The sequence below is a fragment of the Aptenodytes patagonicus genome, chromosome 1 (assembly GCF_965638725.1).
Source record: "Aptenodytes patagonicus chromosome 1, bAptPat1.pri.cur, whole genome shotgun sequence".
In the NCBI taxonomy this organism is placed as follows: domain Eukaryota; kingdom Metazoa; phylum Chordata; class Aves; order Sphenisciformes; family Spheniscidae; genus Aptenodytes; species Aptenodytes patagonicus.
In genome coordinates, this window is record NC_134949.1 from 128,247,527 (window position 1) to 128,391,705 (window position 144,179).

The 144,179-nt window shown below is 42.7% G+C and overlaps 1 long non-coding RNA gene across 1 annotated transcript; it reads left to right on the forward strand.

Moving 5' to 3' along the window:
* The first annotated feature begins 4,125 nt into the window (after positions 1 to 4,125).
* Positions 4,126 to 86,575, forward strand: LOC143155910 (uncharacterized). The gene is made up of 5 exons (XR_012994501.1): positions 4,126 to 4,158; positions 5,778 to 5,883; positions 6,675 to 6,760; positions 42,899 to 42,959; positions 84,960 to 86,575. It is a non-coding gene; the product is annotated as an uncharacterized LOC143155910 (long non-coding RNA).
* Positions 86,576 to 144,179: the final 57,604 nt, after the last annotated feature.

The window sequence follows — 144,179 nt, forward strand, 5'->3', positions numbered from 1 at the left end:
TGAGGCACTTAGGGACATGGTTTAGTGGACATGGTGGTGTTGGGTTGACGGTTGGACTCGATGGTCTTAGAGGCCTTTTCCAACCTCAATGATTCTATGATTCTATGATTTTCACTATACGTAGCAAATTGAAGCAAGACGAGTGCCTGAAGTTAGGATAACTTTCCAGCTGCTTGCGATACATTTTGCAATGCATAGTTCGTAAGGGCTATTGAACACAGATTTCTCATTAGCATAACATTCTTGCATGTTAAATGTTTTATATGACATTTTTGCAGCTACTATGGACAATAAATAAAATGGCTTTCCTATAGGAAAATATTTTCTTGGTAAATGTACTTATGAAAGTGTTTTAACTCCTTACTACTACTCAGAACCATCATGTGCTATCCTAACTTTGTCTTTGATTGTGCATCTTCATCTGTGAACATCAAAGAGCCCACGCTGCTATTCTTCCTCAACCAGCTGTTGGCTTTATTATGCCAAATTCTGGTTTCCGTAGCATAGACTGAAGTCATTCTTTTGATTATAAATGGATCAAAATTTGCTTCGTCGCCTCACTGCCTCTTCGAAGGGACTTTGCATGTAGAGAAAAAACCATACTTTTCCCAGAAGTAGTTTCTAGAAACTGCCTTGACACAAAGTGAAAGAGCTCTGTGCCAGCCGTTCAGACTTTTTAGCCAATAAACAGAAGTACAGTCCAGGCTGGACAGTGGAGAAAGCAGCATTCAAGGTGATGACCTGCACAGCCCATGTTCTCAGAGGTGTAAGCGCACTTGGGTAGCAGCTGAAATAAGGAGCTGGTCTAGAAAAATGCTAGAGTAGAAAAGCTTTTACCTGATCTGGGCTCAGATGGACGAGGTAGAACGTGGTGTGGTAGATTAGACCCACAAACACAAGATGGGGTTTAATAAGTTCTGGTGGAAGGAAAGTGAGAGATGATTTACCACCACATAAAGTAAATGGATGGTGCATTGAGGTGTATCAGTAGGAGTACTGAGTCACAGCTCATCATCTGGAAAACTGGAAATTTTCAGTACTACAGCAACCCAGCAGTTGCTGTATATATTCTGGGAGCAAGGGGAAAATGACAAGTAATGCTTTCTGGAGCATGTTATAAAAGAAGTGGGTTTTATCTTCTGGGTGTTTCCATCCTATAAGTTTCCCTGTCAGATTTGGGAGAACAATATTTCACTCGGCTTTCAGTTTGTCTCTGAATCATTGTAACAATGGAATTTATTCTTCCAAACCTGAATTGCTGAAGAAAAAAAGGCAGAGCTGTTTGGGAGGTGGGTGGGAAAGAGGAGGAGGGGGAGGGGAAGAAAGACAGTCTGTGCATGACAGATCTAATTTTCTGCATCTCACAAACTCAAGGCAAATATGATAACATTTGGTTAATATTCATTGTGAAGTGACCAAATGCTTGTTTTCTTGGTTTGAAAATCAGAATAAAGAGAGCATTTCTCCTCTGATGGGCTAGATTTAAGAGCAGCTTCGTGTAAGACCTGAAAGGAGCGATGACTTTTTTTGTAAAGGGAACAGCCTGTGCGGTGGACATGCTTCAGTGAAAAAGACAAGAACTTTCCTCTAGAATTTAAGACATTTGTAACCGTTATAGGAAAGACACCTGCAGGCAGTACGTTTATGGAGGATTTAGTGGGAAATGACTGAGTTCTTCTAGACTGGAGGCATGTCAGTGATGTCTCTATTGCTGATGTATTGTTCGGAGAGACACAGTTGGACAAGCCAGTCCTCGAAGTCACTGGCAGACCTTATTGTAGGTAACTATGGAATTTCAGAGTGATATTTACTGGTCAGCAAGTCTTGATATCTGCTGGTTACATTTAATAAAAATTTAGCTGAGGAGGCGAAACTGGAAAACCTATCATATTTTTTAATGTCTCATGTATTATCAGTTCAAAGAGAAAGAGGATAAACATTCAATCTAGAGAGAAAATATTCTTTATTACTTATTAGATGTAAAAGCTTGTGCTATATGTTTAACAGTTGCCTTTGTAAGCAGAGTTATGGCATCTGAATTTTCAATGTTCACTTTGTCTTCTGAATTATTGCACCAGCGTGCCACTAGGTTGTTAGGTTTTGGAGTGAAAGACCAGAACCATTTTCTCGGTCGGAGTAGAGTCAAAACGCTTTTTCTGAATGCCTGTATCAATTTTTATCCTCATCTCTACAGGTTTAGTTATACTTTGAAAGCTTTGTTTGATTTTGGTCTTTTTACATTATGAATAGCTTGCAGATGTGCTTATATATAATTAATGTTCATTAATTTTGTGAAATTAAATTGTTTAAACTTCTTTCAGATAAGTACCTGTCTATGTTGCTATTAAAAAATGTGTGTTATACTTGCTACTTTTACTACATACAGACTTTTGGTTTACTACTCATTAGATATTCAGATAGTCTGGTGTCTCGCTAATGAGACGTCAGAAGAGGAACTGAAAATAGCCTTAATTCTGCAGAAGACTAGACAAAGGCAAGTGATTTTATTTCTGTAGCTCACTTCTTAATACCACTAGACTACAGCATGATACCAGAGTTTGTATCTGCTGCATGGATTTCTGGCTTGCCTTGAGAAGGTTGGGTCCCAGAATACAGAATTAGAACAAAATGTTTGGGAAAGGTAAAGATTGTCTTAGCCAGAGTGGAATCTGTTGCTGTGAAAAGAATGAATGTAACAGATTTTTAATACACAAATTTGAAAACAGTACCAGTCGGTACGACTCTGCATCAATGCACTCAACTCCTCCCAACCCTCTTTTAACTTGGTTGGACTGCTGGATCGTGCTAGCATATGCTTTTAATGTCAGTATCACAGTGAAACCCATTTGAACAAAAAAGATGCAAACCCAATAATTTAAACACATCGTTTGTTTCCGAAATGCAAATACATGAGGCAAAAGGCAGAGAATGAGAGAACTATTAGTAAGGGATGGGCTGTTCTTCCATTACTGCGGGAGCTACGACTGCACGTGCAACCTGAAGTTTTGCTGCAGTTTTAGCTGCAATACGGACATTTTCCTAACACTTACTTTTACGCATTTACTTGCTGGTTTTGCAAAATTTGTAAGCATTAGCAAAACAAATTTTTAAGAGCCGACCACCTCCAGCTGGGGCATCTCTCGCCATCAGCTGTCAGAGAGCCATCAAGAAACGGGCTTCCAGCATATTCCCGAACAGGTAAATTATTTGTAACGGGCCAAGACTACGCGTTTATTTTGGTGTCAGAGCAAGGAGGCACCCGGAGCTCCCGAAGTGCCTTACAGGCGCCTCCCTGCCAGGGGGGAGGTGGACACCTCCGGCGCTCGGGGGCTAGAAACACAGGTGGGAGACGGCCCCGGTTTCGCAGCGCAGCCCACGCCGGGCACCACGGGGCCGCCGCCGCTCTCGCCCCGAGGCGGGGCGGGCGCCTGCCGCCTCCCTTCCCCCGCGGCGCGGCGCGGCCCCCGGGCTCGCCGAGCCCGCGCCCGCCGCCGATTTCGGCGGGAGCGGCAGAGCCCCGCGCTGCCGGAGGCCGCGCCGCGCTGCTCCCCCCTCCCAGCCCGGGGCCGCTGCGGTGAGGGGGGCCGGGGCCGGGGCCGGCGGCGGGGTGCTGCCGGCGGGCGCGTGGGCGGCGCGTGGGCGGGCGGCTGCGTGGGCCGCGGCGGCGGGGCGCGGACAGGTGGGCTGGCGGGGGGCGGGCGGGCGGTGCGAGCGAGCGTGTGCGAGCGCGGCGGCGGCGGGGGCGGGCCGGCCGTGGGTAGGCAGCGGCGCGGCTGCCGAGCGGCGCTGCCCCCCGCGCGGCAGCGGCGGCGGCGGGAGCCCCGGCCCCGCGATAAAAAGGGAAGGGGCCGGGAGGCGGGAGGTGCGCGCCGCGGGTCCGCCGGGGCGCCGTGCGGCGGCAGAAACGTGCCTGGGAGGGAGCCGTAGAAGGAGCGGGAGGCTGTGCCGAGCGACGAGCCGCCTCCCTCGTTCCCGCCCGCCCTCCCGCAGGAATCCCGGGCGGGCGGCGCGGCGGCACCCGGGACGCGCGGCTCCCCCTGGCTGCGCGGCGGCGGGAGGGAGGGAGCCAGCCAGCCAGCCGCGCTGGTGAGGAGGAGCCGCCGCCGCCGCCTCATCCTGCGGCACCGGCCGGCGGCGCGAGGAGCCCGGCGAGCGCAGGTGGGTGGGCAGCACCCGCTCCCCGCAGCGCCCGCGGCGGCGCCGGACCCTCGGCCCTCGCGGTGACCCGCTGCCTCCGGCACCGTCCCGGCGGGAGGCGCCTCGCCCTCGGCTCCGTGCGTGTGGTTGGGGTGGGGGGCGTGAGGGGCTTGTGGGGCTGAGGGGTGGCTGGGGTGTGGGGCTGTGAGGGGCTTCGTGGGGCGGTGGGTGTGGGGGGGCGCCGCGGTGAGGTCGGGGGTGCGGGACCGCGGGGTGCCGCGGCGGCTGCGGGGGGCGGCGGCGGGTGCCCGTGGACGCCGCTAGCGGGGCGGCGGCCGGCGCGCACCTGAGCGGCCGCAGCCGGGCTGGGAGGGTGGCGGGGTCCCCGGGGGGTCCCCGCGGCCGCGGGTGCCTTCCCGTCGGGGAGTGCCCGGCGGTGGCGGCGCCGTGGCAGGGCGAGAGGGTTACCTGGACGCGTGCTTCGGGACGCAGGCAGCCTCACCCGCGCTTGGGACTTTATTTATTTATTATTAATTTTAAATTTTTTTTTTTTTTTTTAAAACGCAACTTGTTCTTGGAAAATCGCGTTTAATTTCGGTTTCTATTCCAGTTTGAGATCTCTGGTCGAGGCTGCGATTGCTGTTGACGTAGGGTAGTGCAGGTACCCGGGCAGCCGTAGTCATCCGTGCGCTCGCAGCGGCGTGGTGAAATGAGTTAGTTTCTGTCCGTTAATGACTTGAGGGCGTTTTTCCGGGTAGAGGCGCAGTGGGAGCGTTCGGGCGGCTGCTTCCAGGGATGATATGAGCAATTCTTGACTGGAAGAAGGGGGAGTGCAGGCGCAGGCGAAAGCCAGTGTTCCCCCAGAGCTTGTACTCCGAAACTTCGTTGTTCGGTGAAAGCCCTGTTCTGAACACCAGAAAGCTTTGCTTTTTCCAGGAAGGCTTGAATTTTCTGTTTTATCGCATTTTCTGGAAAGGATTGATGGGAGGGCTCAGGGTACCGCGTGTTCAGGTCTTATTTTGATGCAAATGGTTAATTCGGCAGAATCTGTGGCATATTGCTCGCAGTGCGGTAAGCCTGGAATAAATCGAGTGGTTTTCATTGCATAAAAAAGTTCAAGATCGCTTTTAGTTCTATGAGATGTTCTTCCAAATACTAGCGCTTTTTTGGTATGCGGTTCTTTACAACCTGTGTAAGGTAACTCAGCTGAGCATGGAAATTATGGAAATTATAAAACCGTGTTCACTTTTCAGATGGAAGAACAAATCAAATTAGTTTTTGTACTTACCAAGTAATTAAGTGCAGATGGTTTTGTATTCCCACTTCAGAAGTCACCTTGCTCTGTCAAGGTTATGATGTGTCCACTAAGCAACAAGGATAACATAAAAATCTGTAAAGCCCGTATCTGTCTTCGAGAGTTTTAAATGTTCGCTTGGGTTAAACTGAGTTGGGATTGGGGTTTTTTTTCTTCCTTCCTGAAATTTATTAAAGAGAAAATTACAAATAACTCAGTTTGAGTATCTTAACACACCTTTTACAGAGGGGAATGCTTTAGAATGGTTGTGTAGAAAAACAAGTGGTAACTGTGGTAATAGGGTTTGCAGCATAAAATATGGCTAATTTCTCTTGTATGACTACAGGTGGCAGTGTAGAAGCCAAGAACAAAAATTGGCAGAAATTATATTCTGTGTACGAGAAAATGAAGAGTGTACTCATGACTAAGCACAGGAACCTGGAAAACCACAGGTATGTGAAGTGATTCATACAACTGCCTATGGTGCTCCCAGTATTTACTGTATTCTGATGTTCCTGGCTCAATAGGTATTTTTGGACCAATTATCACTTAATGTATTCACAGTAAAAGCCTAATCAAAATGTCACGGAAAAATCTATGTTTGACTACTAAAAGGAGCAAAAATACCTTGAAGGCAGTATGCGAGGGGAGGTGGGATTTTCCCACTTTTTTATGGTTTATTTTAGCTATAAGGAATCAAAGCACTAAGTTGCATGAAGGTACTCTTTCTTTTTTTTTTTTTTTTTTTCTTTCCCCCTTTAAATAAATAGATTTCATATTGCTAAACCTGGCAGCAGTTACAGGCCTGGATATACTTGAAATGGAGAAACTTTAGATACGATAGAAAGATTTGCATGTCTGGATGTTTTGGATGTCTTATCAGTACTATTTTTATGAGCACTGAAGAATTGGAAGCATGAGGAGAATTAGAGATGTAATTAAGAAGACGTAATTTCAAACAAATGTCCAGTGGTGATGCATATGTGTTGTTAAGGGTTAAATCTTGTAAGATAAAAAAAAGTTTTACAACACTGTTTTCTATTTTAAAAAAAAAGTAAAAATAAGCAGTACATAATAAGAGCTCATGATTAGCTCGTATTTCAAAGCAAAGGGAAAAACTAGATTACCTTAGTAATTAATTTTTCTCATTAATTAGCAACGTTAGAGTGAGGCAAAGCTTTTCTTTTATGTTTACATCGGTGTGCACAGCCTGTAGAAATTAGTCTGTGGGTCTGCATTTCAGGATTCCTGGGAAGCCATGGAGGATGGGACAAACTCAGTGCTGGAGCTTGAGGATTTTTTAGAACTGATGAGTGGGAAGTTATCCTGGTAAGAAGTGTCGAAGTGCAACTATCACTGTGTTTATATTAAATGTATTTATACTTTTGCATTTGGCTGTTCTTATTCTAGTCTAAGAAGGCTTTTTGTCCAAACCTTTAAATTGCTTCTGAGAGAACATGGTTATACCACAAACGTCCACAGATGACCAAGTCACCTTGTGTCAGCTACCCTGCAGTAACTGGCCTTGGGCATGGTTTTAGTTATCCCCAGTTGCAAAGTAAATTGCAGACAGAGTGATTTATTTTGCTGTTAGAATGGGCTAAGGGTGTACATCCCATTAGGTATAATCAACCAGCTGTCACCAATAAACTGTTAAATTATAGTAGCTTGGCATCTTGAGATTCTGGAATCCAAATCAAAATGATTTTTTCTACCTACTGTTTAAAAAAAAAAACAAAACAAAAAAACCCACAACAAACCACAAACATCCAGGCAACTATACTTCAGGTATAGCTTTGTGGGCACCCAAGCCCTGAAGCTGTAAGCTCTCTGTAGAGAGGCTGTATCTCTGTTGGTGAATAGTAAGACCCTGATCTCTAAGTGGGGTTTGTGGGTGCCATCATAATGATTTCAAAATACAGTGTGCCTTGGATAGAGTACCCTGAAGAGCTATCACAGTTCTTAACTTCAATTTTAAAAAAAAAAAAAAGTGAGTAAATCTAGATCTTCAGGGCTTTTCTGCAGGGGAGAGCTCTTCTAACCATCTTTGCCTGGCAATCATGTTACTGCTTGTCACCTGTCACTTCTGAGTGGAGACACACTCAGGTGTAGCTGGGGAGAAAAAAAGCATCAGCACTAATTTCTATACAGCCCTGTAGTGTTTTTATTATTATCTCTTATGGAGCAAAACAGTTAAGTATACTTTAAAAATTTACATTAATAGCCCTGATAAAGTCAATTGAACTGTATGTAGTACAGGTCAGCATATGCTTATGGCTTTGTTGAACATTGTTGAGTTCATTAGTTTGGCCTAACACATTTAGAACAGAAAATGAAAATGTCATTTGTCATTGGTACAAAATTTTAATGGGGACTTCCATTACATCAAGTGTTCAAAATACGAAATAAAAGAAAACTGGTAACTAGGCAGTGTGATGCTCAAGAGTTCAATTTACAGACACTTCTCTGTGCTAATTATGAAGTATTGACATAAATGAATGAAACTACTTGTTAAAGCGCCTTCTACAGTGTATAGCAGTTATGTGTTCACAAGATGATTCATAACATTCAGCAATTTGTGATGAGTTTCCCTGCCATTACTGGAGATTACTAAGTATCTAATGTATTTGCACTACACTGGGTTACTTTAAATTAGATTTGATGGTGGAAAGGGAAGGAGAACTATTTTCTGTCAACTGAAAAATCAGGCCTGTTTTATGAATCGGTTAGTCAGTATTGAATTTCTCTTTACTGTATAGTACAGTTTATCCTTTACAATGAAATACAAATGTTTAATCGTCTTGCCTATAAATACAGCAGTGACAGCGTGTGTGTGGGAAACCCTCAAGATTTCTTTTTTGTGTTGAAAGTTGTGTACATTATAACTAATAAAATATAGCAGACACTGTAACTGAAAGTAGAATTCATAGCAAGAAATCTAAGTTTGGAATCTAAATGTGTAAGGTCCCATTTTGAATCAGCAAGTCTTGGTTATGTAGAATGCTATTTGATTTGATGCAGGATGTATTTGTAAGTACAGGTCCCATTAACAGTGCAACAGATGCTGCACCTTAGAAAACTGTCGAGCTTCTGCTTTGAACTGAAAGTGGCTGGTTATGTGTTCTGTTGTCTTAAGAGAACTGTTTAAGGGCTTGCACAATCAGTCATTTCACACTATCATAAAGATGGCTGTAATCTGTTAGATTACAAAGTGTGATTGCCTGGCAGTTATCGGAAATGTCTGTTAATGATACCAGGGTTTTACACAAGAAAAAATAAACTTTCTCACTCCTTAATACTTGTATAGGATTGTCTTGAAAATGGTTCGTAGGAACCTGGAGAAATGTACTAGGCTCATGGATTAATGATGCTAAATAGAAGACGGAGAAATAATTTTTCTTTAAATTTGTATTTATTTATTTTGTGAAACCTTAACAGACACCAACCAGTCCAGTATCAAAGGCAGATTTGTAGAAAACCAATAGATCATCTATCAGGAGGATGAGGATGTTCTGAATAAAAGTCTCTGGAGGGGGAGGCACAAAGTGAAAACTTCAGATGGAATACACCGAGAGTAAGCCTAGAACACAAGCAGTGTGTCTGAGGCCATTTAGCTTAGACACTTTGGCTTCTCAGGCTAGAGGTTGATTCCAGATCTCCAGTTAGAAGAGAGTAGCATCTTCGTAATCTCAGCAGATTTAATACAGCTGTTAAACCAAAGGGATAGTTATGACATTGCAAGATGCCCGTTGTAGATTACTATAACTGAAGCGGACTCTTGTGAAAGTCACAACATGCTAAACATATGTGTAAGGAAAGTATCCTTAATTAGCAAATGTGTAAAGTAAACCTCCAGGCAGGTAGTCCCACTGCTATCTTTGGGCAGGCTGCCACTGGGCTTCTATGAGAAATAAGTCCTAATGTAGGAGGACATCAAACCTGAAAGGAGAAATGATCCTGAAATTACATCCTGTAGATGAGACCTTGCTCTCAGGTGATGGCCAAGTATCCTTTTGCTCTAAGAATGCCATTGCATGGTGTTGATTCTATATGATAGAAAGACGTCTGCCATGGTGGAGTCGCACTCTGCTTAACTAAGTGGAGTGCAGCTAACTGGATTTATGATGCTGGAAGGGAACATATCATAACCTTCCAACTACATGCCAAGGTGGCTTACAACAAAAGGAGTCTAGACTATCTTTTAGTGCTGGAGAAGCTGATGGAGAAGTGCCGGTGACCATAGAAAGGCTACCAAAATAGTGCTGGAAACAACATCTGAGTTGCTAGATAGAAGGTTAAGAATAAAGACCGCTGCAGCATCAGTCAGCACTGTAATCCAAATACCCTGCATGAGGACAAACAGAAAGGGCACACAGGTCAAGATGACACAGCCTCTGGGCTTGAAGTCCTTAACACTGCTATACATAGGACAGAAGTTGATGAAGGTCATGTAGAAAACAGTGAAGAACTGCCTGAATAAATTAGGTCCAATTTAGACAGGAGCACAGAAGAACAGGCAGTCAGACCAAAATAGACGTGTTTCTATGCTAATGCTAGAAGACTAGAAGATAAGATGGAGGGACTGAATGCCTAGTTCTAAAGTAAGATATTGACAGTATAGGTCTACCATAGAGAAGGTAGGTAGCAGGACGCTCATTAGGATGTCTATGGAAAGCCTGGTAAGAGGAACAGTCAGAAGAGTAAAATGCTTGCAACCACCGTGGAGAGACTCGGAACAAATGCGTATCCCCTAACAACTGCTTCTCTGACCCTTTAAAAAGATTTAAAAAACCAATTAGCATGGTTGAGCAGGCTGTAAGGAACAGAAAGTTATCCTTCAAAAACTTATGTCCAAAGAAAAAAAGGTGAAAATTGGGCAAATTAAACATAAAATATACAGTAAAACAAGTTAAAACCTGATATGTGATTTGTAAAAGACAAGAGAAGCTTGTCATAAGTACTCTTTCAAAAACATCAGAAATAGGAAGGCCATTGGGCCAATAGATAACTAAGATCTAAAAGAACTCAAAGAAGATTGCACTGTAGCTGAAAGAGTATGAGATACTCATGTTCACTGTGCAGGAGCTCAGATTCCCAAACAAAATCTCTTCTCTGTGGGGAGAGAAACACCAGGTCCTATTGAGGCACCTGCTCCAAATCAAAGTGATGCTGGGACAATTTTTTTAGAACAAAATGATAAAAATGAGTTACAGCAAATTGCCAGCTCTGGATGCACCCAAGACCTCTAGAAGATCTCTCAGTATAAAATTGCTGAACTGGTAACGGTGGTGTTTAACAGCACAATACTGCTGTGGTGGCAGTGAAGTTGAGGATGCCAAAGGTGATGCCGGTTTTTAAAAAAGCTTCCAGAAAGCCTATAGGAAAGAATGGGACACAAGTATACTGGCATTCATACCAGCCAATTTGCTGGTAAATATAGTGAAGAAGAAAACTAATGGATTTGTGGATAAATTTGATATACCAGGAAAGAGTCAGAACAGCCTCACAGGTCTGGTAGAGCTGTTTGAAGACACTGTTGAGGTTGTGAGTAAGTGTGATTTAGCTGAGGCAGTACGCTTGGGTTTCAGAAAGGTTTTTGAGAACTACTCACCAAAGGTGCTGAGCAAAATGAAACTGCTCTGACATAAGAGGAAAGATCTCTCCTAGGCTGATAGTTGGTTAAAAGGTGGAGTAGGAATAAATGACGTGTTTTCACAGAGGGGACGGAGGTCACCAGTAGAGTTGCTCATGGATTTGTGCTAGGTTTAACACTAGTCAGTGTATGCATTGGTGATCTGGAAGAGTGAGTGCAGAGTGATTCTAAGTCAATGAGGGTAGCAAAAATGAAAGCTAATTATGAAGAGCCAAAGAGGGATCTTGTGATGCTTAGTAACTGGGGATGAAACTTGCTGCTGATACTATGAAGTAATGCATGCAGGGGAGAACAATCCTGCTATTATTGAGACTGTAAACTATTAGCACCGAAGGAAGCGATGTTGTAGAGAGCTTACCATGGTAAATCCAAGCGTTGGTTAAGTGTTTAGGACTGGTCAAAAAAAATTCTTAGGGAAGAATGGCCAACAGGACAGAAGTCTGCTATGCCAGTCTATAAATGGTCTGTGCTTTTTGTCTTGACCTCTGGGTGCAGTTCTGATCCCCATATTTAAAGGAAGGGTGAAGAAAAAAAGGAGAGGTAATAGAACTAGAAATGGGTGGCAGTGATGATAAAGAGCAATTAAATAGATTAAGAGTCTTCATCCTGGCAAAGAAATAGCTAAAGATGAAAATGATAAAAATCTATATAAAGTGTAATGGAAAAAAATGAACAGGGAATGCTCATTAACTGTCCCTTGTAGTACAAGACCCAGAGGGGATCAAATAAAATTATCAAGTGACAGATTCAGAACAAGTAAGAGGTGGTATTTTTTTCATAGTGCATAGTTTAACTGTGAGCCACTGTACATACTAAAAGTTTATCTGGGTGTGGGCTTTCGGTGCAGAAGCATCACCTCTTGCTTAGAAGAACACAAAGCCCAGTCCCTGAAGGCTGGGGAGGGATCCTGAGGTGTATTCCTGCAAGCTTTCCCTGTCCTAGTGCTCTTCCCCAGATCTCTGCTCTCAGCCTTCGCTAAAGACACAATATGGGGATAGATGTATCTTTCGTCTGACTGAATATGGCTATTAGTATGTAAAATGAAGACAAATTGCAGTTCCCTAAAGAAAATGCTGACCATAGGCCAGTCCAGATGCATAACAGAATTATTGGTGAAGAAAATGTGTTGAGAAGGACATTTTTTTTTTTCTTGGGCCTAATAATTTCCTGAAGAAAAAAAAAATCGGTTTTCTTTGAAGACTGTACCAGTCCTCATTATACCATGTTGATACGTGACGTTTAGTGCCTATACAAGGGAGTTGAGAGTCTTTGTTCTGAGGTGTCAGTATTCAGCTTTAATTCTGTGCTTGCTCAAAGTAAGTTGGGCATTTGTTATTCCTTGCAGTTTATCTTCAGATGGACTGAATTAAAAACCTAAATGCAAGAATAAACTGGAAAAGTTGAGGACAGGCTTACCCATATAATGAAATGCTTACCTATATGATGAAATGAAAAATACTATTTTTGAGTCATGAACATAGAAGATGAAATCTCTTTTTCCTATAAATATGGTGAGATTACACCTAGGTTCTTTCCTTATCCAAACATATAAGGGCTAAAGCTGTATTAGACTTGGACTAAATAAGGACTTGGAGAAAATAGGTTATTAAGAATAAAGGGTGACTTGACCATTAGACATGAAAACGACGTTTAAATATTAAAAGGATGTAGAAGTTATGAAACAAGAATTATGTAGCCATCCAACCCAGTAACAAATGAAATGAAAGAAGAGTCTCCCAGTGGTAAGGCTTATGAGCTTGTGTGAATACAACCAGCCGTGACGTACAGAATCAGCGCAAACACAGTGCTACACCCTATAAGGAGTTACAGGAATGGATGTTGGGGCATATACAAAGGTTAACTCTAACCCAGGAAAATTAGTCGTCTTGGGTTCCTGTGGTCAGTAACAATAAATCAGCTTCTCCAGTGGGTGATACGGAGTACCCCAAGCCAGTTTCTGCTCTGAATTACCCTCTAGTGGAGGCTTTCTCTGTCCACACTGGCTACAGACTGACAAGGGAGACAAAGACGACTGGCCTCCCTATGTCAAAGTTGGCCTTTGAATATACCCGTTCTATATGTTAACGTCAGACCTGACTTTTCTAGAGGTTTTAGTAGGTCACTTTTTTTCCAGTGGTACTGAGATAAAAATACATAGCAAGACAATACTAGCTAAACCTATTTTTAAAGGTTTCATGAAGAAATGCCTATTAAAGTTCAGATTGTCCCACAAAGTTTTCTATACTTGCCTGACAAAGCTAAGGGCTGTATTAAAAATGAGACTAAAATACTTTTTGATTTTACTTTTTTTTCTTAAACAGAAGATTTTTCTGAAATAAAAGGATAAATCATACAAAAAGATCATATGGAGTTTTTTAAATTACAAAAGTTAGGCAATAGAGCCTTTTGAAAGAAGGGGTTAATTATGTACCCCACCAAATACCCCCAAAACACTCTTCTCTCTCAAGAACGGGAGAAGAATCAGTCCTCTCGTTAGCTCAGTTATTTTTATGATCTCCTTGAATGCTCTTTAGAGTTTTCCTATTTGTTCAACAATAGCAAAACATACTTTTAAGAGTAATTTCTTAGATTTTAATCTCCTATAATGGAATATGATACCAAAGGGAAAAAAAAAGTGTAAGAAAAATCTTGTTTTCCTCTTTATTTGGTAATTAATGTAGTTAGGTAATGAAGCTGAACCACTGGCAGTCTCGCATTAAAGGAGATTTTGGTCAGCACAGATGACAGTAAGTTTTAATTTTTTTCTAAAAGTAATTTGGTACAAGACACCATGGAACAGAACTTCACTAGTAATGTACTCAGAGGGTTAGACTTTCACATCTATTTAAAACTGTACGTTAAATCGTAATACATGGTCTTAAATAGATAAGAGAATGCACCAGCCATAGCACACTTCTCAAGCAATATTTATTCCAATGTTATCTCGGGAAGTGGACACTGCTGTATGGGGTGTTTTTTTATTGAATGAAATCAGTTCTCTGGAAACTATTTCAGTTATACTTTTCTAATGCAAAATCCTCTGAGAAGACAGGTTGTATATTTCAGTATTATGAATGTAATGTACTGCATATGTACCTTTTTCCTTTTTAATATCAACTAGACTTGGTGTATTTCTCTTTTTGTTTTGGGGAGGGTGGCTGGCTCTGTAGTTATTCTCTAAGGCCTTACAAATAGTTGATTGTACTTGTTAGTTTTTATCTGGATGGTTCTTAGTGTTCCTGGTAATTGAGGTGGTTGTGCGCTCTATAATAATAATTCTGAAGTCAAAATGAAAGTCACATGCTGTCCTTGACTCAGATTTCAGTTATATGAAGTCTGTGTTGCTCACAAATGAAGTTGTAAATTCTTATGAAACCTTTGATAAAATGGAAGCCAGAGCCCAAAGCAAAACAAAAAACTGCTTGTCAGGTCTCTACTGAGCCCAGTGGCCAGGGACAGATGTACTTCTGACATCACCTCCTACAGCCTTGCGTGCTGCTGGCTCCTGAGAATGCAAAGAAATTGCAAGTCCTCTAATTTCAGAGACTGAAACTGTGGCTGATTGCTTTTTCTCCTTTTAGAGATGCCTTCTTTTCTGATTTTTTTCTCTGTTGTTTTCTTTGCTTATCTGTGGTTTTACCTTTAATCATCACCCAATTACACAAATGTTACAGATTACCTTTTTTTTATTTTGACCTATCTGTGTTTCCTGAAACTTGTAAACATTGTCTCCCTCATTCCTTTACTCCATGCACAAATAATTTCTAATTGGAATGAATATTTAACAGCATATTAAAGATATAGACATAACAGTGCTATCTCCATTGATCCAAATCTGGTCATTTTATGAAGTTTAAAGAAGTTTTTATTTTGCTTGTTCAGTCAGAACAAGCTGGACTACCCTGAGTGGTAGTGTGCTGCATCAGCTCTCTGACGGCAAATGCCTTGTGAGGGTTATTCAGTTTAACACATTTTACCTCACCAGATAAACATGCATATCACCAATTACAGAGACCAAGCCAGTACTGGCAACTTCTTAAACCATGTTATCTCAAATGCTTGCCGATGTGGGCATTTGCATGTAAAATTAGGAATCTGTAAAGGTGTAAGCTTTTGTCGAGTATGGTGAAGATGCTTTTGAACAGGGGGGTTCTGTTGAATGGCTTGTGATTTCTAAGACTGTAGCATAAGTAGCTCATAAACTCTGTACGCTTGGTTTAATGTAAAATGTTCCTGGGAACATGGTTGTTGGAAAAAGCTGAAGACCAAAGAACTCAAGAATCTTCTGATTTCTCCACATGAGTGCCAGTCATGGCTCTACTCGCTCTCACTTTCTGTGGTCTGGTTCTTTCCTGCACAGTTTCTCCAGTGAGTGAAAGGCAAGGCTGCTCACCCCACAGAGCTGCTAGCCTGAGGGTTAGGTTAACGTCTTCAGAGATGTGGGACTGGACTGTGATTGTGCTGTAGTCACAAGGCTGTCCTGTCAGGCAAGTACCTGAGCTACTTACCCATCTTTCCCTTCAGACCGTTTGGAAGGAGTCCCGCTCATCTGCTGAAAGAATGAACACAGGTACCTGACCTTGGGAGATGATTCCAGGTTCTGGATGGCAGGTGAAAGTAAGGCCCTAGCCTACGGCACAGGGTCCAGGCTAAGGTAGGATTTAAGATCAGTGTCTACAGTTGGTTAGGCCTGGGTTGTTTCCAGCTTTGGCTGGGCGCTCTGGTTTGTCCTTCTGAGACCTAGCTCTATTTCAAGGATCTGCAGCATCCAGAGACAGTAGCTGTTCTGGGGCAATATGCTTCCTCATTCTTTTTCATCAGCCTTATGTTTCTTAACTTTTAACTCCCAAAGACTGCTAGTAATTCACATCTCTCTGCTCTGTCCAGCTACAACTTGATCTGCTGAACGTTGTCCAAATGATCTTGTGTAAATCCTTGTCTGTTGCTGCCTCTATTGCAGCAGTCACTTTTTGTTTTACTTCATCACTAAAGATTGACTTGTAGATGGTGACTGAGAATAGAAAGACTAAGAGCAGAACTGTAACCTCCCTTTCTACTTGAACCTGGTCTATATGTAAATGTTACAAAAGGAAAAATGACTGTTTAGCTGTAATTTTGTGAATTTAAAAAAAAAAAATTTAAATGCTGAGCAGTTGAGGGGAGAGGATCTAGTAAAATCAGATACGTATTTCACAACTCTGCCAAATGTCACTTCTTAGCTATACATTTAGACTCCAACATGCAAAAGTTGGCCCATTCCAGCATAGAGCCATTGAGTTTTCGCATGAAGTGGGACTTTATGACTAAGGTGGATGGTGATAAGTATGTAAATAAGACTCTTCAGGGCTTGAAGTCTTGGTGATTTCTGTAAAGAATTCTGTGGCATTTGCTCTGTGTATCTTTTTTTTTTATCTCCCCCCCCCCCAGTGCTCTTAAAATTGTTAAATCAGGACCAGTTTCTTTTGGATGAAATACACAGCTCTATTATTGAGAGAATCTTCTATTTAATAGAATAACTTTCAAGTTTGAGCTCCAGTATTGTCCTACAGAGCCAAAAAATAATTGCAAGAATTTCTTACAAAAATGTTGTGAATCTCTTTCCTCACAAAGTCTTTCAGTGAAAAGAAACACTTCTTTAAAAAAAAATTGAACCATCTGGGGTTTTTTTGTGCATAGGCAGACCTGGAAAATTTCAACCTAAAAAAGGATTGCTTTGCGTTTGTGGGGCTGGGGCATGGGGTAGAGTGGTAGTAGTGCTCATAATGAGTTTTGAAACTTCAGAAGGCAGCAGTTATTCCAAGAAGTCTGCTATAGGTCCTTTGATTCAGCAAAACTTAGAAAGCTCATAAGAATTTGAAGCCACATGGACTACTTACTTGCTTAAATACTTTGAGCTGTTCATAAACTGTGACTGGTTCAATAATTACTTTGAGTTTTATTTCATTTTAATGGTTCAAGTTAGAAGAAAGTTTTGTCCCACAGAAATTTCCTTTACTTAATTAATGAGAAGTAAAACAAATGTCTTGGAACATAGTGAAGAGTGGATCAAACCTATGGATGATATAAAGCTGGGAAGCTGGAAGATTCTTAGGGAGTTAGAATTAAATCAAACTTAGCTGTGAGGCTTTTGGGGAGTGGTATGGTGTAAAAAACGAAGTTTTAGAAACAAAAACACGTAGCCATTATCAAAAGCATAGACGTTAAGTGACTTGGTGAGCAGTGGCACTCCAGGCAAGAATTTTGAAGCTAGCAGTAGAGGTTAAGTTGTTCAGCGGGAAAGAGGAACGTATGCCTAGATTTCATGTCCATCACGTTCTTTACATTTAATGCAGTCGGAGGTTGTGACAAAAATTTATCAAAAGGTCTAGGGAGTAAAAAACAAAAGGAAAAGGTACCCCAGGCAAAAACCATAATGGCTGAATAACTAAACAGATATTATTAAAACGGTCCATTTAACAGTCACTTTGTCAAACAAGTCTTGTTACATGATTCCTGTTTTTCATCTGAATTTTGACTGCTACCTGCTCGCTGAGGGTTTTTCCTATTATTCTTTAGTGGTCCTGCTCTGTCAAAATACGTCCATCTAATTGTTCACATTTGAACTGGGGAATATTTTATTCAGAAAATGCTATGGATCTTCAACCCTCAAACTTGGTATTTTATACAGAAGTGTATCAGAACTGATAAAAAGTTTTGTCTCTTAGACCAAATGTTTCTGAAATAGCTCAGGACTTTCCTTGAGTGGCAGTTGTGTGTTTTCTTGTTATGAGATGAAAGAAATGCTGCTGTCTTGTTATTAAAGTTCATGGATGTTTTTGTTGCCTGCTCTAGTTGTCTCAAATGTCATTTTACCTTTTCCATCTCCAGCCTGTATTACTCTAAGACCCTTAGGAAGAAGCTTCTCTTCTCTTATTTTACAAGCTGGTTACACGGTTACCATTTAGTCACCTAGGTTTTCCACCAACTCTACTGATAAAGACATTTGGCCTGCATGACACTTTGAAAATCTAGCACGTTTTTTCTCTTCCAAGGCAGTCGCTTTACTGTGATTTTTTTTTTTTACACTGAATCTTTAATATCTCTCAAGCTGGTTGTACTGAAATGTTCATTATTATCATCCTTTTCCTCCCCTTCTGATAAATCCATTTTATGCTCCCACTTTGTCAGGCTAGACTCTTTTAGGCAGTGTTATTTTCTGCTGGAGTATTACTTGAAGGGCATTAGCTTTGATGACTTTGGGGCGTTCTCAAAGGCTATCTTTAGTCTAGTGGGAATACTGACTGTTTCCTCCCTGGCTAATGGAAAATGATTGGGGTTTCTAGGGCAATTCTGAGTTTCCAAGTTAGGCTTTTTTTTCTGAATTGCCCTCCAGAGGAAGCCACGGCTTTTGCAGATGGCGCCAGCTGAAGTATCCCTTCTGCTGTTTTGCAGTCCTGTAAGTGAAGGGCAGAGGCTCCTTTCTGACTCCTGCAGCTGCCACAAGGCTGGATTTGACGGCCACTGGTGAAGAGCTAGATCTGCCTGCCCATGGTAGCTGGATGTATCGGGAGAGGAGAAATAGGATGAATGGTTGAGAATTACACCTTTTTGTTAGGTTACAGGGCCTGGGTGTTTATGTTGGCTTAAACTGTGTACACTTGATACAAAATGTACCCTACAAGTGTTTCAGTGCTTGAGCTGTGTTTCCATTTTTAGTGACTGTTGGAAATTGGAGAATCCAAACAGTTTAGCTGGGATTTTCTCAGGGTGCCTCTCATATAATCGGGCTGCGAATACTTGGTGGCTGGTGTCATTGGCTTCACAATGGAGTCATTAATTTTCATCATTGTTCTAAAAAATCTGTCCTGTTTTTCCATGTAGAAAACTGTATTTCTATCTTACCTGAATTGAACAGACCGTTGAGGCTGGTATGTGGCCAAAATATTATGTGGTGCTGTTACAAACTTGTCACTAATGAATTCATTTTTAACTCAAGAAATTTAGTTCTTATAGTATGTCCTCATCTTTGTTCTTGTTCTGGGAAAAGTTGAGACTTCTGTGGAGACAAAGCTACCTTTGAGATCTCGGAGGGCCTTATCCCTTTATGTGTGGTTGCATGAGGTCTGCTTCTAGGCTATTATTAAATCAATAATTATTGTTTGCTGTTAAGGATATACATGATGCTTCACAATGCATAGATTTGGGGACTTTTAGAAGAAAATGGTGTCTCTGCTCTAAAACAGTTTTTTGTAGAATACAAAAGACACTAGACAGCAGATGAAGCCTTTGCTGTGTGCTCTTTTGCTTTCTCTTAATTCATTATTTTCTCTTTCCCATCATATCAGCTATTAGTCTGTCTAATCTCATTCAGAAAGTTTACCTCAAATGTATGTACTTGTGTATTTTAAAGCTAAATTCCAAACTCACATTTGTAATATTTCTGTTATTTGTATCTCATTTAATTCATGTTGAAACCCGAATGATAGGTTAACTTAATTGCATTTCTCAGTTTTTAATGTGAGTGGGTTTAATATTTGGACTTCTTGACCTTGCTATTCTTTTACAGGTTTTCCCCCCCCCCCATGTTTCTACATGTATTTTCATTTTCTTTTTTATGTTTTCATTTTGTATGTTAATTTTTCTACACATACTGGGAGGGGATTGAGGGTGGCAGAAGTATGTGAAGATGTGCAAAGAACTGTGGCCTTGTGAGGCATAGAATAAAATTGTTTATTTGATGGTAATAATTTGCTTAATGCTATACCTAAAATCTAAGTTTGGAAGAAGAACGTGGGGAATTCCTTTAAAAAGTGACACAAAAGTAGGAAAGAATGTTAACAGACAGTGATTAATTACTTTATTGCAAAAGGGGAGCTTTTTGTATCTCGTCTTGGTTTGAAATGAGTTGCCATATGTTGAGGAGGTAGAGACTGGCAGAAGAGTTTCTTGTCTTACGAAGTTGTGAGATCAGGAAATAACTAAACTTACCACCGGGAGTTTACCTAACTAACCACAACCTTTTACTAATATGTTCACTTTGTCCTCACATACAAATTTTGACATGAAAATGCCAGTACCCATGTGTCACTGATGGGAAGTAAAAGGCAATATCTTGGTCATAATTGGTAGGAGGCGAGACTGACGTTCACATGAATTTTCCCCTATTACAGAATGAGCACAAAATATTTCATAGAAATTAAATTATTTCTTCAAATTTCTGTCATGCTAACCTGGCATTTGGAAATGCTTGTGCTTTCCCACTCTTAATGCTTAGTCTTTAGAAGTAGTTTTCTTTAAATAGGAAACACATCATTTGTTTAAAATGTTAAATATTTTCTTTAGATTTCAGTCTTCAGCTTTAGCACAGCCCTCAGAATCTCGTTTTCAAGGCCAGAAGGATCCTCATGCTATCCTTTAAAACCCTCTGCACGCCGAAGGACACAGCAACGTGCTCAGCAATGATTCTGCTGTGTTCAATATCTTGCAAAAACTTAAGGAGATGACAGAGAATCCATCACTTGGCCTGGTACTCTGTTCAAACAAATTATACCCACTGATAATTTATACAGACTTAAATCTTTAAGTCTCACTTGAAGACACTTCGTTTTTATCCCTTAAATCACTTGGGGCTTTTTCTATTTCTTCACTTTTTTTAGCACCTTCTGCATACAGTTCTGATGTCTCTGTATTCTAGTATTGATCTCACCATACATAGAAAAAGCAAGATCGGCAAGCTTATTTCTGTTAGGTGCCTAGGGATTGCCCTAATTCTTTTTTTGCCATAACACTGCCTGCAGGGCACATGTTAAGTGATTTCTTAAGTGATCTAACACCTCCATAAAAGTAGCTGCCGTCCAGGTTAGAGTCCCAGGTTTCAGACAAGCACCAACTTTCTGTGTTCTTGGTGGAGTATGACCTTGCATTTGCGTTACAGTTTGCCTTCACTGTGTTATTTGTGTATGCAGCTGGGAATTTGGGAAAATACCAGGCCTGACTGGAGATAAGTCTGCTTATATAGGGTATCTGAGTCTTGTAGCACTCCTTTAGACCTGATTTCTACTGTGTGAGCCTTAAGAGTAAGAAAACAGTCCTAAACTGTGTCTTCTCTAACTCCTTGCATTTTGTAATTATTTAAAAATGAGTCTTCTACATGTATGCTTACTCACATTAACATTACGCTTTGCAATTAAGTCAAACTGTACTTTCCTCTTATGGAGGGAAAAACTAGAAAAATTTTTACTTTTTTTTTTTACGAACTCTAGGAGCTTTTGAACTCCCCTGTCCCCAGCTTGCCCCTTTGCAATCTGTTTCCATCTTTATGTTAAGTTAGATTTATTTATTTTTTTTTTCCCAAAGCTAGAGGACATCCATACAGGCTACTGTCACTTCCTTCTGTGACCTTGACGACCTGCAGTCACATATCTGGGGTGCCTTTGTTAGAAGCTAGGGGTACTAGCCTGGCTGGTTGACTGCAAAAGCAGGTTTATCTGGAGACCGTGAAGGGATGAGAGCTGCAGTGCTTGGCATTCAGGCCCCATTTTGCCTTGACGGCTTGCAGTTGTCAGTCTCCTGACTGTGGGAGGGGGAGAGTTAAAATGTGTGTTTGACATCTCATGCCTTCTGTTCATGTCCGATACGTAAGCTATGTTTTGGGATGCTGTCTTATGAAGTAACTCCATGGTGTCCATGCCTTGTACTAAACCAAGGTTATGCTCTGTATTTATAGAAGCACTTTCTGAAGCCTTTCAAAACCCGCTCAGAGCTGCTTACAAGTCAAATAACTCTCTTCTAAAGTTCTGGTTTATTGAAATGACTGGAAATATAATGTCATCTTAAATTAAAGCGGGCATTCATCTCTTCCACAGGTCCTGCACCTCCTGGTTGATCTTGGCAGATCTTTTGAAACCCATGTCTGGTAGTTTGGAACTAAACATAGGCAGACTAAACCAGGCCTTCCAAAGCTGCTTCTCTTGTATAAGTAGTCTAGTACGTCCCCCTGACTGTGTCGTGGATGATAGCAATGGTAGGTAAATAGGTACCGGAGACTCTTAGCTGTGCAATGTCCTAGAAGTCCTAGCAGAGCTGCCTGACAAATTTGGGAGGAGATGCAAACAGCAATTCTTACCTTATGATGCGATATGAAATGTTGGCTTTTGCATGAATAAAGTTGGAACTATTGATCTGTTTTGGACAACTGACAAGTCAGGATCATCACAGAGCTGTTCAGCTTCTCCCACACATGCACTTTCTGTCCATTTAACCCCCTTTTTTTCAGCCTCTCACATGTTGCAATAATGATCAGCTTTGGCAGCCCCTCAGTATTCCTGGTGTGTGGTGGTTCCCCGTAACAGTTATGCTCCCAGAAAAAGGACTGTAGAGCTTCAGCCTAAAGACTTTTTTCATACAAAAACGTATTCTGTATTCCTATCCAACGTAAACTAGACTAGGGCTGCTCAGCTGCTGAAGGCTATATGTGGCTTTACAGGACTGTTCATGTAATCCTCTTTCCCAAAGGCTTCTTCAATGCAGACCGTGGATTTGGAGATAGCAGCCGGTTACTGCTACTGTTTTCCCTGCAGCCTCTCTGTTGTCACTCTGCGTATTGCTACTCAGGAAACACTATGCCTGTGTATGGGTTGTCACCACCAGTATAATTCAGTTTGTGTGGGTCCATTCCTTATCTATGTGTGAGTTGTTGCTGGGGATAACTGAGGCCGCTTATAAGCGGTGTGAATTATCTAAGCAGTAATTGCCTATTCCTGGCAGTTGTCTCCCCATCCCAGAGGGTAGATGAGGATACAGACTGTGTTGTGTAATGTTACGTTCAGGAAGTCTGATGCTTTGAGGGAGCATCCAGGATTTGCACAGACTGTGTTGTCCTCATGTGAATTTGTGCTGCTAAGATGTACAGAGCCCCAGTGTGCAAAAGAAGGGTGACGCTGTTGGGGCCTCACAAGACGTACACGGGGCTGGGGCAGGAGCCATAGTGTCATGATGTTTGGCAGTGACATGCCATCACATCTCTTTGAGTGTGGAGCAGAGTTTTGAGAGGTTGGGGGCGTTGTCTGTGCTCCTCAGCCAGTCCAGTTTGTTAGGTGGCCACGAACACCAGTTCTTGAGGAAGTGTTGGAAACTGGAGAATCAAGTCATAGTGGGCAATACTGGGACTCCCTTATCTGTCCCTTGGAATATCAACCATTTTTTTGGGTGGTTGGGTGTCATGGTTTAACATCAGTTGGCAACTGAGCACGACACAGCTGCTCGCTCACCCCCCCCCCAGTGGGATGGGGGAGAGAATTGGAAGGGTAAAAGTGAGAAAACTCGTGGGTTGAGATAAAGACAGTTTAATAATTGAAATAAAATAAAATACTACTACTAATAGTAATAATAATAAGAAGAATATACAAAGCAAGTGATGCACAATGCAATTGCTCACCACCCACTGACCGATGCCCAACCAGTCCCCAAGCAGCGGCCCCCCCGGCCAGCTTTCCCCCAATTTATGTACTGAGCATGACGTCACATGCTATGGAATGTCCCTTGGGCCAGTTTGGGTCAGCTGTCCCGGCTGTGCCCCCTCCCAGCTTCTTGTGCACCTCCAGCCTTCTCAGTCGGCAGAGCATGGGAAGCTGGAAAGTCCTTGACTAGTGTAAGCACTACTTAGCAACAACTAAAACATCGGTGTGTTATCAACATTGTTCTCATCCTAAATCCAACACACAGCACTGTACCAGCTACTAGGAAGAAAATTAACTCTATCCCAGCTGAAACCAGGACGTTGGGGGAATTCAGAAATCCCACATGTGCTGCATTTGTGCTTTTTTTTTTTTTTTTTTTGCCCCTTTGGGGAAAGGGTGCAGAGCTGCAAAGCGAGAAACTGGTCTTGTCATTGGGAGCTGGGAAGGGACAAAGACAAATGCACAGCAGGGGTCCATCGTGCACGGTGTGTTCAGGCAAGACGGCCCAGAGCGACACTGGGCAAGGCACAAGGTCTTACAATCCGGTATGTTTTGGGACTGCAGCAGTACTGTCATGGTGTAGTGGGTCTTCCTCTTTTACTGTATAGTTTATCGGTGTGTATGCAGAAGGCCAGGTCACATGCAAAGGAAAAGGAGCAGTTACCTTTCTCCGCAACTGAAGGATGCGTAGATTGCCCAGCTATAGATAAACTCAATTTCTAGAGGAGAGGGCAGTAGGAAAGGATGATAACAAACAGTAGAGCGAGCATACGTGATCAACTCCTGCAGTGTTAAATTGACTTCAAAATAAAAGATGTGCACTTTGAGTTATGTTACTTTGAGTTTTTGAGACTTAAGTGTGCAGCATACTAGAACTCAAAACTAAAAATGGAGTGGGGGTGTGAAAGCTCAGACATTGTTGTGATGGAGGTGAGGTCCATCTACAGACTATTCAGGCCTCTGAAAGCAGGGGAAAAAAACAGCTGAAGAGCTGAATGGGTTGCTTCAGGTATAATTCTGTAGACAGTCCTTATATATTTAAAAATAGTGAACAAGTTGATATTTTTCTGGAAAAATGAAGAGTTTGTTTCAGAGCTAAGTGTTTAAATTCATAGAAGGGGGGAATCACACTATTGTATACATCATGAAAAATAGGAGAACGATGTAGATCTGGACTGCTGTTCCCAATAGGTTTTTTCTTTTCTGTGTTCTGTAGTACATGCTAAAAATATTTTCAATATCTTAACATCTGCATTGTTATGAAAAATAGCATGTCTTTGTTTTGTTTTCAGCTGTGTCATTCTTGCATTACGTTTTGTTCCATGTGCTCTCTTCAGTTGGGATGTGAAATCATTTTCTTTTCTCAGCTGTAGACCTAATTGCCCTGACTCCAGAACTGCACTATGCACCACTTGGAAAAAGTTATTTTTTTTGTTCTGCCTCAAAAAACCCCAATCTCTATGCTGGGGAATATGGAGTTACTTGATTGTGAAAATGTCTTCTGATTGGCAGAGAGGGGCAGAAAATAGGGTAAAAATAAAGGGAGCTAAGACCCTTTAAAGGTAGAAAACATGAGGTTGAAGAAAGACTGTGCATGTGAGTGTATTTTGCATACTACTGTGTATTAGCACATCTAATCTTAAATGCACCAGCATGTCCCATTGATTTCAATTGGAGGATGGGATGCCTGGATAAGGTAGACCCTCTCATGTTTGTCCATGCCCCTGGCAGGCTCCTAGGCACCGTGCAGCGGAGGAAGATGGGTGAGTGAAGGTTGGCTGCAGTTCTGATTTGTGTGTCAAGTAGAAGCAGCAAAACAGGCAAGAAATAGGGCCAGACTTGCTGTGAACACAGGAAAGGGAAACTTTAAGACAGACTGGTAATGAGGACAAGATGGCAGTAGGTGTGGGACAGCCACGGAGTGGTCATTAGCTGTTGGATGCTGCTGCTTTCCAGTTCACTGCCTGGAACACAAGATTCCTGGGTTCCTCTTTCTTTCCTAGTCTGGGGCACTGCAAAAGATGATACTGGTTTTGGTTTCTTGATTGACTCAAGCAACAGAGCTGAGTGCTAATGCTCTTACTCTCTCTCAAGTGTGCAATTGTCAATAGGCTGCCACAAAAAAGGAATTTGACTACCTGGTTTGATGGGGTTTTTTTTCCCCTCTAAAGTTGAAGAAACTGCATGTACACAGTGCACTTTAAAAGACATGTTAAGGGGGCAAAGTCAGGCCTCCAGAACTGGGAAATGCTGAAATCGGGGTTGCATGTGTTACTTTAATTCTGCTTCCTTGGATGTATGTGTTGGTGCAAAATCTTGTAATAAATGGTAAGTATTGTTTTTTTTTCCAGAAGAAACATGCCTGTGACTAAATGATGGTGTTTATGGGATGGATCAGGGATATGTAGTAGATGAGACGATCACAGATGTTCCTGAGATGGTTTGCTTACACAAAGCTGTAGCTGACATTCGGCTGCCCTAGGCAACCTCCTTCTCCCAGGGGTTCCTGCTGGGTGCCTCGATCTGCAACTCCCCTCTTCTGGGCAACAGCACTCATGGTAACAACCACCTCTGGGGCTTACATATGTTTAGTGCCTTCCCTTAGAAAATCCCCAGAGGTAGGGGTTTCCCTTTTTTGTACCCTTGCAGCGAGCCAGCAGTGTGGCAGCAGTTCCTGGCTTCACACAAGCTTCCCATGTGCTTCAGAGGAGGCGCTGGGCTGTGCGGGCAGCCTTCGTTTATCATTTTGAAGTAGCCAGCATCCCACTAACGGTGTGCGTGCTGTACTTTGGGAACATCTCGCCTCTAAATTTCTTCTTGTCACAGGAGTGGGAAAGTGTGAATGACATGGGGCATTGGACAAGGACAGAGGAGGGTCTCACGGCTAAGACATCAGATGGTATGAGAGCGTGCTGAATTCTGGCACTGCTACCTGTACTACAGCGTTCCTGCATGAAGCTGTCATTTTGTGGCCAACAGCTCAAATGCTGGTGCGTGTCTTGTTTTCTGGATTTCCAAATCAACTCCAGGGGCCACATGGTCATTCAAAGTCAGTTTTAGATGATTTGTCGTGAGGAATTCAATAAAAGGCACAACCCCTATTAAGGAATAATAGGGAGTGAGACTTAACTATTGAATAGATTACGCGAGACTGGAAGAATCAGACAGCCTGAGGTCTGGAATGGTCTAGTGTTTGAATCTGCAATTTCGGGTCAAACACAACTTACTGGGATTTTTCCCCCTAACTTTTATATTCCCCAGAGAGTGATGTGCTTAAATAGAAGTGAAAGAAACAAAAAAGGCAATAGATATGTCAGTTAATCTATAGCTCTTTTCTATATTAAGTTAGTTTTAAATAGCATTAAAGGCTCAGTGTAGCGAAGCACTTAGTAAGGCATCTAACTGCATATTTGAATTGAGGCCAGGATTGATAAACTTGGATACTGTATGATAATACATTTGAATAGGAACACTGAATCCACAATGGTTAATGTGTATGTCCCAAACAGGGCTGTATCTTCCTTCAGCTGAGATTTGGGGTTGCAAGTTTCAAAGCCGGTTTATTTGTGGGTTTGGCTCACACGTTTCCAGTAAGAATGGGATACAAAGGAATTTTTTTGGAAGTAATGGATTTATAAGCAAAGAATATTCTCTGATTTTCCCAAATACCTGCTATCTGTCACAGAGCTCACTCTTGTTTTGATCCCTTTAGCACTTCCTTATTTTTTTCCAGTGGTTATTGGGTCATTTGCTATCCCTGTACAAGATCCAGTTACGGCAGATTTTCTGAAAGAGTGTTCTGAGACTTCAGAAAACTGCAAAGGAAAAAACATCCTTTAAGTAGACTAGCATTAAAACAATACTCATTCTTAATTTATGGAGAAGCATTTAAATTATGTCTGAAAGGTCACTGTAATGAGGCCTTTACAATTAAAAATAAGAGAGTATTTGCCAGTTTTAAAAAGCACAAAAATATTAGAAAGAAGACTTTCACAACTTCCAAAAGATAGACCTCTGGGCAGTTATCCCCTTAAAAGAGGGGATGCATATTAAAGGTCTCTAAAACACATGAATGAAGAACAAGAAAGGGAGACTTCATGCAAGTAATAAAGAGTGTAATTAAGGACCTATATATAGAAGAGGCACAAGATGTACCTAAAATATTAACAAGATTTTTGAAGCCTTGCTAAACTCATGTCAGCCTGAACTATCATAAGCAGAAACAAAATTAAAAGATACATTGTTTTCACCTGACTTTCCAGTGGAAAAGGATTGACGACTTTTTTTTAATTCCTGCAAAAGCTTTCGAAGTTATTTCTTATGGCTTGGGGAAGAGCACCTTGACCAAATGTTGTTAGTTAAAAATCTTGTAAATCCTTTCTGTAAGTGTATAGGAAAGAATAATATATTAAAAAAGTGTATTTTCCTTAGCCTTGTGGACTGAGTTGTAATTTCAAAAACTAAAATTAATGTCAGTGGTTCTATTCCCTTTAAGTCTCTCTGTAAATCAAATGAAGAATCAACAAAATGCCACACTTTTCTAAATGAGGATGGTGACTTCTAGAAGATAGTGTCTTTAGGATATGAAAAAACTTAACCAAAACGTGTACATTCAAAACAAAATAGCTTTTATAGCAAGGAAGAGTATATTTGATTATTTTAGAATAAAATGTAATTGCATTTGTTGTTAATAGACCGATGAAGTGGATACATTCAGAAAATCCTTGATGGGGTAGAATGGCATTTTCCACTGTATCCTCATAAAACTAACAAAGCAAGTAATGTTTGGTTTTCGTGATGCATTTGATCAACATGCTAAAAAAGCATGATTTGAATTAGAATTTAATAAATCTATTACCACCTTCATTTATGGAAAATGAAGTTATCTCCTTTTTCGCTTATAGTTTGTGATCCTCAGCTGAAGGATTCTGTCTGGAAATCCTCCCAGAAATTGAGCATAACAGCTGATAAAGGACAAAGTAGTATTTTACTGTACAGTAATAGGGCACTTTTCTACTCTGCTAGTTATAAGTGTCTTAATTCTGAGGCTCTCTGGGGACAAAATTACCATTTCTTTTCTGTATTCCTGCTAATCTTTTAGTGATTGTAGCTAAGTCATAGGAAACACTGATTTCAAATTTTCACCTTTTTCTTTAAAAAGAAAGCCTAAGTAAATTTTATGAAGATTACTCATAAATATATGTCTCTGCTAGGCAAAGTACTGAAATAATAAAGTATAACTTCCTTTTGTCTTTTTCATAGATGTTATCATAAAAGTAATTATATCACTTTTTCCTTTCCTTTTCCAAATCTAGACTCTTGTTTTATTTTCTGTCTGCATAAAGACCTAAATTATTTTTTTAAAAACAAACAGGCAACAAAAGATTCCCCCCCCCCCCCCCCCCATCAAGAATGTGATCCTATTATTCCTATATCGGCCCTTCTGGCTAGGGTATAATCCTCCAGTGTGTAGCCCCAACTGGCTGATCATTGTAGAGGAATTGCATGTGTATGGATAGATGATGCGTCCATAAATTAGAATATGCTTTAACCCAACAACACTTAAAACAGTAGGCGTGGAAGGGTAATCTGTAGTCTTCCCTCTCCTGCCTGGAATAATCATTCTATAAAAATTATTTTTCACCATTGTTGTCTTTTGTGGCATTTCAGACTCAAAAAAACCTAGATAGCTGAAATTAGTTTAGTGACTAACCTTTTTATTTTTATTTTTGCCAGAGCACAAATGTATGAGGCCATTTGAATATTTTTGATATATATCCCATATGTTTTATATACATGTGTTTGTATTTATATATGTATATATAAAAAGGGATATGTGTGTATATATAAAAAAATATGTATAGGAGGTGTGTGATATATATAAAAAATATATGGGGTGGGTGGGTGTATATATATACACATATATATGATACCTATCCAACTTCCTCTGGTTGTTTCTATCATCGTGACTGAGACAAAATGTTTTTTCTTCAATGGTAATGCCTCTCTCGGTAGGTCATTTGTAACTGTAGTTGTCCAGTGTATCTAATTCCTCTTGTGGAACTACCCCTACAGAGAACACACTAAGGGAATATCACTGGGTGATTCATACGAACAAATAAAGAGCGGGGATAAAACTTTGACACAGAAGTCAATGGCAAAAGCCGTATTGACTCTAGTGGGGTGAGAATGTGTGCTGAGAGGGTGCACGGTAATACACAGCATATTAAATCACCGTTGCCCCCAAACGTACTTTGTGCTGCTTCACCACGATTCACTGACTATACCTTACTATTCAGCTTATGAAAACTAGTTCAGTTAGTGGCAAAATTCAGATAAATCTCAAAATATACTAGTGCGTTTGTTGTGATTATTATGCAACAAGTTAAAATACTGTTAAAAACGTGTTCAACAAAATCAACCTCGGTTAGTTTTAAGTGGTTTTTTTAGGACCTTGTGTTGGTCCTAAATTATTTCTCTTCAGTTATGGATTCTACTGTAGAGTAGCAATCAAGAAGAGCATTGATAGTCAACTCAGACTTGAGAAACTTAATGGCATTACATGATGAAGAGTGGTGAAATATTGTAAGTAATCTGGGGCCATTTGACTTGGGCTTGCTGTACTGCTGATACACGTCCTTCTGCAAATAACTGCACATGTAAGTCACGCTAGTATGGCTGCTTACGTCTGTAGTGTTAAAAAGTTATGCACGTGAGTAAGACCAGCCCTCCGTAGCGTAGTCGTCAAATCCTTTGGTGTGTACTTTGACTTCTGTGGGCTATGTCAGTGCTTAGATGTCCAAATTAAAGCACATGTCTCGGGCCTTGCAGAATCTGTGCTGCGTTGTGAACCTGAAGTCCAACTGCTTGAGCATAGATGTTATAGCTGGTGTCCCTCTACATGACTTCAGTTAAAAATGGGGTAGGTTTGAAGCATGAACCCTAATGTTTTGTTGCAAGTTCAGTGAATAATAGTGAAATGTTACAAAGCTGCTTATTGCTTTTTGTCTAAGGAGAGATTGATGCATTGCTCTGTAGAAAATGATGAGAAGATAGCTTCTGGAATATCAACATCTAGTATTTGTGAAACTAGAATATCATACACAGTAGCGTTATGATTTTAAATACTCAATTTATTCAGAACATATGTATTAATCTTGTTTTGAAAACGTAAAGCTGCATACTTGGTAGTTTACAGATACACTAATTTTGCTAAGAGTTGCCAAGAAGTTGACAGTTTGAACCAAGGATTGCTGTGGTTGCTACGTGTAAAAGCCTAGAACAAGCCAGCGGGAAATAATACCAGGGTGGGAACGTATTGCTATGGTTACAGAGTATTTTCTTTAAAGGAGAGGTGGATAACGCAGCAAGAATCGCTGAAACTTAGGTAACATTGTATTATACAAAAAGCAAAAAGACTGAAAGATAATAACTGTCTTGTGCTCTTAATGGCATTTTGTTAGTTTCTAGCAAAGAGGGATTTAATTAAAGGAGGAATAATTTGTGAAAGCTTTGTTAGAAAAATATACTTAGCTTTTATTTATTAAAAGTGGAATGCCAGCACAATATCTTGCATATTTTGGCTCTGTCTCTTTGTTTTTTAAAACAAAAAGATTTTTTTTTTTGTCAAGTGGATTAAGAGTTCTTTTAAAAAGAATAAAAGTGTAATTATCCCCAAATAATTTAATTCATGTGAACTTTTAAGTCAGCTTTTCAGTACATTAAAAACTGTAAAATAACTGCATTTTGCAAAAATACACGTAATACAAAATGATTACAAAATACAATAAAAATGGTAATAAATAATAAAAGTCTTCTTTAAGTGGTGCTGTAAATCTGAACTGTAAAATTCATCTAGGAAACATCCTTTTTCGCTTATAGACATCCTCTAGGATTTAGTTGTAATCACCTCTGTTGGTTTGATCCTGAAAATCAGGAAGTAGAAGACCACTGTACAGCTCAGAGTTTCCATTTTTGATATTTGGGACGATCTTCTCTTCTCCTCTGCCATGTTTATCAAGAGGTACGGTGTGAAGCATCTAGACGGCATGGGCTGGACCGTGCCCAGCTCACTCTGTCCCACCAGCCGTTCAGAAACACTCTGCTGGGAAAGGTGGGGCTGGGGACCGAGCAGTCTGGTGGGAGGGACAGGACAGGTCCATGCTCTAGGACCAGGAAAAGGGAAACTGTAAGAAGTGGCTTTTTTTTTTTCATGGCTACTGTAGTACGTTTATCCATCACTCTCTAATAGCCATGCCTCTGAAAGCTGTATTGCTCGACTGCACTTTAAGGCCCATCGCTGCCGTTCACTTGAGTCTGGCTGATGGAACCAGACGTACATGACAAAACTCCTGAGCCGCGTAACTGTACGGAAGGCCTACACCTGGCCTTGGCTGATGTGCCAGTTTCATTTCTTGTCTGTGCTGGAGGGCATGGAGCAGAATTGATCAAGCTGGGGGGTACAGGGTGGAAAGAGGCAGAGGCAGACAATATCTCTGCTCACAGGAGCCTGTTCTCCTTTAGCGCATGACTCCACCACACCACATAAATTGTCCATGTCACATCTCTGCCTTGGGCACATTTTCTTGAAGATAAGAAGGGGGAGGATTTAAATTGTCAGGTGAAATATGTTCAGCTACTTGTGACTGTTTTCCATGGTTTTTACTATGAGATAGGCATTTGAAACTTGGAGGTGGGGCACAGCCCTTTTACTTTGCTCTTGACAAGTATACCTAAACATGGAAATAACCTGCTGTACCTGGTAGTGCAGACCCTGGATATTTCAACTGAGATCAAAGAACCTCTTTGATATAATCTTATTGCTTTGCCGGATAAATCCTGACTTTTATGCAGCGGACACATAAGATGGGCTGTGAAGTACAAATTGGGGAAAGAATGGTCCTGATGGGGACTGAGTATACAGGGGCTAGAGTTCTTCTGTGTAAGAACACTGAGACAAGAGCCTTGAGGAGAGAAGTCCAGGACAAAGACCTGAGAAAGGGAACCGAGATCAACTGGGGAGATGGGGAGTGGCCACTTGGGCAGGAAAATAAGGAATTTAAGCAAGAAGTCCCAAGAAGGATATGGGAACTGGGACTTGGAAACTTGATGGACTCAAGACTGGGATGAAATGAGGAACTGGAGACAGTGGAAGAGCATAATAGTGATGAGGGCCAGTGCTTGGAAGCTTAAGATTAAATGCAGAGCAACTCTTGTGAGGGAAAAAACCAAAGGGTGTAAGAGCAGAAGACATCAAGGCTGAGGAAATGGGTCAAAAGTTGTGTGTAACTCAAGTACACTGTTCTCTGTTGTGAAGAGCCAAAGATTTCTGAGCATGGCCTACCATCTCTTCTTATTTGTCAGATGTCATTTGTAGCTGACCCACTGTCAAAGTAATGGCTTATATGGAAGAGAGCATCTTACTGCTGTGGTTACTCCCTCCATTAGTGCAAATGATAGAGGTTTGTAGTGTGGATCCAACCATTCCACGCTGTGGTCAGGCCGCTTTTCTATGAAAGTATTTGTTCTACGTTTTTTTCCCAGGGCTTTAAAAATATACTGAATAAAAATACATTGAATAATAAGATAGTTAAATCAGATGCTAAAAATTAACCAAAATCGGAATTAGTTTTGGCAATGCATCTTAGCTCACTCTCTAATTCTGATTGTATGATAAAGGATCTAATTACACATGCACATATTGCTTATTCCAAGGGACTTCTTCCTTCACTCACTACTTCAGGTGGATTTGCATGGGGATGCATCAACTTGATAGCTACGGACCCTGGAAGATGTGTGGTGAATGAGAGAAGTTTGCAAAGGAAGAATAACTTAAGGGGTGGGCAACTGAGTCCTGGCCTGGGACTCTCTTCCTGCCTCTATCATAGAGGTCTGAGAGACATCCTCCATAGAGTCCTCCACCGCTGTTGAAAAGCTGGTTTCCCTACACATCTATGCAGTTTTCAGAGCGTCTGACTGTGCTTGATTGTGGGCAGTGCGGAGCAGTCTCCTCCTTCAGTGGGGTCAGTGGTAGCTGCATTTTGAAGGTGTCTGACTTCTGGCTGGAGACAACTTACTCAGAGATGATTGCCCCCTAGCCAAGAGCCATTGGAGTGTCTTGCTCTGGGGATGGCTGAGGTGGTTTTGAAGCAGCTGCTGAACCATTGCAGTTTACAGCTCAGCCTGTTAGGTCACCTGGCACCGTTCCTCATTTTCTTTGCTATAGCTTAAATTGGATGACCACAGTGAGTGGTACTTTAAGCCTTACTCTCTTTACACCTCAGTTCCCCAGCTATGAAATGAAGATAATTCTTGTTCCTTTTTTCATAGCGAGATGGTGCTTATAAATATTATGGAAGTCATTTTCACAGTATACATACAGTGGTGATAAGCCCATGAAGAAATTTGCATGCGCGCTCTCAAAGCTGGAGTTGAATAGGATGCAGCAGGAAAGTCTATGGCCATGTGGTGAATGGCAGAGTAAATCAAAAATGTCGTTTTGCTCACTGAACAAACAGCTAATGATCTTGTGCACTGAATGGGATAGACCTGTACAAGAAAAATAACTCTAGGTTTTGAACAATAACTGAAGACTGTTATCATGGTGTGTGCGCACATAAAGGAAGATGGACTTAAGGCTGCACAAGTGTCCTTCGGTCTGGCCCCATCTGCCTTTTGAGTGCTCAACTTCATGCTGTTTAAGATAGCTTTTTGTACATCATGCATTTTTAGAAATGCTAGTATTTTACAGACCTGTATGTCTTTTTACCTTGTTAATGATTCCATAAGAACATTAGGTAACTGGGAATACTAATTCAGTGACAAAGTTTACCTGATATAACTTATTAAAAAGAGTTCTTAAAAGCTGGTCATCGGGCCAGTCCACGTGTACCTCCATCTGGCTAACAACCTGAAAGACAGATTTAGAAAGTAATTGATCTAATCTCTGTAAAAATCATGGGTTTCAATCCTATTGTTAGGTGCAATGGAAGACTAGCGTAAGCAAACTTTACATTTGGTAGGGCTGAAAACCCCTCTCCTTTCTCTCTGTCCTGTTCTTCCTGTACACCCTTGCTTGAAAGCTAGCTTTCATCCCATTTGCCAAGGACCCCCCTTTCTTTTGTTTTCCTGTGATTCTCAAATTAAAGAGGACTTGATTTAACTAATGACATGCTATTGAAAAGTCAGGCTTCTAGCCATGAAAGCTGTGAACAAGCTATTTGAATTTTAATTAATGCCTCACATCTGTAGAGGACAAGTTTTTGAAATAAGCTGTTGAAACTTTTTAGAGGGAAAAAATTAATGGCAGTTTCTTGAAGACCAGAGAACTTCAACTCTCATTTCTTTTTTTTTTTTTAAAGTCAACTTTTTTGATATTAAGTAACATGCTTTAATTTTTTGATAGAGCACTAGTAAAAGCAAGTGTAGTTCTTGTGCAGAATGTCACTGCTTTTTAATTATAGCATTGAATAGCTATAAGACAGCTTGGTCTAACAAGTCCAGAGACTAGGGTGCTTGATTGGTGGTCATCAGTCTGTGTTTATGCAGTTAAGTTTTTGATGTCCTCAGTAAACCTGGTGAGATAACACTGAACAAGAACGATAGATAGGGAGCCCCTGAAATCCTCCACCTTCTCTTCTACTGGGAATCACTGCAGGACTTTTCATTGAGTATAATCATTGCTTCAGATTTCATAACAAGATACTACTAGTATGCTGAAAAATACTGAACAGATGTTCCTACAGACAAATACAAGACACATTCTTCCTGTTTTTGTATATGTGGAACAAATATTCACTTGCATAGGAACAGCCCAGGTATGAGATATTTTTGTCCTCCTGTTTGTGTGCTTATGTACAGCAGAATGAGATTATTCACAGGCATGTCACATAATAGCCATTAAGCCCCAAAAGGAGGCTTTAATGGTATCCATTCATGCCACAGTCACAAAATTAGTATTGTATATCACACAGAAGATCACAACACCAAAAGCCTGAAACTACAGCATGCCATGATAACACTGCAGAAGAAATTAGAGTAATCATTGGTACTGTGTCTCTTGATTGGCCTTTCTGAAGAAGCAGAATACTCCCTGAGGAGTCAGTTCAGAGCTCCAGTATCCCTGCACCTCTGAGCCAAGTGATCAAGTTCGTCTTTTCATTAGATGTGTTCACCTGGAGCTGCTTTTCATTGATTTTGTATTGTATTTTCATCTGGTTTTTGATGGTAAAGAAAAAATATTTGAGGATATCTTTCCCTCTTTTTTTAAATTGAAAAAGTCATGGGTCTTTAAATATTTCAGAGTATAAAACAGGAATTGAAAATATGGAGGACACTGGAAAAGATGCGAGGAAAATCCAAGCACTGGCAATGTAATTATTTTTGTGTGACAGATTCTACGAAATTTCATTGGTGATATGAGGCACGGGTGTGGGACCCTGTTATGTTTTGGCTGATTTGCTTGTGCTGCCAGTATCTGAAGAGTGAACTTTGCGCTACAAGAAAAGACACTAAGTCTTCTAGTTTGTTTCCCTTCTTATGTAGTGGTAAGATGGCCTAGATTTGCCCCCGTTCCTTGTTGAATTATAAGTAGTTTCTAGTTTATTGCCGAACATAATTGCTCTTGGACAGACAATGTATACACTTATGTGAATAAAGAGATTTTGTTGTCTTTTATGAAGGGAAGGATTACTGCAGTAAGGAGGAAAGGAGGAATTTGGTTGCAAATTGGAGCACAAAGCTCGAGTCAGCTGATTCTTCTTCCTATTGCTCTTAATTTTTGTCTTCCCTGGACTGTTTTGTTGTTGATTAACAGCACAGAGGACTGAGTGTCACTTTACACACACGTCTCACCCAACTTACTTAACTATGTGCGTGAACAAGAGTCACGTTGTCATTGGGGTGCTTAGGGTGGGTTTCGGTTGTCTACATGTCACTGTCTAGTGCTCTTCGACATGCTGCAGCGTGTCTCGGACCTTTGCATGGGGCGTGCAGGTCTGGTGCAGATCTTGAGCTCTTTAGAGTTTGGAGGACTGGCTGCAGGAGGTCGGGGGAGACACGGCACCAGAAACCTGGACTGGAGGAACTGAACCACACCCATAAAATCTGAACAGAATTTGTTGTTACCCTTTTTGTATCAGTGAAGTTGTTTGTTTTGTAACTAGCTAGCCCATTTGGCAGTAGATTGTCTGATAATGATACCCAAAAGAAAACGTTTTCTACTCTTTAGCTGCCTATGACAGTTTGACATTTCAGAGACTGCAATGGGATGCTACTAGTTCATCAGTCAAACTGAAAGAGAGTGCTCTTGCTGCTTCTGTTCTGTTTAAAAGCACCACGAGAATATCCTACAAACAAATACCTGAACAACTTTGCTACTTTTAATTATGTAAATGTTTTACTTCTCCCCGCCAAGTTCTCTATTCTAAGCCCAGTCTCCCAAAATGCTGAAAAACTGTAGAAGTAAGAGGCAGAAAATGTCAAGGTAACAAAAACGAACTGTCACTGAAATCTCACTTCTTCTACTCCAGGGAGTAACTCTGGTATTTGAGAGAGAGAAGGAGAGAGGGATGAGCCTGAGGGATTCCTTGTCAAGGAGGGAAGGAAAGTAAAACCTCTTTCATAAAGTCCAGCCTGTAGTTGAAAGTAAGAAACAATGGTGTTAATGAAAGTAGTGTGCACCTTAGTCAAAGTATGCAACTCTTCATAACTTCTTGAAAGACCTGGACATCTGAAAGACCTGCATGGGCAAGTGCCAAGTCCTGCACCTGGGGAGGAATGACCCCATGCACCAGTACATGCTGGGGGCTGCCTGGCTGGAAAGCAGCTTTGCAGAAAAGGTCCAGGGGTCCTGGTGGACACCAAGTTGAACGTGAGCTAGCGATGTGCCCTGGCCTTGAAAAAGGCTAATGGTATACTGGGCTGCATTAGGAGGAGTGCTGCTAGCAGGTGGAAGGAGGTGATCCTTCCCTTCTCCTCAGCCCTGGTGAGGCCACACCTGGAGTGCTGGTCCAGCTCTGGGCTGCCCAGTACAGGAGAGGCACGGAGCTACTGGAGAGACTCGAGTGAAGGGCCACGTAGATGATGAAGGGACTGGAGCATCTCTCCTGCGAGCAAAGGCTGAGAGAGCTGGGACTGTTCAGCCTGGAGATGAGAAGGCTCAAGGGGGATCTCATCAATGTATGTAAATAACTAAAGGGACGTTGCAAAGAGGACAGGGCCAGGCTCTTTTCAGTGGTGCCCAGTGACAGGACCAGAGGCAATGGGCACAAACTGAAACACAGGAGGTTCCATCTGAACATCAGGAATCACTTTTTCACTGTGAGGGTGACCGAGCGCTGGCACAGGTTGCCCAGAGAGGTTGTAGAGTCTCTGTCCTTGGAGGTATTCAAAAGCTGCCTGGACCCGATCCTGGGCAGTGTGCTCTAGGTGGTCCTGCTTGAGCAGGGGGTTGGACCAGATGACCTCCAGAGGTGCCTTCCAACCTCGACCATTGTGTGATCTTGTAGTTGTGGTGAGACGCCTCCTCTGCCGTATTTCTATAACAATAAAGAAGGTGGAAATTACCATTCTGCTGCCCTTCACTACTGTTGCATTTGCCTCTGTTTATTTAGCCCTCAAAATGTTTTCTGAAAGTTATTTTTAATTTATAACATTAATTATATTAATGTCTAAAAGTTATTATTTCTTTCAAAAGCCATAGTTAATAGTTCTACTGTTCCTCTGCAGTACTGAAAGGTCTGTGAATAGTTCCTGTGTTTGTGTGGCTTTGCACAGTCTACATGACTCTGCTGCTTGCTGATACAAGTAAACAACAGCTAATATGGCAGAACACCACTGCTCTGTGGAACGTAAGTCTACTCAATTTATAGACTCTTAGAAAGCAGCTATGATTGGAGGCAAAACAAATACCAAAACTCTCTAAACATATCTAAGCTCCTAGATACAAATTTGTATACATTGTCTGACTAGACTTTTGGCATACTGTGATCAGACGGATTATTCTTGGGCAGTCGGACAGTTCTTTTCCCTCTGATTTCTTTAAATTTTTCTTTTGCACTTGATTGTTACCTTACCATTATTTTGATGTGTATTTATATATAATTCCATTCATTCTTGCTTAGGGCCATAATGTAGTTTCGAGACAGTCATGTGTACTGAACAATGTACCAATCTGATCGTTATTACTGTACCAAAGTCTCCTTTGGTACAATGCTACTCCTCTCTCTTCCCATCCAGCTTTCCTTGCTTGTCTAAGTAGCAAAATGCTGATTAAGTTCCTTGCGCTTGGAAATTTCATCCTGTTTATGGACCTTAAGACTTTGTTTTCTTTACTTTTTTTACCTACCTCCAGGTAGAAGTAGTGGTAATCTTTCTCTTCTGACACTGTTTTCTCTGAAACAATTTAATTTGATGCTGTTTGTTCTCCAGAACACCCATGTTTAGGTAGTGACTCAGTAGTCTGGATGCCCTGGTTGCTAGTTTGGTAGACATACTCATGCTAGTTTACATCAACAGAGAATTTTTCCGGTATGTTGATTCAAGACAGCTATTTTGAAGAAGATAAACTTAGAAATGTTCGTAACATTTCTTCTTTCTTTTACTGCTTTTTTGGGTGGAATTTTTTTTAAAAAGTGAACTCTAATGCTATCTTTGGGAGAGTTTTCATAAATATTTTGTGGCTTTTCCTCCTCTTTCTTCCTGCTACAACTTATCAAACCATTAATGGTCATTTGTGCTGAAATAGTCTATTAGTTACAGTAAACCTGCTTGGTGTGAGCTAGGCTGTATTAATTATATCTAACAGCCAAGTGTGGGGTTTTTTATATTTGTTTTATAGTTCAGTTCTCCTCACAGTTCCTTGGGGACTGCAAACTAAAAATATGTTTAACTGTACAGATTGTTCTAGTTGCTAAAGAGCATTTCCTTATTCCTGTAAGGACTTGCTGTGGGAGCCACTCTGAGTTGACTGAAGGGCAAATTTTTGGCAGAACAAAAGTCTGCCATCTAATACCAGATCAGGAGACTGTCTTTCTCAGACAGATGCTATTGGAATCAAAAAATGTCCTTTTGAGAATTAGAAGTTTGAAAGTCACAATCAGAAAAGTGGCTACCAAGGCTCTGCAAACAAGCTGACTGGTTTAAAAATAAAGAGCCCGGGAACATCAGTAGGTTGACCAGTGACAGTGTCTGGTCTTGCAAAATTACATCTAATGTTATCATTCCGTCCATAATGTTCTACCCTGGGGACGTGTTTTTGTATCTCGGTATTAATAGGCTTGCTACCACATAATCAGTGAACTTGTTGCAGCAAGAGCCTTGGAATAAGAATTGCATTTGAGTTCATCCCAATAGTGCAAGACAGTAGCACATCTAAAAGGGACCCACGTATATAAAGTTATTTAGGATGGCTTTTGCTCAACATTATAGAATGCCGTCCCTTTGGCAAAATGACTTAGAGATACAATTTCTTGAATTTTGCTGTTTTAAGAAGTAGATGTTGCTTCAAATGAGATCTGAGAACTTTACTGATGTTAGTGTACCAAATTTTAATGTCTTGAAAAGTTTGAAAAAGTATGTTATAAATAAATCTCTTTCCAGACACAGTATGTGATTTTCCTGCAGCGGTGAAACATGAACAGATGTACTTTGCTATTCTAACCTGAATTCCTTTAAAAATGTTATTCAAAACCTAAGTTTGTAAATTATTCTGGTGTAAAGTTGGGTTACTGGATCACATTGTTTCCCTATCCCTGCAGGAAATACCCGTGCACCACAGTTCATTTTATGAGGTTAAAACTTGCAGGACTATTGAACCTTGTGATGCTTGTTAGTATAAAGCAAGGAAGTTAGTCTTTTTGTTGGGCACAGGACTGGTAACCGGGGGATGAAGCTCTGTTCTTGCCTCAGCCTCCAAGCCTTCCTCTATGACCTGGAGAAAGTCATTTAGTCTTCTTGAGGCCTTATGTTCTGCACCTATAAACAGGAGAAAAGTTCTGCAAGTGCTCACTAATGAGGCCGTTTAATTCCTGAGCGTTGTCATGGTGCTTTGGGATCCTGAAAAGGAAGGTAGCAGATAAAGGCAAAGGACAGATTGCTACGTTCTTCCTTTTCAAGATTCGAAAGCGCAATTTGGAAAAGCCTCTTGAAGTTTGAAGTCCTGTTTCCTTAATACATCCATCATCAAACATAAACATCTTTTTTTTCCCCCGGCTCACTTTTCGGCTTTCATTTCTTACTGCTCGGGAAAATCTCCTAAAACTGGTCCATGTGTTTCTGCTAATTACTACTCGATGACAGTTTAGAAAAATGAAGAATAGTTAAGTAGTTAGAGGAACTGGGCAGTAAAAGGGGTAGCTTTTGGACAATTCATGAAATAGTCGGTGCCTTTTAATGGTAGGGTACTCCCTCTGCTCATGAATTATTCATTTTAATGCTTTTGTTATAATGGTGACAGTGTTCAGTCTCTGAGGCAGTTCTGGATAGCCTTCCTCTGCTGAAATACCGCACACCAGCAGCTACCATTTGTTTTATAAACTAATGCATCTAAGTCAATAACATAGTGAGTAAATGTATTTTCACGATCAAGAAAATGAGAAAACGATATTATAACTAAGAGGGTCTGTTTTGTTGAAGGGTTCCATTTGTGTACTTTTCTGGGAACTATTTAGGGAAATCATTTAAAATAAGTATTTTTACAGATTATTGTGTTTAGTACTAGATGCAAATTATATCTATAATGAAAACAGACATTAGTGTCTCTGCTCTGTATAGCATTGTGCAATAAAGGGCAGTTTAAAAACACTCATTGTACATAAACACATCAAGTTTTTCTTAAAACTAATGTTTAAAGGTCTCTTTGAAAGAGTTTTTAAAGATGAAACATAACATAACCACATAACCCACACAGAAAATGTATCTGAGTCATGTGCGTACAGAAATAAAAGTTTCTTTGTGGTATCTAGTATCAGTCTTTCATTAAAGCATGGACTTTCCTAAAGAGAAATTCCAGTGCAGACAGTTAAGGGTTCTCCCCACCTCTTTCCCCCCGCCTCCCTGCACTTTTCTGACGCTGACTTAAGCCCCCGAGTTTTGCAGGGTGCATTAGGGACGGTCCCCGTGCAAGGCGGGGAATTCGGGGCTGGGGACTCCGTGGTACTGGTCTCGGTGGACAGAAGCATGTGCTCCAGTACAGGGCGCTCGCTCTCTCTGATGTGATTTAAAAAGGGGTGTTTTCTCCTAAGCCATATATGTACTCCTAAAATGCCTTCAAGCAATAGATAAGTGTGTGTGGGGGACGGAAGCAGTGAGCAGATAGATGAGCGATTAGGTCATTTGGATTAGGACGGAGGGTTTTTTACGCTGAACTCTCTTCTCATTCCTTGCTGATCAGATTCACCGCATACACGGAGGGTTGAAACTGCGTAAGTAGAGAAAAGAAAACTCCATAGATGGATATAGTTGCAGAACTATAAGGAACACTGAAGAAGAGAAAAGTTTGAATTGAAAGTATATGTGGTTTCGGGGAATCTGAATCATGCAGTATTACTTTCACTTTTTCTAGGCTTGTATTTCCTATGAACAAACCATCGGGGAGATAGAAGTTCTGATTTAGATAATGTCTTGCAGTCTTTGGAATAACACATTCTGCTGGAGGGGGAGTCCTTTTGGCAAAGGTCGCGCTCCATGAGCGGAGAGCTTTCCCCGCTGCCCACATTCACATTGTTTCTGCCGGGAATGTCAACTTTGGGCCTTTTCCTGCAAATTTTTCATATATTTAGGTGGCTACCCCACGTAAAATGGAAGCACCGATAGGAACCCCTCCTTTCCTTTTTCCTGCAGCTCTGCTCAGACCATTCTCTGTTAGCATGGTAGTGGTACAAAGTGTGTGGTCTTTCAGCTCTGACTAATGCATTTTGTGCTGTGTGACTGAAAATGCCTCGTAGTCTGCCAGGGCTGACTGAGGGTTGTGGAATGTGGTGCCTTTTCTCTGTTTCTCTCTGATTTTTTTTTTTTTTTTTTTTTTTTCCCTCCTCCAGTAGAAGTGTGTAGGCAGCTTGTTGAGAAACCTCGAGATGCAGGGGAAATGCTTGTACGTTGTGGAATGCGGCTTCCCCTGGGAGACCCCGGCCGGGCGGGCAGTGAATGAGCAAAGTGGAAGAATGAGAAAGGGAGGAGGTTGGAGGCAGGGACAGATAGGAAAGAGTGAGAGAGGAGGAAGGAAGGAGGTGGAAACGGAGGGGCCCGTTTCCCTTTTTCTGAAGCAATGACAGCTGGTTCTGTCCTACCTCACATGACAAAGTGCTGTGGAGAGGAGTATTTAAGCTGGAAGCCAGTGAGCAAGGGTGGTCAGCTGATTTTATTTTATTTTTTTTCCAGGCTTTAGTCAGGTGATCGCTGATGACTAGTCAGCCCACCAAGAAGGGACTTCAGCACACAGGTAAGAGAGACGCTGTATACTCTTACGTGCAACTGGGGGGTCTGGGGGTGGGGGAGAGGTAACCAGCCCTAACATTGTTTGAATAGTTTAAAAAAAAAAAAAAATCCTGACTTGCTTGGGTGTGTAACACTGTGATTGTCTCTTTCAATGCTGCTACTTTTGCTATTCAGTCTTGTTCTTGCATTTTTGTTTTTTTTTTTTTAAATCTGTCTTTAATTAGAAGCTTTATTGGAAAAAAAAGACCAATTGTGTGTTGCTAAATATAGTCCTGGGTATTGCATGAATGTTGCATTCTGTTACTTTTTGAATAAAATAACTTTCCATAATGCAAGTGTGTCAAACTCATATTTAGAGGGGAATTCCCAAATACTTAAACTATGAGTCATAAAAAGTTAAAGGACCAGTACAACAGTTCAGAATAAAAACTCCGTTCAGCCTTGAGTAGCTGCTTTTGTATGTGTTGGTAGTTAAATATGTCTTTAAAAAAAACCAGAGATGTGAAAAAGCTGAAGCAGTTACAGCTCTGCTGACCATTACCCAAAACATAGGTAGCAGAGGCTAAACAGATGACTGGGGAGGATGATTGTTCAAGCGCTCTCGATTTCATGCATCTTTTCTTTCATTGTCGGTATCTAAGAACCTGGTGAAAGAGTCTTCTCACATGCTGAGGGTACTTCAAAGGGCTCTGACTCCCTAATTCCTTTTATATAATGTCTTAGAAAGAAAACAAACCAGAAAACCAGTAATAAGTACACTTACTATAAGTGAAAAATTACAAAATAAAAATACCTAGTGACTGTGACAGATAAAAGTGGTTTTCAGCTGGTTGTGTGCCTGGCTATTGTGCCACACTCCCTTCTCTTTAAACATAATGATGTAATGTGTTCTTCCTTACCATTGCTTCTCTTTACTAAAAGATCTCAGATACTCTCTGAAATTTTGAATGACTCATATAAAAAGATGCGTTCAAGAGTTTTTAAGATGAAAAAGACAGACAAGTGTTCCCAGCTCCCACCTGCAGCTGAAGTAGCAGAACTATAGAACCTGTAGTTCTGAAAAACTCCTTGTGGTCTAGGGTTGAAGAAGACTTTTGAAAAGCTGTCATACAAATTTCCATATTTTACTGGTAACCTTATTCCTGTCTACTATTTTGCAGTATTTAAATAAAAACTATTTGAGACATACTTTTTCCTATCAGTATATGCAGTGTTTCATAAGATGCTGATGCTGTACGCAAGAGGGATAAAGATGCATGACTTTCCAATTACTTTTAGTTTCGCGATGTTTCTCTTTTCTCATTGTTAAAAATGTCTCTACTCATGACAAGCTGGCTGTGGGATGTTGGCATTGTCTTATAACAACAGCTGATGCTTAGTTGCTCAGACGTACTGCGGTTTAATCTGGGGGAAGGAGACCCTGGAATGGGGTAGTGGGATAGGTGGAGGACTGTTTCCGTTGACTTCAGTGGACCTTCATCACATGCAAGCCTGAGGAAGCACCCAGCTTCGAGTGACAGACAGACTGGGAGGATAACTGCAAGAAGCATGGGAAGCATCGAGGAGGTTGATAGTGGTAACAGTGTGTTTACAGAAAGGGATAAGAGCTGTGAAGTTGGCTTTCGTACCAGATCATGGCGCAGAGAGCATTCTTAGGTTTCACATACTCTGGCAATAGTTCTCTACTAAAGGATTTGAAGACATATTTTTCCCTTTTTATGGCATGGGAGGAGGAGAGGTTTCCTGAGGTGAGGAAAGATAAGTGAAGTGAAACACTGTCAGGCAATAATGACTGGTTAGCAGAAATTGCTCTGAAGAGACTGGTCTACTTGCCACGAGGGCCAACAACGAGGCACTTGCTCTTCAGTGTTCCCCTTCTCAGTGAGAATTGGGAATTGCATAGGCTTGGGGCTCTGGAGAAATTAGGGGCTCTGGAGAAATTAGGTATCAAGTCTGAAAGTACCCCAAGTTCCTGTAAGCCATTCCACATTGGCTTCATCTTAAGTGAAGTGATCTTTTATGAATGGATGCAAATCTTCCTACGTTTCATGCAGTTGTCCTTAGGGGAATTCCTGGCAGGTGGGCTTGTCCGGGCTGCGCGCTGCAGAAATGCTGTCGGCGCACGCGCATAAACAAGACAGTTTATATTCTTACATATGGGCGCTACTACATATCTTACATATGTGGCGTGAGAGAGGATCGGACGTGTAAAACTGGAATGGGTAAATATAAAACTATTTCAGAGAGTATGGATTTCTTTTCCTCATTTTTTTCATCTAGTTTGTTGTTGTTGTGGGTTTTTTTTTTATCTACGGGGTTTCTTTAATTTATTGATTGTCTATGAGCACTAGCATCTTTAAACTCCTGGCAAGGTAGCCTGTCTAGTTCAAATATGTCTCAAAGATAGGAAATATTTTAATTTCAGGTGTATTTCTGCCTTTTCATTGGTGTTTTTAATATGTTTGCATCTGAAGAGAGGGGTTTGTTTGAAATGAATTTCAAGTGCAGTTCCTAGATTTCCACTTATTGATGTGAGAATATCTCTCAAATAACTTCTGACTTGTGATCACTTTTGGTCATGTTTATTTAACCCTGGCATTGCCTAATGATCATGATTGCCTTGAAGCTAAGTAGGAAAAAATAAATAACGTGCCTGCAAATGAGGAACTGATTCTGTGTATATAAAGGCATTATAAAGGATAACATCTGCAGTATTTAATTTTCCTTAGAGTAGTGGAAGAAGAATTGAGTTCAACAGCTGTACTGAGTAAACTTGCAAGAACATCCGCTCTTAACACCTTTAAATACAGAGACGCTTACTTTCATAAATAAAATCAGTTTAAGTATGTCAAGAAAAAATCTCAAGAAAGAATAGCTGAATCACGTTATTTTAATGAAGTATTTATTATAATGAAGTGTTTTACTATACATTTTCTCATAGTTTGTTTTTATTAACTTTGGAGAGGGAAGACCACAGATTAGGGTTTTGTTTGTTTGTTTTTATTACTAGATAAAGGGCAGACCCTGCTGTTACTCATTTTAGTAAGATCTCTATACACGTATTTCAGGGCTTAATTTGACACCAAAACAGCCATTACTTAAGTGTTACGTCCCGCTTCTATTTTAGTCGGACAGTGTTTTAGTTGTTTAAAACCAAAACTCTTCTTTCCCCTCTTTCCTCGTTACGGGCAGACTTACGAGCGTCAACACCAGAAATCTGGAATAGGGTTGCCCGCTTCTGAGGAACTCAGGAGCTTAGACCTTTTTGGTATTACTCACGTGAATCTCTCACGGCTTCACTTGCGTACCGAAACTCAGCTGACCTCGTGAAATCTTGCTATTGCCAGGCAAAATCCTTCTTGTGTCTTTAAGATCCTCCTAGACGTGTTATTTGATAGTTCGTGGCGCTGTTTTAATTTTAAAGTAGTCCGGAGGCTTACCGCTGTAAGTCGTCGTGACCGCGGCGAACGGAGCGGTGCGATTACTGGCTTTCCCGACCGGCCCTGAGGCTCCCGCGGCACTCGCCGCACCCCGGGGCTCGCAGCGGAGCCGGGGGGTCGCCACCCGGCGGAGGGCCGGCGGTACTGCACCGCCCCGCACCGCCCCGGGATGGGGATGGGGCTGGGGCTCAGGCTCAGCCTCGGCCCCCCCCCCCCCCGCCCCCGGCCGGCAGCTCCCGTAAGTTGGTGGCTTTACAACTGGAGAGTCGTGTGCCGGGCTTCAGTGCCTTCCCCCCCCCCCCCCGCCCCCCGCAAACAGAAAAAAGAGGCTGTGAGAGGCAGCTCTGGCAAGTTTGACATTCCTCTAGTTTCTCACTTCTCCCCGATATTTTATGCACGTTTTCTCTATTAGTGCAGATTACATGATATAATATACTGCAAGCGGTGATTAACTGTGTGCAAAGTCATACTTAAAAAAAAAAATACACCTCAGTGAAAACCGGTATTTTTCCGAAACAACGGGAGAAGACTCTTAGGAAGTCTCCCTATTTACTGAAATGCGACGTGACTGTTAGCAAACCAAATTTAGTCTTGATGCAAAAGCATACCAGCAGAATCGTTTTTAGTATGGCTGGATAACTGGGAAGTGCTGTTTGTAAACTTCCCAGAATCTGTTGGACTGTGACAAAATGTTAGAAATACCTAAAGCTTCCTAAATCAAGTGTTTCATGTTAGTATTTAACATCAATATACGTGAGCTATTTCCCAAATCAATTTTGCTTTCCCTCTTAGCAGTTGAGAAGAAGAAAAAAAAAAATTCTCTTACGACTATATGCATTGATAGAAGTAACAAGCTTCTAAAATAGTCATGAGCTCTGACATTTAATCACTGTTTCTGATGAACGATTACTCAGAAGTGGAAGTCCTGCCACAACATGCTTATATTTCAATTGAAAGGTGTCGTTGCAGCACATGCTCTAAACCTCAGTTACATGGACTGAATATCCTGCAAGTTCACTGTGGGAAAGGAGTAAGTGAGAAACTGCATTTGGTATTAAAATGCCCCTGTACTTTTGGAGCATCCTAAGAATAAAGTGGATACTCTATGAAATGCAAGAGCTAGATGTAGGGAGCTGCTTGCACGGGACTTGTCGCTGGCAGCGTGCCGCGTTTCCCCCCTGCCACCACATGTACCACTTTGACCAGCGATTGTCAGCGACTGCGCTCTGTGGAAGCTGATGAGAAGGATTTTTCTGAGCCAGAACACAGAAGGTGCCGTAACAAGCACCATAAATGTCCCATATTATAAAATTACTAAAGACGAGGAAGTACGAAAAGAGTTAGTAAGTGATGCTAATGGTGTGCAAAGTTCTTCAGCAAAATCAGGGCTCAGTACTTGCTCACGGAAAGCAAAATAAGACTGAAACGAAGAAAAAAAAGTGGCAATTTAAATGAAGCAAGCTGGATCTTTAAGTTTTTTGGGTTTTGGTTTTTTGGGGGTTTTTTCCCCTGTTCTTTCAGATCATAGCTAGCTTTACGGTGAATCACCTTTTCTGAGGAATTTATCTATGTGTGCGCTTTCTTAAAAGTGTGTTATGATTTCTCATTTATAAGAGGAGAATATGGATAAGCCCCAAAATGGTGACCTGCAACTGAGTTTGGTAATCATTTACATCTCAACAAGAGTAATCAGAAAATCCACATTAGGGGTGCTTTCCCAAGGGCTGTATTCCAAGCTCTTTGGTATTACTATATATTCTGAAGCTCATATTCAGTTTGTTGTTCAATCAAAATTCATACCAACAGAAGCAACATATTATGACAAGTTAATATAGTTTGTACTGTGCAGAGCCACTGCTCAAGATGCTGTTTTCCTAAGGATTTTTTTTTCCTTAAAAATAGAGGCCTGTTTTTATTGCACATCTTCTCCTCTGTCATAGTAATAGAAGCTCAAGACCCACTTTTCCAAATGTTTTCTCCTCGTTTCCGTAATTATTAAATATCTGAGTGTGCACTGCATGATAGAAAAGTTTTACTCCTCTAAGCTCTATGTTTCATCCGTGATACAAATTCATTGCTCTTTTCCAAGTAGGACTGCCCACTGCTTAGGAGCTACCGGGTAGGAATCGCAGCTCTTCGGAGCAGGGTACGCAGTCCTGTTCTCTCGAAGTCTACAGGAAGTTTGCTCGTGGGGAGAGGCCAGATCTGAAGTGTTGTAATAAATCTTGCGGATAGGCAATTATGGGTTTAATTGTATTTCAATCCATGCATGCTCAAACTGTACAGTTGGTTCTGAGCAATGGCTACACGGGCTCTTATTGACCGCTTCATATGAAAAATTTGTAAGACTGTATTTCTCCAAAGAATACTGAAGAACATCATTTCAGTGGTTCGCTAAATTTAAAAGGTCTCCTATAGGATGAATTCTTTACTGAGTGCTGTTGTGAGGACTCGGAAGATGTAATTGAAAGAGCCTTCCCCATAGCCCAACCTGTGCGCCTTCTCACCGAGTTCCTCTTCCTTCGAAGAAGAACGAGCCCTAGAGTTACAGCTTTTCCACTGGACATTTTGCACTGTGGGTAGGCGCCGTGCAAACTGTCGTCTGGTACGGGACGGACCTTACGTGCTCAAGCTGAATATTCTCTTTGGTTGGAGACAAAGTTCTTTTCAGAACTTCTCTTGGGTCTCCGAAAAATGCTTTGTAGATACTGACGTAAATGTTTCCTGAGAATAGGGGGGGGACCCCCTTCCCCCCAAAAAAAAACCCCAAAACCAGAAAACAAACTATCCTGCTGGAAAAAGAGTTTAGCCCAGCAAGGTAAGGTGGGAATGTACTGGTTGGGGGTGGCGGCTCTTGTGCGTTTTGGGGTTTATTTGGTTTTCTTCTGTTCTGTGAGAGGCTTTAACGCAGGCCCTTGCCGTGCACCCAGCCCACGGGAAGGGAAACTTCCACGCTGCCCCCGCGAGCCCCCTGTCAGCGGGGCAGCCCCGGCGGTGCCCGGGGGCCGGGGCCGGGGCCGGGGCCGGGCGGGGAAGCGCCGACTGGGCGGGGCGGCCCCCTCACAGGATGGCGGGGGCAGCGGGCCGGGGAGCGCGGCGCCGGGGGCGGGCTGCGGCCCCGCAGGGCAGCCCCGGTTTCCATCGCCTGAGGCGGCGGGGCCGCTGGGGCAGGGCGGATTTCGGGATGCTGGATGTGCGGGGTGCGTGGGCGGCGGCGGCGGCGGCTCTGACACGGCGGTGGGTGGGGATTGCGGCATTTCATCTGCTCTTCCTCCGACACCTTTTAAAGATACAGCCCACGACGCTCTTCGGGGGCTCCTGCCAAGCGCTGCTAGAGTCATCTCGCAGCCGCGCTCGAAATTTATAGCTCGCCTCGCTGTAAAAATAGGAGTAATGCCGGGCAAAATCTAAAGGTTCTCCGCATCGACCCGCCACCCCCCAGCTCCCGTGCAGCAGCGGAGCGTTTCTTTGGTCGGATGCTTTTGAGTCCCCATTAACTTCACACAAATTTATGTAAAAGTATTTTCTGGAAGCGGAGCCTTGTAAGTAACGTCTTGGGGTAAGAGTTGTTCTCTTTAGTCTCGGCCAAGGTGGAGAAAGATGTCTTTCTTTCCCTCTTGATTTTCTTAGCTCTTCTTCTGTCTTGCTGCAGCTACGAATGTATTCCGCGTTCAGTATTTTTGCAAGCATTTGGCTCAAAAGTGGTGAGCAGCTTGTTGTTACTGGTGCCTGTTTCCCCCCGAAGCACACAGCATTTTTTTAATTTAAAGGAATAACGAGAATTTGCCTCTAACTAGTAGAAAACATTTGCCTCTTTAAAGTTCTCCTTTCAGTTTTGAAAGTGCAAAATAATACTAATTGCCTGCTCTTCACTCTTTTTGTTCTGTAAAAAGCTTAGGAGCTGTTACAGATGAAATTTTATTAGGCTTATTCTTCAAGTAATAACGTCCGGTTAGTCAGCTACTGGGTGGATCGGCTGAATAGATTCCAGCTTCACAAATGTTAATGCACGTTATGACCAGCCTTGGGTAATAATGGATGACAGTATAACATTCAACCAGAGCGGACGCCTGAACCGTTCCAGTAGGACTCTGCTGAGGACTTTTGGGGAGGACATAGGCGTTTCTCAAAAATAGGAAAGAATCTGGTAAATGCAAAAAGCTGCTGGGGGAATGCAGCATTGTTTTTCCAAGGAAAACATCAGGCAAAGTCTTAAGAGATGGCTTCTCCTCCTAATTAAGTGCCTCGGTACGTGTTATACCATACCTTCATTTTGAGATTTGTCGGCTTTCTGCTTCTGAAAAACCTTACCCTTAGTCTTTAGCCATTTTGTAACCATTACCTTATTCAAAAATTGAGCCCTGCTATGGATCTTACACTAGAAAAAGAAAAGTGAAGCAGTTGTGGATTGATACTTACAGAACTGAACGAGGCAGCAGCAATCCTCTAATCTTGTAGCTGTTGAGCTAGTATGAATGATGCTTGTCATATGTCCCTATAAGTATGAGCTGAAATTTGTTTATTCCTTGCTAATTTAAGCACATGCGTTGTCTTGTAGATATGTTTAATCCTTATTGGAAAAATATAGGCACTTTATCAACCAATGATGAGAATGAGAATTCATCTGCTCTTTATTTTTTAATATAACTATTTAACACATACATCTGACATTTGGAAGCTTTAACTGAAATTAGTCTCCCTTAAATGTGTTTGTCACTAAGACTTAAATGGGCTCCAGTATATTTCTTTCATGTAGTGGAGGAGGAGGGGAAGTAACATTTGAAAGTTATCACCGCTTGCCTGGAAGTATACAAATGCTACCATATGTCCGGAGGTTTTACGTCATTTATTAAGATGAGAAAATAACCTAACCGTTCATACTTTGAATAAGACTTTAAAAAAAAAAAATCTAAAAATTAAGTATTATTTCTCTGAGAACAGCGTTGTGCAGTCCATTCAGTGTGTGAGAGGTAAGAGCGATCAGCATTGGCTCTAGACACAGTGTTGCAAAATAGCAATACATCAGGTATTTTTAAGCTGCTGTGTGAACAGGAATACTTTAATGTACCGGCACCACTTGCCTTTCAGACCTGACTGAGCAGACCTATTTTAAAATAAGTTTGTTACAGTATATTTTTAATCTAACCTGCTTCCGAGGACGTTTGTTTGCGGAGGCGTGTAAGTGGTTAGCTGTCCTGGACTTAAATGCAGGACAGTCGGAGCTCGCAGGAAATCAAAAGATTCCTGGGCGTGGGGTGTACTCTTGCCAAACTTCGCTGCATCTGTATTGTGGGGGGACTGCTGCGGGGCAGGAAGGTGGAAGCAGAATTCTTGGTCTACCTAAACGTGCAACCTTTCTTTATGTGCGGGTTTTGAATCTGTAGCCAGCATGCCCTTCATGGCCACCAGCGTGGGTGAGCACCAAGTGTTGATACTGCATGTGCAGTGACGCCTGGAGTTGGCTTTGGGAGGGATTTAACTGAAGGATTTCCCTTCTGAGAGAGAGTGATTTGGGCGTTGGGGGCAGGGGGGCGTTCAGTAACAGAACTGATGATGTCCTTAACATGAAGGAAAGAAGATACGCTAGTCGCTCTTCGTCTGCTTTTGAAGGGTTTAGTAACTGTTTGCACGCGTCTTCCCAGTGGAGGTCTGTGAATGAGATCTTTAGGCAGTTGAGCAAACAGGGAGCTTAAAGAGCTTTGATGAGATGTTACCAAGGTGGCGCTTTTGGGAGTACCGGCCAGACAAACGCTGCAAAGTTTGTACAGAGTTCCCAGTGGCTTAAGAAGGGATTCAGGTTTGTTAATTTAATTGCAGTGAGGGTTGGGTCGTGGCTCCCTTTAAAAAGGGGGGGGGTGCATAAGAGAAAGGAAACGTTAGGGGTACGGAAGCAGGGAAGTTATCCTTGCAAACCTGTTAGTTACTCCTGGAGCTTTCTTTTTTTGTCTTTAGCTGCTGCTCTGCTGTTCATGCTCTCTCCTACACACACACACACATCCCGTGCTGGTCCTTCCTCTCCAGCTACAGGTTGATAGGATTTCCATAGGAGTGTTTCACAATTGTCCCTGTGTGTGGGGGGGTGATACTCAGACAAGGGATGTTATCTTCCAGTGCCATATTTGCCACGGCTCTCCCTGAGAAAACCAGTAAGCAAGGACCTAGGCAACCCAACTTCCCATACAGTGGTGATTGCAGAGCAGATAGCATGAGAATAAGGCAATCTCTGCTCTTTTTCCAAGCCCTTCCTAGCCAGATCTCCAGAAGATTTTCCTTAGGACAAGGTAGCTGGCTTAGATTTAGTATTGCTGGAGTGCTTTTTGTTTGGAAGTGAAGATTTCTGTTTGGCTTTTCCACATATGTGCAGAGTAGCTCTTCAAGATGTCATTTGTGGTCATTTTTTGCTAGCGAAGAGGTTCTACCGGAGCAGATTTTTAGCCATAGTCATGTGTCATAGCAGTCAAGGCATAAAATGGTGAGATGTACCCAGGGCTGGCTGTTTGGGCAGGTAACAGTAAGCCAGTATTGTCCCTAGTTAAGCGCCTGATTGCTGGGCAGGTCTGGGTCACCTGGCAACCCTGGTTTTGATTCTTGGTTGGCAGCGTCTGCAGAGGAGTCTGGGCTGCTTGTGGAAGCTAAGGACCATAGATTGGGAAACTGAGCGTCTCAGCTCTGTGCTGGAGGAGGCTGGCTGTGGCTTGGATTAAGGCTGTACGTCTCTCTTCTAGGTGAAGTCTGGTTGGGAGTTCTCTGAGCCAGGCTCCCCACATTTTGTTGGGCAACTTGCAGGGATGATTATGCTGGCTCTTTTGACTACTTCTGTAACACATAGGGGTTGGAGAGAGTGGTATTATAGACCAGGCTCTGTTTCACTGCCTTGTAAGATATGTGTTGGCAGTTTTGGTCAACATTTTTCAGGGACAGTCTGTGATGCACAGCTGTCCAGACTGCCTCTGGTGCGCCCTGTGGGGAGGAACCGGTTGGATCCTTGACTTTCCATCTGTCTTCCAGTTGGGGCACTCTCCTAGTGTCTCTGATTGTGTATGGTCAAGGAATTCAGCCTTGACAAAGTTGCTGGGAGCATGTTAACAGGGTAGTGAAAATGCAGCCCTGCTTAGCAGGATGTGACTGTTGTTAGTTAACTGATCATAGTGAACAAAACTCTGCCACCCTGCAGTTGCTCTTCAGTGCAATCTGCTCGCAGTCCAAAATATGTTGTTGGATGAGTGAACTGATGAATTGCTTTGGGGGAGCTATAACTCTGCCTCCTAACCCTGCAAATTCTGCATGCAGGAAGGGGATCCCCTTCTGAAGTCCCTGTCAGCTGAGCCCCGTACAGGTGGCTAGAGTGCTGGTCCCCGAGACTTGAATATGCCCCCGTTCTCAGAGGGGCTCCAGAATTACCTGCTGCAGTAAGTAGAAGGATGGATGAAGAGAAAGATGGGAAACCTGCTGTTATTTTTGATGTGACATGAAGCGCTCTCTCACTAGCTTTTGGCAAGTGAGAACGCTCTGTAAATCTGGAAAGAAAATTTATTTAAATTGTCCTAAATAAAAACAACATGCTTGTCAATAATAACATTTTGATCTAGCATCCAATATTGAGCCAAATTGGAAATTTATCTTTTAGGAAGAAGTCTTACCTTAGCAGCTCTCCCTTTCTTATTACTCTTTTTTTTCAGTGTGAAAATCTTTTGAGTTCTAGTTTTTATGAGAAGTATAAAATACATTTCTTATTCATGCACTCCATGCAAAAGTACTGGTGCGTTGTCAAAGTCACAATGAAGTAACTACGAGATACCCGTACATTTCACGTGACTCCAGATATGGAGGAATTCCACGTTGGCCGAGCAATATAACATTTCTCAACCTTTGGGGCAAGGGAATTTTGTAAGGGTTTTTTTATTTTTCCCTCAGTAATAGAGCTTGATTTGTTTGAACTTTAATAGTTGGGATAGACAAGGGCAACTGGCTACGTCCCATTTTTCAGCTTAGAGAACTTATATGGAATTACTGCTTGTAAATTTGAAGTGATGTTTAGATTGTTAAAGAACAAAGTGATTAAATTACATGATTTGGATCCTCTGAAGTTTTTCTAAAGATCTGAGTATTGTTTGGTTTCAGTACGCTTGCTTTAGTGTGTTGGTTAGGGCTCTTCGTAAACAAAATACAAACATTATCTTTATTACTCACAGTGCTGCTGCATACTTGCGGTTTAGGTTTTGCCAACTATTTGCAATGTATAGCCACAGACTGTCTGGGTGGCATAAACAAAAACAAAGTCTTTCTGTTCCTATCAGGACTTGTTTCTTCAATTAGGCACATTAGTGTATCATTAGGTAGAGAGGTAAGAGTACGCCTGTGTGTGTGACTCTTCTCTAGTCTGAAGTGGCAAAAAACCACATCAGAATAGATTTACATGCATCTTATTAGCCGTAAGCACCCACAACATGATTAATGCTCTACAAGAGAGACAGACAAGACCGTCTCAGCCCCAAGAAGCTTACAGTCTAACGCTGATACGACTTGCCTTGTAATTTAGGAAGTGTGAAATTAATTTTGTGTTTATTAGTATTGTGACCATCCTCTGGATGTAATTCTGGGGTACAAAAACCGTTGCACACGCATGAATTAGCCTGCAGTGGCTTCACTAATCCATGCAAATCAAACACCTCCTGTTAGCTGTGTGTAAGGTGCAAGATCAGAATTGCCTCTCTTCCATTTTAAGACCTCTCCTGGAACATGTCTTAAAACAAATTTCAAATAACAGGTTTCGGGAATCACGGGCTAATTTAAATCCATTCCTAAATCACCAAAAAATCATAGTCCCGGACCGGCTTTTAAAGTTAACAGGCCAGGAAAAAAAATTTGCAGTGGAGGGCAAGCAATAGCGTGTACCCAAAGCTGTACTGTGCCTATGAGTTTTGAAGGAAAAAAGCTCTGTATTTTATTATTAGTTTAGTGGTGTATTATGTTCTTGACTACAACTGCAATTTCCTTACAGTCATTACACACGGCACCCCCCCCCCCCCCCCCGGCCCCCCAACCTTCCTATAGTTTTCCTTCATAGGATTGGAGAAACAAAATATTTAATCATGGAGAACTGTTTGCGCTTTGCTTTTGATCATGTTCCCATCCCATGCTTTAAATTGTGTTTGCAAGTGTTGGCATTTTCAAATGGAATTTCCCATCAGTTTTTCTTGAACTGTTTCAGCAATTCGAGAAATGTACAGGATGTGTGACTTTTTTTGAAAGCAAACCAGAATTTCAATAAATACTTTCAGAAATATCTCTTAAGTTGATCATTGAAGTAAATAAGTATTAGTAATGTATGTACTAATTTAAAGCCATTAAGTTTACAGGAGGTTTTCTGCCAAAATCTGTGGTGTTTAGATAAATCCCTAATGATTTTGCCAAGTGCATAAATATGTGTTTTTCTGTACTTGGATAAAAACTACTCTACCCTTAATCTGGTTTTGTAGTCAAAGTGGCTAGATAGCAGGCTCCCTTTTGAATTTGACACTGAGACAGTTGAGAAGAGCGGGTAGCAGAGATACTTTCTAGCAACTAGTTTAAAGCCTTATAGCTAAAATATACAAAGTTATATTATATATAATAATAATAATATTATTCAAAACGTGATCAGCATCTTGGACTGGGGTGTGAGAGCTTTCTGCTTAGTGGCTGGGAATGTTACTGCTCTGAGCTATATATATATATATCACTCTATATATAGAGTGATTTTTTGCCAAAGAAAAGTGTTATTTTCCTTTCTGAAGCTATCTGCTTAACACCTGCAAGAAATGGCAGCTATTTGCTATGGAAAGCTGGGAATTAACTTTAACAAGCGGCATTTATCTTCTGGAGGAAAGTTACCAGTCCTGCTAAGCTCTGCCATTGTATGCCAAAATACAGAGTGGGAGCATTTGAGGAGTTTGGTTTATGCACAGTAGCTGAGAAATAATTTAAGCAGAAATGTAAAGGAAACCCACCCGTGGTAATCTATACTGTTGTGTTATAAATAACGATGACCACTGATGAGGCACAGATAATGGTAAAGATGCTCATTTATCCATGAGTACGAGATATTCAACATCTTCTCTGGCTAACTTCTGACAACTTGTATTTTATGGCTGCTTGGAACTTATTCTTCATTGCAAGTAAAAGCTATAATTAGGCAATATCAGTGATTTTTGTCTTGGGGAAAGCGGGGGAGAATTGACCTTCCTTGAGACTGTGAATATAAAGAAAAATTTTCTTATATGCTTATTATACTACCACACCAGTAAGCAGTCTCAAAATACTGGTGGCTACAGAATGGCACTGATTTCTTTGCAGGAGAGCTTCTATTGCTATGTTTTGAGGGGCTTTGGAGTTTTGTTGGAGAGTTTCTATTTCTATGTTTTACCGAGTGATTCCAGTGGATGCTGTTGTCTAATAAGTCTTGAGTCCTGGGTGTTTTACTGCAAAGCAGTCTTCTGAGTTATTTTGTTCCCCCTTGCATATGTCCTGCATGTGAGGTAAGACTGTGAGATGCTTTTAAGGCTGTGATAATCCGCGTGAGACATGTTCGAATATGCCTCTCACCAAGCACTGATAAGTTGGCTGGGCTTTTCTACTACCTGGCAACTGACCGAGGCTTGGATGAAACTGGGTACTGAGTGATATTGAAAAAGGGAGGGACAACTTCCACAAGATAGCAAGGAGGTTGTTTGGACAGCAAACTTAATGTTCGCCCCGGTCAAAGGGGGCCTTCCAGCAGGAGAGTCGAGGGAATTCTCACGTGCTGTTGGCCATGAAACTTTTTGACCACCCGTGGGCAGACCGTCTGTCCGCCAGGTCTCTAAAGCGCCCGTTTAGTTTTGGTTTTTAAGTGATAGCTTGACTGTTCTTGAAGACCACTAGGAGACGTCAACAGGAACGAAGCTGGCTTGCACGTTGGCATGAACATCGATGGGGTGGCGTCGGCTGGCAGCAGGCAGGAACCCCAGCCACAGCTTCTGCCGGAGCTTGTGACCTTCGGCTGGTGTAAGAGCAGGGTGAGGGTAAGACCTCACCTCGCTCCAGAGCGGGTGTTGGCTTCCTGTTCACAAGCCAGTTTGAATGGGGATTGTAAAACACATGCACGCACACGTTATTCCTCTTGGGGCTTGGCTCAGGTTACCCAAGAGATCTTCCATTTTCTTCCTTCCCCCACATACACCACTGGAAAGTCACGGCAGCTGCGGAGGTCTCCGCAGAAGTTTTCTGTCTGTCTGGGAATCGCGTCTTTAAGGCTCGTGGTTCAGCTGACTTCCCGAACACGCTGTATACCAGTCCTTTCTACACAGATTTTGGCTGGGCACGTGCAAGAGAATTACTATGGGAAAGATCTGGAGTTGTTTAGGGGGAGGAATTGATTCCAAATGATGTCTTGCCGTAGCTTTATTGTGTTTTTCAGACAATGAATTAAATACCGTTTTCTCCATACTAGGAACTTGGAGACAAAGACTCTCTACCTTTTTAGTTCTCAAAATCAGTGGTTTCTTACCTAGTACAAGAAAAACGTATGTCCTTGGTTATCTATCTAGCTAATAATTAAGAATGCATGGCTTTGTTTCCAAGTATCTATGTTGGTCTCTAGAACGAGGTTTTATGTTCTGAGCCCCTTACAGTTTTCCCAGTATCGTGTGCTTAAATGGCTATTCCAAAGTGAAAAAAGTCCAGTGTCTAACACACACTTTTCCAAGATTTTCTCTCTCTCACAGGAAAAGACAACTAAAGGGCTATTGAGTGTTTTTCTGTTTGCATTTTTCATTCAGTAAGTTGTCTTCATTAGAATGCCTAATAAACTGTCTGTGCTAAAGTGGTAAAGCATTGTACTCCATGGACTTTCATCCTCAAGCTAGCCCCAACTGATGAAATTACATGTGGTTTAATACCTACTTTTCATTATTAGCAGCGGTTCTTTTGCCACTGGAGCAAAAGGGCATCTAACAGATTAAGCAAGGTTTTGTTTAAATATGCTAATCTTTTCCTGTTACAATAGGAAAAAAATAAAAGGAAGAGGGAAGTAATTGAAAGGTTTTCATTCCTGAGAATTTTTTTAATGGATTATATTGATTAACAAAATTGCTGCATCTTATGGCAGAAACTTTTTAGAATAAGGCAGTAATTGTAATTAATTTTTAGTCTGTGCCACATATTTGATGATAGCTCTGATTCATGCTATTATATTCTCTCTTCCTTCACCCACAGCAAAACAAATTTAATTTGATTCATACCCTTAAGAAAAAAAAAAGGCAAAATTACTCACATGGTTATGATTCAGCTCTTGGCATAAAACCCTGTCCTCCTCCATCCTCCCCTTCTCCCACCCAAACCACCCCCACCCTCACCCACTGTATATTTATGTCACTGTAGTCTGAAAAAGTTGAATAGCTCTTTAAAAACAGAGCAAATGAAATCCTTCTTCAAGCTGCCGTATTACTTATGTTGATACGAGTCTAATAAGACTTCCTTTTCACAAGTGGTATGGCGGCAGCAGCAGTACTCTGTTTTTCATGTTACTTTAACAGACAACAGTACTGCATTGGTCTTGAGACGTGCTTGCTTTTAGCAGTTTAGCAAAGCTACAGCAAACGATGCTAAAATTGCTCAAGTTCTTGTATCCGTGAGTGTCTCTTTCAAAAAAAAAAAAAAAAAAAAGATTTTTTTGAGGAAACCGTATATAGGGACTCTTGTTGGCACGGAGCACCAGAAGAGTTTACTTTAATATTATTTTTGTCTTTTTCTTAATTAGTCGTAATGATCTCATTTTTAGACCTTAACAAGCTTTTCCGCAAGAAGAGATAAAAGCTGCACTGCTTTCATTACACAAATTCATAGCAGCGTGTCCTGTTTCCTACAGCTTGTGTCAGATACCTCGTTGTGTGGGTGATGGCAATCTTCTGTCTTCACCTAGTGCTGGAAGTACGAATGTTAAGGTTCAGCTCGCCATTGTATCTGACAAGCCGTGGTTCCTAAGAGCTGAAGGCTGAACACAGCCCAAGTTCTGTGATCAGACACTAGAAGCATTCAAAGGAGATGTTTTATACGTGAAAAAGAGATGTGTATGGAGATCTGGTATGTAGAGGTGATGCGGTCAAACAATCCCAGTGGAAATGAGAAGAACCTCAGTGCCTCTGAAAGTTGACATGTGTGTTTATGTATATAACACTGAGCACAGAGGACTTCATGCACACTGATGCTATGAATCAGTCACGGTAGGTAGCACAACTTGCATAAGTTGGTGGGAAAGTGTATTTTTAACACGCATGCTAACGCGGCCCTTCCACTCTTACTAAAAGAGACAATTAGGTGGTACCTTAAGGGTAGATATCAAAAGGGATTTAAAATAAAAAGATTCTCGGAGCCTAGATCGCTTGTTTAGCCAGAAAAGATTAACTTATTAACTTACTAGTTAAATGATGCACGTTTCATTAGCTCTGTGCTTACAAGCTTTACTTTTTCAATAAAGGCAAGAGATATCCCGAGAAAAGGAAAGGGGATCTATAGGGGAGAAAAAAGAAAATTCATTTCTTCCTCCTCTCCCTAACATCCTCTGCTTCTGTGTAGGTACTGTAAGGAAACTATGGATATATACACACACGTCCATGGTCTGTGACGATGTTCCTAGTTCACACGTCCCAGTGATGCTGGGTGCTTCCCTGTGGGCTGGGCTCTTCCCCTCCAGCAGAGGAGGGCCTTCAGTGCAATCGGCATTAAGGGTGGTGTCAGTTTACTGTGGAGCTCACTCCCTTCCTGGGGCTCTGAAACCTCGACTGGATGGGGCTCTCTTGCCTGTGTCGTCAACTGGATGGCCCTGATACCAATGATGAGCATCTTAAAAGGAATCAGGCAATTCACCCCTCCGTGTTTGGACCAAGACACAAAGGTGAGAAAGTCAAAGGGAAAAATAGGGAAACTTCCCTATTGGGAGAGGAGAATTGCCGAGTACGGCAGGAAACAGGCTCTGCTGGAACAATAAAGAAAAACAGGTCTACTGAGGAAATAGTCAACAGAGAAAAACGTAGGAGAATGGGTGGGTGCTTTTGTCTGTAAGGATGCACGGAGTAGGATGAAGAGAACAGTGCCTTCCCTCTCACGTTCCTCAATCTCCCCCTTCCTGGTCTAATTGGGTTTCTGTGTTAAAATGAAGTACCCCTCTCCCAGAAAGTACAACAGGCAGAATCCATCTGAACTTCAGTCATGCTCGCATAGCCAAGTTGCTGAAATTAGACCATCACTGCCAGCAATCCAGTGATGCACCTTTCTGTGCTCCTTTTCTGCAGTAGGACAAAAGTCTCAGCCTCTGACCCTAACCCCTCTAACAAAAGCTAAAATGCTGTCACCGTAAAATACACTGAATTTACCCCAAAAATCTTTCTCAACAATGAGGTCAACAATGCAAGCATATCTCTTTCCATCGGACACCAGCTGCTATTGTTTTTGAATGTTGTGTTTTAGCCACGTAGAAGCTGACTGCAGATCATCCAGCTCGGCACTAGGTTGGAATGAGATGCACAGCGTGCTCCGGGAGATGCGGCGTGGGACAGGGAGCCAAGAGCTCCTTAGGTGCAATCCGGTTCCTGATGGAAACTTCTGTGATGTTGGTCAAGTCGTTTTAAGTATTCCTGGCCTCTGTTTTCTCATTTTCTAAAGGAGACTAAAGTCTACCATTTCACAGGGATATTATGAGGATTTACCTTCAAATGTACTTCTGAGGTATTTATAATGGTTAATCAGCTTTTCCATTATGGAGTACTTACGTTATTTGGCTGGCTTCAGCCACACGAATTCACACAAATGCTATACATAGAATGCTTTGGTGGAATATTTTGTGTTTGGCTCATCTGAGTCACGGTTTCCATTCAAAAAGAGCAGTAAAATAATTCGATTGTTTTAATTTACAATATTTTCACAAAGAACCTCATAATAAATGCTTTGGGAAGAACTCAGAGACAAAGCGTGATAAAATCGTTAGGCTTAAATATCTCCTCAGGGTCGAAGGCAGATGTGACTGCTGTCTACCAACAAGGTGCAGAATGGCAGACTGAGGGCATTTGTGGTGTAGCACAGGAAAAGGAAAAGAACTGTTTTAGCAAAGAGAGGACAATGCTGATCATTTGATGTTGTGCCAACAGCTGGCCCTGAATAAGTTTAGGATGGAAATTTTGAAAAAAGTTCCAAACCATCAGAAGCGTCTTCTGGAACAACCTTCCAATTGCAGGCGCTGAGGAGAAGCTGCAGCTTTTTTCAAGATGGAGATACGGTCGCGTTCAAAAAAATGATCAAAGAGGTGTTGGCTGGTTTGCTTTCCAGTCCCCAGTTTCTTCAGCTACACTTGTTGTCCTTGGTCTCTTCTTCAGTTCTGTTATCCGTCATTAAACTTTCAGTAAGAGCGGGCAGTTCCCAGTACCCATTTTTTTATGGTAATAGAAAACCCATGGCCATTTTGAGAGACATTTATTCACTGTCCCTCAAGAAGATGGAAGATGTAACTCTCCATAAGCTAACTTCACTATCTGTTACTTAAAATCACTTGCCGGCTTAACGCTCGTGACAGGATGAAGGCTAAAATTTTGAAGTATTCCAATATCTTTATTCTAATCAAATCACTTTAATCAAAGATAAAAAATACCACCTAAATGTTAAAACATACGATCAATTTCTTGGAAAAAAAATTGCGACAGATGAAAACCTGATACTGAGTTTTATATGCACACAGTGCGAGTGTGAAATTTTTATTAGGTCATCTGCTTTTAATTAAACATAACATTTTTTGTTATCCTCATGCTATTCTAGGGTAGGATGTTTTTGTCATTTTATGGTTTCATAGGGCTATGGAATATTCCAAACAATTTGAAAATGTGGTTAGATTAGTTTTCCCTCGGGTTTGACCTCAGTAAACTTATCTTGCGGTAGAACCAGATTTCTTTGTCTTTATTGCATTTATTACCTCACGACAGTCGTTGTGTGTTTAATTAACGTAACGTGAAAAGGGGGGGGGGGGGGACCGGGTGTTTTCTGTTCTGTTGGGTGTTTTTCCCCCCTACCCCCGAGAGCAGCTTTGAGTCATTCCTCCAAGAGGTCCCACTCCCGTTGCTAAAGAGGGCTGTTGTTCTGTGGAACAGGAGGGTGGGGGAGAGGCGATTTGAGTCATCTCGGCTGGTTTGTCCTGGCATACGTTTCCTGCCCATAAATTGGCACTGGCAAGAGCTGTCAGCGGCAGGCAGCCCCGCCGTTGTTCCGCTGGTGCCTCGGGCGGCTGCGGCCGCGCGTTGTTCGCGGCCCCGCGCGTTTCTCTCGGGTAGGAAAATGGAGATGGAGCGGGGCCGGGCGGCGCGGCGCGGCGCGGCGCGTCTCGGGCGGGCGCCGGCTGAAGGCGCTGGGAGGCGTTGGCCTGTGCTCCTTGAGGGTTTGCGGGCAGGTGAGGCTTTCCGTATTGCTTTTAAGCGAGAGTCTGTTCCTTACGTGCCGTTCGTCTCTTCTCGCAGCGGCTCCTCAAAATAGAAACGTAAAGCGTTAGTTAGCACGGGCGCGTTTTTCTTGCGGGAGTCTTTTCTGGCGCGGAGAGCCGGTAATTGCTAATTGTTCGGCGCCTTTCAGCAATTCCCTTTTTTATCGCCTCGCACGATCTGCTGCACGCAGAAGTTTTTCAGAGCGGTGCCGGCACACCGGTGGCCGCCAGCCTCTGCTCCGCCAGCCACTTCCAGCTTATGCTTGAAAATACAGATAGGCATTTGACGAGCGGGGCTTCTTTCCGCGGTGCGGCGGGAGGTGCTGGTTTTCGCTTTTCCCCCCGCCGTCCGGCGCCTCGGCAGGGGGAAGAGAGCGAGGCGATGGCCGCGGTGGCTGTGTAAACCCAACCTCGGGGGCGAGGATTAGCCTAATGTGCGCCAGACATTCCTCCCGCGGAGATGCTGGCCGGTGCTGAATGCGGCCGTGTCTGTGTGAGGCGAGGGAGTTTCCTGCTTTAAATCACCAGCAGGCTCCGGCTGGGCGTTCCCGCTCCCGCTCGCTGCCCTTTTTTCCTTCCCCCTCAATGAGTGTCCTTTGTGTAACCCCGCTAATTCAGAAAATTCTCCGCGGTAATTGGAACTGCCCCGTCACGTGGCTGCCGCCCGCCGATTGGCCGCCCTTAATTGGCGGGTCGCTATAAGAGCGGCGTGCGGCGGCGGCGGGCGCGCAGCCCCGCTCCGCTCCCGGCCGGGCCCGCGGCGCCCGGCCCCGCTCCTACCGCCGCTGGGGCGGGAGGCGGGTTGCGGGCTTCGCCGGAGGCCGTGGGGCTCTGCCCGGCGGCGGCGGCGGCGGGCGGTGCCGGCGTCCGCCCCCGCCCTCCCTCGCCGCCGCCCCGGCAGCGCGGCCGCCCCTCGGCGGGGCGCTCGGCGGGGCTGGCCCGGCGGGGCTCGGGGCTCGCAGGAGCCGCCTGTCATCAGGAAGCGCCGCGCCGCTCCGCTCGGCACGGGTGAGTGAGCAGCGGCGGCTTCGCCCGCTTCGGGGGGTCCGTCTGGCCCGCGCTCGGGTGGCGAGGGCGGCTGGCGGGCGGCGTGACCGGGCTCCGCGCCGCGGCCGTGCGCTCCCGGTTAACCGCGCCGGTGAGCGCGGGCTGGGAAGCGAGCGCACCTGGGGGTGGGGGGTAGCGTGAGTGCCGGGGGTCTCTCGGCTCCCTCCTCCTCCTCTTTTCGCGGAGGGGGAAGCCTCTCGGAGGTTTCTCGGAACCCTGCCTGGATAAAAGTAACTGCGGCACGTGTGGCTGCCACTTCCTTGTGGCGGTGAACTTCTTTCTCCTTCCCTGGAAGGTGTAAGCCTGGATCGCGGTGTTCAGGTGTAAGCTGTAATGAGCGAAACGGCTCCTGTGTGCAGAGGTCGGGGCTTCTGCCGAAAGGGGAAGGCTGGGGCGGCAGGCTGCGCGAAGTTTGCTTAGCTATTGTTTTTTCGTATGTGGAAACTGAAGTGACTTTAAATCACTAGCTAGGCACATCCGTGGCAAAATCGCTTGCTTTCTGCATGTTAAAACTAGATATAACTTCCCACGTGCCTGTTACTTAGTTTCCTCTTAAGCATTTAGAAAAAAAAAAAAATATAGTGCAGAGACATTACTCTCTTCAAGGTAGAAATACAGGGATGCTCAGAATATTGGGTTTTGCTGGGCGCCTGAATATAGCGTGACCCTAGAAACTCTAAAGAAACCAAGTTAGCGTGTGAGTGCATATGAAAACGTTTCTTTCCATTACATTTGAATATGGTACGTTAATTGTTGCTGTGAAAACTGCCTGCAAGTCAGATGGGAAACAGTAGTGCCTGTAACATATTGTAGACCTTGCGTATTGGTCAATAAAGTGTGGATATATTATGTGGAAACGGTAACTTATGTTTTAAATCTGCTGTTAACTTTGTGAGCTTTATTTTACCTTCTTTTTGAGCTGTAACTTCTTCAAGATGCATTTAGAAAGCGTTTCGGTTACAGGTTAAAAGGTGTCATCCAGAGTATGCTCTTCTCTGTTGGTTCTGATGCATAAAACGCTGGTTTTCTTACTTTTAAATCTCTTGCTTTCATCTGTCTCAATTCCCCATATGAAGATTTTTCCAAAAAAGAAAAAAAAGAAACTAGCTAGCATTGAGATTACGTTTCTGTTGCGGGGCTTGTCTTAATTGTTCAAAGGCCTTTCTCTCTTTCCTAATACAATTTTCGGAAGCTCTTTGAACAATGCTGTATATAAAAATAGAGCTCAAGGTTGTTGTGTAGCTAAATTTATTGCAAAAACGAGTAGGAAATGTCTAATAAGAGAAGCAATAAAAAGAATAGATTTCGAGATAAGCATGTCTTCTAGAGGCACTATGCCTTTGCAAATCGGGAAGAGCGTAACCCAACTTCTGCTATCGGAGTCTCCTTCTTAGCTCAGGTGTGGCTGGACACCACCTGAGGAAAGTGCTCTGTTTTCAGGCTTGAGCGAACGGCTCCGAGGTTCTGCGATTGTGGTGGGGCTGGGGAGCAGCTCCCTGCAGCTGGGTACGTTTTTACTTATAGATTTACCAATTAAAATTCCAGAGGAAGAATTCATAAGGTTAGCATTCTTGCCAGAGGTCCCCCCGCTCCCTTCCCCCCGCTCTCCCGAAAATAAAAAGCACATACTACTCTGCTTAAATAGTCAAGGCTTGAAAAAATGTAACTGTAGTCAATTTGTTGTCTATTAATAAAATGATCGGCCACCTCCCACTGGGTTTCACTCACCTGTTTTGAAATACTTGTATGAGGTGAAGGCTGACTGATTTAAGTATAAACTGAAATTTCGGGAATTAAACAAACATGTTCCAGTCTAATTCTGTTTAGATCATGTCTGTTACTTCTATTTTGGTTTGTGTCATACTGTTGACTGTTCCAGTTTATTCATTAAAAAAAAACCTTACATTTTGTAGTATATGATCTCATGTAAAACCACATTTTTCGCTCTGTTAGTATGTTTTTGCTCTCTGATTTTTGTGAACATATGTAATGAAAATATTTGTTCTAAAAAGAAAACACTTGGAATTACAAAATGCTGGGAGGGGGAAAAATCTGAAATTAAAACTGCCACAAGTAAATCTTGCTATGTATCATAATGACTGTTTTTATTAATTACTGCAAGTGGCGGTGCTTGATGACTGATGTAGAGAAGGGCAGATGTGAGAAATGCGCAAAACCGGCTTTTTTTTTTTTTTTTTACAGTGACAGTTGTAGTCTGTGTCAGCTGGCATCTTAGATGCTGAAAGTGGCTGGCTCACTTCTGTCCCTGGTTTATTCAGTTGTTTAGTAGCACTTCGGTGGTGGAAGATGGAAAATCCATTTTACAGATGGATTCTGTAAAATACTTTGATTGTGTGGATGGAAAGACACATGCATGGAGATGCTAGCCTGTGTGATACAACAGCGCTGAACAGTGTTACCCAGAATTGTCAGATAACAGCAAATTCTGGACTCCTTATTAGTTTTGATATGCACCAGCACATTGTCTAAGAATGTCACGCTTCTCTCCTGTTTCACACATACACACACCCACCTCCTGGATACAGATAGCTTTTTCCAACCAAATGGGTTTTGAGTGAGGGAGATCAGAAATCATTCTAATAGCTACAATGACCTATGGAAACTTCCAGTGCACGGTGTGTGCCCCCCCCACCCTGTAGCATCTTGAACTGGTTAGATTACACAGGTCACTTCAATGTCTGAACAGACCCCACACACGCACCAAAAAAAAAAAATCTATATGGCAGTGGGGAATTGCTTTTGGTAGTACTATGGTTTACTGCATCTTAGAATATTACTCTTCCCCCGCCCAGGAACGGGGTTTTGGATTAGCTGTTATACCTCTTGATAGCCTTAACTTAGGGAAAGCTTTTAATAGGCAAGGATACTTCTTTCCACTCTCTGAGGATATGTTACGTTTATTATATAGTAAAGGGAAGAATAAGTTGCCCCTTAGTTTACTTATCTTGACTGCAGTTCTTTGGGCAGTAAGATATCTTTTTCCCCTTTTATATTCTTCCCGTGCTGAGGTTTGAGAACTGGATTCTTTATGTGGAAGCCATTCTATAAAAATGCAGAAGCATTTGTTTACCCGTCTAACTTTAGTACTGCAGATATTCTTCTGCACCTGTACCTGTTAGAAATGCAGTGTAATACGACTGAAGTAGTTTTCCTGAGGGGGTGATCAGGCTATTATGTCTGACTTGATTTGTTCTTACAAATTACTTAGTACAGCAAGAGCTGAAAAGTTGAACTGATGTTACTTGTTTCCTTGGGATTTGTGAGAAAGAGGAAACACCTCTCAAAATACACGCGTAAGAGACGTGGCATGTATATAGGCTTGTGATAGGCTGTTCATATTGCTTTAAATATCTTATTGAAAATTCTCAGCACCTAAAACAAGTTAAACCTAAGCTGCTGGATGGGCAGGCTGAGGTGGAGTATATATCTAAAGACTTCTGTCTCCTACACACGTGATAAATGTAATTATAGTGGCTTCAGTTCATAATGCCAAAACATCATCATCAACTCATTTCTGTGAATATCTTGTATTGCTCATAAAAGCTGACGAGCAGTAAAGATTTGAATAAGTGATTTACTGGTACAAAGAGCAGTATCTTAGAAGTTCAGCAGTCACAGGACAGAAGATCTGCTTTTATGGCTCAGATGGATGAAGCAAAGACCTTACAGAGTTGCTGCATGGCTTTGAAGGTGATGATGGAGTGATGACCTACAAATAGAAGGTGTGAAAATGAAGGAACTATATGGCACATAAGAGGTTCTCTGGACCATCATCCTGCCCAAAGGGTTAGGCTAACTGTTTTTAAGCAAATCCTGGTGGCTGTATTTCCTACCTGTTCTTAAAGATATCTGACACGGGCATATTATGCAATTCCCTGCAGGAAAGCTTGCCTTCTGTAGGCTTGCCTAACAATAAAGATATTGCCTAGCCTGACTATTCCTAGTGGTAAGTTTGAACTGCAACTATTTGCCCAAGAAGGACAGTTTATACTTCCTTTTCATGCTGATATGCTTGTGCACTGTTATATTCCCCCCACCGTCTCAAAGAATCAGATCATCTTGTCGCTTAAATAGAGCTTGGGAAAGGTGGGATTGGGTATGGCTCACAGGAGAGCACTGTCTGTAATCTCCTAGAAATTATTCTGTTTCTAGAGAGTCTGATTTCTTTTTAAAGATGAAAATTTTCATCTCTGACTACAGTGTACAACAGCTGGATAACATGCATCTAAGTTTAGGGAAGAAGCTGTAGCTGTTCTTTTAAAAAAGTATACTATATTGGCACAGCTCATACTATGTATTATCAGACAGGGTACTGAACCAGGGAAACTGATGATCTGACAGAATTATTGCCTAGAAACTCTGAGCAGGCGGTATTTTTCTGAAATGGAAATACTCGCCTACTTTTTGTATACCCCTGTTCAGATTCTTACCTACTCCTAAAATGTGCTTTATTTCTCTGTTAGAGCACATCATGGCTGATCAGTTCTAATGTTTACTCAAGAAATAAAGTAAGCTTTCTAGGCCAGAGTAGTTCTGTTGCAGGTTTTTGCTGTTATCTTGCTGATCATGCTCAGAAAGCCATGCTTTTACCCTAGTGTCATATGTGCATAACTTAAAGTATTTTTGTATGACATCCAGCCACGCCAAACTCTTATTAGTGCATGCATCCATGTTGATAATTTCTTGGTATCTACAAAGATCTTTGTAGATGAGGGAGGAAAAAAAACCCCTTAGTTCTGAATGTGTGAAAGCTTATTTGTTACGGCAATACATACTTGCTTTTAGTACCAGACAGTGATGCAACTCTCCCAGTGAAATCTGCAAATTGGAGTTATTCTCTACATAATGTGAAGTTAAAGTCAACAGCTTGAAACGAATTATGTTGGCCTTCTAACGGGCACTCTAAACTACATCTTTACAATAGATACTCACGTGCATTAGTGTAGTTTTCTGCAGGCTTTTGGGTTCCTTCTTGCCCATTGGCTTGTGCTATTGAAAAGTTATGCTCCGTAGTTATTATATGATGAGATTTATCTGTTTTGTAATCATCTTGAACCAGGTGTTTCACTTTTCTTCACCGTCAGAAATATCTACTATAAATAGGTGCATAGTTCTGTGCAGTTTTGTAGCTGTCTTGGTCATGGTGAAACTGTGTGTTTATAAATCAGTGCTCATTTTGAGAGCAACATCTGGTCTAAATTTTGCAGCCAGCTGTTCACACCTTAAGGAAAATGTCACAGGTCTGGATGACTTGTGAATAATTAAATATTTGTAATTTTACTAATCTTTTGCTGCCCTTGCCTAACGAGTGGGTGGTTGGGCAATAAACATGAAATGGTTTCTATTAGCAAATGTTGTCTGTATCTTCACTGAAAATACTTGGAGTAGTTGTGGTTTTGAGGGGCCTGTTTTGCTTTGTCTTTTTAATTTGTAATGGGGGGGAACAGACAATAAACAAACCCCTGAATAACACCATTGAAAATATTTAAAAGAACAGTCTTATACTTTTATGTTTATACACAATCTCACTTTAAATTTCAGGCTTAGTTAAAAGGTATGATATTGTGATAAGGAAGGTTCGGCATTTGGAGGTGTGCTTTACAGAATGGGATTTGAATGCTTTGAATAGGAGATGATCATGTGAATATGAACATATAACATTCCTGTTTTTATACAAAAACAGGAGATACTTGCCAGTATCCACCTGCAAGCACAAAGGGGAAGTTTGTGTGCTAGCAAATTGGCAAAAAAAGGGTGAAAAATTCAGGAATATGATGAGATGGGATACTTGACCATCCTGATTTGTTTCAGGAGGCATCTAAAGAAATTAAAAGAATTGAGAAGCTGTTTTTTTGAGCTATTTCCTTAAATTACTTAACACATGGGAAGATTAAATGTTCAGGCAAATCTTGCAAGCTGGAAAAGTTCTAACCAAATTCACTAGTTAGTAAGATGGCAACCTTTGCATGGGGGAGATCCTCATGTAGCATCAACAAATACTTAACTCTTCAAACCTATGGCCTTAGTTAAGTTGCTGAACAAATTCATGAGAGGTATAATATATAAATACTCATCATTAATGGCTACATTTGTAGTACCGCTAATCACTTATCAGTGCATAATTCTTTCTAAATCAGTTGAATATGTCTCCTCAAAAGCTTGAGGGTATTTCTTTGGGTACTTGATAAAGCACTGATTTCTCAGTAAGTAAATGAGAGTAATAGTGTTCTGCTGGATACTGTTTGTGCTTTGAGTATATGTGCTAGTAGTAATCAGTTTTCACTGTGGTTTCTAATGAGCCTCAAAAATGAAGTCTACACTTGACATAGTCCCTAGTGAATGAAAAAAATTTATCAATAATTGGCGTTTCCAACTTACCTCTAACAATAGCAAAACCAGCCTTCAGGGTGCCAGCTCCTTAAACGGGCAGGTATTTTGTTGTATGAAATGACATGCGGGCAAAGTGCCTGATGTGCCTGGTGAGGTTTGGCGGGCGGCAGCTGAAGTAGGCATGCTGCGGCACGGGCTCCTGCAGCTGAGCTGGAGCCCTGGCTGGGAGAGCTCTGCCCCTCCGCCGAAATTCCTCAGAGGAGGAAGGAGTGGACGGGAGGCCTCCCTCCCCACAAGCAGCTGTGGAATGAGAATGAAATCCAATGTTTATTCTTTCTTCCGGAAACTATAGGAAGTGTAGTGCTCATGTAAGTTGCATAATAGTATTTGCAGTTGCGATAGGGAGAGCCTGAGTAGGGCGCAAGGAGAGCGAGGTGTTAGAAACTCTGATGCTCTCGGAGGGGGAAAAACTGCAGTATGGGCTATGAAAGTATTGAACTGCTTTATCAGGGAACTGCCCTGATCCTTGTTTAAGGGAATTTTTCTTCTGGTTTCTGAGCATCCTTAAAAGGTTTTTGACCTTTGGTTAGTAGGTGCTGACTGCCTCATGCTGCACCGCAGCATCGTTAACACTTGGGAGTAACTTAGTGCAAGCAGACAAGAGGATGTGCTCTGTGGCTGGGGTGAGGAACTGGAAGTCAAGTGACTGGTTTGTTTCCACTCTGCTGCTGGTCTGCTGCCTAGTGTAGGCAATCTTTTGGTGGAAGTTGTCTGTGATTTTCTTTTTTTTTTCTCCCCCCTTTTTCTTTTAAGGGAGTTGCTCACTTGTAATGCTGCTGGTTGTCCCGTATCCTCCATTGCTGTCAGCTCCAGGAGTCTAGCTCTGTTTTGTGATGCTTGGGTGTCTGAGAGGTTGAAATGACTGATGATACCCAAGCTCTCCATCTTCACATAGAGAACATAAAAATGCTACCCTTGGTCAAACAGATGCAACGTGAGCGAGACTCTTAATAGCACCGCTTTAGCTGGGCGATCACCTGCCTCTCTGGAACTGCTTAGAAACTGTTAGTTGAGGAATATCGAACAGGTCTCGTTAAGACCACCCGTAATACAGCAGCTGGAGAAGGCAAAAATCTCACTTCACATTCAGAAGACCAAAGTGCTTTCTCACAACTGGTTTATGGCTGTGGGAAGAAGGAACCTCTGGGACTCTGTCTGAAATCCACGTGTAGTCTTAGTGAAAGTACACTGAAGTCAGGATGATGCTCAAAGTCGCAACTGCCTTCCTGGATTTGTTCAGCCATTTTCGGTAGGCAGAGTGATGGGGAGGAATGGTTCACTTCTGAATGTGAAAGGCGATGTCTTGTCTTCTAGTAGTTACGTTAGTAATAGCAGCAAGGCTGCTGTAGGAGACACCTTTATGCAATAAAACCTGAAATGTGCCAGTTGTTTCTTACGCCACAAAAGAAACCTCTTATGACTGTTGTCCTATCTAGATATCTCTTTCTTGGAAATGATGTATTTTAGTAGCACTGTTATATAGCAAAAATTCCTCTGAAAAAGATAAGTGGCTCATATAGTAGAAAATCAGTACAGAAGGTGGCATTTATATTTGAGTAAGAAACCTCTAATTGCCTCTTAACTGTGAAGTACCATGGCATGTCTTGCTCTCCTGTAAGGCACAGAACACATCTGCTAGATTATCTGATCTGGTAGGGAGGGAAAAAAGCTGTATTGACAAGCTGAGTGCTGTAGTTTCCCCAGGAGTTTCTGCCCGAAGAGTTGCATATTGTAGCCAGAATGCCCCTCGATAATGTGTAACTTCAGAGATTATGACCGGTTTGGTTTGGGTACTTTCAATATACTTTTGCCACCTGATAAATTGGTCTACTGGAACTTTCTAACTTCTTGGCTGAGGTTAAGAGCATGTAATTCTGTGGTGGAGGAGCAGCATGCAATTCAATACCACATAAGTACACATCAATTAAAAAGTGCCTAGATATGGGTAGGGAAGCTTAGTCAAATATTCCTTGGGGGGGGGGGGGGGGGGGATGGACACCAAACCAAAACACTTCTATGCTGTAGATAAAGCTGCTGCTTTGTGACAGCCTGGAGAGCCAAAACCATTGCGAAAACTATTCCTGGGATGTCAGGTTAATCATTTTATGGGTTGCATTCAGAAGCCCAGTTAGATATAAGCAGCGAAGATGCTAACGGATATCCTGAGCAGCGTAGTTCTGTAGTCAGACCAAAGGTGTTTTCCTCCTGGAATCCAGCATTTACCTTCCCTAATTTGTTTGGTGCAGAGTTGCTTCTTTGGCATCTTGTGTTTGTAAGTGCAGTTTTTATGGAATTTAGGAGATATGTTTTATGCTTTTGGGATGTGCTGATAATCAAAAATTATTAAAAGAACTTGCTTAGCAGACACCTTGATTTAAAAACAACACACCCACTTCATTGTGATGCTATTCAGGGAAATGATTCAGTGCAGTTTCGGTGGGTTTAAACAATGGCTTAGTGGCACACCTATTTTGTAGAAAGCTGACTTTTAAATGGGATGCCTGTTTTTTGCAAGTCTATACATAGCTAACAGCCGCAAGGTGATACTTGGTAGTGTACATGTCCTGTACAGAGCCTCCTTCATTGCGTACTATTTTCCCATGCACTGAAGATTGCCAAGTGAATTGGAAATATTGCAGTGATTTGTTAGATCCTTCAAGTTTTGCTTTCAGAACTGTTTTATCTTGCAGTAAAACATAACTAGGAATGAGTTGATTCACACACAGTATGTACAGTCAAGTTTGTTTGAAATGGTACACTTGGTTTTTTTGCACTCTACACACAGGTTGTAATAGCATGCTAGCTCATTTATCTTTATCTCTTTTTGTTCATGGCCAGTTTGAGTTGCAAATAGTAAAATACACTGCAGAGAGCTCATGGTCTTGAACTCAGCTCACAGTCTTCACTTCTGTGCATAAATTCCTGTTCAGAAACAGAAATAGTAGAGCTGACACTGAGAGTGAGTGGCAGCCTGTAGTGATAGAGATGTGTTGTGAGCACACCTTCCCGCAGAGCGCTGGCATGTCGATACAAAATCCCTAACTGAAGTCTCTCAAATACAGTGCGAGTTTTGACTGCTTTATCCCTGCCCGTGTGCATCTCGGGCACACATCTGAGAGTGACTGTGCAGTGGATGGGTACTGTACAAATGAGTCAGTTCCTGTTCCTTTGGCTGAAGCTTCGTTAGGAGTTCTCAAAAAAGTATTTCAGAATGTGGATGTGGTCAACATAGTCATTTTCCAGGCATCTTAAAGGAAACCCACATCAACTGTGAAAGTGAACTTTGAACTCCTCTGTCCTGCCACTAACAGAACTGCTCTGGTCTACGTCTTCACTCACAGTTTGCACTTCTTGCCCTTGAGATTAAGCGCTCCGTTATTTTTCAGGAGAATTTCCAATTATGTGTAATGTGTATGACTGATTCACTACTCCACTGGTGGTATGTCAGCTAGACATGTAGTTAGAAACAGCTGCTGACAAATTTTAGGCCACATCTGATTGTTCAGCACACTTAAGTAATACTGAAAGCCATTAAACCCACTAGAACCTGTAGTGTTATTTCCCAGCTATTATGGCAAGATATGGTACAAAACACTTTACTTGTACTGCACCTCCTAGGATTTAATATATAGTTTTGGCTGAGTAAGTTCTCTTGAAGGCATCAATTATTAAAAGGGGGTACCTTTTTTGGAGATGTTAAAAGGATTACTTTCACTGAAAATGTTTGTCTTTCACTCTGAATCTTTGCCTATCTACAATGGCTTGTTTTTAAACAACTTTACCATAGTCTTCCTGACTTATGCAGTGGATTTTTTGTACTTGTGATTATGTATACATTATGCAAGCTATGGATATACCAGGATCTAAGCTCTGAATTGCGTTATCTCCAAAATGACTGTGTTAATACACTTCTAGTTAACGATACGTGCAACTCTGCCATCTACTTGTTATCTTGTGCTGATGTTTGTATTTGTATAGTGCACTGGATTTCCCCATCGGTTACCCAGTGATGTTGCATGAGGCATTCTGCCAACAAAAGGGAGATGTTTCCCCTGAGAGCCTTTGGAAGGCTACTACAGCGGGATGGTAAAGCAAGTCTCCAAATGGCAACACATGCTTCATTTGGAAGAAAATGCTACTACACAGATGACAGGGAAAATGTTTTGAACGTGTGTTGGAAAGTATAACTCCCAGGTCTCTTATCTCGAAACCTGTGCATTATATACAGTGCTAACTGTGCTGTATAGGTAGAAAACGGAGTGGAAAAGCTGTATTATCCATAACTCTAAAGGTTGTAAGTGAGTGACTCTGCTTTATTAGTAAGGTGTTCAGCCTTCCTTACGGTTTTTCACAGGAAACAGGAATTGTTTCATGCCTTACTTCACATGTTCACAGCAGTAGTTGTGAATCTCTTATGGGCAGAGATAAAAAGTAGTAAGACTTAGTCTGAAGCTGATCATGCCGTTAGCAGGCAGAACAGAAAGTCAAGGGTGCCTGTCATCCTTGCTGCCTATCAGAAGTGTTCATGTGCATGTTTTTGTTTTGAGCGTCCCCCCTCACCTTTAGAAAAGAGTGAGGATTAATGAGGCTGGCTATTTGATAGTGGTTCCTGTGCTACTGCTATGCATTATAAAATATCAGGTGTATCTAGACTTTACCAAATGGTTTATCGGGACAAATCTACCTGGTGTTTTTAAATTATGCTTTAATAATAGTTAGAATTTTAAACCACTATTATACTACAAAGACATCTTTCCTTTTTCTTCTCTTCACCTGATATTAAGAATGAAATTATACAGTGTGAGATCTGAATTTAATATGGCCACATTTAAGTGTTCTTAATGTCATCTTGACCTGTAATAGGAATCTAGTTCTAAAGGTTTTGCTTCAGAGATTAAATTTAGCTGCAGTAATGGTTCTGATACATTCCTGACTGTTGTGCAGTTTATTTTGCAGTGAATGTAATTTTTTCCTTCTTCAGGTAACCTTGCTTTTTAGATAAACTACTTTACTGTGAATGAATATAGAACTCTCTGACACTTATGTGCTTATTACAGAGATTGCTACTGATTTTTTTAAACAAACAAAATGTGTACTGACATACTTATGTCAGTATGTCTTGCAGCTGTAGAGATGGAGACCACCTCACTCATTACACCATCTCTGTTCTGAAGTGCAATCTTCATTCATAATACTGATGCAAATGCACATGTGAAATGGTTGGTCTGTATCCTCTGCTTGCTAAGTCATACTTACTCTTAAGTTGGTTTTGAGTTTTGTGCTTTTGAAATGTTTATAGTGTTCAGATGTACAATAGGTTTTTACTTTGGTTGGTCATCCTCACTGTCCTGCTTGGATGCTTGGTCTTTAAAACTACCTTTAGAGTATACTCTGCCATTTCTTCATGCTGTATCTTTGGTACTGAAAAAAAAAACCCTTTGGGGTAGAAAGTTTTATTGAGTTGGAGTAGGCCTGATTCAAAAAGGCTTTATTGTTTACTCTAACGTACTGTGGATAATGCAGCTACTTGAATAGCTTAAAAATACTTGGAATAAAAAAGCAAACAATCCCACAGAACTCATAAAACTTCCCAGAGGAATACCTAGGACTTGCTCATGCTCTGCAATGGTATTCTTAGAAGTAGGAATAGATAATACTTGCATTTAAGAGAAGATGTCCTGTTAAGCAGCTGAATTTAACGATGACTCACTCATTAGTGGGAATTGCAGTAAATCAAACTGGATGAAATAGGTCAGGTATAGCCTATGTTTCTATAACATAGCCTGTACTCACAGTCTGTTTTGAGTTGGTTTTTTTAAGTATGTGTTAGGAACCAGGAATAATGGCTTCTCAGAAGAGTTCTCCACTTGGAGGCTGAAATCCTTTCTGTGTATATCATGGGCGCTTCACGCACCCTTGAAGTAGTGCTTATTTGGACCAGGTTGGGAGTCCTCATGAGAAGCTTCAGTTAAGATCTGCTGTTGTAATGCAGTGTTCATAACTCTTCTTGAAGAGCTTCTCAAATTGTCGAATGAGTTTAATCACTGTCCACCACTATGCGCTGTAGTAGCGGAGTGTTAATCTCGAAGTTTTTGTAGCAGATACTGCTTAATATACAGTTCAAAACTGAGGCCACCTTGTGATTGGTGTAGTCTACTGTTCTGTCATAACCTGAACCTATTAGCAATCAGTACAAGATTAAATATTACTGATATTTTGTATTATTCAGGATTTCCCTTCAAGAGTTCTTTTTCAAACCCACTGGCATGCTAGTCCTTAGTCTTTTTCCAGTATTGTGAATTCCTGTTGCCATAGTCTCTGCCTGCCCTGACTAAATTTTTCTTCATTTGAAGATCACCTTAGCAAAGGACAATATTGCTTCCCGTTTGCCTGTCATGGATATATTTTTGAGTCTCTGAATATTCCTCAGATTCTTGAGGTATCTCATCCCAATGAATTGGATACTCAAGTGAGCTACTCTTTTTGTTCTTTCCAGTTACATTTTACACAACAATAGTCCTTGGCTAATTTTTGTATTTTTCTTGGAGGTGGTCTAAAAACAGTTCATGTTATGAAAAAACTGGAAGATAATCTTGGCAAAATTCTGAGTGGGTAGAGCAGCCTGGAGATTGTATCTACTGTGGGTGAAGATGCTTCTCCAGCTGGTGCCTCCTCTATTCTGTTTCATGGTAGTTATGTCGCTTGCACAAAATATTTCCACAGGTTCACTCTTCTCCTCCAGGTTCCGTATTTCTCTTTTTGAGAAAGGGGTAAAGTAGAAGTTAAATCCTCATACTACAATGTGGTCACATACTTTTTGACCTATTAAGTTTGTGGCTTTATGGTTTTTCTTCAGTATCCCATTTATCTCCCTCTTCTAGTATTAGGTTGCTAAACTATGCCAAAGTCATTTTTGTATGTTACAAGTAGCCTTTAAGTTATCAGCAGCAGTAGTAGTATTGTCAGCATCTCTTGCATCCTTGAGACTTACCCCAGCTTTTTGTGCCTTTTCACCTTAGTTATTGTGACACTTTCTAAAAACTTACCAATTAGCGGTCAGTACGTACGGAGTGCTTTTGTATTGATGGATGCAGCCACTTGTTTTGCCTACCTCTTAATTATCTGTATGATATCAGGCATGAGAGGGCGGTCTGGCTTTGACTTGCATGTGTTGCTCAAATGTCAATAGCCTTATTAAACAACTCGGCTGATGGGCCCTGTAGTACAGTCCCAGATCCAAGCAGGTCTTTCTGCTTAAATGCTTAAAGAAGGTAAAGTAGTACTGACAGCCATCTCTCTCCCCTGCCAATGCACTTGTTTGTCCATGTTTACCTAATCTCATCACTCCAGTGCAAGTGTGTGTATGTGTTTGTGTATTTATATATGGGGAGGGGACAGGAGAACTTCATTTATATGGTTGTTTCAGGAAGACCCAATCTTGTTTCCCTATGGACCCACGGTCCTCTGTATTTTAAAAGTCCTCTGCTGGTTAACTTGTAAAGCTAGATCTTGTGTGACTTCTTCCACGATATGCCTTGGAGTAAGAAATTTAGTCTCTTTAAAAGCATTTATCAGCATTGATGCCATTGTGTCCCTTGCACATCACTATTTCTGCTTTCTCTTAAGTTAAATATAGAATATTGCCTATCTAGAGCTGTGTGAATTGGTGTTTGTAACCTGCGTGTGACTTGCTGGTGTGTATTACTTCATGCAGGTTTAATATCAGTAAATATTAGCCCTGGTTCTGTAGAATAGATGTCTATTTTAGGAAGCTTCTTAGTACATTGTACCTGTTGCTCTTCTGCTGGGCATATTTCTCTTCACCATTTATGGTCTAAAGGAAGCAAAGTCATGTGAGCTGTGGGATAAACATACGCATTTAGGTCTCTGTGGCATAGTAGCATGCTGTTGTCATGTGATAATCTTCAGGCAAGATAAAATTTGTCCCTGGCTTTCAGATTTCTCCTGTAAAGATTTCTTAATGCTTAAAGAATTGTGATCCTTATTTTTTGTTGTCGTGAGGCGCTTCATCTTCTAAACAACTTGGAGAACACTTATCTAGAATTATCAATTCTGGTTTAATTTCAAATTTTCTGAAGACCTTAACTTCATCTGTACTGTAATCTGGGAGTTATGTTCAGATTTCCATGCTTCTGAGGTCTTTAAAGTTCCCTAATGGTTTTTTTTAGATGTCCACCTTAACACTACTTAAGATGTATGTTTTTGTTGAAGTTGTAGACTCTGCATTTTCTTAATTTATATGCAGATAATGTAACACTCAGACCTTCTTAACGTGTGTAACTTGCTCCTTGTGTTTCCAGAGTAAAGCTTGCTACTGTATAACAGGTGTGACACCTTGGGTGGACTTGTTCTCCTTTTTTGTTGGGACGGTTCTAGCATTTACCAGGGGAAGGAAGGTGGCTGTCATCTTACTGCATGTCTCAGAGGGAGAAAGTGAGTCCCTCTGAGTCATAAGGCAAAACAATGCCCAAACCACACCTGTAGTCCTGGTTCCCATCTTACAGGCTTACAACTAGTTAGTCTAAAACTCGTATCTAGGTAGTCATTGTATCTTCTTTCCCCAGCTTACCCAGGTCCGCTTGCAGGGGGCAGAGTTCCGTACAGAATAGTAAGGTGATCAGAAATGGTTTGAGTTCACAGCATAAATGTAGTAAACTTCATGTTGCACTTGGTTGAAAGTGGAGTGTGGGGGGTGTTTACCTCCCCCAGTTGAGTTCATTTCACAGGAAGGCAATTAGGAGGAGGGGGGGGGGGAACAGGACAGGAAATGAATTTATATTCACCACCCTCCTATTGCGTATTAGGGTGTGATACAGGACCAGGTGGCTTTGTAGCATCATCTCCATAATTGAATAATCAAGTGCCTTATATTGCAAAGTTCAAGTAACACATGAATACTGTTCTCCTCTGAAGTAAGTACTAACTGCGCTAGGAAGAGTAATTATCTTTAAAGTAGATCCTTGAGGACTATACAGAAGGATCACACTGTCAGTACTGGGAATTAGTCTTTAGGAGTTGTTGCCCTCGGCTTGTTATCTGACTTCTGGATCAAACTTGTCTCATCCCTGGCATGCTCACTTATTCACTAGGTTGCCATTTCACACTGGTATTTTCTTTCCCTGATATTCTCTGTGCATAGGTATCCAGCATGAATAAATGGCAGTGTTACTAAAGATGAGGGCCCCTATTTTCCACACAGACTGGGTACTATGCAAGCCTGAACTGCGTGGTAGCTTCAATTGAATTGCGTAGTAAGGACATAGTAGGGCTTTCAGAGCCCAACCATCAAAGATTATATGCTGTGGGGGTATTGAGAGAGGCTTTTTTGAGTAACTTCAGCCAGCATCAGAATTTAGTAGCGTTTAGTCTTAAAATCTCAGCTAAATAATACCTGCACTAAAAATACAGTATCTTGTGCTTAACCCATTTAGTTTCTACTCATGTTTCAGTTGGATTGCAAGTCAAATTGTTAATATTTGGCATACTGGGGGTGCGCTGTTGCAAGGTGCATGCATGCTGTTTAGAAAAAAATTAAGCTTGCTAAAGATCTGATAAAATAATTCTTTGACACTTGTTGAATCTTGCTTAGCATCTCTACTATAACAATGTTGATATGCTGTGAGCACCAACTGTTTGTCTCTTAAATGGCTGGGTGGGCCTCTTCTATATATGCACTATACCCTGATGTATGCCCGTAATACCTGTGTGCATTAAGTCTATTGCACAGGCACAGGGGCTGCTGACAGCCTGTGACTCGTGCCCTGCATAGGTCTGGGTTAATGAGAGGAACCCAGAGGCATGCAGGTTGGGTGGGAGTGTGTTTTTTCACTTCCCCGTCCCACCTCTTTTCTGCTTTGGCAATCTCCTGCACTGTAACCCTGCCTTACGCTTAGAAACACTGGGTTTGTGTCCATGCAAGCAGATCTAGCTGTAGGTGTTTCTGTAATACCATTAGTGTGCAGAAAGCTACCTTCCATATGTCTTGTAAAGAACTGAGCTGGAATCCTCTGGCAAAGTGTTTATGTAACACTGTGGACCTAAACAGAAACTTCACTGGCACTGTTTGCTGTCTTTATATAAAATTACCTTACTGCTCATAAAACTGTGATTTGGTGAATAAGTTAATTCAGTTTCTCGTATTATATTACCATTCAGTGGACAGTTACAACTCACTGGGGTATGAGCACTTACTAACAATAGCTGACAGCTGAATGCTACTCGCTTGCAGAACAGTGTGGTCCTGATGCAGGCGTTATGGAAAGGAAGTTCATTACTTCTTAGCGTACAGAAGCCTCTAGCTTAAGAACCTTAATTCATGCTTCTACCCTTCCATGGAAGCTTTGTGCCACTCTTCAAAGTTGTAGGCTCGGTTATTCATTATTTCATCAATTTCAGTTAACAGTTGGCTTAACTCCATATCAAACCTATTTTGTTTATGCCTGTGTAACTTATTTTGAGTTGATCTGTAGGGGTTTTTTTTTTGCATGCTAGAATAAATTATTTACAGCATCCTTTATGGGTTTTTACAACTAAGCCAGTTTCTTATCTATTTGTATCAAATCCTTCAAAGACTGTCTGTGAAGTCAACTCAAAAATAGGTCCTGGTTAAAGGTAACCGTGTTTGCGTTTATCAGCAATTAAGTTTTAAAAACAAGCTAGTTAGTTGGCCTCTGAGAGTGAAAGTGGTTTTGCCTTTAGGAAGTTGTTTTAGAAGCCTGTGCCAACTCTGTACCTCCCTAGGCTTGCTCATACTAGTGCTCTCTGGCAAAGCAATTTAAAAAAATGTCTTGGGCAGGATTTTCATAAATCTATTCAGCCCAATCAGAAGCTTCACTTAATGGAGCAATGTATAAATAGTGCGGAGAGTCAAGTGACCATCAGCTGGTCTGAATGGGTTTGACCACTAGAGTCACAGGGTCTGAGGTATGCAGGAGCTGGGATCACTGAAAACATGCTTTGCTGCAGAGATATCCTGGCTCTTGCATAATATGTAACTGCAGAGGAATTCATGTGTGTAAGAATGTGTTTTAATTAGACACCTGTATTTAATGTTGATTTCACCTTCTGTATCATTACTGTGGGCTTTAAAAAAAAAGTTACTGCCTTCGTTAATGTTCCCATTTCATTAAGTAGTGTGTATTGCATGATTGTGGAGTTCAGCTATGCATTGCATTTCCTTTATAAAGTGTATGCCTACTCAGTTGAAACAATGCAGTGATCTGTTTTACTGAATTCAGAACTTAAGACATAATGGCTCTTTGCCCAAGTTCATATTAGGTAATTAGAAGTTCTTGGCATGCTTGATAAATACTGAAATTCCATTGTATTGTGCATTAAGCAGGGAGAAATATTTCTTCAATTGCAGTGCCAGTGCACTGAAATGTAAGCGTTTTGGCTGTCCCTGGTGATGGCTTTATTAAATCTTGGTGAAACTGTCAGCGCTGAACTTGCAGAGATGCTGGCTTGCTTTCTCTTTGGGAAGTTACTGAAGCCAACATCCAGGTAATGACTTCTTTATTGAAAGCATCTCCCTGCCCCACTTACAAATATCACAATATGGATTCTAAGCAAACTAATAAAATGGTGCCTATTTCTTTGTGTTCAGTTCAATTGACACCTGTGGCAGTGCTGGCCGGAACAAAAAATTTTACCAAATTCAATAACTTCATGGGAAGAACTATTGTTCAAACCCCAGTAATTGGTATTTCCCTTCTTCCTTGGTCTTTATACTGAATAGCTTTTCCCCTTTTTCATTACTGATTTTAATGCTTGTCAGTGCCATCCCTATCCTTACAACATATTGGCCCATGATGTGACACTCTCCCACAGCAAAGCTGGTTGATGAGGACCTATTTGTTCTCTTTCCTGTCAATTCAACAGCTAGGTCTTTGATTAAAAAATTGAGTTATTGGCTTTATTCAAACTGGAAAAAGTACGATGGTGTATGTATCAGTTACCTTTCTTGCCTTGATTGATCTACTTAAAGATCATTTCATCATATTAAATGTTTCTTGACTCAGCAAGTAAAGGTAGGAGTCTGTTAGGTGATTCACAAGTGTTCTAGTCACCTGCCTTTGTATTTGATGCATAACACACATCCAGGAGTTTTTTTTTTCTAATTCTTACTTGATCTGGTGATGGGCTTGGTTGCCTCTTGTATTTTTGGCAATAAACCTTCATGTTAGTACAGTTCACCAGTGTCAAAAGCTTCACCTGTCAGTTTTATAGATGACAGATGGTGGGTTTTTCCTCAGTAACTTGGTATTTCTTGCTTTCATGAAGCAGAAAGACTCCTGTCTGCACGAATATCAAACCCAGGCACTGCTCAACTGGATCTGAGGATTATGGTACTGCATGAGACTTCATGTTGCACACATGCGAAGAGCTCCCGCATCTCTGAGGAGTTCATAAACCACCTCCCTTTCCTTTCCTGCAAGAGCTCTGAACTTGAAGTGACGACCCTTTGCCTTCTGGGGGGGTTGACCTTTTCCTGTAGTGGGTGCAGATGCACACCCTGCTGCTTCAGCCATCTGGGGGCAGTTAAGAAATGCCGCTTGGCAGCTGCCCCTCAGCATAGCCTGCCCTAGAGGGAGGGTGGTGTCTGGGTTCAAGGCTGTGCTCCTCCCCTCACTTCACTTGCTCCTCTTACAGTTGCAAGGGGCCTGGCTAAAACTCACAAATGACCGAATTGTTGCTAATGCAATAAATCAAACGTGTTTTCATTAAAATAAAAATTTCTAATGTAAAAATAACATTTGTAACACCAAGAGTCTTGCAAATCTGCTGTCTGAGCCTCCTGGCCTTTCCTTCAAGACACAGTGACTGTGCTTTCTCCGGCTTATTCCAGAGCCTGCTTGATTGAGGATCAGAGGGGAGATGTTCCCTCTGACTTCCCCGAGTGGCCACAAGCCAGAAGTGCCTGTGGTGGAAAAGCTCTGTCCCCAGATGGGGTTGGGTAGGATGACCCTTGCCTCCTGCATGCTGCTAGGCCCTCGCTGAGAGGGAAGCTGGGAGTGTTGCTTGCTCTGAGGTTGGGGATGGCTAGCCCTAGGCTGGAGCATGGTGGCAATACAGTAGAGGGTTATGCTGGCTTGTCTTGAGGAGGATTGAAGCCAGGGAAGTGTAAAAGTGTTGCCTACAAAAGGAGGGAGAAGCAGACAGCTTGCAGTAAATGAATTGTGCAAATTGCTGAGGTGAGTTCTCCAGCAGAGAAATGCCAGTATTTGTTTCCCAGCTTCAGTGCTGCTGCTCTCATGCTTCAGCATTACGTACTTATTCCTGGCAAACTTCTGTCATTGTGCAAGCTCCAGAGGTTAGCATAGGTACTGTATAGGGATTAAATAATGTTGATTCATGCTTAACAAATGCTGTTTGTGAAACTGTATAGTGGAGATGTTCAGCAGGGCATGTATGCACCTCTTGTGCTTCTCTTACAATGGGGGCGTAACAGCAACCACTCTTTTCCAGAAATGTTTGACAGCAAGCCGTTCCAGTTATTTCCTTTCCAACAGACCAGTCTTTAATCACTGATATTATTGCTATAATCTAGTCAAACATTAGTGGTGAAACTGCTCTAAAAAATTAAATGATTAAAAATACGTAAAAATGTTCTTACAGTCAGTTATAGTTCTGTGTTTTAAAAAAAACCACTTGTCAGGCTAGTGAGAGTGTTAAAATACTCTGTCACTAAAGTTGAAAGTCTTGCCAGTTCCTAAATAAATGTTTTATTTAAATACTAGAAATACTAAATGAGCAGTTCTAACTTGATGGCCATTCTTTGTTTGTCTTTACTGATGATACTGACTTATTTCTTGCAATGTAAAATCTTAACGCTTACTCAAAGACTTCAAGGAGTATATTTCAGTCACCATCAGAAGGCCAAGCTAGGCACGTATCCGCTGGGATTTTTCTCAGATGTGCTGCACTAAGCTATAGCAGTTCCTGAGCTGGTAGAGAGGAGCTGGGATTCCTTCATTTGACACCAGAGATGAAAGGATTTCAAATCGCTGTGAATGGGAGTTTTTATGCGAAGACTCGAAATGCTGCACTGATATGTAATAGAAGTTAACTCTAAGCAGCTCCCCTCCTTCTCCATGCTAATACTTTTTCTCGCTGCAATGTGGGATATATTTCCCCATTTCAGGATTACCTCTGTGCCTTTAAGTTTACTTTTATTTACTGAATGCCCTTTCTGACCGGGTAAGAACAGCCTGTTTTTTGAGTAATTCACGGCCTCTTGTACAATATTGTTTGAGGATTAAGGAGAAACTTAAGGTGACTTTTGGTCCTGCTATTACTCTACTTCACATTTATGAGCATTTCTTATTATCTGCTTTTGGGAGCAGGTCTTTACTAATACATGGGGATGAAACGGGTTATTTCAGAATAAAGATATAGGAACACTGAGTACTTTTTAATTATAAAAGTCATTATAAAAATTATGACGACTGCATACCTGAGGTGACTGTTCTGGCAACAAACTTTTCTGTTTACTGTCTACAAGAAATCTGTGTAATACCAACTGTAGAAAATTCTTTCTTTAAGAAGGTTTATTTATCTACAGAACTGTTTCATATACTGATATCTCTTTTTCTGATTGTTTCTGCAGGTCATGTCGGATTAATGCTGTGGATCGGTCAACCCAGAACCTGTAGTTGCCCATCAATCGCTCAGTAGTCAGTGTAGATTCTGTCTTTACAATCAGCAGCTACATCTGGCTACTGGGTCTCTGATGACATCTCGTATCTTCTGTCTAGACTTTTTGTTGGATTTTTATCTCTCTCCTGGGTGCAGAGCAAGTTCACAGTGCTAACAAGTTAACATCTGAGATGTGGCCCCAAATAAAGGATTGGATACCTGTTGGATCTACTCCGCAGTGGGAATCAGATTAAATACCTGCATGTTGTGTATTGGAAAGCAACAGTCTTTTCTGTAGCCTAGTCTTGGGGCTTGTAGTAGTCAAAACCGATGAGAATATTTGCAAATTGAGCTAAGAAGATAGTTGGACTTCACTCTTCTTCAATGAAGAATCTTTAACCTCTTCTGCAAAGGATAGGTATTGAAACAGGCACCTTGGCTGATCGCATGACTACTACGCATTAGAGGAGGAAATGTACTGTGAACTGTGATGTGTACAGCTGGCTTTTATCGGTGGTATGGGAAGACTGTCCAGGTTTGGGGCATGAACCTGGCATACAATGTAGATTTCTGTGTTTGTTAAGCAACAGCTACATTGTCTGCTGGGTTTCCAGCTGCCTGGAAATACAAAGTGGACAGTTATCGACACTTTTTCTTTTTTGGTCAAGTTACCTCCCTTATATCTCTGAGGAAGACAAAGCAATTGAGGTCTAATTGCTGCCTCCCCCTCTGTTCTCACACAAGGGATCCAGCTGGTGTCAACCAGAGCTCGGAGCCAGGGTAGATCTGAAACTAGTTAAGAAAAAAGTTCAAGGGATTGAAGTGTTCAGACACCTGAGCATGAGTAGCTGTCAGGCAGAAGCTAATGCCTGCTGCCTGTGTAACCATTAGTTTGCCTTGGTAATGGTGCTTCACTCCTTTTTTTTTTTTTTTGACTTCAGATGGAGAGCTATATGTGTGTGCTGTACAGTTAAGGCAATTCTTTTTGGAGAAGGGAGTAGTGGGGAGCTATTTATAGGTCTGACTTTTTTTTTAAAACATGTGCTGCACATAGCATGGCTTACACACAGAAAGTGCCTAGAAATAATTGGGGAGGAATAAGATAATGTCTTGAGTGCTGATACCAGCTGGATCTCTTGCTTCTTGAGCGGCACCAAAACTAGTGTGCTTCACTTGTGCACTGTATCCAGCCACGCAGTGACAAAACAGGCAGTTTCAGTTTGAGAAGAAGGCCTGGAATAGCAGAGGACTGTTGTCCTTTCAGACCTGGACTACAGTCACAGTAGTAAATGGGGAAGCTTGTACAGCATGTCTGTACTGTTAACCCTTCATTGGCAAGCTCCATGCGATTTGCACTTTCATCATGGAAATTAGGAGAGTTGTGATGGCCACTCAAAGAGTGAAGGAACGTATGACTTGGCTAAGCTTTTCTGTCTGTTGGACTATACATGGGTGGTTTTAGATCAGCAGGCATCCAGAACCCTTCCTCTTGAAGGGCAATACTTCAGGAGGCAGAAGGGTTCCTGAGTGACTGCTGCTGTTAAACTGTGCTTTTGTTAAAAGAAATAAAACTTCTAGTGTGAAGAACTGTGTGTCTTTTCCTGTTTACTGTATCAAACTAGGTTTGCACCAAGTCTTCTAGGACCTAGGGAATATAAAGCTGTTCATTACAATGTCTAGCATAGACAGCCCCTCAATACTTGCATCAGCCTGACTGTGCTCAAGAAATACGCATTCGCTTATGCATTTCTATGTTAAGTAAAAATGTACAGACAATTGCCTACAGGTGATCGTTGGCACAAATAATCACTCCCCATTGAAATAACAACTGTGGATTGTCTATATAGCTTTGAAAACTGCTTGTTAAGGTTGAACAAGTGTTTGTCCTTTGCTTTATATATTGTTTTCCTCAATGCCAGTCTGTTGGCATCTAGGGCTCTGACTCTGCAAAATTGGTAAAGACTTAGACATAGATGAGTCTTTTTTCTTAAATTAACTGGCAGTTTCTCAGTGTTGTTACTGATGTTTCATTCTATACAGCCTCCCGAGTCTTGACCACCATATGCACAATAGTCATAAAAATAGCCATATATTACTCTCTGCAATGTTTCTGTGGCTCATTTAGCTTCAACAGTATTAAGATATCAGCAGGTTTTATAGCATAGCTTTGTTCCTGTGTTTATAGTTGTTCAGCTCCAGCTCTTAAGGATTCATGTCAGAATAAGGTATGTCTACCCCAACTGTTTATATGGCAAACACCATAAAGCAATTCAAAAGCAGATCAACCTAATGTTTAGCATCAAGCCCCTCTCCTATTCAGTTTCACTTCCCCACTGTGTTTCAGTTAAACTTAGGATGTTGAAATCCCCTTTGTGGGCAGGTACTTCTGGTTCCTCTTATTAGTCTTTCATGCTACTTGCTTTTGTTATACAGACACCTTAAAAAAAAAAAAGCATACACCCTCCTCTTACCTTATTCTGAGGTTCTTGCTTTATTTTCAGTGCCTAGTGTAGCGAATGGAAGCATGTAAAAGTGGTTACTCCTCCTACTGTGATGTTTGTTTTAGTTCTTTGTTCCTTCTCTTCTACATGGATTTCAGTGAAACTGGCATAAATAAATGCCTATCCCTTTCTCTCCCCTGCTGAGGGTACCACTACTACTCCTGATTAAACTGCTGCTAACAGCAGCCTGAAGTTGTCCTTCAGCTTCAATGGAAGCAACTGGGTCCTGTGACATACTGTTTTCCATGTGTTCAACCTTAGTGGAGTCCTCAGTTTCCATTTTCTTTGAGCTTTCACTCCCAACAGTAATCTTGGCCGTATTATGATGTTTCTATGCTGTGATGCTCACAAGTGTGAGGACTGACTAGTGCGTGCGCTGTTTCTCAGAAGGAAAGGTGAGACCAGGGCTCTTGCCTGGCCAGAGCCATCCCTCTCATCACAGCATCTCTGAAGCCAGGTCAAGGCAGTAAATGGTGAGAACGCAACTGCTAAATTACTCTGCTATATCCCTTCTCCAAAAGGCACAGCTGGGAGTTTGGCATTCAGGCTTGATTTTTTCCTTTCCTGCACCTTTCAAATAGTGGGAGCTAAGACAACAGTGGCAGTTGGATCTGTTTGGACTAGGATCAGAGAAGATCACAGCACTTTCATAATTTTGTCTTTTCTGTTGCATCTCAGTTCAAGTAATACCTTCTCACACTGATACTTCTTCCAGTCCTCTGACTCTCTTTTAGAATTCACTTTTGAATATCTATTTAAATGTTAATACCAGGAAGAACAATACTTTTACTTTCTGGCTCCAGATAACTACTAGGAAAGCCTCACTACTTACTATTTCTCCATTCTGTGAAGGATACCCCTGTGAACTCTAAGCTGTATTTTCTTGGCTATGTTTATTCTTTCTGTGCAAATCAAGTTTCAAAGAACTGAAAGGACGCAGCTAGTCTGATCTTGATGCACCTACAGCATGTGCTGCCCTATCAGTACATGGTAGTGACAAATACATTCTGTAAGTTTCTTTAAAAAAAAAAAACAAACAAACAACAAAAAACCTGGAGTCATTAAGTTTCAAAACCTGCAATAACAAATTTAAAACCTGAAGGGGGGGGGAGGAACCAAAAAACAAAACCCTGCTTTAAATAGAACAGAATAGTGAATGGGTTGCTTTAGTTACCCAAAAGTGTGAATAATCACTTCTAATGGGAGAGCTCTATCCATTGGGCAGGTGGCTTCTAAGTAAACTATGGAAAGCCTCTGTAATCTGGACCTCCCTTGCTGTCCTGAATAACTGAGCAGATTCTATGTCTTGTGCACAACTGCTTTCTGGGGCTGTCTTCCCAGCTCTGCTCAGCACAAAGGAATTCCCTGAGGAGCTACCTATGGAAGGCCAGGGCAGAAGGAAGGTGCAGAGGGGTTTGGAGCAGTCTTTTTGGAAGCCTTCCAGCAGGCACCTTTCCTTTTCCTTCAGCGTGAGCAAGCAGTTTTCCAAAGGCATAAACACACCTGAGACTTCTCACCAGAAGTACCCTCTTAAGACACTCAGTATACTTTGGTGTCTGACTTGAATGATGTTGGTGCGCTTGTGCATTTTTACTCAGTAAATACCCCGCTGAGCTAACAGTGAAAATTTGTCTCCTGAAGTGGTGTTTCAGGCAAGGCGGACAGCCCTGGGACCTCTATTGTATCTCTCTGGGCCTTTCACATAGGGTCATAACACAAGTCCTGTTACATTGAAGTGCTTATACGCAGTGCTACAGCATTTGCAGAGCCTGTCTGCTATGGGGTTGCTTGTGCTGTGACACGTTGGTTTTTACAATAAACTGGAAAACTAGACCGTGGGTTGTGGGTGTGTGCAAAACAACCAACACCACCACCTCCACTAAAGAGGTGTTGGGTTTAAGTGGTCCTTGGCATTGGAGAGCTCCACAGCTTCTGCATCTATCCTGTCTGTGGCTAGCTGGCTACTCATAAAAGCACTTAACCAAAATTGTAAAAAAACCTTGAGATCCAGTTTAATATTGATATTTTTCTCTTTCTGTGTGGCTTACAGCTTCTAGTGGTAGCTCAAAGAAGATGCTGAATTGTTTTAGGAGATGAGAGGACTGCTCTTAATTTTAAACAAGTGGCACACCATTGCTTGTTTAATATGATAGTTGCTGTCTATGTATACAGCAGTAGGTTTTAGTTTGAAGGCTTTGAAGAACAGTTGCTGCTCCTACACATTAACAAACTTTATCCTTTTAAGCCGGTAATTTTTCTAGCTACTCTTAAAAGTTTTGTTCTGTAGGTTGCTAAGTAACACCCGCACATACTCGATCTTCCATGTGCTCTGAATGCCAGTCTTCCATGCAAAACACCTTTCCAAAATTAGTGTCTGTCAAGCTCCTGAAAGGTAGTGGTGCTGTGATTCAAGTCAATCATGTTGTCTGCAGTAGGTGTTAATTCTCCCATCTAAAGACACTTGCAGAATCACTAATATGGTGAATCTCTGATTCTTTTTAGCTACAAGAAAACAGTATCTTCTGAAACATTTACACGCTAATTCCGGAAAGAGAAGTAAATTGTAGGGGGCACACTTACAATATCAATTTGTTCATCATGGTGATAATATATCTCTTTAAAGCTTAGTTTTGTTTAAAATGCAGAGTTCTGAAGGGAGCTGGGCTGAGTGATTAGGTAGGTAGTTTTCCTATGCACCAAGGCTGGCCAACCAATACCTGAATGGGTAGGTGCTGAGGATTTTAGGGAGGGGCAAGCGTTGGAAAGATTTGAGGGGAAGGGCTGATGAAAAGTACAGGAAACTTTCCCTTCTAATCTGTTTTGTCTCCTAGAAGGAAGGATCTCTACCTTCCCTTCCCCCACCTAGAAATTCAGTATACTGCTCCGCTAGACATGCGCTATACCAGACACTTTGGGTATTTTTCTTCCTTTGTTCACCTGCGCTTGTTCCCCAGTTGTCTGTATAGGCTGGGCAGGTGGGCTGTGCCTGTTTTGAGAAGAGTATCAGTAGCTGAATGGGGTGTCACGTATGCTGAGGCTAGGAGCTGCTGTTACTTTTCTTGAGTGTGCCTTTTCTGTTTCGTGAAGTTCACTTGGGCAATACACACATGGAAGAGTCAGTCTTGTAGACTTACACGGAGCACTGGGATAACTGGATAATTGCAGTCTTTCCAAAACATCCACATAAAAGACGTTAAAACCCCAGCAGCACAGCCAAGAATACCTCAACTTTGTAGCTGCAACCTTTCCAATAAGCAAAAAATGAATGAACGTAGAAGTAAACAAACCTGCCGCTGCCTTTCGTCTACTTCTATAAGCCTAGGCAACTGCTGCAAAGCATGGTGGCACTGTTTGTCATGGTTACTCAGAGCTGATTCATGAGCTGTAGTATTAGGAATTGCGACAACCCTTCCTAATGTCTCCCTCTGTTTACTTATAGATAGATTAGCTAGATAAAGACATGAAAGTAAGTTGTACCAGTTGTTGAATAGCCTATCTGCATGCTTTGCAGAAGGTTCTCGATCCTTTCTGTCACACGGTTAGTCCTGGCTCTGACAGCTTCCCGGGGGGTGTGACTTCACTGCTGGTAGATGTTTAGCTGCTCCCAGCTATCGGTACTGCTCCTGCCAGTGTGCTGCATCGCACGTTTTGGGTGCTTTTTTGTGCAGAGTTTGCTCACTTGCTAAATGGAGCTATCGGCTTTTAGACTAAAGCACATTAAGTTGTTAAACTAAACTAGCATAGGTATTTAATCACACTTGGTTAACTGCCTGTGGCTTACCTGACACAATAAGAGAAATGGACCTGAAGTCCTGGGATGGTCGTTGTATGTGACAGCAACATGGAAGTCACTGCAGCTTTCCAAGCAATAAAGGGTGTTCATTGCGCACTATATATCCCACTGGTCTTGTTATCAGTCCCCTAAAACTTGTATCCAACTTTCAAAGGCTAGTGGTACCCCACTTTTTTCTTTACCTACAGTGGATAATGATGAAAAAAAAAAATTTGGGGTAGTAGTTAGAAGGTATTTCAGAAGCCAAATTTTCACAGAGGATTTTCACCTTAACTGAACTTTCTAGTAATTTAGAAAGACATGGATTTACATGGTGGAATAGGCTGCCAAGCTTCTGGGTTCCTTTGTATTTAGTAGTGTTACAAAAAACAAAACCCTTCCAGTGGCCAAACTCCCTTCATTTCTCCCCTAACAACATGGACAGTGTGATTTAATGTGCTCTCTTAGATCCAAACTTATGCTATGTTGCAGGACCACAAAAGAAAGTTGCTGTCCAGAATACATGTTCTAAGTGGGGGGGATCTTCATCTGCCCTGTAATATCCCTGTTTCACGGATGGGGAGTTGAGGCACAGTGAAATTCAGGGCCAGCCTTTCCCCTTTCCCCCCTGCCCAAGTGAAAATCAGGTTTGAATGGAAGTCTCTGAAATGCTGCATCTCAAGTGGCTTCTCAGCCCTGAGGAAAGGAAGGTACTTCTACAAAACCTCCAGAGAACTGAAAGGGAGTCTGTTGTCTATATTTAAGAGAAGTTGGAAGGTGGAGGATGGGATCTGAGTTTTGGAAGGCTTTGGATGCTGATCAGAAGGGAGAGTTCTTACCTTTAATGCCACAGCCTATACAAATTAGACTACATCCCAAGGAAATGGGAAACCCAAATTCGTTACCTGCAGGTTGCCCTGACCCCTAGGTTTTAGACTGCTTGGCAGCAGCAGGATGTGTTCCTTTATTAAAGTAGTGTTGCTCTGCCACAAAGAAATGGAAGGTCATACATCCAAAGAGTAGAAACACAACTATGATTTGGTGGTCAAAGCATACATAACTGAAATAGAGGGTGGCTTGAGGTAGAAAACCTGCTCCCCGAGACTGCTAGGCATGTTGCATTAAAGAGCTATCGGATGCAGCAGCCCTAGGAGCAGGATTGCTGCAATGGTGTTTTGCTTCTCAAGGACCTCCTCCTAACAGTACATTTTGTTTTCACCTCTACTGAAGGACAAGATGAGTTTGGTCCCAGTGTTTTTAATGAGAGAGGGCACAGGACTGGAATCTTTCTTTTCTTCCGCTTCCTCATGGTCCTCTGAACTTTGCTACTCTCTGCCCCAGAACAAGCAAAGTGGGAGTAAGACACACACACACCAAAATTTGGGAGGCATGAGAGATTGAACCTGAAATTTCGTCAGGTTTTTAGTCAGTTAAAAAACCTAAGTGAACAAGAATATTAATTTTGCCAGTTTCTTATGCACCACGGAGTCTCGAGAAAATGTAATATAAAGCTTTGAACTCAGCAGATAATGAATGCTGCAGGATGTTCTCAGGCACAGCTGGTGCTTTGGCTGCCCGTAACTGGGACCCCAGGAACTCTTGTTGGAGTTTAATGGGGTGTGCTGTACAAAGGCAAGCACCTAGATAGGTATTCATGATGTGTAGTACTACCAGAACAAGAATATAAACTCCCTCAGAAAGGGATTTAACCGCAGATAGAGACTGCCTTGAATGCTGTGTTGACATTCATTGTTTATCTGCTCAGACTAGTCATATTTGGAAACACTGTTCTATTCTGACATATGACTTTTCCCAGGAGCAGCAAGGCTCACAACGAAGATTTCACAATAAAGAAAATTCTGTGCCTCTTTGTGGGAATGTTATAGTAAAGCCATGACAACTCATTTGGCACAAGATTGTTTTGTTTTCAGTAAGGATTCCCCCTCCCCCCCATCCCTACACATTTTTGATGTGTTTCCATGTGTTGGGGTTTTGTTTTGATTTTCAATGCTTTTTGGTTGTTTTTTTTTTCTCAGGAGGGTGGATCATTTTACATTTAGCCTCCCGGCCATCCGCTTAGAAACCATGCAATAGGTATGAAAAACCCGAGTCCAGGCTTGTGTGTTTCGATGTCACCACCAGCAGTGGAGCTGCTCCTAATTTATGACCACGTCAACAAGGTCAGCATGAGGCCCTTAGGATCTGCTCGGCTGGTACTGCGCTGAAGTTACACATCCCGCTCCAGGCGAAGGGGGGGTCATGGTGCAAAATATTGAGGTGACACAAGCACGCAGGCAATAGCTTAAACACAAGGTAGCAATTCCAAACCTGCAGGACTGGAAAGGTTGATGTATCTGCAGTCACTAGTGAGGGCAATAAAGGTCAGACACCAGTATCACTCCCTGGCTCAGTGCTGGCAGCATGTTAGTGCAGGGTATATTTGGAAGTCGATGGTACTTCTGGAGGTTGCAGTTCATATGTCTAATCTTTTTGGACTTTTTTTTAACCACAGTGCATACTTTTGAAGGGGAAATTTTTTTACCCTCTTACACCAGATCTTTTCCCAAAATACCAAGCTAATTAACCAAATCACAGTAAGTTACACTAGGGATGGCAGGCTAACAGCTGAAAAGTCATTAGGCTTTTTTGCAACCTTCCCTGGAGTTAAAGTGGCTATTTTGAGCAGAATAACACATATGGTGAAATCTGGTCTTCACTGTAGTTCTTGGAAGTTCTCTCCATGATCACAGTTTGCACCCACCTAAAATTGCTAAGTTATAAAGAGGGCGGCATTTTCCTGCTTCAGTATTTACTGCCCCATCGAAATACTCTCACTATGCATTATGGAGCTGGAGAAGCACAGGGTTCTACTTTCAAAGAAGAAAGGAGAAAGACAGGAGGTTTTCAAAGATGTGACTTTGTGAGGATAGAAAATAAAATCACAGTGGCATTGCCAACGCCTCCGAAGCATTTCTGAAAAAGTGGTAGGCCAGCCTTAGTCTGAATGCGTTTGGCGCACGTTGCTGAAACTATTATAAACCCTAGGAAGTGGGTGTTTATAAGTGCAGTCAACATTCCCACTGAGCAAAAAACTGGCCTTAAAAGGGAGTTGTCCCAACAGCAAGAATGATTATTTAAAGAAAAAGAAAATGCTGAATTTTTGCTGTTCAGAGAAAGAAAAAGGAAGCAAAACCAGGGATGGAACATTAATGCATTGCCCACACACAAACATTTTTTTTCTTTTTTTTTGTGGCTTTTACCCAAAAGGTATTATTCAGTACAGCCAGTGATCATTTGTGATGGCAAATGAGTGAATTGCCTTTTTTGCATATTTAAATAACTGGTTTTGTTTAATTAGGAGAAATTACAGTAGCACATCAGCAGAAATGCATTGTCACCGGTAGCATTATAGTATTCTACTGCTCATAGTCACTGAAGTCAAGAGCAGGCTCTTAATATTTCATTTGCATCTCTATTTTGTTCGGTAGCACCCTAACGCCTTGCTGCTGCACCAGAGAGAGATGGTAGTGAGTATGCTCAGGGGATACCTACCCAACCTGCCACTCTGGGAGAGAGGGGTGCTGGATCGCGGCTGGGGTGAAAGGCAAGAAGGAGGTGGGCATGGACAGACCTAGAACTGTAGGAGCCTACCGAGACAGCTGCCTCCAAAAATAGGTAACCATCAAGCAAGGTTTACTAAGTCACAGTTTTAACATCGACATGGACTACACCACCACCCATACCATAACAGGGACTTGTAGTCCACCTAAACCCTGCTTCAGACCTGGCTTTAATTAACATCATTAATAAATCACATGCTTTCCTGACATCTCCAGTTTCCATGACATCTATTTCTCTACTTTCAGGTCTGATGCGTTCTGCCCCTTCTAATCTTTCTCTTGTGCCTTCCCCCACACAGGGGTACTCTTAAGGAACTTACTTATTGTCATCAGAAAGTGAAGCTGCTGCTGGGATTTCTCATTCATGACTGGAATTTCTCTTTTCCTCCCCAGCTGCTGTTTATAGCAAGATGCTGGCACTTTCTGTCTGCTTCTCCTGGGTTCCTTGACAAATTGGGTGCTTTCAGAAGAATCAAGTGCAGTGCTCCAATTGCGTGGGTGTGGGTGTGCACATATTTATCCATTCAGCTATCACTAATGCACGTGTACTGTGTGACAGGATGAAGCTGAGGAACATCTGCCCAGGATAGCTAGCACTCAAGTCCTGCATAGTATGTGCCTTAAAATCCCAGCACCTGTAGTCCTCTTAACATAAGATCTTCTCTCGATCTTCTCTCAAGTGAAACTTCTAAAGAAAAACATGCTTTGAGCCCTTGGGATCGTAAAGCACGAACAAGCCTTTTTTCCTTCTGAGGCATGAAACAAAAAAACCCCTTCAAACTATAACAACATATTTAAAAATGTATTGAGAAGCTTGGGAAGGCAAAGAAATGAGACAAGATTTTTGCAAGGATCACTGCAGTGTTGAAGGGCTGCAGGCAGACCATTTGTACTGCACAGTATGAAATGCATACTGGGCTCCTTGTGGCTGTGGTAGCAAGTCAGTCCCTCATACCCTACCTCCTGCCGTTTCAAGTTGTGTTTGCCAGTGAAACTTTTTTCCCCAAAAAAGAGGAGAGCAATGGCAGCCTGTACTCACCAAGGTAGGTAGAGCATTCTGCAGGGCCAGCTCTAGCACCACGCCAAAGCTACGGCAGGCTCTCGTATCTCAGCCTTATTGTGGCCTCGTTGTGCTGTGCAGGAATGTTATAGCAGACAGGACAAAAACAAGGTGAAAGGCATCCAGGGTTACATAGCTGACCTAGGTAAACTGCTGCAGTTAAAGCTAATTTGATGCGGCATTTCACTGTGCCATCTTTGTATCACAGCGCTACCTGGCTACAGACTGATGCTGCAGTTGGAGCTTTTGGATCAGCCTGAAGGAGCAAGAAACAGCCTTTGTGCCTGTGCATTGAGGTTTCTCTCTAGGTTGTTTTAAATTTTATAAACTCTTTTTTTGGTTTGTGCTAGTCTGCCAGTCACAACAGATCATCATGTTCGTTGTTCCCCCAAAACTGTGAGAGTAAGTACTGGGAAGCCAAAGGATATTGTTGAACAAAGAAAAAGTCACAGGCAAGAAATGTAGAGAAATGTAGAGCTCTGAGAATATTTTCTCCACTGAATATTCAAAGTGGGGACATTAAGGTGGAGAGTTGGGGGGAGGACTGCAAATTTCCTGTAGTAACTCACAAGGGGTGAGGCTGGAACTGCTACATCGTTTTTGCTCTTTTATGATCAATTGTGATGTAAATGCTGATGGCTGCTTAACAGGCAAAACAAAGTAGGGAAATGATGAGTCATATGTACTCATAGCTTGTCTGAACAAGTAATGTGCAAGTCAAGTTTCATTTAAGTGAGGCAGAACTTTCCCCCAAGGATTGCGTTCACAAGGCAGGGCAGCGGGAGGCTGACGAGGGCTTTGGATTGGTGTCTGTGGACCCCTCAAGCAGACGATTTTCATGACGCCGAGACTGTCCAGGATCAGCACTGATTGTCCTAGTGATACTGAAATTCACGTGACAGTAGCCTTCGCTGGAGTACGTTGTGAAACATGGGGTGGAATTTTTCTGTTGCTCTTCAAGGGCACGATCATATTTCTCCTGATGTGGGAGAATATATCCTCCATATGGAGAGAAAGCACCTACAGCTCTCCGGCAGTTGGGAAGAACTGGCTGCCTGCCCTTCCCATCTGAGAGGTTTAAAGATTCAGTCTCCCTACCCTCACACCGAGATACCTCAGGAGGCTTTCCGCTCCAGTGACTGCAGCTCAGATGGCAAAAGCGCCCTCAGCATTTGCCTTTCCAAGCATCATCTAAATTATTTGTCTATTGATTATCTTACGTGCTATTGCAATTTTTTTTTGTTTATTTCCTTTAGTAAAAGGATTTTCTTCAGCAGCAGAATACTTTCATTCTCCACAAAAAGAGGGATATCTGTCCTGGCAATTAAAGGCACAGCACTCGTTAGGAAGTTGGTAGCACAACTCCCAGTGACTTCAGCACACCCAGGGATGAAATCCAAAGCGCATGCAAATCACTGCAGGTATCTGTAAGTGCAGTAGTAATAACCTAAACTGTAACATCCACGGCAGTCGTACCCATCTGTAGCTCAGAAATATTGTCCTTTTCCCCGCAGCTGTTCTGAAGGCTGACGTGAAGCCCGGTCCAAGCTGCCTGCTCTCAGCTGCTGGGATGTTATTGAAATAGGTGTATGGGAAACAAGTCATGGTTGTTCAAACCAGCCAGAAATTGGGGGAAACCAATTTCAGAAACCAAGGTGCTGTGTGTGTTTATAGCAAAGGCACAATCCTTTGAAACTGTGCAGTGAAAAGGATACAGTTAGGAACATACTGCAAAGGGAACAAGAACATAGTTTTACAGTTTTGAAAACTACTGTTTGAATAAGTAATCCAGTTCCCAATTCAGAACGAAAATAGCCTTCCTGTTAGTGCAGTGCTGCAGTCTGTCACAGTTGGCAACGAGAGTTTTCCCTTTCGGTTGACTCAAGGTTTAAGTAATAATAAGAATATGCCTGAAGTGCAGCTTCTCTTCACAAAAGGCCTTTTTTGCACATGATTTATTAAAGGGCTGCCCCATCATTTCAACATTGTACAGTTACATGTTTCTGTAAATGCCACCTAATATGAGGTGTCATTTGAAGCGCAAGTACATTTTCTACCTAAGTTTTGGTAAATGTATCTTGGGCATCTGCTCTCACTCCCAGAAAGTCATTTTGTATTTAATCACCTGGCTAATAAAGATTAAAGGTCTGATTCAGATCTTTCTTACAGCTAGTGACATAAATCAGTAGGAGCATTACTGACTTCAGGCTTTTATTTACTTCAGATTATATTACTAATGAAAACTTTAATATTACTTAATGAAAGCAGATGCCAGGTAAAGCAGTGGGAAATGTCCTATTATTCAGTTAATAGGGCTTCAGTGAGTCCGTCAAAGGCCGTCGCTCCTGGAACAATTTAGAAAAAGTTAATTGAGGAACCCAGGGAGGTTTGGACGGACCCAGTGTCGCTGAGCAAGCACGTACAGTCAACCAGCATCGGCCAGCAAAACGCTGGGGCACGTGAGTGGCAGGGAGGAGCTCTGAACCACATCTGGAGATTTCTGCAAACAGACATTTTGTGAGACACAACTGCAGTGTCGCCTGTGGTACAAGAGATGGGTTTTGAAAGGAGCAGGAATAATCAAAAGTGCAGCTGATCCCAAGGTGAACCAGGAGCAAGGGCAGCAAGGAATCTCAGCCATCAGCGTTCACATGTCTGAAATAGAAAAGTTCTCAGGAAGAATCGCAGAGATCAATGTCCAGGCAATCCTGCGCATGATGTATGAGTTGCTTATGAAGGAAACCAATTATTTTGCTGAATTCAGCAGACGTGCGAAACAATCCATCAGATTTGGAATGAGCTGTTGGATTGATTCAACACAAATGTAATTAGCTCTTTCTCTTTTGCTTGATGCTTATCATTTAAAATGATGAGGAAGCAGGAGAGCGCTCTACTGAAAAACTACTGTATTACACTTGTGAAAAACACATGGTTGTTCTGTTTATAGACTGCTCCGTAGCTGTAATCTTGAGCAACCAATAAGGAACTTGACCATCAGCAAAGCTAAATAAGAACAACCTAGTCATTGTGTCTTAACAGTTTGCTTATTGCTGTAAAAACACAAAGTGCTCGTATTTATTTATAAAGGATCTAGAGTGCACTACGGGCTCCTGTGACTAAAGGAGCTGTCCTCCAGTGTAATTTAAACTTCCTTGCTCATTCGTAACCACAACCACAAGGTTAAACTGACCTTCTCTGTTCTTCTGAGTTTCATCCCTGAAAAATGCACTGAACTCCCACCACTGCCAAAACTAAGGATGTTCCTTCACATCAATTTTAAGGCCAATACGGAACCCTGTCCCAGGTATGTGACTAAGTCTTAGTCATGTAAGCAGAAGTTTTTCATTTTGAATGAGCCAGTATGTGTCCTTCCTTCTCTCACCGTATGACAGATTTCTCTCTTTAAAACTGTATCCTAGTGGTATGAAAATTAATGTATTGGTCTCAATCCTTCTCGATGACACTGCAAACACCCAGACCAAAAGAATGAAAAGCTTGAAGGAGATACATTGTTCTCAGACCACTACAAAAGGGAAGCAAAACATCGCATGCGATGTCAGAGCAGGCCTCGTGAAGGGAGCCAAGAGCTGCAAAGAGAAGGCTCTGTCCTCTCTGCTCCTTGAGTGTCTGGGATCTTCGGCATGCTCTCCCCTGGGAAATACCAATTCAGGAGCATCTGACCCAGTGCAGAATTTTTGACTGTGATTGGCAGTAAAGAAAGGTGTTTAGAGAAGCTCAGAAAATGAGATTTTAAATTTGGGATTTGGCAAACACTGCTCTGATTTCTTACTCTTGAAACACTGTGCTGTGGGACTAGCATCAGAGGTTCACTAATAAATCAGTCCAGTGGCATCCTATTCCCAGATAACAGGATTGAGGTGCAACTGAAAGTTAGGTACTGATGGAGACTAAGCCCTGAATAGAAGTTAAATATATGCATATACACATGCATATATATCCTTAGAGAAGAAGCTACTGTACTGTGCTGCACTGACACATCTCATCTAATGGCTGTCATACAGAAAGGGGAAATATACCCATGACAAACAGGCACATATTAGTTATTTTCAGGCCCCGTGATGTAATACTTTTTTTCAGGCACTATCGCACTAAGTTTCTCTTTCTTGAGTTTCTTTTTCCTCTAGAAGAAAAAGAAACTTAGCAAGTGCTGCAAAGCACAGTCAATCAATGCCTGGATTGTGTCCAACTTACTCAAGTACATGAGAATGCATGGGAGAAATGGGTTCAGTATTAAAAAGTCAAGCCTTATAGAAAGTAAAGGAAAAATATCAGCAGCTATTTTACATGTTCTTCTTTCTTACTCTCAGTCCTTTAACCGGATTGTTTAAAGGCATGTTAAACTAAGTGTGAAATGTATTTATCAGTTCCATTACACTGCCAATTAACTGTCAATAGGAAATCCATTGTATCAGAGACAAGATCTTCATGGGGTTTTTTAGAATAATCTGCAGCAAAAGCATAATCCATCACCATTCAGAGTGGTGAAGAAATTTAAAGAAAATTGAGAAGGAAACTTGAAGTGCCAAATACCTATGTTAGCTAGCTCTGGTCTATGACTTACAATTAAAACACCTGAATGTAAATGGTAATGAAATGGTCTTGAAATATCTCCAAGCACCTCTGTGTCCTTAGAAGATACTGCATATAAGTCACTCAGTGTGGGAGAGCACAAAAAGTGTTCACAGCACCAACCTTACCCTGTTCTGCTAGACTTGCTCTCTTAACATGAGCAATATGATTGTTTTTCATTCCTCATCTTTCTGGTGCCAATTTCATAGTTAAAGCAATTAAGGCTACACCAGGTGGGACAGCAGGGACCATTTGAAAAACATAGTCTAGCTATGGGTGATGCAATAGGTCCATTTATCAGCTTCAACCTCGGTATCAAAGGGGACAGATAAGGCAGAAGACAAATCATGGTCCTGCATCTTCACTTCTCAGCTGTGAGCTCACAGCTGAATTTTTGTCTACATTTAGAGAATCCAACTCCTCTTGGCAATTTCTCATTCTTGCTCTATCCCACACCTTGCCTGCTAAGGTGTTACTGCACTGTGCACTAGCACGGCCGTCTTAGCTGGAGCTAGCTACCCCAAGTGGTAAGAGCATCAAGATGAGGCCATGCAGGCTTCAGCAAAGGCTGCCACCCGAGTATAATGATGAGAACTTGCCTTTTTATTGTGAACAGTGTATTAAAAGCCCATGCAGCCACTGCTGCTGTAACCAGTGCTAGCTAGCGTAGATGTGCTGTCCCTTCATTTTACTATGTAGATAGATTCTTTCCACATCTCCCTTCCTCCCACTGGCCCTTCCATAATGCAGTAGGATTTTGTCACACTCTAACATATTTTTCTCCCCATCCTCACGTTTTTCTTTGAAAACTCTCATCGCAGGGAGTGGTGGTGCTGAAGCTCAGTGTGACACCATCTGTTTAGCAATCCCAGCCTGGTTTCCAATAGCCCACCTGAAATGCATGGTTACTCCCAGCCTTTCCTTCTGCTGGAGCGCTGGCTGAGCAAGCCACCTTGCTTCTTGCTGGTGTCAGCGATCACAGCCTCCCTGAGCACATCAGTAGGGAGAAAGTCTTGTTTCACAGCCAACACTTGCAGAGTTTCTGTCAACTTCTACAGAGCCAAGATTTCGCCCAGGATATCCCTGCTTCCCCCACGAAGTATTGCATAAGCACACGTGTAATCCCAAGGTGGGCGATAGGACTGGTTAGTGCAGGACCCCTCCGTGGCCACACCAGCTTTCTCCAGGCCCAAGCCAGACTGCATGCACTGCAGTGATGTAGCCAAGTCTCGCGTAGCGTGGTTTAGGGCAGCAACAGCAGAGCAAATTTTGCAGATCAGCAGCTGGATGTAGCCCTCCCATTAATGGGAGGGGGATGGAAGATGAGGGCTATGCAGCTGCTGCGACAGCATGTGCCCCAGGAAGCATGCAATGCGTAGTGCAGTGGTAGCTGAGAGCAAGGTCTCCTCAGTTATTCAGCCCACACAGCGTAAAATAAACCCTAGGGACATATAATATGGCCTTTGCTAGGAAAGGAAAGGAAAGGAAAAGATCAAGAACAACAAAACCCCCATATGTTAAATATCTTCTACAGATTCCCCCACAGTCTGGCAAAGTGCAGTGCCAAACTGATCCACTAACCATGGCCAAACAAATCCCCAAGCGCTGGGCACCAGTTCATTCCGAAAAGTGACTGCTCCTTGTTTCGGACCAAATAACCTTCTTTGCCATTAATGCTCTGTTGTTGGCTCCATCTTTTGCCATCATACACCATGAAAAGCAAGCAGGAAAAAATAAATCTCAAGGAAAAGTTAATAGCATGATATGCTAATTAGCAAGTGTTCCTGAGAGTGTTAGCCCCACATAATAACTACTGACCCATTTGGGTATATTTTCAAATGCTCTTTCCTTTTTGGTGTTGGCTTGTTCTGCAGCTTCGGATTAAGCAGTTGCCTTAAAGCCTTCATTTTAAAGCATGCGTTGCACTTACCCATCTGGCAACTTTATGTTGTATAATACAAGGGAGCGCACAGTATGTGGCATAAATTACAGACAAGAAGAATGCAACAGCACAGCATGTAGGGTAAATTAAAGCAAGCGTTCTTCGCGACCCATAGCAGAGAAGGACAGAACAATTTTGCATCATAAATACAGGAAAAACATGTGTTTTAGAATGAGAATTTTTAAAAAAATAAATAAAAAATATATGCCCTCGTAGGCAGGCAGCCTGTTCCTAGTGGCAGCAGCAACCATGCAAGACCACATAAGGAATAAAGAAAGGGATAATGCTAGATAACAAGAGGTAACAGATTGCAGTAGGAGGACAAAGAAAGAAACCAAACACTGAGATGAAGCAAGCCCCAGTGGACTTTTAAAAACAAGAGCGCAAGTTGAAAATGAAAGGAGCAGAAAGCACACACAGATCTGAGGATGGAAACCATTCTGGTCATTTTTTGTGGTATGAACGTATGCAATGCACACCGTTTGTTACTAACATAGCACTTGACATCAAAGGGTTCATAAATGGTATCTAATGACCATGGCCTGGTGGACTCAGCGTAGCCCCAGGAGCCTTGAGTTTCTGCTCTGAAAATCCAGAAATGCTGGCCATCCTGTGCCGCTCTATAGCCCCTGTTCCATCATGTGGGCACGTATGTACGTGTGTGCGTGTGTGCACGCACACATGCATACATAGGGGAGAAGGAGTGGGACAAAGTGGGTTCCTGAGCAAACTCTGCTTGCTAGCACGTGCCAAAGCATTCGCTCTGTGCCTGACCTGTCTTGTTCTGGGTATCCTACTTCTTGTTGTAGGCAAAGGCCTCATCCTGGCTGCAGGATCCTTCCTAGAGTGCTTTGCTGTCACCAGGCAGTTAGGACAGGTGAGGTTTGCAGCAGACCAGAGCAAGGGCCATGGTGCAGAGCGCGATGTGGTGGCATGGAGCTGGGACACTGCTCGCTCTGCTTTTTCCTACTCAGCACTGAGCTTGTAGAGCTGGGACAGGTGCAGCCTCTCCACATCTGAGCTTCCACGGCAGCTTACGCCAACCTAGGGCAGGGCTGCTGCTCTTCCACTGTCCCACCACGGCCGTTCCCTCGTGCCAGCATTGGTGCTTCTATTGCTGCGCTGTGAGTCACTTCAGGGAGCTAATTCTGCTAAACTAACCTTACCAAAAAAAGGTGATTCGTTTCAAATCGATCCTACTCTTCTCCTTGCCGGGATGCCGTTACTCAAGCTGTGAGCCAGTTTAAGCCACCAAACGGGCAATCGGAGGTCTGGATTGGAGGTGTGGGACCGTGGCAACATCAGTTTAGATAAGGTTAAGCTACCATGGAACGGTACTCTGGCTCTGTTTTCCTTTCCCACCCTGATTTGTTTTTGTCAATTTAGAGTATGTTTTTCTCAAGGCAGGGAGTGTTTCCCATTATGTGTTTGTGCATTGCCTAGCAAGCTGGAACCCTGATCTGAGGTGGAAATTTGAGGCCCCACCATAGTACAAATAATAAATGTAACACAGTGAAGAACAGATGCATTCACATATGGTGTATTATAATTCAGACAAATAAAAATTCTTATGTTGTATGTTAAAATCATTCTATATGTGCCACAGTTAGCATAAAAACTGAAAACAAAAACAAAACCGTGAAGAGTCAAGGCATCTAAGAGTACATACCCTACTTCTGCATCCACAAACACAGACTCCTCTGTGCCCATCCTCATCACCAAGGAAATCATCATGCAACAGTGCCCTGTAACTTTAGTTTTGCCCTGGTTGTGCTGTCATTTTTTTAACATTAATTTCAGAATTCCTTTCCAGCCTAAGCAGGCATCTCCCTAGCCAGCTGGCCCCTCGACTGCACGTACACACATGTGGGGCTGTACATAAAATGTCTACAACGCCTTCATTTTGCATAACTCCAGAAGAGCACACCAGTTTTGTCTTTTCAAGAATATGGTCCCTAATGGCAGTGTCATCCCAGGGCAGTCTCGGTTTCACTCCCACTGGACTGGGAGTAGGGATCATTGTGACAGAGGGTATTTTTTCCTATGCTGTGCTGGCATTGGTAATAATAGCAGCAACAGCTATTTGCGAAGAGGAAAGCTATTTGTGGCAATCTCTGGAATATAGTAGCATTTAACTCCTTTGGAAGAGGAACCTTCAGACAAAAGAAAGAATGAATTTTTAGAGAGTTATAGCTACACAGTAATTCTAAGCTGAATTATTAAGACAGGTCAGGATCTCATAGGCTGAGAGAGGTGAAAAAAATTCTTAAAACGTCTTTAATAATTTTTTTAAAATCAGACAAATTCATACTTTGCTATGTTAATTTTTAGAAAATTCATTCTGTACATAATAACTAAATGCTGTAATTTTTGGAAGGTTGCTTTATATGCTTCAAAAATAATTAAATGGTTTAATTCCTGTTTTAAGCACCAAATTCACATCAGGCTATAAAGTCATGAGCTTTGCCTCCATGATAATTAACATTCATAAATATAGACTTAGCAAGGCTGCCTGTCAAAAGGATGATGCATTTCAGGAATACAAATTTACATACACAAACTGGATACACCAAACCCAGCATTTCTGACTTCTTGATACTAAGGTTTACCAATTTGCATCCTTGCACTAATCAATGAAGCAATAAGAAAAAAAGCAGTTTGGACAGTTGCCAAAAGCGCATCACAAGGAAGCATAAATCAAGGCACTAGTCCCCTATGCCAAGCATTCATTAGTAACCAGCGTTAAATTGAAGTGAACCTTTTTACAAGCAAGAAAAATATGCAATCCTGGAAATTGTTTTACTAGCAGCTCTTTATCCCACTTTTCCTTTCCTTGGCAACTAGAGGAAACACAGTCTGAGCAACACATTTGGCACCAAAGATCTTATATAGTTTCCACTTTATTAATGGATTTGAAAAATGTGCAGAAAATAATACACATAGATAAGATACATAGGGCCAAGCAAAAGTCATCACTCCCCACCAGCTGTTGCCCGGAAGCAGTACATTTATTTAATAGGTATTTGTGACTGGCTTCTTTAGACACAAAGATTAACATTTCTACATCAGTCTCATCTCTATCTGCTCGAGAAATCCATTCTAGCACTTAGATGTCAAACACTGATCGTACAGAGGATCACAAGTAGTGCTTGGACTTAAGCATTGGTGCGAGCAACTTGACAATAAGGTAGAGCTGACAAGCATCTAGTATTTCTTCATTCAAACCAAACTGCAAATACAGTGAGAATCTGTGGGATTAAGTAGTTGAAGAATAGGGCAGACTCTCTCTAGCCAGTGTATGAACTCAGAAGTTTATTTAGGTTGGTGGAGCAGTGCCAGTTTACAACAGCTAAGGATCTGATCCCCACAATCTTTTTCCTTTTAAAACAGTCAGAATTAACCAACATAAACTCTTCAGTCCTAAGCTACTGGTCGCCCGAGGAAATATTTTGAAAGGATTCTTGCCCAAAATGTGAACATCTCAAAAACTAACTTCTGGGCACATATTTGATGTATTATTAGAATTGCTGAACATCCTATACAATATAAGTATGTTCTGCATCCTATGTGAAAAACCATATAGCCTGCAACTTTTGCAACAACTGCTCACTTTTCTAGTAAAGCGGTTATCATGCACTATTGGAAGTGCTAGCATGCTATGCTAGATTTATTTTTCCTGGATTCTAGCGTGTAAAACCTGGCAACTTTACCGCGGCAAAGGACTGCAGGTTCACCAAAGCCTGCAGTCTATCTGAGCCTTGGCTCTGCTTAATGTGGGGAACACCATGGTCAGCACCTTGGGCCTCTGTGGTCTCCACCAGCACCACGTCAGTACAAATGACTGTGAACAACTCACCGACGGCCAGCAGAAACCAACCTCCTTGCTTCAGAGGCATTCCTTATGGAGAGCAGACTTGACTGGGCCTGCCCAATGTCGCCTTCTCCCTCTGTCTCCCCACAGTGAATAGTGGGATGGATTAGTGAGAGGCCAGGGGTGGAAAAAAAGCAGATCGTAGTCTGCTCTGCAAATCCCTGGCCCAGCTACTCTTCCCATGTCATAGAACAGGGTAAGACAATTGACATATGGCCAAGGGGAACACCAAAACAAATGTACTTCTGAGACACAGCTCCTGACTTAGGTCCCTGCTTTCCTCTCCAGCAACACGTACTCAATTGCATGGTGGGTGCTGGTGGTACTTTCTTATGCTGCTTAGTTCTTCCAGAACCATACGTCAGCTCTTACTTACCTCTCTGCACAGATCCATTCTCTTTTCTTCATGTCTCTCCGCACTGCTGTTTGGACATCCTCACTCTTGCAGTGAAGGCTATCACCACCCACTTGTCACTCCCTTCCCTGATTTTCTCACAACCACCTTTCTACAGTGAGAAGAACATGGTGTCTTGTGGGCTCCAGCTCCCATCCAGCCGGCTTTATCCTTTTTTAATTCTATTTCTCTAATGATCTTAGCTTCCCCCCTCTAATCCTGGAGCCCTTTTTCGGACTCAGCATTAATCACCATGAAAAAAGGCAACAACAAAACTTTCTCCATCCCTTTTCTTCCATCTGCACACAGTCGGCAGAGTTGCTCAGTGCTTGGGATCTGGTTCATTTGGTGAGCTCCTAATGAGTCACTCCTAATGAGTACATGCTGCAACCCTCTGAAGGCATCTTAGCCATGTGATGACCTGCTCCAGCCCTGCGTAGCTGGTGGGGTCTCACGGGACTGCAGCAGATGAGTCCACAGTCAAGGAGTCAGCAGCACAGTGACAGCTAGGAGGAGCCGTGGTTTGGCAGGAGCTTCTTCCCTGAGGCTCCTTGGGTGGCAGCAGCTGGCTGGGCACTGAGCAGCCCCGCTGGCCCTGGGGTTGCACTTCATTTTACATCTGTGTGTGCAAGGGCAGAGTCAGTCTGTCTGTGAGCAGAAGAGCAAAGAGCCTGAAAGCGTGCATGTGGAGAGGGCAGGAGGAGATCAGCGTGTGTATGGGGAGGAGTTGTTTGAAAAAAGAGCTCATAACCATGGTTATGTGTTCGTACACATGTGGATCTGTCGGAGAAGAGAGAGACCAGCTTGTTCGCTAGAAGTGATAGAGAAGTTTTGCGATTTTGATTTCGCCAGTTTTTCTGAAGATAGCTCACTGCTTCTTGAGCAGTTCACAGAGTAGCTGAATTATTTCTTTTCCAGGGTAGCACTTTGAGAAAAGCCTTTCTGTGAATTTTTATGGTATTTTTCTACTCGCTGTGGTATTCACAGATGTTAAGGGAGGTGGGAGTGAACAGGCCCTCTAAATCCATAATCACTGTATGCAGTTACATTAATGAATGTCACCATTGATAAGTCCTGTATGTTATATAACCAACCAAGCATTACCCAAACACAGAGCATTTTTATATGACCCATCAGAGCTATAAGGAGACATTTTGGTGCCGGGAGTATGTCCTCCACTCCCCACTCCAGCCAGCACTTTCCCACCTCCAAAGCTCCTTCTGGCCACCACTGCTGCCTGCAGGTCCTCATCTTGGGTTGCAATAACAGCGACAAGAGCTGGTACTGGTCTGCTGCATTTTCCCCAGTTCAAAGTGCTCCTTTCACCCTGCTGTCCATGCAAGCCTTGCACCCTCCTGTAAACTGAGTCTTCCCTCTCCTGGGAACAAGTCCTTGGTCTTGTGTTGCAGCCTATCAGATTTGAACAAGTTCTTTTTGCATATGTTTATTGTGTGACAGAAGACATCTGAAGTGTCTTCCAAAGATGAACAATCAGCCTCTTCCACTGCAGTCGAGGGGAGATTTGCCAACAGCTGTACAAAAATTAGGCTCAAACCCTCATCTGAAAGACAGATGAATAAAAAATGCAACAGACATTGCTGCTGAAAATAGATAATTTCTAATTCCCACAGCTCTCTCTTTGTGGTTTAAAATGAGCCTTTCTGCATTAAGACTACAGTTCAACAAAATTAAAAAAACCAAATGTTCTTTCTGAGTGTTGTTTCAATTACATTTCCATGAGTGTACATACTTTTGATGTGTGAATTTTCCCATTAGATTCAGATTACTTTGGTTTGGACACCATTGATGAGGCATACCCTGTACAGTGGCAGTGGGATTAGACCTCTCGTTTTTACATCCGAGGGACCAAAGGAAATGAGTCAGCAAATTGGCAAGGTCCTGTCTGATTGCAAAACTGCTGAGCATTATCAGTCCTTGGGATTCAATACCTATCCCCATGCCTTGCAGCTCCAGATCAGTCTGCTAAACATTCATGGTTTCAGGGTCATGAATAAGCAGGTAACTTTTATTATGTACGCTACTCTAGCACAGGGCTTTTTGCATGGCCCATATATGCATTCTAAGGACTGTTAGTCATTATTAAGACTATTTATTACTCCTGTGATCGAATCAGCTGCTGCCCAGAAGCATTAAATTTATGTAATGGATTGATGTTACTAGCGGTTTTTGAGTTAAAACAGACACCACAAAGATTGTCCTGGCCACAGAGAAGCTTGTGGAGGAAATCAGAAAAAGATAAAGGAGTAAGATTTGGGATAGCCTTTCAAGAAGCAGCAAATCATCTTACTCCTTTTCAGGGTAGAACTTGACCCATTTATGAAAAGGACTCTATGGTTGTATTGCCTGTGGCTGGACTCAATGGTTCAGGAGTTTTCTTCCACTTCTGTGTTCCCTGACTTCCACCTTAGGTGTGCTTTAAGCCTACTTTGTGCAACAAGGAACCCAAAACGGGCTAAGATGGACTAAGCATTTATTTTGCTTCTTTTCTTCATGCTCGCCTCTAACATTCTTCATCTGCTATGGGCAGCAAGCGTGAACCATGTCGAAAAAATAAAATGTCAATACAGAAATAATACCATTTCTCAGGGACAATGTAAAGAGCAGGAATACAAACTTAACTCTCAACAGCAATGAGTGTTCCTAAATTAGTCTTGAAAAGGTGCATTTCATCTAGATAAAATGCATGAAAAGTTACAGATTTTAGTGTTATTTGTTCCTCACCCCTGTCAAGTACATACTGCTTTGCTGACTATGGAATATGGCTAGGTAAAGAAGGTAAGTTTGCTCTAAGGAAGTCACGGTAATTGCCCCTATATTTCCATTCAACCACTCTCCAGTTTTTGATGTCCAACCCCTCCCATTATATTATGGCTAAATGAGGTTGAAAATCTATTCCTATGGGATTTTGCTACTGATTTGGGTTGGAACAGGACTTCATCCCAGGAATGCCCACAGCCTGGCAACTAATAATGACTAGACAGCCTGTGCATCTGGGGCTTTCACCTACCCTGGCTCTGAGGGAGTTAAAAATTTGTATACAAAGAAACAAAAAGAGCTGCTTAAAATTTGATTTCCAGTGCAAATCATCATTTACCATATGGTAAGGTATTTATCTCAACTACATGTTGTTCAGTAAATCATAGGGTTTTGCGGGGAGTGGGGGGGAAGGAAGGGGGTTGTTGTTTTGATTTTAAAGTTCTGTGCGGCAAACTGTCTCTGTAAATTGTTGTCATTGCAATGGCTGTGAACCAGTCTGCTGTGTAAGTCTGATTGGAACAAGCCACCAGAAGCACTGCCCTTTTTCCTCCCCCTCCCCACACCCTTGCTGTGCGGATGGCAAATGTGATTGTCCTTCAGAGCTGGGCTGGACGCTGGGACCTTTCATGCACAGCACTGCCTTACCTGATTTGCAAGCAGATAAGACCTGTCAAACCAGGCACAGGAAAGAAAGTCAGACAGCTAATACTAGCATTTTCAACTTTGTTACTACTTTCAGTGGTGAAAAGCAAGTTCGCCTTGCAATAGTTAGGCAACTCAAGTTGCCAGAAAGGCAAATATCCAATATACACCCACTGGCCACCTCTACGGGGCTTTATGTTGTTGTTTGTCATTTATTTCTGTGGCTGGTACTAATTTTCAGTTTGTCATCCTTTGACTCATAGAAATTCTTCCTCTTCAAAAAGGATGCATCTCCCTGCCGACCATGGAAAAAATGTGGCATGCAATTCAATCCTTTCCTGATAGCACCCGAGACGAGGAGAGGGCAAGTTAGAACACCATGATGAGGAAGTTCTGTCATTTCCAGAAGGAAGCATGATTCACCGCGCAGAGCATTTTTGGGAGCCTGAATCAGAGCTGTCGAGGAAGTCAGTTCTTGGACAGTTTAATGTTTAGTTTAACTATGACTTTACCGGTGAAATGTGTGCCTCTCCCCACAGCCAGTGGGTACGGCAAGATCAGATTACATGCCACCAAGGAGCAGGCAAGAAGACTGCCAAGGAAGCGGCTTTCAAATGTTTCGAATAAAATGAGAAGTGCCCCAGAAAATCTGTCCTTAAATGTCAGTGCAAAGCAGAGCCCTCCTAAAGCAGATTTAAGGGAGAAATATTTTCTCACACTTTTCCCAAGCACAGTGCAGGCAGTGGGAGGGACCTGCAGGGTGGCCATAAGGAGCCTGCAAGGGGAGGGCCATGCAGCGAGCTGCAGCCAGGCTCCTTCCCAAAAGGTCTGGAATTAGCACACTAGCGGAGAGATGGCTTCATTAGTCATGGCACAGACCTGCTAAGTAAAGCTATCCACAGAAAGAATGAGTTATGTGTTAGCTGCCAACAGGCTGCAGGATAAATTCAAGTTGATGTCTTTAATTGCTTATTGTACCCTAAAAGGATCACGATTTGATTAATGTAGTGTCCCCCCCTCTGTCCCCCGCACGCACACCCTCATACGCACGTGCCATATTGCAGGAAACAAGATTAGACCGGAGTGTCTTCCCCGGCTCTTTTGCCTCCCCATCTTCCTTTCTCCCCCACAGGAAAGACAAAGACTTATTGGCAAAGTGCTATACATCTGGCAAGGGTCCTCAGTTCACGAACTCGGCGTATTCTTGGTCCACCACAGGTCTGAAGTGCTGTCCGTTTTGGAGCAGGTGGCCGACAGCGCTTTTTCTCCCCACGCATAGTTTAATAAAGGGGGGGAGGGGAGAAGAAAATCTATGTTGTTATATGTGATGATTAGCAGACTGTTGATTTGTTTGTGTCTCCAGGGGAACATGTATATCACTGGGGTCGAGCAGAGAGAACCGGCTGTTAAGATATTTACTGTACAGAAGTATACACAAGCACCCAAAGCATAGTGCTGGAGGGCGGTGTTTATGGCCTGTACATTTAAACAAATAGAAACCATCCTTCATACTTGCTCTTTGCACTCTGCTGCACAGGGATTTACATTTCTGGCCTCGTGGATAAGGAAAGACTGAGTATCAGGGAGAAGCAGAGTTCCTATAGGATGTGAGAGGAGAATGGGATACACGGAGCATGCCTACACATCCCTCGAAGACGTCACTCCATCTGGGAGCCAAAAGGTAAGGGAGTGGGTTTGCTGACTATGACACACGGTGGGAGGAGATCTGAGACACAAAGGAGTCATGGGTGTGAACCAGGAAACAAGCCTGTGCCCACCCAGCTTTTTTGTTTGCTTGAGGAGGATGTAAAATATGCTTACACCAGTTGTGCTCCAGCTCCAGTGCTAATTGTTAACAATAAAAGGTCACCAGAAAACAATTGCTGGGAACCAGAATTACACAAGGGGCCTGGGTAATGCAATCACTCCTTCGCGGGAGAATGCCATCCCGCCGGGGAGCGGGGTATGGGGCGATCCTCAGGAGTGACTCGCCAGGTCAGACGAGGAAGGGAGGTGCGCACTTGTGTCAGTCAAACCTCCCCCCGCCAGCTCCCGGCTCCCAGATGGACACACACGCACCAGGCAGTCTCTTTCAAGCTTATTTAGCCCTTATTTTAGGGAATTTAAATGTAAGGTGAAGTGCTCTTCTTTTCCCTGTTATCCTGGGAGGAAAATATTGTCTTTGACTTCCCTTCCTATGGCAGAGTTAGGGCTTTGAGGGGGGGCACCGGTAGGTTTGCATGGCAGGAACAAGGACTGCCGTCTGGGAAGGGCTGGGGTGAGCTGGAAGGCTGCTAGCATAGCCCAAGGGAAAAAGAGGGAGGTACCTCTCAAAGTGTCTTACTCCCTCCCAAAATACATCCATACTTCATGGGTGTGAGTACTGCTCAGGAAGAAATTTCTAAGCTAGCATTAAATTCGTCTGCGTGAGCATCAGTAACGCCAGCAAGGACTGAAAAATCCTCCCAGCATGTTGGGTAAGTACTTTGGCAACCCATCCCATGCCAGCTCTGTGCTGTTGTGGCTTTCTGGTCTACTTGCATATGTCTACCTGTGTGATCAGCACACCATGGGCTGCTCTTTAGCCATCTTGCTACTTTAACCTTCAGGACTGAGCAAAATTAAAGGATGTTTGAATCAATGAGAGATGCTTTTAGGCCATGTCCATGCTGAGGAACAGCCTGACTGTTGGACAGAAGCTGAATCCAGGCCATTCAGCAGTCAGTAGCAGGTACAACTACAAAAATGCTAACCCCGTGTGGAGGTGGAGGCACTCTGGAGGACCCTGTGGCTGAGCAGCCTGACACCCTGCCTGCCTTGCCTCCGCTCCAGGTCCACACAAGTGCAACTACTCCTAGATAGTCCAAAGACAGTTATTTACCTTTTCCTATACCTTGCTCTCTGAGAAGTTGTACGTGTATCTAGCCCACCCTCACCTGAAGTCCTGAACCCTGAGCTTTCTGTAGCTGCATCCATCCAGAACAGCACAACTTACTCTGCTGCCCCCACAAACACTCCCCTCAGCCACCACAACCCCCCTTTCAACCCTTCATATCCAACTCCTGCAACCAGACTTTATAGCCAGGGAGAGAGAACATGGATCGTGGGACAGATACACGTGAAAAGCAGTCATTAGGGGACAGTGCACAGCTGTTTTCCTTTCCTCTAGTGACTGCACATGCCTGATCCCCCCCGTGCAATTTTGAAGCTGTTCTCTTTGGTGATGGGGCTCAAGTCTGTTAAAAACAGCCACTGCCAAAAAACAGTTTCCCAAAAACTCCATCAAGTCTAGAAACAGTGGTAAGGATGCAATACTTTGCAAAGAAAGGAACAGATGACCAAGTAGCTGCTCCGTAGATGTTTAGCATGGGTCAGTTTCTCAAGAAAGCCACAGGATTAGCATGCAGTATAGCAAGATGGGGTAATAAGCTCTCAAGCAGCTGAAGGACACCGTGAGAGAGGTTAGATGATTTATGGGAGGAGAACTTGCTGAATTCTCAATCCTTCCCATACATAGTTCCCTCATGTGAAGGATTTTGCCCTCTTCAGACAAGGAGAGCTCAATGAGTGCCAAGGTGCATTGTCTTGTCCTGTGTGGCTGTGAGGAGCAAAAAGGGGAAGCTGAATTGTCTGGTTGAGATGAAAGCAAGATTAGTCTGGGGCCAGATTCTCACTGAAACACCATAATTGTAAAAGTCGAGGCAAAAGGCCTATAGTTCCCTTTGAAGGGGTGCCACGTATGTGCTAGAGACTGCTGAAGCATGTCTGGGGTCATGCAGATGCTACATGCAGGTCATACAGTTTGGGGGCTGTGGTGTGCCCAGTACCAGTACTAGAAAAGTAATATGTGGCATTTTTACTCTCCATGAATCTGGCCCCATTGGGTTCAGTTTGGTCACAGCACATAAGAAAGATGCAGATAATCTGGGGAGGGTCCAGAGCATTGTAGCGGTCACCAGAGCTACAGCAAACATTACCTGTGGGGGGAAGACTGGACAAACTGTATTTGCTTACTGTAAAGAAAAGGAGATGGAGGGGACAGTGAGAATGTCTTTAAATATCTAAAGAGTTACTGCAAATAGCAGGTGAATTCATCTGTGTTAGCCTGCGGTGAGCTGGAGAGGTAGGGAGAGGCTTAAACTGGAATAGGGAATATTCTTATTAGACACCAAGGGGAAAAACCCCAACCTTTGTGATAGTAAGATTAGGAAGCCCTGTAATGGATTGCCTGGAGAAATTCTGGACTCTCCAGCACGGGATGCCTTTAAGAGTAGGAAAACAGCAGCTAGGAAGGACAAGGACGTAGCTGATGCTACCATGGATAACCTCCCGAGTTCTTTCCAGGTAGTACGCAAGTACTACAGTGAAGAAGAGGAAAAAACTATTTTCCAAATTGTCCCTCATTCATTCCCGTTTCCGCATGTATCACTTTTCATTCCAACTGCATTAAAATGCACAAAATCATTCCTCTGTTAACATATGACTGTATAGTAAAACCCATGAGTTAGGAAAGAGTAGACCTTGTGAAAACAGAGGATGTGAAAAATTTGTAGTTTTATTATGATGACCAAATCCTCCTTTTTCATAAAGCGGGTCTGATTTTGTTCATTTGCTCTTAGCAAGCAGAATTAATGGTTACTGTTTTCTATAAAATAGAGCTTCCATTACTGAAAAAAATAATTTTACAGCACTCAGTGTTCAGCCTATAAAGTTTAAAAGCTGTATGAGGAGTTTTACATTTTGAAACATTTACTTTTTGGTGAACTATAAAGATGAGCCTTAATGCCCAGATTTCTGAATCAATAAAAACACTCAAATGTCTTTGTCAGCAGGGTAGTGAAACTGAAGCCAAAATGCCACTAAACAAAAGATAAAATCTTGGATGAAATGCCCTAGCCTTTACTGGCATTTGTGAGAACTGCTGCCACTGAATATAGAGAGATGAGCAAAAAGTGAGTCCTGCCACCATGTCTTACCAATGGGCACACTGAGTGAAACGGGCCCTAAATAGACCAGTTACAGTAGTGCAGTGTTTGCTGTGTGCACTGGGGCTTTTAGCACATACTTTTGATGAGAAGATCTTTATGACAGTGTCATATTATTGTTATACTTAAGGTTGAATTCCAGCTTTTGTCCTAAATCCTACCTCCTTCTGCTCTCCGCTACATTTTTAGCTGCTCAGAACTTTTGGAAGCAATTCCTTTTGTGATTACAATTGTCACATTTGCTGTTAGCAGTTCGGTGGTAAAAGAATCCATGTTAGATTGAATAACCTTTTTCTTTTTTAATTATTTGGATATCCATTAGCTGTAATTTGAAATGCAGCCCTGGCATAGCTCGGAACTAACAAACTAGACACCCCAGAGGGATCTGAAAGAGACCTGTGAAACAAACTCGGGCCTCAGACGACAACTGGGTATGTAAGGGTCCATTACTCACATCACCTTTTATGGGCTCAAGGTCCATGGCTGCAAGAGAGATCTCAGTGAGTAATCTAAAATTGGAAGAAAACAACTCCACGGTTCAGAATGTTAAAAGCACTGATGTCCTGGAAAGTGCTAATGTGACTGTGGATTTGAAATCTCATACTTTCTTGTCCCAGAGGGCCGTGTGCATGTGTGTGCTCTGGTGACCCTTAGGTTTGGTCCAAAGAAATGATGCCCCATCCTGATGGTGTTCATAGATCCTGCAGTCTCAGATACCTTCATGCCAGGGGATTCAGGGGACAAGTTATTTGAAGCATGATGATTAAACATGGCTTGAAATCATGATGGGGGAAGGTACACCTGTTCAGATTTGTTTGTTCAGCTGGTTTTTTTTCCTACTACGAGTAGGTAGTATAGTCTCTGCTTGCCAAAAGCAGCCCTAGCCTTCAAGCACTGTCTCTGAAGAAAAGCCCCTTCAGTACCTGCAGAGCTGGACTTTCAGCAAAGGGCAGGCATCCCCCACGCGGCAGAGGCATCAGCGAGAGCCTCACAGCCAGGTCTATGCAAAATCAGCCCCCATTTAGAAAAAATTCATTCCTAGAATGTGAAGTTTTCTGATATCACGCAGGGCCTGAAATAGAGTCCTAACTTTCCAAGGGACAGGATTTCAGGAGCCTGAAGGAAAATAAATTGCTAGATTGGTAGCAACCATGGTCTACATCATAAGCAGTTATTGTAAGGTAAGTGTCTTTGCTAGGAAGGGGGCATTAGGGATTGCAAAATTTATCTAACATATAAATGTGTGTAGGCATCTATATCTCAGTGTTACCTGTAAGTGGAAAGCAGCCTAACCAAATTCCCTTCCTCAGGGCATAGCTTGCCAAGTGTACTGCCTGTCCCATCACGTGTGCAAATCTTCATCCTCAAACAAGAACTTTCTCTGGCTGGAAAGCAGTAACTTGCATTGCAAAGCATGCCAGCGTATGTCAGCAGTATTACTCCCTTGGCACTGCTCCTCCCTGTTAATTGTAGAGTAGAAAACATTCGTCTTCAGGCTTTTCTTCTAACTACCCCCGTGCGAGAGCCAGAAACCGTGGACATTCGTGTGGAGGGAATTTGGCAGCTGAAACGCATGGAAGCCTGGCTCTGGCATGAGCGTTTCCAAGGGCAGCATCTGGACCCCTGGTTAACTTCCTGACTGATCTCCTGCCTCAGACAGGAGGCCAACCACGATAACTGCACCAAACATAAGGGGGAGGGCTGGGCAGAGGCTTGGAAATTTCTTATAGTTTTAAAAATAGCCGAGCAAATCCAAAGCACATTGGCAGACTGCATGTAACTTCAAAACTCAACTGGAAAGTGCCTCTTCCTGATGATTGTCTTGCAGATTATTCTCCGGGTTGATTTTCTGCCTGTCCCAGCGGCGAAGCCACAGCTGCAACCTCACTTACACAAATGGGTGCATTTGGAGCTCAAACACGAGTGCATTTCTGGTGCATAGTGAACAGCTTCTTGGCTCAATTTACAGGGGCATCTGTGTCAAAACTACTGTGATGTTTGCAAAGTCCATCAGCGGTTTGGTTGTATGGGGAGAGACAGTAGTTTTGAATGTGCCATTTTCCTTGTTCCTCCATTCAAAGAAACTTTATACTGGCTTTCCAAAAAAAAACCAAAACAAAAGGAAAAAAGGTCCTGTTTAGGTTACCTCTCAGCTATGCATATGTATGCATACATATGTGGGGGGGGGTGTGCACATATATGTGTATAGGAAAGGCTTTCCTTCAGTGGTGAATGGGAGTTTAATCTGTGCTGACTGATAGGCTACAGATGACTGCAAAGTCATTAGGTTCTTCTTTCACCCAAACAAATCCAGTTTCCCAACTGTTTGACTCATTCATTGGTAGGTGTTTAGACTAAAACATAGTTTAGCGTTGCTACCTGTCCATCGACCTACCTAGGGGTAGCTCCGTGTAGGAGGAGAAGCCAAAACACTACAGCAAAAGGTCTAAAGCAGGTGGCAGTATGTTATTCCAGTATCCCATTCCTGAATAGGGCTTGTATATCCCAAACCATGCGTGGTCTTCACCGCCACAGTGTCTGAGCATTCATGCATGAAAATGTGACAAGGCTTCTGCAACTTCTCTGGGACCAGGGTCAATCACTTTTCCTGCACACCAACACCTCATACATACACAGATTAAAACATGCAAGTGCTTGCAAACTGTATAAACATCATCTAGCACACCCTTTATACAAAAATCACCCACTTTGTTGATTTACCATTTCTCTTTTCATCACAGGGAAGACTGACATTTTCTGAATAACAAATACAAAGTATTTTGCAAGTGGGAAATAAATGGCATCAGATAAAAACTCTTGGTTGAACAGATTTCTCTTGTCCTTCTGCTGCTTCTTCTTTCCATTACCATTTTTACCGTGTCATTATAGTCTAAAGGTAAGGAGAAGAACAGAAGAGTAACAAAAACCAAATGCTGTTATCCAAGATGTACATTGCATCCTGAGACTCCTCAGCACAAGTACAAACGAAGTTGATTTCCTGCCATGACAAGGTAGCAAGGAGGTGTGCCAGAGGAGAAAAATGATCTTTTTACAAAGAGAACCTTGTCAAAGACAACTTTATTACCAGGCACAAATGCAGGGAGTCAAAAGACTCTTTAAAAAAATGGTCAGGTGCAGGGGAGAAGGATAAAGTCAGGACTTAAAAGCATTCCTCCAAAATGTGGCAAGTAGATTCTGAATTCTGATCAAGTCTGGAGCATCGGCAGGTGACTAATTCACCTGCAGCATGGAAAGAAGACTTTTTAACACTGTCCATACATAGGACATACCACTACTTACAGGAAACACTGGCATACTTCAGTCGCTTGGCAATTCTCATCAGGCCGTGAAGGTATGTTAGTCATGCTGTTAGTAACAAAGTTTTTGATACTTCTGCTTTGCAGTAAGCAACGAAGCCTTTGTGTCTCAGAGAGACACTTCCCCTTATAGATGCCGTGCAAAGAGTGAGACTGTAATGTCTTAAATTTTATTCCAGGTTTGTCTGATAAGTGGGCGGCAATACTTAGAGGCCAATTTGTGCTTTTCCATCACGCTGTCTAGACATATTTGCAAGTACTACTTTTGCCTTAAAGAGGAAAGGGTATATCATATATTACACAATAATGGGTTATTTTTACTTGTAATGCCTTAAGAGGCTGTTTTCAATCAGAAACCATTTGATATGAGGGTATGTTCTGGACAATAAATGGAAAAAGTGGAGCATATCCTTTTTTTTTCTTTTTTCACACAGCAGACAATACCCATACTTTCCATATAGACAGGAAATGACTTAGGTTTATATATAGAAATTCAGTGTATTTTATATGCATACATAATGTATTGATTTATTTAAAAACTATCACTGTATAATTGGTTGAAACTGCAAAATTGATATACACCTATGCAAATACTTTAGTACAGCCCAGAAAAGACAAATCTGGAAACTTCAAGAGAGATTCCTTCCCATCAGACCCTGAAGACGTGACATGCATGGTGCAAGGGTCATGTGCCATTCAGCAGTCGCTCAGAGCCACCAAATCTGCTCTGTTCAGCATCTGTGTGTCATAACTGATGGTCCCACTTGGATCCCACAGGATCTTCTCAAAGGTGTATCTTTTTACCTCCTCTTCATCCCACCACTCCTAATGGGGTACCAGTTCTTTGTTCTTACTGGCACTGCAACCAGCATGGCTGGGTCCAGGGCCCAATTTGCCCTAGGGCTGTGGGGGTCCCCAGTCCCATTTCCCCTGGCTACCCGGCACCTCTTTTGGCTGGGGCTGTCTACTGTCCTCTTCTGTCCTGGGATCTGGAGACGGTGTCCTGCATTTCTTAGGAGTGGGGCATCTCCATAGCAGAGCAGTCTTCTGCAGGTCCAGATACTGTCCGTGACCACCCTTTCCCTGGTGGAGTGACTCATAAAATCATTTTCACGGGAGGGTGACAGTTCCCAGGCAGCAGCTCGTTTTCTTGGGGTTTTTTTCTGTATTTCTTTCTCTGCACCCGCAGTTTCCTGAGGACATGGACGTTGGTACAGTGGTGAGCTGCTCCCGGCTTGCTGGAGTCCAGGCCACGTAAGCAGTTAAAGAACCTCTGCTTTACCAGAACTGTTCTGCAGTTTAACAGAGCTAAGTCACTTTTTGACTCTACCTTCTTGCAGAAGATATTTGGATTGTTTTAAGATGACTTGCCACTAGGCTAAGAGACCAGGGGTTAGGAAGGCTAGGAGTTACGTGTTTAAACCTATGTTCATTTCAAATTGGATGAGTTCCTGCTCACCAGACTATGATCCGCAGTCAGGCATTATAGTCAGATTATTTAATACATCAGCAAAAGTGAATTTGATGGACACAGTCACCAGCTGGACTGTGATCTGATAAGGCTGTCTCAGAGACAACACAGTAATAGGCTAGAACAAATATATTTGTTCCTTTCAGGCACTGTAAACAGATCTGTGTTTATTTTATTCCAAAGGGCTTTTATTTCATGTGCTACCAACATGTAATCTTTCACTTGACTTAATATGTGTTGAATTTTGTTTGTTTGCTTGTTTTTACATATGCTAAAACCCTTAATGGAATTGTTCAGTCTTGTCACTCATTTCATGCAGATAACAAATTTCTCCAGTGTTTCTTTTTAGATTTCTTAAGCCCCACATGGCCTTCTTGCTCTTTCTAATACGTTTTTTCCCCACTGTTTTTTAATGAAGGAAGGAAAAAGTACAGAGAGAGTACTAAGCTACTTCCAGTCGCAACCATTAATGGCCATGGTAGGCAAAGTTTCACAAATCCTGTTACAGATAAGAAAATAAATCTCTCTCTCTACCATCCAGCTGTGGCGTAAGGACTGGAATACTCTCTAAGCCATAAAAGTTGAACTTGCAGTGAGGAGAACTCCAGCCGCCACCTTGCATATTTCATTTGTTACAGGCCATCTGTGTGCATCATCAGGGATCTCAGGAAAATATTACTCAGCTGTCTTTTATCTCTGTCTAGTCTAGCTGGAGCGTGGGTAGCAGAACACAAAGAAACAGGTTCCTAGCTTCAGTCTGATGATAAAAGATGCTGGTAACCTAATAGAAGCAAATGTTTTGTATTGATTAATAATACAGGGCTATAACCCGCTGAATCTGCTGCGCATGGAGCACAGTTTAGAAAACAAATAATGAGTTTCTTCCTTCCTAATAAGCTCTTTATTACTTCTGAAGTGGAATGTGAGAGTAGAAAGTAAAGCTCAGGTATCAAAAAGAAGTGGTGATGACGGGTTGAGGGGGGTCACTTGTGAAAACAGTGGAAATCAAATCAATTAGGCCTGTCAGCTGGAAAACATCATGGGGAATTAACACTTGTTTGTCTGGATTCCTGTAGCCTGAGCAAAAGTGCACAAAAAATGTACTCAGGTAACAAAGAAAGTGCTGTATGAGAATTGCGGTTTAACAAAAAGAAAAAAAAAAGTATTATGTAAGACTTACATCCACTGACAAATGAAATAAGTAAACGGGATAAAACTTTAAAAACAGCAATACGCTTTTAACCTTCAGAAGAAAATGCATCTGCACAGCAACAACGGACAGAGGTGAAGGTACCACCTCTGTAAACTTTAGGGCTCATAAAGAGTAGAACCTGGCAGGGCGCTGCTGAAAGTGGTGAGATTTTGCCTGGTTGCCGTGAAACTGAAATTACAGCTGGTGGCATAAATTGAAAAGGCATGCAAAAAATCCAGGGAATATTTGGATCATGGGGCTACAAAGGAGGGAAACCTTGAGGGCAGAGGCATTCAGGAGTCTTTGGATCTCAACCTCGTTTCTGGTTTATTTTGTTTTCTCTCATTTCAAGGTTGAACTATACTGAAAGGCCCTTCCCTCTACTGCAAGAGAGTCGTTTTTTTTTCATGTCACACTCCAGGAGAGCAAAGATGGTGCCAGGGCAGCTACAACCACAGCTTCTACTGGATCAGTGCCTGACTGAGGAAAGCAGGAATTCAGGACTACGGTCTCCAAGGTCCCTGACTAAACTCATTAAAACTTGGACACAAATATTAAGCGGTGAGATGCATTGGCCCCGATCCCCTCTCCTCCCCTAACTCTGGCAGGCATCAGGGAGTGCCCCCCAGCCCCTGGGGCTGCCAGAGGGGCGATCGCCCCGGGAACAAGGCAGGGATGCTCTCCTGCATCAACCTGGACTACGCAGAGCACAGACCAGGTTACCAAAACCTAGGGGCTCGAGGTTAGCTGCACACAGATTCAAGCCCCAGGCTGCCAGATAGGCTGATTTCATGGGTGCTTTTTTTCACTTGGTTACTGCTTGGTTAATTCGTGCAGGTTCTACTGGAAGACCCCAAAGACCCAAGAAATAATCTAGGAATAAGCAACAGGATCAAAATGTTTCAACAACTTTCATTTATACTAAAATAGATGGGGCTAGTGAATTACTTCTTTACCTTTTAGATTTGTATGTACCGTTACTGATTTATAAGTGCTTGTTTTTTGATGCGAAGTGGCTGAGGTAGCACGTGAAGTCTGACTGGATTCCAGAATAACAAAAGCAATTGTTCTTCCCCTGTTCTTGTGTTTTATATACTGACTACGCATACACATTCTTGGCACACACTACGGTTTTTACAGTGCACAATTTTAATGCAATTAGAAAAAGAAACAATTTCAAATGACAGGAATAAATTAAAGGAATGGCTTGAAGGTACAATCACAAATGGCTTAGTACTTTTCATTCAGAGGGAAGTACCTCAGGAAAAATATTTCTTCTGTCTGTCTAGCAGCTTTTGAATCACTCTGTCCAGTGTTTCAAGTGTCTTGGCCATCTCTAGCTGTAGTTTGAATTATTTTATTTGTATAGCTGTGTATAAGCTTTTTTTTTTTTTTGGCTATACTTGAGTGAAATAATAGAAGAGAGAAGTGTTTAACTTTTTCTTTGTTATTCCAGGCATCAAAAACCCCCGGTCACCCCTGCTTTCACATGTTTTATTTTACAGTGAAGTTGGGATATTAAGTCAACCAACTTACATATTTCAAGGCAAGTAAAATATAACAAAGCAAGGGCTAACTTGTGGCCCTTTACAGATCAGTGGTAGGGAAGGTGTGGAAAGCTATTTGGAGCTCCCCTGCTCACCCCTGTTAACACATGCATGTTTCCTTAAGGAAGTGGTGATTACACCTTGTTGTTGGCAGTGCAAAGCTTAGTAAATCTTTACATTTTCACTATGGAAGAAGGGAATTTCCTCTTACTTCTGTGGGCAGCCAGCCAGTGAAAGGTGATGGGAAATACATGACATCCTGTTCTGCCTACCTTTCATCTTTCCTGTTCACAGACACATTTTGAGTCTGACATGCAGGTGTAATTAAAAACAGGTTGATGCCATGCACAGCTCAGCAGATGCACACCAAATTAGTACCTGCTGTGAATCCAAGTACATTGCCTTTTATGAAACAGCCAGGCATTTGCAAATTGTCTCTTGTAATTGCAATAATATCAACAAAAGAACAAAACGGATCGTGGCTTTCACTAACATAGATCAGCTCAATGGCTAACACTTCTCTCAGTAGTACTGAAAGTAATGTAATGCTAATTATTCATGCTGATGTTTTTCAGAGAAGTTAATAGTATTGCACTGGTGCATTTCACACTTTAAAAAAACCCCAAACCTTTTCCTACATTTCCTGGGCATGCTGCTCACATAGGCAGCAATGCAGCATCTGCATTCTCCAGCTGGCCGCTGCTGTGCACCAGGGCTGGGGCTGGTAAGGGCTGGTGCACTGGTTGTCCTCCTTTGCCATGGTCTTTAAAAGATGTCTCTGAGGAGGATGCAGCTCTCCAGCCTACTCACTGGAGGCACATACTTGGCATGCCTAATGCAGCTGCCATACCTTCTCTTCCCTAAGGGAGCCAAAATAGGGGAGGGAGATGCAGGCAGAAGGTGGTTGCTCTGCAAGCTACCTTGTCCTGCCCTGCTGTGAGCAATGAGGGACTATTGCCAGGAGGGGATTCTAGGTGGGGACACATGCCAGAAGTGGCAGAGAGCAGAGACTGGGGCCATAAAATCTGATGGCAGCAGAGCTTTCAACTGCAGTACTTCACATAACATGCCGTGCTGGCTCCTCCCTGGCAACTGGCACCAAGAAAAACACAGTTAAAAAAGGATCCACCTCTTGTCATCTGCTTCACCAGCAGTTCAGGCAGGTTTTGTTGCTTTCAACACTGGGGCAATGTTGGCTACTAAAATTCTCTCCGCTTTAGTGATCCCAAACCATGAGTAGGAGCAGTCATTCACCTCAGATGATGAGTCTAGCATCATAAATCTGTTCAGCTGCACATTTTAGCTCTGTGGTGTCAGACAGGCATAATTAGAGCTCCAGAGTCCAAGTGTCACCACACTAGTCTTACAGTAGTGCAATTGCCCACGCTTTGCGTGAGTCATCTGGTGGGAGAGGAGAATCAGGCCCAGCATGTCTGGGCTGAAGCAATGATTTAATCAAACTGCTCCTTCCAGCTCTGACAAGTGTCTTTTTATGCTTCATGGTGTTTAGTTCGAAGTTGCCAGTTGGAATTTTTCACACCTGTAGTTTATTTAAGCCCTTATTCTGCTGTAGCTCTCACATTTAAGACAATAAATGTGTCCTGTCAAGCTGTGAAGTATTAGGTGAGGGAGACATTTATGTGCAGGTGACGAGAATAAATGAATGATACACGCAATGCTACATTTGCTATTACTTTCCAAATACAGACAACTGCTGCCCACGACCTCCCAACTCAGAAAACTGCTGTAAAATGCAGTGAGGAGCGCGTGGCTGAGTCCTCGAAGTATTCAGAGTGTGTGCTCTGGCTATTCACGCAAGTAAAATTTTCATACCATATATAAATATTCCCAAGAATGATCACATAGGCTGATTGTGTTCATCAGGAACATTTAATGAGAAAAAGAATTACTTCAATTTACTGTCATCACACCTGAGATCAAAATCTACTTAACAGAGAGGAAATTGGAAAATATTTACAGAAAAAAATTTCCAAAAATAAATAGGAAGCCCCCTCTGGAAAAAAAAAGTAAGGCAATGTAAGCAGATCAGACTGTAGGAGGACATTGCCATACTTGAAAAGTGGAGTTACAAAGTAACCCAAAATCATTTCAGACAGTAGAAAAGGTACAGTGGGTTTATCAAGATTTTAATCTACAGGTAAGCAGGAAAGGAAATTTTTTAAGCATTAGAAATTATTGGAGCTTTGTTAATCATTCATTTTCAAAAATCCTGGCTTCCTCCAGAAGTTTAAAGTTAACCAAAGAATAAGCAATTGTATCTATTTGAATTACCTTTCTTCAGACATGGTAGAGCTTCCATTGTCAGGGACAGCAAGAGCCTAACATTTCCAACTTTCATGCTCAGCTGTAACAATTCAAACCAATTATTCAAAAAATAAAAAAAAAAAAAAAGAAAAGAAAAAGAAAGCAACATATTATATATTATCTTGTTATAGCATCTTCTTTCAAAGTATTTCATTCAGAACAGCTGTGGTCCCTACCACTTTCCATCAGTGTCCCACTCATCTCACTCGCACTATCAAGATAAATGCTTTTTAGATGTATGTGGTTGGACCTTGCATTTAAACAGGCTTAATCTCCCATGACCAGAGATACCATGAATAATTGAAATACCAGAGAATAAATAGTTTCACTAACCATGTTTTGCCTTAAATAATCAGAGCATCTGGTCAATCCACATACATTTAATTAATTTGCTGTTTGTGTGCTCCATTGCATAATTAACTATTTAATTTCATTGACCTCTGGATTTGCTCACTAATTAATTATCCCTTGCTAATTCATCAATCAGCTGCCTGCGCCTCGTCTTGCTTTTCTAGCCACCATGTTTACCTTCTACTCTATTGTATCATCACTCTTCCCTTTTCAGTATATTCCCAATTTTCATTCCTCTTTCTTTCCTTTCTCTGCTGTCGTACACTCACCTGCCTCACCAGTGGGCCAGCCCAGACTCTGTCAGGGCACAACAGCCACCCCCAGGCACAGTGGACATGGCTGGGCACCGCGTTCAGGTGTTGGAGAGGGTTGGGACCTCGCTGACAGGGCAAAAGCTATTTGAGGTGTAATGGTCCCTAGAGACAGTACGGTCCTGGTTACAAATAGTTCATTTCCAGTTATTAAGGCAAACATAGCTGGACTGGGGAGACATGATTTAGTGCAAATGGAGCTTGCAGTTATTTGAAATGGGAAAGATTTAATGACTTAGGGTCTTGCTGTCCCTAAGACAGAAACTGCTCACTGGCTGACGTCTTAAACCTACTGTTAACTTTTTGTGGCATCCTGCAGGTTGCTGAAAACAATGCTATATGCTCAATATAGCCAAAAATGATCTAGGAAATTAGATCCTATGGGTACACCCAAATCTTTACAGTCTTAAATAAATAACTAATGCCTAGAATACAGATTTTTTCCTCTCCGCTAAGAACCGGTGTGCTACTTGTCCAATCTGGGCTCACTTAATTCTCCCAGAAGTCTTTAAAGCTACTTCCACTAAGCATTTTGGATATTTTTTTTCTCACAAGCTGCTTTTGTGAACTTGCGCTGTCTGTGGCAGCCCGTTCAGTCAGCAAGGTTTAGGAGTGCGATGGTGACTCTGAATTCAATCTTCTAATGTTAGACTCTCATTATCTAAGTATAGCCAATACGTTTTAATTCTGTGAAAGCTTGTTTGGATTTCCGTCTGCTCCACTCTCTTCTGGTTTAGATTTCTCGTCTGAATGCTGTCCAGAATCCGGTGCTTATGCTACCATTCACCATATCGCTTTTTGCTAATTGCTCCCATATTTGGGGGAGTCACGTGTGCCAAATTGCTGAATTGTGATCGCACTTTCAGGCAGCTACTAGCACCTCCCCAAAGAGGCAATTAAAACTCCAAACAGTGCAGGGGCAGGAAAATTGCCTGTGAGAGGCTCTGGGGGTCATCCGGCATTCCTTCAAAAATGTATTCTTTGTGCGTTTGACCTTTCTAACAGAGGGAATATTTTTACTGTTGAATTTTTGTCTTTCTTTCAGCAGACTGAAAGGCTGTTTCAGATGATCATTACTTGAGATGATCAGGCAGTGTTCACTTTGACTGATGGCACGAGAGTGGCAGTTCTGCCCTGACATTGGTTTGGTGAAGGACTGAAGTAGGCTCTTCATCTCATGCATGTGAGGAACACCACTGACTTTGGCAGGACTGTGTATGCCTTTGGAGATAAGTATGTAACTGCATGTCTTGATGAATTAAGTGATTTTCCTTGAGATTGCTCCTACAGGTTGATATCACTCTTGGAAAGGGGGCTTAGGCAACTAGATCACAGAGGCTCTGAAACACAGAGCAAAGCAGGGCCTAGTTACTGCTAAAATCTAGTCCTAATTATGGACCCTGCTTTCACAAAACATTGACAGGATAGAGCTTTTTGTTCCTATTACCAAATAAAAGGAACAAAATCGCTTAATTCAATATTCTAGGTAACAACAGGTGAATGTAGCAGGACTAAGGCAGATGACAATTCTGGAAACACAAAGAACCTCCTGTGACTGAAGGAGCATCATTAAAAGTAGTAAGAATGGTGTTTTCAAAAAGTTCAAATTATTGGGTCATACAGGAATTCATTTGGCTTATATAAAACAGAGGAACTGGTGGGAAGAAAGAGGAAAAAAGCTTTCTGCCCTGTGCTGATGAGAATCACAGGATAACTCCACGTCCAGTCCCGCATGTCCTCAGTGGTCTGGGGAAAGCATCTCTGAGCCCCAGAGCACCCAGGCTGGGTCGTGTTTCCCTTCACCCTCCAGAGGAGCCTCCACTGGCTACAGAGGGAGCCTAGACACCGAAAGTTAAGATGTTCATCTGCCTTAAATGTCCACTGAAAGCATCTCCATATGAAGCTTCACTCACGTTACACCTGGACACATGTTTTTGGACATGTGTCTTCCATTTGAAAACCAGAAGGCTGAAAAATGCTTCTGGGTCTTTGGAGGGGGGAAGGGGAGGGAAGGGACGGAGGACGCAGCTTTTCCAGCATCAGGATCCTTGAACCAGTCCTGCAGCGGGGTCAAGTATCTCTTTCTTTCTCAAGAGTTCATTTTTATGCTGCATTATATTTACCCAGGCACCTTCCTACACACAGGGAGCAGCTCAGGCCTGGCAGAAGCCACATCTAAGACAAATTGTTCAATGCTGGGTAAAAAGCACAATAAAACCCCAACAGCTCTTGGTTCTCTAGTTTGCACCTTGGCAAAATAAGTGCCATTCATCCTGGAGGTGGGACCAGCAATTGAAAATCTTTCCATAAAGATGAAGAAAACCTTCAAGAAAAAGGGGAAAGGCCGTTTTTCAGCCAAAGTATTCCACTTCTCTATTTTGAAAACCAGTAAAAGGGAGGACAGCATGCGCACTCAGCAACTGACGGGAAAGGTGAGGCGCTTCAGAGGTCAGGTCATCCTACGGCAGCAGAAATGTCCCTGCTTGCCAGACGTCAGCCCGCAGGTGCAGGCCATCCCAAGGCGTCCCCCATCGGCGGGCTGCCGAAATCCCTGAAGAGGAGGCCAGGCCGGAGTGGCCGAAGTGAAGTGAAGAAGCTCGGGTGTGCCGTCGCCCTGGCAAGGCCAGCCTGCCCCAGGCTGTCCACGGCACCGTCACCTGAGCGCGGCCCCGGGGCAGTGTGGGGGGGTTTAGTTATACCCAAGGTCCGCGCACCGCTCTCGAAGGGCTAGAAATAACATCTTTTGCAGATTCAGCTCAAGTTTGCCAAATACTTGAGATGCTTCTTTGTCTCGGGGACCGGTTCGCCAGTGACAGGATCAAGAGGAGCAGGAGTGTTCGCGCGCCCCCTCTGCAAAACAGGGGCTCCACGGTGCGTCCGCCAGGAGCTGCTGCCGCTGCCACGGCCGATCCCTTTCGCCTCCGCCTCTGCCGGCCCCGTGGAGGAAATGTCGAGGAGCGAGGAACAAGTGCGGATTTGTCTGGTTCAGTGGCATTGAGACAGCACCTGGCAACGTAGCGTGGAGACAGACGCGAGCCTTCAAAAAAAGTTGGCTCCGGCCCACGGTGAGCGCTGAGCCCTGCCGGGCAGAGGGGATCAGGCGGTGGGTAGTTTCCTGAACGGACATTTCTGGTGTAAGGGGAACCTGGCTGAAAATGGTTGTGTTTTAAATCGCTTAAAGATATATTTGCTGGGGGAAATCATTCCAGAAGGGGTTGTCACCAGCCCCTTTTTGGGGGGGAGGCCTGTCATGCAGGCAGAGGGTGATGCTGTGCGTCGTTCCTCTCTGGTTTCTGACAGATTTCTTCCCCGCTTCTTTGTCCTGACTCTTCCCTGTCTCCCGGTCATCGGTCCCGTGTCTGGCTTACTTTTCCCCGCCTCTCCCTGCCAATTCCTTCCTTTTCTGCTACTTTGTACCAGCAAATCAACGCAGGTGAATTTCTGAACTTTTCGGGAGAAAATGGCCACTGGCACCACGCCAGGGACCTCCCTCACCTCTGGCTGCACTCAGTCCCCGTCAAGTCTCTGGTGGTGGTGGTGGGGGGGAGCAGCCAAGTGAAATGCTTCAAGCTGTGAGACATTTTCGGTTTACGTTGCAGGCCAAACCTCTTGGATTTGGACCAGAACGTCCACTTTCATGGAGGCAGATATATCTGTGGAGAGAAGGAAAGTAGCATGTATCCGGGTCACACTGTTTTCCCAGGGAAAACAATAATGCGAGGTAATGCTCTTTCTGCTGCAGGCTGCTCGCTGTCCTGCTTGACTGGAGCAATGGCTGGGAAAGCTGGCATTGTCCTGTAAATAGGGAGCAGCTCTTGGGTGCAAAAAGTCACCTCTATACAAATGCCACACTGCTTCAGATTTTCCTTTTGGGGGGCAGGTTACTCAGAAGGAAGTAGCAAGGCAAGCCCGGTGTCATGTGGAATAGCTGAAATTCCTCAAGTTCCTTTTTGCCAGGATTTCAAGCTGTGAAAGACACATGATCTCCACTGCTCGAGCCTATAACTGAGGATTTTCCCCAACAAAGATGAATAGGTAGCTGTACAATTTTATTTTAATTTTTTTTTTTTTCTACGTCTGCCAAAAGCCATAGTAGCTTCTGAGTTAAATTGTTATTAGGGCCTGCATTTGGAAGCAGTAACCTCAGATGGGGTTTACCAAAAGGAATATATTACTCCTTACCCTCAGGAACTGATCTGGCCACTTTTAGAGAAAAATATAATTAACTCAAATTCTGGCTCCTTTTCTGCCATTCACATTGTCACAGCACCCCTTGAAACTAGGGGTTAAGGTCCAGTCGCCTCAAACCCCTTATTGCTGTATTTGGTCTCATCCAGGGGCCAGTAACAAGCTGTATCTATAAATCTCTCTTGTATGTCTGTAGCAGGAGCTGCTGTCCATTTTTGTGTTGATAGGTAATGAAGCTTAAATACGGAACAGCTTCATGCTGAGATTTGCTGATTCATCAGAAGTAGATGAGATGGGGAAAGGAGAAGCTTTACTCCTTGCTACATCAGTGATTTGCTAATTGTCCAGCCCAGTCCATCAGAGGGCACGTAGTTAACTGAAGAGGCATTGCCATTTTGGGAGAGAAGAGGGCTGTCAATAAGCTGTGGAAAGGGGTGTTGAAACTGCCTCTTAAATAAAGTTAGAGATCAACAAACAGCCTTTGGGAAGGGGGTAAGAAAATTTGAATTTGAAAAAAACTGTAGGAGGCACCAGAGGAACACAGTGTAAATAAAGGTTAGCATGTTTTGCCAAGAAGGCCCTATGACTTTGATCTCCTCGAAAGAAAACTAAGTGTAATTTGCTTTCATTTGTCTGTCACCCATAGCTTTATAAACCTTTGCAATTCTTGTTATCTATTCCAAATTTTTTTTCAAAAAGATATCTTTACTGAACTTAAGAGCAGAGTTAATCTACAGCTAATTTCCAGATAATGAGCTAACAAAGGCATTTCATGTAGAAATCCTTCTCACTGTGTGTCTGGACCACCCATACAAAGAGCCAACACCTCTGCGAGTTTCTCTGCAGTATTCAAGGTCTCCACTTTGTATACCCCTGCTTCCCAGGTGAGCTTGAGAGCTGATAGTGCAGGAACAAGAGGGGAAGAGGTATTTCCTGGTGACCCCGTGCTAACCCAGAAAGACTGCAGGGCAGTAAGCAATATGCCTATAACTACAGAAAGTTTGCCACAGATTTCACTTGGGGACAGGATTTTACCCATGGTCTGTCAAGCTCTTGTCTGGCTTGTGGACTGAGTGCTTTTGGAGCGCGTTCGCCCAGCATGAATGACCAAGTCAGCAATATGCTGCTGCCAGCTCAGCCATGGCGGCTGCCTGGGAATGCAGGCTGAGCTGCTTGCCCTTGTAAAAATAGGACAGGTAAAAGCAAAAAGTACTATGATGCTAACGCAGCTTATTCCACTTTTACCCATAGCTTTGAATGCAGCCAATTACTGCTAGTGAAAAGTAACTTTATCACCTCCATTTGACTTTTTTTTTTTCTTCCTTCTAATGCAGATATCTACAGCTTTGTGTTATTGCCTTAATTTTGGAGATGAGAAAGGAGAACAGAGAAGGAATGTCACTTGTCCCCGATGATACAGCCATTGTCAGACCCATGAGGGGGGCTCTGAAATGCCTTGCTCTTAGTCTTGTTCTCATTCCTCTGGGTTACAAAGACGTGACAGATACAGTACATGTTCTGTTCTTACACTCTGCACAGCAAAATCAGACAATTAGGAAGACTCTTTGAACATGAAAACTGAAGACTGAATAATCCAGACATGTACTTTCTGCTGTTTTCTTTATTTTTTAATGAAAAAATTGTTTATTTAAACTCTGAGATAAATCCTATCTGCCACCAGGTTAAATCTGATTTGATTTCCTCAATTCTTCTCTGTAAAGGCTTTTTTCTCAGCTTGTATTACATTGGATAACAGTAGAATTACCATCACATAATGTTAGTCTAAAAATACATGTACCATTATTATTATCAAATAGAGATGTGTGCGTTGCCAAGTAAAAAGAAAGCTGTGAAATATAATGCTGTGTACAAGTATTTTTTTCATGATCTTCCAGAACATGAAGGATAGACATGGGCTGCCAGATATTCAGTTCTGAAGGATAAATGCAATTGTGGTTTCCATAGCTATGCAAGGTTTTCTATAGCACCCATCACCATGGTATCTAAGCATCTGTTGCTGCTGCTGCACACTTTAGTCTATGGTGTACTGAAGAGAATTAACTGAAATAAATAAATAGAAGGTCCTTGAGCCTGGCCATCCATAGTGTGGAGTGACTTGGTCCAGGTTCACTTTTCAAAAGAGATTGTTTGTTTGTTTGTCTTTTCATAACTCCCCAGTTGCTAAGCTTCTTGTTTTGGTGATACCTTACAGTAAGGGCATCTCTCGTGCTGTGGTCCAGTGCCTCAGCCGGTGCCTCTTCCACAGGCCCGGGCACACAGCTGTTCAGGACATGACCACTGGGCATGATGGAGACCACAGACAGGATCCTCAGCTATGCACCAAGCCAGGCTGCTCCATTCGATCTCACCGGCTTCTTCCGGACCTGTGGATCCCAAGATCCTGCCCACTTCTTTTGCTATATGCTGGACAAGTTTTCTGGCAGAGAGTGGTCACAAGAAGACACTTCTTCCTCTGAGAGGATGATCATTCTGCTTAAAGGGAGGCAAACCTCACTATCTTTGAACGTGTTGGAGCAATGCAATGCCAATGAAGTATTTGTGAAGTGATAAAGGAAAGTATCAAAGCTCAGACAGACCCACCATGCAAAGCCACTGGAAATGCACACATACAATTTTGTGTCTGGCATCAGTTTTAGAGGCTTTTCTTTCCTGGTCCTTCTAGCTGAAGAGCTCTTATACAATTGTCAGGCTTTCATCCTGTCTGCACTACAGGAAGTCTAGGTCTTTGAGACTCTTTTCCCTATGCAGCTGAGATCCCTCTTTGGAGATGTATTCAGATTTTTCTCGTGTCCAGAAGATTTCCTTTATCTTTAATCAAAGAGGTTTAGGTCTTCCTTTTACCAGACCATTGTTTGTCCTCTCCATTTTAACAACACAAATATTTCTTGGGGATGGTCTGATGCAGTTTTTATTGGCTCAAATATTACATAATTGGTGTGCTGCCTCATCCTTGGCTATACTCTGTGATGATGCAGATGCTCTCCGTACTTGGAAAGCAGTATCTGAACTCGGAGCAAAATCTTCCTTTAATGCAATCTGTATCTTTTATAAGAACATGTACATTGACAGCCCTACTTCATGCATTCGTATAAAGAGAATCATGGGTGTAAGCTTATAACTCAGCTTTGCCTGAGACTAGATACAAGAGTAACTAATAATTTTGAAGCAGTAACAGGGCCTGAAGTAACCCGGTCCACAGGTCTTTCTCTGAGAGAGATTTAATACACCTCTGCATGAAGATGCCAGGATCAGGCTTTGGAAAGTGTACAGCCATGTCTGTACATCACTGTCCTTGTACAGCGTTGGGACAAAGGTCCCAAAGCCCTTCCTCAGGTTACAATTTCACAGACGCTTTCAGACTACCCAGACCAGCACTGCCACTAATGAAGCAGTCCAACCATCCCCCAGTGCCTCTTTCTTCCCCCACTCTCTCCTTTTGCTTGAGCTGGCACAAACCTTTGCACCAAAGCAGTTCGGAGAAGTGACGAAGTCAAAACTAACTCATACAGACGCTTCATTTTAAACCTGCCCAGTGCCCTGCTCCAGTTCATGGCAAAAACACTTGTGCTTAAGGAAGGAGATGGCATTAGGCAAAAACCTCACCGCTGGGACTGGAAACCATCACTTCTGACAGGAGCCCTGGCTAATTCCTGGTTTAAGGGAATTGTGAAATTGTGGCATTAAGGAAGGGTTAACTAGTTTGTGAGTGTTGAAACATGTAGGGTACTGACCCTACTAACTGCTGAGCCAGCTCAGGTGTTTCCTCATTAAAATGTTGTGTGAATCCATCTTACTGTGGATCTGTCACATAACCTGTCTTGAGTCCCAGTGCTCCAGTCTTTTCATCCATGGCTTGCAAATTAGCTGCAGGACTTCAGGGGACAGTTCCTGAACCAGCCCTTTCGGAAGGACATCCATTTTAGCGAGGGGAAATTACAGCAGGCATTTGTAGTACCAGGTTTTTTAGCTGACCTATATTTCCTCTAGTTTTCTCAGTACATTGTCACTGGTTAAATAAAGCCTCATTAGGAGAGCTGGCCCCTTTTTCTGATTGCAATGTTCAATTTTGTATTCATGGGTTCCCTTACTGTTTTCTGCAGTTCCTAAAAAAATCTGGCTGAATTTGGGGCAGGGAAGGGAAATCTGAAATGCTCCCTCTTAGTCTGCACTAACAAATATTGTAAAAATCAGATTCTAAAACTTTCTATAAACTCAGATGTTTTGAGAAAAGCCTGGAGCCTCTGCTTGCAGTCAAGTGGGTGGATGTCCTGCAAGAGCAGCAATTACGGTACAGTAAACCAGTCAACATGTCTTGTGTAATTAGCATGGGTCTTTATTACAGGAATATCTGCGGTGCTGACAGATCTGGCAAAGAAAGTCACCCTTCTCCACACACAAATGCACATGTGAGCAGACATGAGGGCTAAGAGGGTGCACCAAAATAGCACCCCCAAGCTCCAGCTGAAAGCATGCTCCCTTTGCTTTCACCGAGCACCCACCGCAAGGCTGGAGGTGGCTGGTTTTGTGGGACAAATGGAAAAGGGACCCAAGAAACACATTCTCTTCCCCAGCCTCTGTCTGCCTCACCCAGGGCCAGAGACCAAATGGCTGCACCAGCCATGGGCTGTGAGCTGGGGGGCTGCCGCCGGGGTCCAAGCTCCCCCCACAACGCTTCAGCACTTGCACAAAGAGCTGTTGATAGCAGCAACTTCCTCTCCACGCATGTACGTAGTATTCACATCCCCTGGTTTGCTAATGGGAGGGGGCAGACTCCCTATTCGCCACTTGAAATCTCACTTGAAACTTGAAAAGAAAATGAGTGGGGGGGAGAGAGAGAGAGAGAGACAGTATTACAAATTGGCATTTAAATTTGTCAATTAAATCTGCAAAGTTTCACTACCTTGGATTTTTGCTGTATCACTCCCTAGTTATGTTCTTTCAATGCCTCTGTCCTACTTCCTTCTGCAGGTTTTGCAACAGCCTCCTGTACACATGCTGCCTTGCAGAGCACCACAGATAATTTTCTGGTTTTTATTAGCTTTCCAAAAACACATGGAGCTGGGCTCCTTCACTTCAGCCCCCTTAAAGTTTAATAGGGTGTCTATTGTAAAGCTAACTTTTTTGTTCATTTGCTCATACAGGGAATATTTCCTTTGAACAGCAGGCATGTTCTGCTAGAAAAATCCCTTTGGGAAAATATGAAGCTTTGAGAAATGTTCTGTCCTCCCTCAGAGAGGTCCCTTCTGAACACAGACAACTTCTACTGCTATTTAACTATCAATAAAACCCCCCTGCTGTACCAATATCTGCTGAAGTACTAAGCTCTGCAGCAATCCATAACTTCCAGTGAAATGTAAGCAATTAACCTGATTTTAATGTTACGCAGGTATGTTACCAACAGTCATCTGTAATTCTTTAACATTCTTCTCAGTGTAAATCACCTCAGAGGCAGAGCAGCCCCTTTTCTAAGGAATTTCAACAAATGCTGAGTTAAAAGCCAAGGAGCAGAGAAATAACTTTTAAAAGGAAAATATACCTCAAGATTTATCACTTAAAAAAAAAAAAAAGAAAGAAAAGAAAATAACGAGGCGAAAGCCTTCATTTTAATTTAATTCCAAGTGTAAAAAGTCTTGGTACTATGGCTGCCCAAGAGAAAGACTCCAAAGAAAATCTTTATGGGATATATTTAAGCTAACTAAATTGCTTAAGATTGCACACGATTAATTAAATATTTCTGCAGATTTGAAGTTTGAAAGACATTTTTACCTTTGAACCCAAATGTTTCAGTTGCTCAGAGACCACATAGGTGCATGGGGTGTAAGTGGGTGCTGGGTGAGAGGAGAGGACAAAAGCTTCTCTTTCATTTACTTTCCAAATCCAAAATTCAGGCTTCTGCATTTAGGATCAAAACCCAAAAAGCATTCTCCTACACCTCTGGGCTCTCCCGTGTACGATGCCACCAATGCACGTGTTTGCAACAGCAGCACATTAATTCCCACTCTATGCACCGTTCCTCTCCCGTTGAAGCTTTCCCGAGGACCTCTCTTGCAATGGGAACAGAGTAGGCCAAGCTCTATTTTCAGTGTCACCCTGGTAACCGCTTTCCCCTCCATCTGGATGTCACATCGAAGAGATGTTCCTGCCACCTCTCAGGTTTAACACGAGCCTTACAACTGCTGGGGAGGTCTCACAGTCCCAGCCCTGGAGATGGGAAAATAACATAGCATCAAACTGGTAATTCTGCCAAAAGGATTAGCAGTGGTGCTTAAGTGTCATGTCACTAATAGAGATTTAAATAAAACTGCCATTCCCCCATTTCAATGTCTTGAGAATGTTTAGGATTAAATGGAACCATAGGGAGCAGAGATTTGACTTGGTTTTAATGACAGTTTTCTTTTTAAATAGTTGCAAGAATTCAGCTTGTGCTCAGAATGAATTTTAATTGAATTGAGTTGGACTCGATGATCCTTATGAGTCCCTTCCAACTTCAGTTATTCTATGATTCTATGATTCTATCTTTCCCCACACCTCCCTTTTGAAACTGTTGAGTATTTAGCTTTCACACAAAGAAAACCAAGAAAATACGGCCTCGTTATACTTTAAAAAATCAGAAATCAATAGGGTTAATTTTTTTTGTGTGTGATTCTGAATTTATCTCTGGATACTGGTATGCCTGAGGTTAGCAGTACTGCCCACAATTTAGCCCAGAAATTTGAATTTGTATTTCTGCAGCTGATAAGTGACAAAGGCTTTCCATATATTTTGTTGGAGCACCTATAAGGAAGCTGTATTGTCTAGCCAGCACAAATATCCAGGGTAGTGGGATGGGAGTTTAACCTTCCTCCCCCTCCCCTCCCCACGGGAGGCTGAGCAGGTCACCCAGAGCAGCATCTGCTCACCCCCCTTGCCCCAGCCAGCCCCAATCACTTCTGCTCCTCCAGCTTTAGGCAGCCCACCCACACTGTGCCCCAGCGCTGAGCATCCTCAGCCCTCACTTCTCATGCACACGTGGCGGCAGCAGCAATAACTTCTCTGCAGGCGGTTGAGAAGAGAGGGATTTCCACTGGCATTTTATTTTATATTTATTTTATTCCACTTTATTTTAGTGTTACTGATGCTTCTGAAGTCTCAATCTCAGAGTATCCCTTGCTTATAGAGTCACGCAAACTGAAACTTCACATAAGGTCATTCAAAATACCAGGAGTAATCCCGGCTGAATCAAAATCAGAAACAAGATCTTCACCCGTAGTTTTTTTCCGAGGCCAGAGCTGCACAGTGCAGAGATATAGAGGACAACGTACAGCCTCTTCCTGAGGCAAATATCACAGCTGTCCATTGCGCATGGCTTAAAGCACTTTCCACCCAAGCTCCTCACAATGTTTTGACCTGGTTAAGTATTATAATGCCCATTTTAAAAAAAGGGAACCTGTGAGGTTTCCTACAGTCACAGAAATTGTCCAAGATACACTCAGGACTGCAAGAAAATACCGTCTGCCTTCAGTTTTGGCTTTTCCTTCCCCTTGGCTGTTCTTTATTGCATACCAGAAAGAAAAAATAGAAAAAAAAAAGATGAAAAATGGGACCATAACTTAGGAAAAGCAGCTATTCTCCCGGAACATCAATGAAATGCTCCTGCAGTTCATCACTGGGTCCACAGCTTCCCATCCACCGCTACTGGCAGAGGAAACCAGTAACTATCAGAAACTTTAAGAAACTAAACACTGCCACAGGTGAGAAAGTAGTGTGTATGTTTCTTGCCGCCTATTTAGGATGGTGACAGGAGAGAAAAGTTCTCTTTTGATCCACTGTCATCTCTGCCCAAGTTGCCAGTGCCTGGGAAAGGAAAACTGGTTCTCAGCTTCCACACATCCACCACCGTTACTCCAGATCTCTGAAGCTGCTTTTGCCTGTACTGAGAGACATGCGGAAGCGGGCCAAAAGCAAGGCGGGTGGAGGGAGGAGGTCTCAGCTATCTGAGCGTAGCTGGGAGGTGCCCAGCCGGTGATGGCTGGTGCTAAGGGTGAGCGGGTGAGGGAGCCTGTGCTGTGAAGTCCTACTTCTGTGTTCCTTGTCAGGGGCAGTGTTTTAGGCCACCAGAATAGGTAAGCCTCGTTACAGGTGGATCTAGAGGCCTGATCTACATCCAAGCTTTCCATGACTGTGGAGGAGTCTCATCTCCCACTCAGTCATGGAGTTTGAGTGCGAGTGGACACAGGATCAGCTACAAGAGCCATTCTAGACCAAAACTTAACCTCTGTCTCACTTCTGGGGGAAGGAAAAAAAAAAAAAAAGACAAAATTGCCTTTTAGATAATTAATTCACAGACAGATTATTACAAACCACTAGTGAAGCCAATAGAATTTGAGTGGAAGAGGAGATAAAAAGGCAGCATTCTTTTAATATTATTGAAAAAGTCCTAAATCCACAAAGAAATTGTCCATTTAAAATGACATTTAAGATGCATGGCAAAAAAACCCAAACCAAATCAACCTTTGCTGTAAGCTCATCAACACAGTTGCTCCAGATTAACGCTGATATAACTGAAATCTGCATCCCACCCACGTAAGAAATCTGTAATTAGCAGGTGGGAGATCACACACGGTTCTGTGGAAAACTTATATATATTTAAAAAAAAAAAAAAAAATCAGCAATGGAACAGAGCTAGTTGATTTCCCATTCTAGGTTTCTTCCCAATAGTACTTTTGCAAAGTCGTGGGTTTTTTTCCTCCTCCAGGCAGATTTTGGTTGTGTGAAGCAGCACAACTTCCCCTGGAGTGCACTGCTAAACAGCAGCAGCCGCCTGCAGCAAGCTGCTGGTCTGCAGGTTGCTCCTGGAGCACCGCAGCAGTGTAGGCAAGAGTGAGCAGCATCCACAGTAAGATGTGGCACCTCTTCACGTGGCTTTAGTGCTGGAGGTGGACAATGTGTGGAGGGACGGAGGAAGCCCATTTTCTTTCGAGCAGAGGCAGCTGGAAGCAGGCACTGAACGGAGAGGATGTTTCTGAAGTGCTGCGGTCCCACAAAACCCACTGAATGTCTCACAGTACCAGGATTACACAGAATTTAAAGAAGAGGAAAATAAGAAGTGGAAAAACAGAGAGGCTAAAAGGTCTATCAGATCTGACACTCTGCAAATATGGGAGACAACTGGGAAAAATGTAAACCATACTTCACTCTGTGTCTGTAAGCAATGAGTGCTAGTGAAAAAGGACACAGATCTTGCTCCTGACAGTAACTGGGACTGATACCTTTGATGTGTTTAACAGTTTCCAGTTTTCTCAGGCAGAGGGGGATAGCAGAAATTTAGCAATCCCACACTCCCATCACAATGAAACATGTAAGACGTTTGTAACACGTTTGTAACAGGAAGGTACAAAATGAAGAAGCGGTTTCTGATCTAATGACTAATCTTGTAACATGGTCTGGAGAGGGGATTGCGATTTAAAGATGCGAAAAACCCCAACTTCGGGGATGGCCGTGAGAGCCAACGTCACCTTCAGGAGAGGGTGACCAGCAGCAGAGCTGCCAGGGACCACAGATGGGAAGGGACGGTGCTCTGTGACAGATCTGGCTCGAGGAGCCGCAGCACCACCACAGCTGTGTGGCTCAAAGGCACTCACAGCTCAGCATCAGATGGTCCTCAACATAGCACAGGCTGTTAGTAGGTGTAGTGATTGGGCTGGCCATAAGGGTCTCTAACTGCCTGTATTAAAACCATATATATGGTTTGTTATGCATTCAGTTTTAGCTAGGGAATAAAAATGAACGGTTGGGAATTTTTCCTGTGAGGGACTTGATTTCACGGACAGGGAGCCTGAATGAGGTTGCAGAAGCCAGTCAAGCACCCACATGCTTCTTGCATCTCTCATTCTCTCTGTGGGCTCTGCTCCCCCTTCCTCCTTGGGAGGGGGTGCACCTTGCAGTTTGGGAAACATTGCTGTAGGATAGAAACTGGAAGGTAGGCGAGGAGCTGGAGGCTGTTACAGGGAGTGTTTTAGTTCGACAGGGTAGGAAAAAATGGAGCAATCTGCAGTAATAGCAAGGGAAAGTTTAGTTTAGTTTTGTTTTGTTTGTTTTGTTTTGCTTTTTACTCTGTGCAACTCTTTTGCTGTTTCATTCAATTCCCAACCTCTCCCTCTCCGGTATTGCTACATCCCTCCTCAGCCATCCCCTTATGCCTCCCACTCACACGTTTGTTAAGGATTAATTATTTCCTTTACACTCATCCTTGCCAACCCTGGCCTTCCCCCCATGCTTAGAGCTTTCCCAAGCTCCTTCACCTCTGCACAACCCGGCTTCTGCTCACTTAGAAATCCCCCATTTGAGAGCAAACAAACCTCTATCCAACCAGCCGGGACCATTTCTTCTTCCCCTCCCCCAGGGTAAACCACCATCCCAACCTCAGAGCCAGACCCTCCCTTGACCTTGACAGAGAGTGCGTACTGCCACGTCACCCAGAAAGCCTCGCATCCCCGCCATCTGTTGCACCTGGGCTCAGAAACCCCATTATTTCTTGTGCTGGCCCTGGAAAACTGAAGGAAGCAGCAGGAAACCCTACGACCAGCCTTTATCAGATCAGTCTGGTCTAGCCAGAAGCCGATGCACTCTGTGCTTGGGCAGCCCAAGGGCTCACGGGGATGCCCTTACTCAGGGGGATGCAGCCAAGCTGCCCCAAAGTAGCATGGCCACCTGGACTGCTGTGCTGGTAGTCCTCCAGCGCTGAGCACACTGCAGCTTGCAGGATAAACACCCCCCCTCCCAACCCAGCCCACCCCAACACCCAGAGTTTGGATAGCTGCAGTTCTGGCTTAATTGCTGGGGCTTAGTCCATCACCTGTAATGTACAAACTGCAGTGCAGCTACATAAAATATAGCTCGTGTGTAGGGGAAGGCTGGAGGCAGGAGAGGGGAAGACACAAATCATCCAGGCACAGAGAGGAAGAGATAATGAGGAAAGTAGGTACTTGTATTTTTTTCCCCTGCAAGAACACCTACACCTTATCCACAACAGGAGTCAAACACTCCTATCAGCTAGAACTTGGGGTTTCTGGGAGGTGGGATTTTTGTCTGTTTTTTTTTCCCTTTTAAAGAAAGTGTTACTCCATTTCACTAGCTGAAACTTAAGGAGCCTCCTGAGAAAGGGGTAGCCCCTCTGCTGCCACCCAGTATGAATACATTCATTTAAAGACAAAACAAATGTGTTTGTCTTTGAAATGACTATGACGATGCTAGCTGGAAAAGCTGTTTGCATTTAAAATGGTATGACTGCGTGAAGTGTGAAAGATGTATATACAAAGCAGACTAGAAAAGCAGACTCTTTTCTCCTTATTAGGAGGATTTTTTTTTTCCGCCGTTTGGAGCCACGCGTCACCTGGAAAGTGGGTATTGATAGCATTCTTCCTTTGCGTCCCAAAGCGCAGGAGGGTGTTCGCCTAAACATGCAAGCACAGAAGTAAGACTTGTGTATTTTGTATAGGAAGCTGCTTTTGTTTGCTGCCAGTAGGATACACAATGTGCTCTCTACAGGGGATCAAGATGTAGGGCTGTACAAACACTGAGCAGCAATACCTTACATAACTGGCCCTGGGGGAGAGTTACGTGTCATGAGGAGAAACAGTTTTCCCAGGAAAGGTAAAACACAAGAGGCGATGTAGAATTCATGGAAGAAAACAAGAGGCCGGTGGAAAAAAAAAAAAAACAAATTATCTGTGCAGATTATCACCAGGCAGACCGCTCCGAGGAAAACAGCCACGGAGCTATGACTGCAGATTCACAGTCGATTCACCGCTTATTGCAGCGACTGCATCCGTAACCCTTCCCTCATGGAGGATTTGGCCTGTCTGCCGGCACCAGGCAGGCGGGATGGCTCATCCGACTCTTGCCGTGCCGCTCGGGTCCCTCGGTGGACACCAGCCTCTCCCAGATGGGGTTAAAGGAAAGGGATGCTGCAGTGGTGCTGGAGCCGGGAGTAGCTCTGGAGTGGAAGAAAAAGTCCACTGGCTGCGTGGTTTGGGGAAAGGGGGTTACTGTGAGGCTGGTGGGGGACCCGGGGGTGGGTGGTGTCCCCTGGGTCAAGCGCTGGGCCAGGAAGGACCAGGGATGCTTGGGGACCTGCTAATGCACCCCCGCTCCTCCCCAGGGGACTGCCTGGAGGGGGGATGAAGACAAAGCATAGCGGGCTGCCCCTGGAAGGCTGGTCAGGACCTCTGTGATGCTGTGAAAACCACTGAGGACCTACATGTACAAAATAACCCCGTAATGGCATGACACGGTCTAAGTTTTGCACATGGATGAATAGACAGGTCCCCCACAGACAGCTTGGCATGGGAAAGGAAAACCCTCTGGAAAGAGAGAGGGATTGGATGAAAGAGTGAAATGGGCTCGTAATTTATTGCCAACCTGAAACTCTGCTTGCAAGAAGGTCACTCACTGCCGGGCCTGCTGAGAAATTTGCCCTGTTGTAACCAGCAGCAGCTTTTCTAAACCTGAATGAAAAGAGAACAGTGACAACATCACCGACCGTCCCAGGGAGTCCCCTGAAACTGCAGATGCTCTGGTCCTCCCTGATGCACCAAGACCAGCTTCTTCCTTTTGAAGCCACCCCACTAATACTTATTTCTGTCTGGGAGAGCCAGGGATTTCAAGTGGCCTCTCAGAAGCCTTGCAGACCACATGGAGAGCAGCTACATGAAAGCAGCCTCACCAGCACTGTCCATCCAAAAGAAAGAAATTAAGGCCTCCCAGGAAATGAAAACCAGTTCTTCCCTTCTCCAGCTTCCCACTAGCATTGCCTTCAAGGACCATGCCCCTCTATACAGGTGTCTTGGTAGTGCAAGACATTGTTAGGAGCTAAAGGTCTTAACGAAGACGTCAGTAAACATCCAAGCCAAGCAAACTTAACATGCTCTTTGATGAAGTACGTTATTCCTGCCACTTCAGTGAGAGTCCTTCACCTTCACTGACAGCAAACGTTCGCTGACAATCACCGCAGACAGAGTTTCAACAAAAAAGATGGAAAATGTAATGTAAGCTGGAAGCAGCGGTGAGCTGCCATACTGTGTCTGATGTTAAGCAGGGAAATGGGTTTGATTTTTATAGATGTATTTTGCACTTCAGAAAAGTACTGTAATCGCAGATACCGAACTGAGTAAGAAATAGCAGTTCTGCTGCCAGTGCAGACAAAACACTCCCCAAAGCCTGTTATTAATAGAAAGGCAGTGGCATTGCCGGCAAGATAAAAAGGTCAGGAATAACTTTTAGCCATTTTCAAATTAAAAAGAAAAAAAAAGAAAAAGAAATAGAAAGTCATTCTAGTCGTATTCTGAGGTGAAGCAGAGGTGCAGATTAGACTAATACTGTATTTGCACCAGGCTGAGAATGCAAATGCATGACCATTAAATATCTACAAAGTCTAAGGCAGACGGCTGTGCGGGGCTCCCTGGCTGGCTCTGCAGCCCTGCTCCCAGCCCCGGGCCAAGCCGCCCCAGCCTGGGCCCTGCTGCTGGGAAACGGGGAGTGCCACTGCCTTGAGTAAGAGGTCTGAGGCCCGGACTGAAAGCGCTGTAAAGAGCAGGGGATTTTTAGTATTGTTGTTGTTGAAAGCAGTAGAGCTTTGCTGAGGGTTCAGGAACAAGTTAGGAAATACTCCAGAGCTGCTCGTATGCTTCCTGTCTGTGAAAAATGCTCATAAGACCCAAAGCCTCAGAACTGGCAGAAATTTAAAAAAAAAAAAAAAAAAAAAAAAAAATCCAAAAACACCCAACCCAAAAATCTGAAGGAGATCTAGGGAATAAAAGAATCCCCTTCCTCAAAAGATGCATAACAAATTGTATTAAAAAAAAAATCAAAACCACAGAAAAAGACTGTACAACAAACCCCATGGAGAACAGATACCTAAACAGGATTTCTAGGAGAATTTCCATTAGAGGATGGATTTGTGAGAAGTGATTTTGCCTACTCCTTTGCAGTATTTTTTCTTATGTACAGCCTTGTTAAAAAATGAAAATATGGAATTGACATACCCTCCATCTTTCTCCTAAAACCGTTTTTTTAATAGCACTAACTGAACCAAAATAACTACCTGAAACCCTAATTGTAGTCAACTCTATAGAACCTGAATTCAATTTATAATCACGAAAGAATGAAATATTTGATCCTGGATTTTACACCCTCACATTTATGCTTGCAGGTCAGACACAACCATTAATTCTTTTTCAAAAGTATTTAAAGCCCCGAGTCTGAAATTATTTGCAGTACTGGTTTAAGTGTTTGCAGAATTGGAGCTTAATATACTTCTGAAAAAGGATTAATTGG